At 43.7% G+C, this 144,179-nt stretch overlaps 1 protein-coding gene across 1 annotated transcript; it reads right to left on the minus strand.

Annotated features, from left to right (window-relative positions):
• Positions 1–34,812: 34,812 nt before the first annotated feature.
• On the minus strand, positions 34,813–109,703 carry LOC147672950 (cytochrome c oxidase subunit 7A2-like, mitochondrial). Its single transcript, XM_086947889.1, has 4 exons — positions 109,564–109,703; positions 41,541–41,681; positions 38,901–39,069; positions 34,813–34,998 (listed from the first exon to the last, which is right to left on the minus strand). The coding sequence occupies exons 1-3, from the start codon at positions 109,633–109,635 to the stop codon at positions 38,926–38,928; spliced, it is 357 nt and encodes a 118-aa protein (XP_086804015.1). The 5' UTR covers positions 109,636–109,703; the 3' UTR covers positions 34,813–34,998; positions 38,901–38,925.
• Positions 109,704–144,179: the final 34,476 nt, after the last annotated feature.

Raw genomic sequence — 144,179 nt, forward strand, 5'->3', positions numbered from 1 at the left:
GCAGTGCATTATGGAGCGAAAGGTATAGTTGGGGAGAGGAGTTGGCCTAATGGCTAGGGCGATCGACCTTGAATGTATATATATATATATATATATATATATATATATATATATATATATATATATATATATATATATATATATATATATATATATATATATGTGCTTTGGAGAGAGCCAATGCGGATTTGGATAGGGATTTAAATATGGAAACATCATTCAGAGATATTGTGGACAGACTGGGTATAGACATTTATGGAACAAGCATAACTGATTTAGAAAATAAATCAACCTTTGTCCCAATTCTCCCCAAAGACTCAATTAACTCATTTTCAGATCAGATCGAGATCTAAAAGAACTCTCAATAGAATCAAGTAAAAACTATATTGAAGATGTCACGGAAAAGGAAAGGAATTAAAACCAAACTATGGACAAATTGAAATCAAGAACGGACATGGTGGCCCCTAAGTACAACAAGGAAGCAAAACTCCAGCTGAGGGACACCGAATGTTACCAGTGAGTACCTCAAAGTAATCTTACGGAGGTTAAGATTAAGTATCACAAGGAGCTATCAAGATGGAGGGGAATGGGCCTTATTATGGAAGGAAAATATCAATATCTAAAAATTAACAATCCTGTAACACCAGTAATGTATCTAGTACCCAAGGTCCACAAAGATGTGGTATCCCCTCCAGGCAGACCGATAATCTCAGCCATTGGGAGTCTTTTCGAAACCTCATCTCGATATATAGACCATTTCCTGCAGGATCATGTTAAATACCTGCCATCCTTTATTCGGGACACCAGGGATTTTCTAAGACATTTGCGCAAAATTCAATAGGAAGAATCTGATCTCCAGATAACTTTGGACGTAGCCTCGTTGTATACGAGTATTGCACACAGAGATGGAATAAGGGCTCACAGACATTTTCTGAGCAGTAGACCGTTGAATGTATACCAACATTCGGAGTTGCTAATCAAAATGGCTGAACAGTGCCTCGAGAATAACTTTTTCCTCTTTGGTATTGGCATCTACAGGCAGCTAAGGGGTACAGCCATGGGCACCTGCTTTGCCCCCAGCTATGCGAATCTACATATGGGCTGGTGGGAGGAGCAGGTGCTCAAGACTGAATATGAGGCAGAGTGGCATGACAAAATTAAGGTCTGGTGTCATTTTAAAGATGACCTGTTTAATGTAGGGAAAGGGACAGCTGAAAGGGTTAGAGTTTTTATTGCAGCTTTGAATAACAATGAGCTAAACCTAACCGTCACAAGCACCATCAGCGATGCAAGTGTGCACTTTCTAGATTTGGAAGTTTTTGTCAGAGAAAGTAAATTGCACACATGCACTTTTAGAAAACCCACTGCAGGGAACTCAGTTCTGCAATCAAGTAACTTTCAGTCTCAAAAGTTGAAACAGAGTTTCCCTTTTGTAAACATCTCTGCATGAAGAGAAACTGCATTGAGGCCAGCTCTCTTAGGCAAGCACAAACTGATTTAACAGGAAGATTTAAAGAGAGAGGCTGTATTCAGAAAGTACTGAACCAAGCACTAGCGAAAGTGGATGGGATACCTAGATAAGACATTCTCTTCAGAGAAAAAAGAGTTAAGACATCCGTAGGAGACTCACAACAGGAAGTGAGGATGATAACCGGATACAACTCCTACCATGCAAGGGTGAGAGACTGCATGAATAGGCATTGGTATCTGGTGAAAGGGGACCCTATGTTAAGTACTTTGGTCGTACATAAACCCCTCATCTCTTTTAGACGAGCTAAATCTATGAGGCAACAATTGGTGAAGAATTGCCCAGAAGTAGTAGAAACAGAGAGTTGGCTCAGGGCAAACCCAGGTTTTACTATTATTATTATATTATTATTCTGAGTTTTATATAGCGCCTGGTTACCAAAAAGGCATCCCAGCGCTCAACCAGAGAATGGAACTACCAAAGTAATATGGGGGTTAAGCAGAGAACAGGAAAGTTTTTAAAAGTTTGCGGAACCGAAGAAGACTCGCTTCCGAACGTAGATGTAAGGGAAGAGAGTTCCACAGAGAGGCTACATTTATCGAGAACCTTCTGCCACCAGTTCTAGATGTTTTAAGTGCAAGGAGTGCAAACATGAAATTAGTAAAAAGGAAATCCAACTACCTTTGTTTAACAAACTTTTGAAAATTCCACGCTTTTGTAATTGTAAGAGTGACCATGTGGTATATGTCCTTCAGTGCACTTGCCACAAATACTATGTGGGAAGTACAATCCACATGTGCATGTCAGGATCCTACAGTACTTGAGGACAGTGCAAAACGGAGATAAGTCATACTCTGTAGCCCACCATATAAATGAGGTCCATGCAGGAAAGGTTGAAGAGTTGCAGTACTTTGTAGTAGACTCTGTCCCTAAAAGCAGACAAGGTGTAAATTAGGAAGGCAAACTAAGGCAGCTTGAGTCTAGATACATACTCATGGTCGACTGTAAAACACCCAGAGGTTTGAACTCTGATGAAGATATGCACGTCCACTTAGAATGAGATCAACACGGAAGGACCAAGAACTAGTAGAAACAAGTAATCTATGTATAAAATTTGCTAGCTATGTTAGTACACTGTTTTAATGTTTTATGGGATTTTTTATCACTAAGGTGAATTTTTATGTGAAAAACTCGAAATTGGGACCTGCCCCAAAGTTCTCTTTTCCTATATTAGGGAGTGTATTAGACAAACTGGTGTAATGTTATTTGAGCTATTTGAATTACTTTAAAAGATGATAATGTTATGCTCTGATTAGACTATATTTTATTGATAGACTGTAATGAATATCTCTTTCCAACATTTGCACTTACATGTTAAATTCCAAATCTGTTCTCCAGCATTGCATTTGCACTTTGGAATAAAAATTTGCACAGAAGCACTTGCACTTTGTTATAAATACGAGACTAGAAGATTGTCCATCCAAAAGTAGGCATTATGCTTAGGGAGGTAGCTGCGTATATTTTATTGTTATTTTAATGTGCTGAATTTCAGACGTGTCCCTCAGTATTGCAATTGCACTTTATAATACCAATATGCACAGAAGCATTTGCACTCTATTATTATATACGAGACTAGAAGACTGCCCATCCTAGAATAAGCATTGTGGTTTGGGATGAAGCTGCATATATTTTAATGTTACTTTAAAGTAATTTTAAGGTAGAAGCATTGACACTTGTTTTCTAATCCAATAATGTACAAGAAATGCATTGTAGCCCTTGCATTTTGGGGACTTAAAGAAGGGGATAGAAATATTTTCAATGGGAATAGATACTCTTGTGAAGTGTGATTGATAACATAAAGTTTTACACTATAAAGCATTTCTGCACTATCTCTGCGGAATTGCACTTTACAAGGCCAGATTGGTTAGGTTGAATACAATAAACAGATGGAAGACAGGATGCCAATAAATTATTTTAGAGTCAAGATATACAATGTGGACTCACCAACTTTAGGTGACAACCAGAGCACTTGCACTTTATACATACGGTACGAGGTAATTGCAATCGCATCTTATTGCCAAGATCGATCAGGCTGAACTGTTCATTAATCTTTGAAGATATATTATCTACACTACATTGGAGACTACTCCTACCAGGTTGGAATGAAGACATAAGAACCTTATTGGCTTGCTTTATACAAATCTAAAGCTATATGAAGGAGAGACAGTGAGATAACTATACATTAATGGGCTTAAAACTGAGGCACATAAAAGATTATCTCTTTGCACAGGTGGTTTTGGTTGCAGTGACACTCAATTCATTTGCACATCAAGTTCGAATTTTGACAAAATGAAATTATAAATAGAAATATAAAACAACAAATAGGGAAAAAAAAAAATGAATTTGAAAGATATCAAGTAGAGAAACAATGGAGTTAAACAAAAATAGAAACAGTAGAAACATTCTAAAAAGATCAATGTATGTATTGAAGTGAAGTAAACAAGAGATGAGTTTACAAACTAATGTATCTGATACCAATTGTTGTTTGTGCCTTTTGAAGTATGTTGTCTATGTCTATGATAACATGTGATCATTTTTAGCTGTTAAAGTTAGAGCCATTTCAAGTACCTATAACTCATGCCCTAAGGTAACAATAACTCGCACCCTTCCCATACACAGTTTTGTCATCAATAATGTTATCATAAATGTTGGAGTGATAATATCAATGATGCCATAGAATATGTCAGTATTTATGTAATATGGTGGGTAATTAGCTGTACATGGTTACCTTATGGCACAAATTATTGTTACTTGAAATAACCCTAACTATAACAGCTGAATTTCTATGGTTTTGTGTGTGTAAAATCAGAACCTAACTATAATGTCCCTGTACCCTTTGTTTTTTCAGTGAATTTCTAAGATTGTTTAAATGTGAATTCCTAACTATAAATCCCTGTAACCTTTGTTTTATTTCAGTTAATATCTATGTTTTTCTTAATGCAGTGGGAGGTTTGCGGCCAGGCTCAGCACACAACCCCCCATGTGCTGGCACCCCCCTGCATGCATCCAGTGCCACGCCACACACAGGCTGGACCAACCCCCTGCGTGCTGCCAACCCCTGGCTGGTTGAGTGAGTATTTATAATTAATTTTTGATCATTCAGCTATGGATCCGTGGATCCATGGCCGATTTACACTGGGGGTCACTAGGAACCCCAAGGTGGATACGCAAACCCATGTATCTGCCCAAACAAAAATGTGGGCAAATGTTTGCCCATGAGAGGTCCCTCAGAGACCGCTCCAATTGTCCTATGGGTCAGAATATCTCTATCCTGACCCCTTATATAACTTTTCATTTGTATCCCCCCCCCCCACACTAAGCCAATAAACAAAATGGCAGCTGCAACTTTTCTTTCAGGATGCTGCCAGCGAATCAGGGCCTTGCTTTGGCAGATGGATTAGTGAAGCATTCGTGTCCCTAGTTATCAATATTTATTTTTCCTTTATTATCTCAAAAACTACTAAACATATTTACACCAAACCACAAAAAGGATTCTTTATGGACCAAGAGCTAGCTTTCTGCCACACTTGGTGTAATTACCTCCACCAGTTTTGGCTGTAGTTGTGTTCAAAATCCCTATGGGAAATTGCTTGAGGAAAACTCATTTGGGACTCCCCCTATTTCTCAGCCCACGCTTAATGAATCACCCCAAAATGTTCAAGACAGCAGCTGAAGTGAGTGGCAAACTAGTTTTGAAAATTTCACGAGGATTCGTCAATTGGTGCAAAGTTATTAGCAAAACAAAAAATGCATTTCCTATGGAGACTACGTCCTAACTATAACTACCTACTGTCCCGCCTGCTCCCTAGCCAGCACCAATCCTGGGGCATGCGTGGAAGCCAGTAATACTTTTGTGTTTATACTTTTTTTTAATGGTGACCCAGTCTCAACTGTCCTTTAAAAATAAATGCAGGTCCTGCAGGCGTTACATGGGGGCACAAAACATTTTTTTTACATTTTAGTTTCCCTACCCTACTATGTCCTGTTTTTTTAAAACATTTTCAGGACAGGGGCCAAGTATTTGAGTCTTATAATGACTGTTGCATAATTTCTGTTCATGTTGCAGTCAGCCAATCTGAGTGCTCACCCCCAACCCTCCCATGCCAATCCTAAGACTTGAGTTTTTGAATTTCAGTCAGCAGCTGGGGACCCCCTTCCAAATTGCAACTACGTTACTACCCTCTTAAAGAGGGCGGCCATTTGCAAATGGTTTGCGACCACAATTGCAGTCACAAAATATTCATACATTGCTTTGCTGACGCTATTAGGAAGAGCACGCCCCTTCCTATTAGCGAGTCCCAATTCCAAAAAAGCCAGTCACAAATAAATTGTGACTCGTAATTTAGGAATTGTACATGGTCCTGGGCCATTTTGTATGCGCAAGCGGGTTGCAAACCTTTTTGCTCATGCAATTTAGGGTCGTACATCTGGCCCTTGGATTTTTGGCTACATGCATGGTTTTATCTACTTTATCACTTGCAATATCTCAAGAATTTGAGGTCCACTTGCTGCTACTGTAGGAATGGTTTGCTTTCCTAGTAGGGATTGCATTGTTTTTACTAACATGGATGTTTTTAGTCTACTTTGTTCATATTTTATTCTACTGTATTAGTTATTGATTGTTGCCCATTTGCTGCTATTTCCTTTATAAGGCTTTTAGATATGTTTTGAGATGGTTTATTTTTGTGCATTATGAGGTGTGCTTTTATGGCTGTTTACCAAAATAAAGATATTGATTGATGAATTTCAGTCCAACTGTCAATGTGCTATACATTTTTAATTTTATTTTCTCCAGAACTACAAACAGATTTATAACAAATCACAATAAGCATTGGCATAGCCAATAGGTCTCGCTTTAGGGACCTTACAAGTATTTAGTTATGCAGCACAATATCCTTGGTGTATCAACATCAACTGTTGCATGGCTAAACACTTATAATGTTCAACTAGCCGAATATATTGAGCAAAACAGTCTCCTGGACGAATCGCAGTTTGGATTCCGGAAACTTCATGGGACGGAGACTGCCCTCATTAAGGCCGCCGATGATATCAGAGCCATTAGGGACCAAGGAGGGACAGCTATACTGGTCCTACTGGATCTCTCGGCGGCCTTCGACACGGTCAATCATACCGTTCTGATTGACCGTGTCGAGGAGATGGGCATTTGCTCAAAGGCCAAAGAGCTTCTGGCATCATTCCTGTCCAATAGAACACAGGCAGTAACATTGGGCGCATTTCAATCCCCTCAGCTCGCCCTCCCATGTGGCGTCCCGCAAGGCTCATCCCTAAGTCCGACACTCTTTAACATCTATGTGTCGGACTTAGCAAGGGTGATTAAGAACCACCGGATGAGCCTTACCTCCTACGCCGACGACACCCAACTGGTGATCGCTATTAAGAACAATGGTGAGGAGGTTGCCGCCAGATTACAAGAAGGCATGCTTGCCATCAAGGAATGGATGTCGGAAAACTGCCTGCGCCTCAACTCGGAGAAAACCGAGGTAGTGATCTTTGGAAATTTATCACCACAGTGGTCCACTCTTTGGTGGCCGACACCCCTCGGAGCCCCTCCAGAACCAGTAAAAAAGGTCAGGATCTTAGGCATTATATTTGACGACAATCTTAATTTTTCCAACCATGCCAACCAGGTTGCGTCGTCTGCTTTCTACAAGCTTAAGATAATTAAAAAAATCCTGCCCTATCTTCCGGAGAGTGCTAGGAAAACAGTGGTGAGCTCCTTAGTTCTCTCTTCACTCGACTACTGTAATGGACTGTTTGTAAACGCCCAGGCAAGGGTGGTGGCCAAACTCCAGCTTATACAAAATGCGGCCGCAAGGCTACTAGCTGGCATTCCTAAGTTTCAGTCCACCAGGCATGCGATTAGAAATCTCCACTGGCTAACAGTGAGAAATCGCATCAGATTCAAGACCCTGTGTCTCACCTACAAAGCTCTCAAGGGTCTTGGACCAGCCTTTCTCAAACGAAAACTTCAATACTATTCACCAAAAAGATCCTTACGCTCCGAACATAGTCACCTACTGGTAGTGCCTCGTACCAGGACGGTGACATGGGGTGACAGAAGTTTTACCAATGCTGCAACCAAAATCTGGAACATGCTCCCAAAGGAAATAAAACTGGTACCATCGTTATTTCAGTTTAGAAAACTGGTAAAAACTTGGTTATTTGACCAATAATCCGCTCAGAAACAATACGTTTGAAGGAAGATACCACCTTATTCTGGGATTTTCAGCAAAATTATAGCGCCAAGACACCCACGGGTAAACGCCGCGCTTTATAAATTTTTAAAATAAATAAATAAATAAATAAATAAATAAGGTCCCAAAGGCGAGACCTATTGGCTATGCCAATGCTTGTTTTTCCTGGCGGCCAACCAAAGTCTAAGGAGGGGGAAACTAGACAGATGTAAGTATCAACCCGAACCGACAATGGAACCTTTCTAGTACTTGCTCAACCTCTAAAGGAGAGAAGGGGGAGGGGTGATGAATCTGCAGAAGATAGATTATACACCATAAAAAGAGTTATCAAACACAGGGGAGACTTCTTCCCCAGACACCTAGGGGGTCATTAGGATGGCAGACGGACCTGCGTCCATCCGCCACCCCCGAGGTAGAGGGACCATCCGCATGGGCAGCAGCATCCCTCCATGCAAATTAGGATGTGACCGCCACCCTGGCGGTCACATCCTGTATCCTTAACATTGTGCTGCTTCAAGCGGCGCCCGCCGCAATGTTAAAAATGCATGCAAATGCAGGGGGGTACCATAGGTACCCCCTATGCACACCCCCACCCTCCCTTCACCCTGGGGGCCCGCAAGGGCCCCCCAGAAGCAAAGGTCCACATGCTTTTCCACGGCGGAAAACCCCCCGCGGAAAAGCATGTCTACACATGCTTCCTAATTTGGCTGATGGTGTCTTGCAGACACCGCCACCAAATAGCCCTCCAAAACCCATGGATCAGCGGCGGACAGACCTGCCGCCCGCCGCTGGTCCCACCCCAATCCCACCGCCATCCTAATCTGGCGGTGGGTGTTTTATGTGGCCGCGGCGGTTAATCCGCATCCTCCGGGCCGGCGGTGGCTTCCGCTGGCCCAGAGGATGCGGATTCACCGCCATCCTAATGAGGCCCCTAATCTTAAGAAATTGTCTCAAAGCAGTACCCAACAGTTGGCACTAAGAAGTGCCAATCAGACAAGAAAATACTGCAAAACTGGCCATGAGTTACTGCTCCTCTCCTGAGATGCCAGACAGTTGTCCTTGGCAAACACATGCCCCGTGGTTCCCGAGTCAGCCTTGACATGTTTAGCTGTTCGAATCGTCTTTATACCGAGCGAGCAGAACATGAAGACCGGTCAAGGGGCATTGCAGAGAGAGCTTTGAGACTGTCTGTGGCAAGTTTGTAAGGAATAAGGGTCAGTGTCCCAGGTGATTAGCTTCATTTGGGGACAAGTTGTGTACATGATTTACGGAAAGCTGACCGAAACAGATGAGAAAAGCATATGGAATCGGTATTGCACCCGCACAGCTCTGAAGCTAAATGGAGCTAAAAATTACACACATCGATTAAAAAGCGCGTTTTGAAAATACATGCTTTAATCAGAAACATTAGCATTTAATTTCCATTAGGAGAAAAGACTTTTCAATATTAGAAATTATAATGTTTTCTAGGGATATAGATTTAAATAAAACGTTTTATTGCCCTTAAAGGAAAAAAACATTTCTAATCTGACTTTCTGGATGTAAATGTTACGATATTCTTAACACCTTAAATAAAGATATCATATTTTTCTTGCGTCGTTCAAACAGTACTTGATAGAGAAAAAAAGGTAAGAGTTTTGGGGTGGGCGGAGGAAACAGATAGAACGGAGAAAGACGAGTGTGTGTGTTTTAGACAGACAATGCCACAGAGCGCAAAAAAAAGACACGGGAGAGGATACAGAGATGGAGAGAGAAATTGCGAGATAAAGAAAGGATGAGAACATGAGAAAGAGGAGAGGACTAGAGTGAGGGAGAGAGGCAGTGAAGGAAGGGGAGAGAGAGAGAGGGAAAACGAGAGAGACAGAATCCGTGCAAGAGAGCGTAACCCCAGGGTGATGAAGAGTTAAACTTCCGGAGTTTACAATTCCTCACCACACAGAGTACATATACATCTCCTTCCTAGACCGTTTCAAGTCCATTATTGTACCCAGTGGTTGAAGTGTGGGAAAAACGTAGGGGAACTGTGGGCAAAGACTCCGAGGGCTGGGATAAGCCAAGGATTGGATCTGTGGGCAAAGTCAGAGGTGTGGCCAGAATGTGCCAAACATCCCAATTTTTAGTATTTGTTTGGCATTTCACCGACCAGTTAAAGCTTATTGTGTTATTTAATTCAACCAATAGATACACTTGATTATTTAAGGTTTAATAGGAGTTATTGGCATTTAAATACATTCACAAAGTGGAATATATTTCTAATCACACAATGTCCCAAATATGCTTTTAACTTATAAACTGCAAGTAAAAAAAGGATCTCTCTGACACAAGCAGTAGCCTACTAACCTCGTTAACATTATGTGCACTTTGTGATCTGCATGGTACATGTTCTTTGCAACAGGCACATTAACACTCTGTGCCACCTTTCCAGGAGTCAACCCTTCCACTAGACAAAACTCCAATCTCTCTCTAGGAAGAACATTAATCACAAAGTTATCATGACATTTTTATTGTTGCTGAAAGTTGCAGGAGGCCAGGAAGGAGGCAGCAAGTTTTTTTAAACCCATAATATACTTGCAAACCCTACGCACCCACTCGAAATAGGTGCACAGTGCCGTCACACTGTTCGCATCGCCCAAACCTGCTCAAGGTTCATGTGACCTCAGTGACAGAGTCACAGTGACTGGATCACTGTTGCTCTAGGGTGTGCTGCATCGTAGGCCTGCCCACAAGGCTGGAGGTGAACTTCAGTATGGATTGTGGTGGACAGGTCTTCAAGGTTAACCCACACTTGCCAACGCAAAGGTCTACCTGCTGGTGCTAAGACACCTGGGCTTCTAAGGTGTAGTGGGGCTTTCTAAGGTCTAGCATGGGAATGTGCTCCCTCAGGAGAGTGGTCTGGGGGACTGGTCATGAAGGCTGAACCCAGCTCCAAGGTTCCTAATTCGACAGCTCTGCCATAGTGACACATCCTCTCCCCCACTGAACACCATACTGCTCCAATGAGAAAAACTCACACTGCCTTCAGCTACCACCGAATTGTGCCCTGCTATAAACACCAGGATGCGACTTAATTCAAATTATGAATTTTATAAGAGTAATATGCTGCCTGAAATAAAAAGTAAAAGCAAACATTCATAGGGAGTGCAATATTAAGTAAAGCATGTGAAATGTAAGCAGAAACAACATGGTTACCTTAACGATCTCTCACTCACTATTCAGAAATCAGCGAGTGGTTTTACTTGAAAAGTTAAGGACATGACTACAGGGCCCAGAAGGTAACTATTTCAATGTCCATTGCTTATATCCTTAAATAAACGTAAACAGTATGGTTTAAAAAGACCACATCCATAAACACAGAGGTACACATTTTGTTTTCCAATCCACACATCAACCAGGCATTGCAATACATCCAGGAATGGTGCACTTCCCCACCTGGGGACAACAATGCTGTTCAAAGAAAGACGAGAAAAGAAAAGTAGCACTTCACTGGCAAACTCTGTCAAGTGACGCTGATGTGTTTGGGTGTGAAATAAAACCAATGTGGTCAGTTTGCAACTACTCTGTCTTGCTTTATTTAGTTATGTATTCATTTTTCATATTTAAAACCTTTTATTTCTCTCCATCCCGAGGCTGCACTTTGGAATAGAAAAATGTCAGAAAAAAGGCATTTCCCGCTAGAGTGTTTTTCTTTTTTGGATCCATTTCACAGGGAAGCAACAAAATGAAAGAAGGAAAGAGAGGTTGTGAACCGTATATTCAAGTCACCGTTTTCAGTAAGTGAGGAGCAAGACAGAAAGAGAGGGAATAATAGAAAGAGAGGGGGGGCAACTGACAGCACAGAAAAGAAGAGGACATTGTCTGTGTCGTCTCTGGGCAGTAAGGAAGAGACAGAGTCTTTGTCCTTTTCTGCCCGTCCCCGATCGTCCACAAAAGCAACCACGCTCCCACATGTTGCCCCCTGCCCCCCTCAGAAGTATACTCGAGCCTCATTGCGTTACAGCCTTAAGGAAAGAGGAAGAAGGAGAGAGTTCAAGATACGCAAGGCTTAATGAGCCTTGACAGAAACCCACATGGTGGCTGCACGTGTGCACACGCACGTGAACGCAAGCTTGAGGCCATTAAAAGCCACTGGTAGCACTTTCAAAAGCCACTCACTAAATTTCTCGCAGTTCAGCGCATGCGCTGGCTCAGCGATACCTAAAAAGCACTCTTTCTGTGGGAAGATTTAGCTTTCTGCCAAATTTGTTGTCATTCTTTTGAGCCATTTTAGTTGTAGCACTGTCTAAAAAAAACCATGTAATCTGCATGGGGGAAATGTGTTTTATGACCACCCCTTTTTCTTGCCCTCCGCTTGATAAATCACCCCAAAACTGTCAAGGAAGGAGCTGAAGCAAAAGATTTTTTCCCTAAAGATTGGTCAAATGGCATTAAAGTTATTAGCAAAACACTTTAATGTTTTGTGTTTTCAGTGAATTTCTATATTTTATTACAATGTATCAAGCCAACCCCGTGTCCCACCCTATGGCCAGGCAATGCCTCCAACCTCTTGCAGTCAAGCAAACCCGTACTGCGCATGACCTTTGGCCAGAGGCCAGACACCGAGGGCAGCCAAATCCACACCATGCATGGCCTTCTAGCATGCACGGATAGATTTCTTTGACATGTTCATAAATATTTTGGACAAATGCAGACCAGGTGAATTAAAGTTTCCTCTGATTGTTTGCAGAGTCTACACCTATTACTTCTCTCTGCTAACTTGTTCTTGGTTGCATGATCAAGGGAGGGCAGATGGCCAATGTGGTTTAATAAAAGTTCATGCTTTATAAAGTTTGCATAAGCTGTTGAAAAATAATCATGTACATGCAAGGTCGCATAACTATTCATTACCACCCAGGTATGCAATTGTTTTTTTCCATGACTGTAGATCCTCACAGTGTGCAAGTTTTTCTGAACAAAACTCTATGTTCTTCTTGAATAAAGCTTGGGGGAGGCTGTTAGGGCCTGGAGCACTATCTTTGCGACTTCTTGGAGGATTCTAACTATTTGTTGGGTGAATATGGTCACTGGTTTTCCAATTTCTGTCCCGCCAGCTGGTGTGATGCAATACTTCCCTCTTAACTTTTTGCTTGTTGACTCAATTTTCCTGGTGCTATTTAAGTCACGTTCTTTAGAATTGTTGGTGTAGTATTTTGCGCTTACAAGCATTATTTGCTATTAGTCCACCTTTCTCTGCTTGATTGACCATCCTCTAAAAGATGGTAGAGTTTATGTTTCTACTTGAATGATGAAGCTTGGCCCAATAGGTTCCTTCGTTCTGTTTGTTTTTCAACCAAACTTCTTTCCTTAATTTTTTCATGCTTTAGCTCTGAACAGATTGTTTTCTGGATTCAGTCTAAGATTTCTCAATGCCCGATGTACTTCAGTCTTTCATGTCTTGATGAATAGAGTTTGAGAGCGCCCCACATTCCTGTTTGAACCAAATTTCCTGCCTTGTTAGACTGTTCGCTTGAAATCTGTACCATAAAATCCTTTAATAAATCTTCCAAACTTGTTATTATATTTTCCACTGTGTTATCCCAGGTTGGCAAGAGTCAATATCTTCAATGATTCGATTCTTCCATTTTAATCTCCTGTTTGCATCTGTGTTTGGTGATGAAGCCAGACAATATGTCCCCTCTAATATCAGGTAGATCAATGTGTATCTCAATAAACTGTGGGAGATGATCACTTTCTGAACGAGGCACAATCTCAAAACATTGAATGAATTTCCACAGGCCAGATTTATCGTATAATCAATTATGGTTTTTGCAGAGTTATAAACACGGGTCCAAGCTGGTGGCTGGTACTCTTTATGCCTACCATTTAGCATAATTTATCCAGCCTTGGTTATATTCAAGGACATGGCTTTGCCAATTTTATCCCAATGATTTTAACTGAAAAAGACTGCTCCGCTATGTTCCACAGAAAATCTTGCTCTAAAAGTTGGAAATCATCATACTTATTAAAAAGATTTATATTAAAATGCCCTGCTAATGTTATATGTGAAGAAGCATGTTCTTGCTTTATCTCTATAATGGTTAATAATAAGATAGTCGTAGCCTTACACTTTTGTTTATATGTTCACGATTACCAGGGAGAGGTAATATTCCACAGTTTGGCTTTAGATTTTGACTACTAAGATCTAAGAATCCTTTAGTGGAATATAGGTGCAAGCTATATTCACCTCGGAGCTAATATAAATCGAAAGGTCTCCCCTAGGGCAACCTCGATTCCTAAGTTTGATCATAGGATTCAAAAACTCGTAGAATCCAATGAAGGCAATAGATGTTTGGGACCATATTTCTTCTAAAATCACAATATTATGTTTAATAAAAAAATGTTATTGTGTCCTGATCGTTTAATTTGGCTGAGAGTCCTCCTATATTCCATGAGCACATTTTTAACTAATTCGATGGATATAGTCAGAGCAACATTTTACTATCCATTTTCTATTCCTCAGCACAGGAAGTAACATTACTGGATCGCACATCATCCATCTGGATAGGAAGAGACATTACTGGTTTTCCCACCAAAATCGTCTTTAAAAGAAGCCAAGTAAGAGAACTTCATTTCCCATCACCCATCAGCACAGAAAGTGACATAACTGGACCTCTCTTCATCCACCTACGCAGGAAGCGATATCACTGAATGTCCCATCATCCACCTGGATAGGAATTGACACTACTCGTTTTCCCGCTAAAACTGTCTTCAAAAGAAGAAGCCAAGTAAGAGGACTTTATTTTCCAAAATCCCCCGTCAGCACTGGTGAGGCACAGGGTAGGGCAGCACTGAAGAGAGAGGGTTAGTGCTCTGGAGCTGGAGCTGGCGAGAATGGCAGCAGTGCTTCCCTGTGCCTCGCCTGTGCCAAGGCCCATCATACCATGCAGTCGGTATCCTCACTCCACTTAACACAACAACACATTCCGGCCCAGGTCTGTAATTAGTACAATGCACACAAAAATAAACTGAAAATCAGAACGTTAACACAAAAAGATACACACAAGCATAGTTTACTTGCTTGCTGGTCAACCGTGTTGTCATAATCATGTGCATATTTGCTTTTCTAGTCCCTAGTAGAGGGTACCCCTTGTAACTAGGGCATGAGGTACCTAAGCGGGTCAGCAGCACGAATTGTGCCACCCTAATGGATTCCTCACTAAGATCGTGCAAAACTGCCATGGCAGGCTGCGTGACTTGCTGCAGACAAAAGTGAAAGCACTACATGGCACACAGCTTGTGTGCAATGCCGGCAGACACTGCATGCAGTATCGGGACGTCACCCATACAGCAGGCCTTACAGCCCTAAGGCGGGTGCATTATACTACATGTGAGGGCATAACTGCATGAGCAGATATGCCCTGGTGCTGGCCTTTTCCATAACTGTCAGCAAAAGTGATCAGGGAAGTCATTTCGAAGCATGTGCTGGAAATGAGTTCCGCAACTACATGATGGCTTCAGTGAAAATATAAATGGTTGGTATCAAGCATTACATATAATTAAATCCACCCTGATGCCGGCCGGCCTGCTGTTCCCCGTCAAGTTGCGCCAAAGTGGACTCATCCTCCATGCTGTTGTGCCTTCAAAGTATGGGAGAATGACCTGCCTTCCATAAAGACTCAAGCAACTCCTGTGGAGTAGCAAAGCTGCTCCCTTGTATCCTGCAGGCACCCCTAGAAACAATGTGCGGACTATAGACCTGCAAAATCCTGACACCACCAAGCACCACTGTACCTGAGCCCCCCAGCCTGAGTGTACCAAAGGTGTGAACGTGGTCCCCAAGCCCCCAAGAGACAGAGTACCCTTTGGTTTCACCCCTCACAAACTCTCCGAAGGAATATGCAATGTGTGCTACAACGCATGCGATTACAACAAGGTTGTTACAACAACTGCGTTGTTACAACGCAAGCCATCACGTCAAAATTAGTTTCTATGACTTGCTGTAAGGGGCGTGCTGGACTTAGGAATAGTAATATTTACTATTCCAACACCAGCGTGTGCAACAGTAGGGAAGGTGTTGGAATAGTAAATTATACTATTCCTTACTTTACCACGCCCCCTACAGCAAGTTGTAGAAACTTCTTGCTATGTAATGTCTTGCGTTGCAGCAACGCAGTCGTTGTAACAAGGGCGTTGATATCGCATGCGTTGTAGTACATGCGATGTAAACACTGTTTCCCCTCCGATGTCGCCTGCAGCCTCTGGGTGGAGGTTACCTCAACCACAAGTGTTCCCCGATGAAGAAACCCCACACCTCAAAGACGCCCTGCTCCCGGCTGCCCTAGCCCGAGGAGTCACCACATCCCTATCATCGCAAGACTCAAACTTGCTGGATGATTCAGACTGACTGGCCTCACAGACCAAACCTGCAGCCTCTTTTCCCACATACAGAACTCCATTGACTAACTTTAGGGCACCCAACACTGTTTTGCACCACTTCACCCAGCTGCCCTCATACCGCTGGAGATAATCTGTTGGTGCTGCCTTGGACCTTGCCCCATACTCACCATAAGTCCCAGAGATTGTTGCATTAATCACTATACTGTACGAGTATTTCTCTTGCAAAACGAACTTACCCGATCATATTGATTTTGTTGCCTAAACACATAAAAATATGTTTTTTTTTTATAAATTGGCGTGGATCTCCCTACTGAGTTATGTGCATCATTTATTGACTATTGTGTGTATGTGTTGATGTCTAACTCCCATCTCTGATAAACTCTTATAAACCTGAGGCTGCTCAACTACACTACCCACTAGAAGAGCACTTTGGGATTGCTAGAGCAAGGCCTGTCCAGTCATCTGGGAATCACCGGACTCTTTGCGCGATAGACGCTATTGTGGTATATAATATAAAGAGCCGGCTTTCCTGCACGTACCCGTCTGCCATCCTGCTGTTACTGCTGGGTCTCTCAGCAAGCGGTGGACGGTAATCCAGGTGCCCAGAGCACCCCTGCATGAGTGTGATGGGGATGAAGCCAAATGCGGGGGCACGTGTCTGCATCTGCATCATGCATATTTGTGAGCGAGTGGGGGTGAGGGATAATAGTTGTAACGGCTCACTCGGGAATAATCTGGGTATTACCAAAACAACAGTGTCCCATTCTTGGCATATCATTGGCATTCTTGGTGACATTGTGGCAACCCCTGAGATACTTGAGGTACATATTCTACACATTGCAGTCACTCTTTACAACTTTGCAGCTTTCCCTGACTCAATAGCGTCCATACTTGAATTATACTGGGCATTCTTAATGAAAATCTGACTATCCATAGCAGAGTAGTGAACCATTTTTGGCATATTCTGGGCATCATTGATGAAATTCTGGCAAAAAAATCAAATAAAAGATTTCCATATTTGATATATTTTGGACATTCATGTAGGTGAAATCCTAGATATTTTTCGCATATAGTGAGTTCACCCTTGCCGTGGCTGTGTCTCATAAAAACATACTTGTTGACCCTGGCATAATAAGGTACCCATCCTTCACATATTCAGGGTGCTTTTGACACACTTGTGGTTGTCTATTCAATAAAGGTAGCACTGGACCCGTGGTAACCAAGAATGACGTTCTTGCCAAATGATGCACGTCCCCTAAATTTGATGATGATAAAAAGACACTACATCATCATGCAGAATCTGCTCGTTTGTGACAGTGTTAAATGTGAGTGCTTGAAGAAAATGCAAGTTGATGTTCAGAGATCAAAAGTTTTTATTAAATTCGAAGTCTAACGAATAGGGACAAAATAGCTTTTTTTCATGAAAATGATAACATTTCGCTAGTGGGAAATGGCCCTACTGATAATATATTAAAAAACTATATTTCATGGTGCAATGCCTAGATTTTCAGAAAGTGGATATATTATTTTATAACATTATCATTATTATAATTATAATGAATTACTGAAATACTGTGAAAACAATTAGGGGATATTTCATGTTGAGTTTCCCCAATCTTTATTGATAACATATCCTATGATGACTGATTCTGTTGGAGTCTGAGCCTGTAATATTGTTGTAAACTGCTGCATATCTGATCCTGTAAGCTTTATGTAACTGAGCAGTAGCCCTGCCGTATGAGCTTGCAGGGATTGTTCAGTGCCACTGCCAACAGGCTGTGACTGTGTAATTTTTATAAACATCGATTAAGCTAAGATTAGAGTATTCAATTATTCCACCTTCTGAATCGCTGGATATTAAGACTAGTACCTTTCTGTGAAAAATTAGCTTAAAATGCACCACTTGGCTGTTCTTTCAAAATGTTCTCAATGGGGTACAGCCTACAATGCCCAATCACACTCTCCCCCAAACCCCACGGGCTTGCTCGAGCTGCTTGCTTGCCCAGAGATGTTTGAGGTAGGTCTTTACGCTCCACAAATCTAAAAGTGCATCAGCCAATTCTAAACCGGAATGGCTGACTAAACAAATTCCTTTACATTGGATCATATATGTATGGTGAAAGAAGCCAGACCTCACTTAATTGAATTTCCAATCGTCTGCAGTTTGAGGCAGGGCCAAGATTGGTGCATCAAGGTTCCATTGTGCTGATTGCATCGAGGGCAAGGTGCTGCATGATTTATTGGCTCCATTGTGCAGAATTTGGCAGAAGGGAAAAATGGAATGTACTTTTTAATGACAAAACAAAATCAAGTATCCGCTTGAATCGCTCTGTGATCAGCCGGTTATGCAAATAGTGGTCTGGATTGCGTCGCCCCAGCTACTGCCAGCTCAAGTTCTAACTTCTCTTTGAGGATTGTTATCCCTGTATCCTTTGGATTGAATCCTTATTTATCTGGGCTAAATGCAAGTTTTGTAAACTCGCACTCTGTTGGTTAAGGGCAAAGGCCAGATTTTCAGCCTGGCATTGCTCCCCACATTTGTGTTTAACTTGGACACTAGAAACAATGGACCATTTCAGGGGGTGGCAAAGAAATTGGAAGGAACACAAGTTTTTTGATTGTTTAACAACTAAAATAAACTCAGGAGAGTCGTGTGTGTTTTTGTTCATGTGAGCATACATTCAGGTAGATCTCAATTATTGGTCCACCCATATTCTGTGTAATTTCCTGTTTTTTGGCTTGCACTCCCCTCGTAACTTTGGTGCTGTGAGACTTGGTTGGAGCAAAAAAGTCACACGGAAAGAATGAAATCAGACGTATGCTGTATGAGCTGGGTGGATCCACTCAACTGGCAGAAAATGGAAGGATTAGGACTCAAATTTTATTTGGAGCAGAAATATGTTGCGGTAACAGTGAAACTGGATGTATGTCGTGTAAGCTGCTTCATGCTAGCAATATTCTCCACGTAACTTAGAAATGAAGGGTGGATGGACACGCTGTTTTTTCATGCAACAAATTCTTATTTATTGAACGCCATGCTTTGAGTATAATTAGAGGATAAAAAGTGGGATCTAAAAAATCCAGATTTGCATGCAGAAGCCCATTATCACATGCTAGGCATATTACTTGTACAACCCATAGCTCCCGCAACAATTAGGAATACTTTGTGCGGAAAAACGACGTAATTGTTTACAACCCTACACCAAAGTCAATTTCAATACTCCCTCTCTTGGCTTAATTTGTAAGTAACTTTTTCAACATTTGTCTGATGCTGGTGCAGCCCCATGCCATGTTCACCTCACAAAAATGGATTTAGCTGTACAGGCCTTAAGTCCTGCTTTACTCCTGCTAAACAATAGCATTCTTCTACATACCAGGTTAGCTTCTCTCAGGCTCTTCAGTGAGATGAGAGCTTTCACTGAGATTACAGCATCAATACTACCAACCCCCAGCGGACAAGACCTTGTGATGAGATAATATTCTGGGCACAGGTAAGCTACCTGCTTTTCCAGAAGTATCAATGACATACACGGGGGTAGAAGAGTCTGCATCTATTTCGTTCTATGTACCTCCAGATATACCCTCATTATTATATTAGCTCTTCTCAATGTGGGTTTCAATACCTAGCTGCAACGAAATTTGTTCTGTATCATTTGAGACTTTGAGTACAGACTTCTAGAGATTGTGATTGGGTATGGCTATGTTAGTGTGGTGCACCAATAAGATTAATCTTTTCCACTCACTCCCTCCTTTCTTTTCATAAAGCCTTTGTTGTAGCTCTTCATGCAGACATGGCTAGGGTGTGGAAAAATAAAAGGCCTCAACATTCTTAGGCAATGGGAAATGTTTTTCAAGCATTGTTTTTTGCAATTAAACTGGTGCAGAGTCATATTTTTCTTCAAATTTTTTGGGGAAGATGTACTGATTATTTTTTTGTTTTTATATAGGATGAACACAGCCCCGGGCTTTGGAGCGCTTTCCATGAGCGCCCTTTACATTACACAAGGTCAGATTCAGTGTTTTAGGCCTAGGTAGATTAAGAGATTTGCTCAGAATCACAGGACGTTGAGCCGACGCCAGGACTTGATCCTGGTTCCCCAGGTCCAAAGCCGTCAGCTCTAATTTCTGCAAATTAGGTCACCTCCCCAACCCTCTACATTTTTTGCTCAACGTCATTCTTATTCTGTCTTTAGATCAAAAGAAACAAATAGTCTTTGAAGTTAACACCAAATTCACTTGGATGTAAGAATTGTGATTACTCTTTATAGTTAGGGACCGCTGGGTGATGGTTTATACGGTCCATACTTTCCTCACATTGTAGGAACGGTGAGGTGTCACTCACTGTTGGATTTATCACGAACGTGACCAGATTCTGTACGTCAGTGATGTGTAAGAATTTTTACAGTCTTGAAAATATCCTAATGCCCAAAGAGTACATGTCACACATTGGATGCTAAATCTTAAATCTACTCGGAATAAAACACAAATAAAAAACAACAACAAAAACAATTTTATTCTCAATTGTTTTGCTAAACCTAACACAATCATAGCGAAAACAACTTGGGTTTTTCTATATAACAGTAGGGCATAAACAACATCCTCCAGGTAATATGAGAATTGCACTGCTCCTGCAAACCAGGAAGTCTGTTCTGTGGGTGGAAGTGGACTACATTATGAAGCTGCTGGGGCCACCGGACAGAATGCCAGAACCTGCCTCTCAGTGTGTGATGCAGAATCACACCTTGAGCACCAGAGTCCTCCCTCGTTGTTCTTGAGTACTGCCAGGATCCCAGCATCACTGCAAGCGCCTGCACTGACAATAAAGGACCTGTGACATGCTGAGTATGGTATCAAAGACCATACTGGTAAACCGGAACAGTCACCATGCCCTCGCCCTTCTAATTTGATTATGAGTGGGAGTGCAAGTCCTTTTATTCTTTTTCCCTCCCATTAACTATCATTCCTTGGAGTTGGACCACAGTACTATAAGAAGGTTAGAAACTGCTGTACCAGGTTCTCTGCACATTCACCAAGCCCGTCGCTTGCGACAGCCCAGAAGTGCTGACCCAAAAACTGTGCGATGACACTGCTGGGTTTTTTTCCGATAAAATTGATGCCATTTATCGGAATATTTCCCAATCAAGCCTACCCGCGGATGAATACGACTCCTCTTCCAGTCTCCAATCTGGAATAGCCTGCGCTGCTCCAGCTACGCTATCTTTCATCCCCGAGATAACCTTGGACCAAGTCAACTCCCTGATTGGGACTATTAAATCAGGTAGCCCAGTGGATCCTGTACCTGCCCGTGTCATGCACCTTATTGGGAGTGTCCTCAGCCCCTCCATTCTGACGGTGATCAACCGCTCCCTGTCGGAGGGATTGGTCCCCCGGGAGTGGAAGGAGGCCATGGTCAAGCCAATCAGGAAAAACACCACCATCCCCTGGTCGGACATGACCAATCTGAGGCCAATCTCCCTTCTGCCGTTCATCGGCAAATTAACGGAGAAGCACGTTAATCACCACCTCTCCAGCTTCATTGAGCAGACCGGCAGTCTAGACCATTCTCAGTCCGGGTTCAGGCCTAGGCACAGTACCGAGACTGCCCTTCTCTCCGTCACGGATGCCATACGCCTGTCCCTGGACAGAGGTCTGTCAGTGGTGTTGGTGCTGTTGGACTTATCCGCAGCATTCGACACCATATCCCACGCCATTCTCCTCACCAGATTAAAGGAGATAGGCATTGACAGTTCTGCCTTGGCGTGGTTCACCAGCTTTCTCTCAGAGCGTACTCAGAAGGTGAATATGGGCTCTTTTAGCTCCACTTCTGCCAGTATCATCAGAGGAGTCCCGCAGGGCTCCTGTCTTAGCCCTACGTTGTTTAACGTATATGTCTCCTCTTTGGCCAACATGACGAGGTCCTTCGGGTTTATACCTATCTCCTACGCTGACGATACGCAGCTGCTGTTCACTTTTAAGACCTTTACCCCGGAGATAAGACAATCGTTCTCCAACGGCATGACTGCAATCGCCAGCTGGATGGCCAAGAACTTTCTCCAGTGCAATGTGGGAAAGTCTGAGGTCATGCTATTCGGAGAGGCAAGAATCCTGTGGACCCCCGACTGGTGGCCCTCCAGCCTGGGTCAGGCCCCGCTCCCGAAATAGGTAGTAAAAAACCTGGGGGTTCGTATAGATCATGACCTTACCCTTTTCCATCATGTTATGTTATGTTATGTTAATTATTCATTTCTATAGCGCACGGCTACTCAAAAAGAGTGTCCCGGCGCTTTATTGGAGAAAGAGAAAAAACTGCGACAGACTAACATAACACCAAATAAAAGACTAAAAGAAGTGTGAGCCAAGGATTCAAGAGAGATTCATGCCAGCACTACGGCAGGGTCCTGCTTCCACATTATCAGCCTCCTTCGGAAAGTGTTCCCCCTTCTACCAGATAATACACGGAAGACCCTGGTCCAGGCCCTCGTTCTGAGTCGCCTGGACTATTGCAATGGCCTATTCTTAGCAGCCAATGAAGGAGTGCTCAATAAACTGCAGGTGGTGCAGAACACCGCGGCACGGCTGGTAACTAACACCCCCCCTAGAACGCCGTCCCTCCCCCTCCTTAAGGCCCTTCACTGGCTTCCCATCCGGAAACGGGTGGAATTTAAGATCTGCTGTGTGATACACAAGAGTCTACACAATCTGGGACCCCACTACTTGGCAGATAAATTTGTGTACCATCGTCCTTCCCGCAATCTTAGGTCCAGTAACCAACTGTTACTTCAGGTTCCCAGACATTACAAGACCAGACAGGGAGGCCGTGCCCTTTCCATCATGGGCCCACGTCTTTGGAACAACCTCCCCCTCTCCCTTAGAGAATGCTCGAGTCACTCAGCTTTCAGGAAACACCTAAAGACAGTACTATTCTAGGAGGTGCTTTGCTCGACCTGTTTACCTCACAGCTCCGCGCGGAGATACACCTTCGGGTGTGATGCCAGCGCTCTACAAGCCCATAAATAAATAAATAAAATAAATAGCAGGCGGGCTCCAAAAACACAAGAGTTGTGTTAACCTCATTTGGCAACTGTATCCGTCTTTCCCTCAAGAAACTTTCTTCGGAACCCATGTCAGGTGCTATCTCTTGCTTCTTTCGGATTTAGCTGGGTGCAGGCTGTAGAGGTCATGAGTCCTCTGGTGTGGTGGTTGTGTGGTGTGCTTCATGTTGCCACACGTTTGTTTATAATGCATACCATCACTCAGTTTGGAACCTTCTCACTCTGCTGACCTTCTGCACCCTTCCGCCCATATCCCGTATCACCATGTAGGGAGAATAAGGTACAGGTTCATTCAAATGTAGCTTTGCACCTTACAGATCAACTGTTTATCAAAATCATATCAGTTTATTCTAGTTCTCTGTCTTGTAATAATCTTTATAAGCAATCACGGCTCGCATGAATCGCAGGACCTCGCCTTCACTCCTGGCCGGGTCCTGTGCCCGCGAGTGCACATGACTGGTTTGGCCGACCAAACAGTCAGGGCCCCACAGCATTGGGCAAGCCGCTCCTCCCCAACCCGCCCCCTACCAGGCATACCATTCTGCTTTCTCGCAGCGCGAGAAGCAGAAACATAAAATGGTACTTAAAATAGCATTTTATGTTTCTGCTTTTCGCACTGCAAGAAAGCATTTGGGCGATGCTCCTTCGCCTTAATGGAGGAGTCGCCCCTATTTATAAGGATGCTTCAAGTGTCCAGTTAATGTACAGAAAAGAGTCCAAGGGAAGAAGAACTCCTCTTCCAGCAGGTAAATGGGCAGTGCAAACTATCATGTGATTTTTGAAGGCAGCAAAAGTACTTTCTATTAGATTTAGTTTTCACATTCAAAACTGTATCCATTGACTGTACTTTTCTGTGTCAGTGAAACCTGATTTGGTGTACTAGACCCATGCCTATTCTCTAAATGGTTACCACTTAATTACTGTGTATCTATAAGTAATGACTGAGTAACGGGCCTATGAATGGCTGCCTCAACATTTACAAAAACAGTTGACAGAATGCAGAACAATGTCATACATTCATCCCAGTACAGAGATCTGGGCCTAAATCCATCGTTTTTTTGCACTCCACACTACCCCAGTTCAGACATGGCCATATGCAAATCAACCTTGACCCTGTGCCTCATGGAAACAGTCCAGCCCTAACTGCCAAGTCATGTCTTTCCTGGACTGGAATCAAGCATCCTAGGACCGGTTTCTGGCTATCAGCCGTCTTCAGCCAGGATAGCTTGACTCCAGTAGTGTGGAGAGCATGGGACTCACGTCAGAGCATACCCATCCTACTCAGGGTGGCAAATGCAAAAACAACAGTTGATGGACAGAATGCAGAACAATGTCATACATTCACCCCAGTACAGAGATCTGGGCCTAAATCCATCGTTTTTTTGCACTCCACACCACCCCAGTTCAGACATTGCCATATGCAAATCAGCCTTGACCCTGTGCCTCATGGGAACAGTCCAACCCGAACTGCCAAGCCATGTCTTTCCTGGACCGGAATCAAGCATCCTAGGACCGGTTTCTTGCTATCAGCCGTCTTCAGCCAGGATAGCTTGACTCCAGTGGTGTGGAGAGCATGGGATTCACCTCTGAGCATACCCTTCCCAATCGGGATGACAAATGCAAAAACAACAGTTGATAGACAGAATGCAGAACAATGTCATACATTCAACCCAGTACAGAGATCTGGGCCTAAATCCATCGCTTTTTTGCACTCCACACTACCCCAGTTCAGACATGGCCATATGCAAATCAACCTTGACCCTGTGCCTCATGGGAACAGTCCAGCCCGAACTGCCAAGCCATGTCTTTCCTGGACTGGAATCAAGCATCCTAGGACCGGCTTCTGGCTATCAGCCGTCTTCAGCCAGGATAGCTTGACTCCAGTGGTGTGGAGAGCATGGGACTCACGTCTGAGCATACCCATCCCACTCGGGGTGACAAATGCAAAAACAACAGTTGATGGACAGAATGCAGCTCAATACCATACATTCACCCCAGTACAGAGATCTGGGCCTAATTCCATCGTTTTTTGCACTCCACACCACCCCAGTTCAGACATGGCATATGCAAATCAGCCTTGACCCTGTGCCTCAGGGCAACAGTCCAGCCTGAACTGTCAAGCCATGTCTTTCCTGGACCAGAATCAAGCATCCTTGGTCCGGTTTCTGGCTATCAGCCGTCTTCAGCCAGGATAGTTTGAGTCCAATGGTGTGGAGAGCATGGTACTCACGTCTGAGCATACCTATCCCACTCGGGTGACAAATGCAAAAATAACAGTTGATGGACAGAATGCAGAACAATGTCATACATTCACCCCAGTACAGAGATCTGGGCCTAAATCCATCGTTTTTTTGCACTCCACACCACCCCAGTTCAGACATGGCCATATGCAAATCAGCCTTGACCCTGTGCCTCAGGGTAACAGTCCAGCCTGAACTGCCAAGCCATGTCTTTCCTGGACCAGAATCAAGCATCCTAGGACCGGTTTCTGGCTATCAGCCGTCTTCAGCCAGGATAGTTTGACTCCAATGGTGTGGAGAGCATGGTACTCACGTCTGAGCATACCTATCCCACTCGGGTGACAAACGCAAAAATAACAGTTGATGGACAGAATGCAGAACAATGTCATACATTCACCCCAGTACAGAGATCTGGGTCTAAATCCATCGTTTTTTTGCACTCCACACCACCCCAGTTCAGACATGGCCATATGCAAATCAGCCTTGACCCTGTGCCTCATGGGAACAGTCCAGCCCGAACTGACAAGCCATGTCTTTCCTGGACCGCAATCGACATTTATTCTGCCCATCATGCCTAATGAATACCATATTTTTGCAGGCTAATGACTTGTTTCCCGAGGTCTCAAGTGGTTCTGATATAGTCCAGCTTGTCAGTCACTCCAAGCTAAATCAATGGATGTATCTCTTGCCCTTACTGGTATCTACTTCCAGGAGCAACATGTCAGGGAAAAGAGGTGGGGTGCGGTCGGGGAATGGCGGACCATGGAGAGAAATGGAAAAACAATTAAAATTACTTACCTGCGCCATTCATGTTTGTGTCGTGCTCTTCTACTGACCTCTCCTTTCCAATGCCAGGCATGCACAGGCTCTCTGCCTGCCCTGCAGCCAATTCTGAAGCTGCTCTCATCATGAGAGCAAAAGGTCCTCAGCATAAAGGAATAAATACAAGAAAATGTTATATAGACCACAATAGTCTACTATATACTTCAGTCCCTAGCCCAGCCGGACAGGGAATTTAATAATCAAACAAATCATTCAGGGTAAGGGTACATATTAGCAACAAGGTATTACAGTTACAGTAGGGCACAGTCCTGTGCCGTACAAGAGAAGGGAAAGTGAGAGAGTAATTGAGTGAAGGAATATCAGGCAAACAAGGTGAGCTATCAGGCCACTGCTATGAATCAGAATTAACAGTGTGTCCTGGAGTAAACCATACATACAGCAATATAATGAGGTGAAAAGTATGTCTACTCGAAACGGTCGACGTTTCGATCCCGTGCTCAATTTATAGTGATCATCTTCAGGACCTAGGGAATTGTTTTTGCCTGAAATGGAAATTAAACGCCTGTTGGGGAAAACAGGGAAGAAAGAAAAAGATAGACAGAAGTAGTCATTGTTAGGAAGATTAATGATGGACATCAGCTTTAGCTATTATACTTACAGTATTCGGATCCGCAGTGAGAAGGTGTTGCCTGGTGGCGTGGGCATTCAGTGCAAACATATCTTAATAAGTGAATGGTGAATTGGCCGCAGTGCTGGACAGCTATCTGCTTTCTTCTGGTGGTAAGGAGGCCAATTTAGTGTGTAATCCATGGTGAGACAAGGTGACAATTTAACATTGCGCTCTGATCTGAGAAGCGAGCCGGGTCTGCGAGTCAAGGCCGAAGGGGTCTCACGTGGTGAGCGGCATTACTACTAACGGGGTGATAGCATCCTTGTGGCGCGCACAGAAACAATACCGGTGTTGAATTAATCCGGTAGTATTACATGTTTCTGGTGGAGGTAGATTAAGCGGGAGGGAACCTACCAAGGCTTGAAATTGGAGGATTTTTAGAAGTGCTAGCGGGGGGCGTTGGGGGGTTAACGCTTGCCAGACCATAGTGGAGGAGCCATGATGGTCTACTTCAAGGACCCCTGGCCAAGAAATACCTTTTCCTGCTCCTTAGAGAATAATGGCAGTCACACTTATGCCGAATCCAATGTATGATTTTATTCTTCAACTAGCAGCCCGCCTCAGCATTGCCTGGGGCAGAAAGGGGCTAGGGGCAGTACACCCGATCCCACCCCGACCCCCTCCCGCACCGACTCCCTCCCGCCCAGACTCACTCGCGCTCCCCTCCCGCCCAGACTCACTCGAGCCCCCCTCCCGCCCAGACTCAATCGCGCCCCCCTCCCGCCCAGACTCACTCGCGCCCCTACCTCCTCCGAATCTGCTGCCTCCACACCTTTCCTCGGGCCCCGCAAAGATCCCGCAACCTTCGTCAGCTCCGAGCCGCGCGGCAGGTGTCAGCGGCAGAGGAACTCTCCATTCAGTGTGCTCAAGTGCAGACCCTCCGCTCCACCGCACTCGTCGCTCGGACTCTCCAGCCCGGCACTCGGCTTCCCCATTGTCGCCATCTCGCACACAGCTCGCTGCAGAGCCGTAGACATAGAAGAGAGACACGGCCCTGAGAGACTGAAATTGAGGCATTACTGCACCGCCCTCCTCCTTGTCGTCATCACGTCGTGGCCAGCGCTAGGTCCCGGCCGGCGCTACTTTCAGGGGACTACTTTGTTTACAAACATAATTTTTTTAATTTACTTTTTTTTTAATTTATATAGCCTATGTCCATCTACACACCCTGACATTTTCATAGATGTATCGGGTGTGTAGATTGGCGCTGTGGTTCCCGAGTTTACCTTGTCAAAAGGTGCAAGTTCTCTCTTTATAATAGTAGTATAGATGACTATTCATCCTCCCTGTAGGAGGAGAGGCTAAGCTTTGGAATATTAGCCATAAGCACTCTCCAACAGTTAGCGTCAATAGATTCTTATTTGCTGTTAATATAATAAGGGCACAGAAAGGTATGACATGTTAACATACTACCCTGTCATGAGGTCCTATCATGTATGCACTTGCAAGGAACTATAAACATCTCTGGCACTTTATAGCATTTGCATTTTTTTTCTCTTTGATACAGATTAAGTGAATTACATAGGAGCCACATGCAGTCTTGCACCATATAGCATTTGCACCTTAACTATGACTAAAACCCAAGCAGTAAGTTGATTTTTGTTTTGCTTAATGGAATGTCTGGCAATTCGTAACCTCATTCCCCGTCTGGAAGTTTTAAATCCTCTGTTTTAAATGTATGAATCTGAAAACGATTTATTTATTTCAGTACATTTTAAATTGTTTTATTGAGCTTGGATTTCAATCCAAATGAAAATGTAATATGTACAGAATGTTTGTTGAAAGAGAGATTACTGTACTTACGGTATTTCTAGAATGTTTATTTGTTGTCGTCTTGTACCTTTTATGGTTTTATAAACCGAATAAAGATTATTGAATTGAATTGCATCATCTTGTTTTCTTGGTATCCAGTGTTGTCTTTCAGTTGTCTGGCTCCACCTCCAGCGGTGGTTCTTCAACACTGGTCACAGACCACAGCACTTGACATTTGATGAGATCATCGTTAGAACTGTCCACAGTTTTTGTGAGTGCTTTTGATCGGTTTGTGTGTTTATTTTTGCCGATTCCTTTTTGTATTCATACATGGCACATTCATTTTTTTATGAGAAAATACATTTTTATTTTGTTTGTGCTAGAATCATGAAGTTATTTATTGTATGTAGAAAATATTGGTGGCTTCCTACATACAAATTCCGACTTCTTAGGCCTTGGCTACTGTGTGCAAGGCCTTTTGTTTCTAATACGTTATATTTTCTTAAAGTGGTCTTTGGATCAAACCCATGGTCGTGCCTGGAAGGCATGATTGTCTATGACACTTCCCTGCTCCTTATTCACTGACTTTTCTCCCTGTTCTTGGGTTTGTCTGATCCAGGAACATTGAAGTTTCACTGTGTTCTGATTGGATGAATTGTATCGTTCCACTACATGCTTAGTGTGACTCTTTGCTTTAAGCACTCAGGAATGCATCTGTTTCTTGCTCTCTCTCATTTCCTCTATTCTGTGTGCTCGTTCTTCGCTTGCCCCTCCCCTACACCTGGTGTATTTTATTTATTCTTAATTTGCTTAAAAAAAATAATGTGCCTGTCCAACGTGGCCACCCGCCATGTAAGAGGTAAAAAGATACCCACCTATGTTAGGATGTATGCGTTGGTCATTAGGCAAACACATATGTACTTAACGACATGTGAGATCACATTGGCAGCCATCTTGGAATGGGTTTTAATAGAACACCTATTCCAAAATTGAGAGCCACGCATGTGCATTCATGTTGATGTATATAATTGGAAGGAAAGCTTTGTCAAAGTCAATAGCTTGGCATTTTAGAGCAGGGACCTACTGGCTTTCCCAATGCCTGGTTACAAGTTATGATTTCCCAATACAACCACATGGAGACAATGTATTTGTGTCTTCTACAGAAACTCACAAGTAAACTGCCTAATTTTTCAAGCAGTAACAAAAAAAGTATCAATCTTGGACTGTTCAACAAACAGAATAGCATCCGACCTATATATTCACTTAACAAGAGCCTATTCAGAATGTATCCGCCCATTAAAACTAGGACGCTTAGCCGAAATTAAGTTAAAGGAACTAAAGTGCACTGGATTTCATTCAAGAGCATTAATTCGGATGCATGTGGCACAAGTCCAAAGTGCTTCTTGACTTCGCCAAACATGCTCTCATGCCTATGGAATGCAGTCTATAAAGACGTTGTCAGCCTTGCATATGAACGCCTTTTTTCATGTCTGTAATAAAACGTCTGACAAGCCTGAGCTAAAAGCATGACATGTAAACGAAGGCTACTTCTTTCGAATAACATTAAATGCAGTTTTTGCGTACTGTGATCATATTCTAAGGCTGCAAACAAGGGATTTCTTCCATAAATATATGCCATATAAAGAGACAACCGCGGATCAGGGACTGACACTTCTTTTTGTCACACTGACGCCACTTTCGGTTCGACCATGTTTTGGCCGTTGCATGAATGAGAACCTCTGTCTTACTTTACCCACCAAGGAGTAAAACACACAAAAGTGTTATATTGCCTGGATGTTTTACAGGCTTTAGTAGGAAATACAGATTAAATGACCCCTATTGCAAGAAATAATAATATCATATTCAGTGTTAGTGTACAATTTACTCCAAGTGGGTGATATTTTCTGTTTTAAGTAATGTGTAAGTCTGTGACTTGCAGACTGCAATGATCGGGTAGTTCTTTTATGCCCCAGTAGTCACACACCATTCATTTTTTGTTGTCGATATTCCCGGCAGGTATGAAACGCTGGTTCATTATAAAACTTGGTTTCAAGAGCAGAAGTTATTCCAATGATCTTACTACCTCGAACCATTGGCATCGTTTCTTGGTTGGCACGTGCAGGTTTCAGGAAGGGTAATACTGCCAATGTTGGAATAAAAACGGTGAGCCTGATTCACTAAAGCATTTATAATTACAGGAAGTTGTACTACTGGGGTGCTCTTTGACGTACTCCCACATGACTTTGAGGATCGGCCAAGAAATGTCTAACTCCTTACTCATAAAAAGTCATTTTTATTGCACTATTTAATATTCCTTAATGTTGCCATGTTACCTGTTTTGGGGCCAATTCTCAAAGGCATAAGAGAATGTAAAAGAGTACTTACTACATGAATTTAACCTAGCATACTCTAATTTGTCTTTGTGAATCGAAGCCATAGGCTGGCCTGTAGATTACTGCACAATAAAGAAAGGGGGTGAGAATGGAGTATGCAATATTCTTGTATAGATCCTTGATAGGGGATATAATGTTTTACCCTTGAACCTGTCAATAACGCTAATTTAAGATGAGACCAAGAAACGTTACCACTCAAACTGTATTAAGAATTGAAAAGCACCACTTTGCTTTAATAAATTATTACCATTAAGTTGTAATGCCACCATACCTGCAGCCAGGTAGAGAGAGTGTGAAATACCAGCCGCTGACTCAGCAGAATTGCACTGAAAATAATAAGCAGCTTTTCCATCTAAACTATTTTTTCCTGAAAATGGACTGTAATTAGTTTATGTTACGGCAGTGTGATTATTTATTTCATTTCAGGAAACCAGGACTCTGTCTAAATTAATTGTTTCCATACATAATGACAGCTTGCTTTGAGAGTGACATGATAAAAAGCTTAAAATAAGTCGTACAACCAATTCGATATTAACTGTACATATCTTTTAGAAGCAGAATGAACGTTTTAAAAGTTGTTTTAAGGGGTATATATGTGAAACGGTATTGTATAGAATAATGTGCCCAAATCATACAGTTTGGGGACATTGCAAGGCACCTCAGAGTTTTTTGACCTCGTAAATTAACTCGCTATTGCCCTCTTTCTTCAGTATAGTCAGAGAGCCACTTGGATCATTTTTGCCAATCTTATTGTATATGGCAGTGGTACTTGCAATAATGATACAACACAGGTTTGGTCAAGAATTTTATGACAAATAAGACCAAGGAAAATGTATCTCATTTGTTGAACCTTAAAGGGAAATAGAGTAGCTGAGCGTCACACCGACACTTGTGTTAACTGCCAGAAGAAAATCATACCATCTAACCCCACTAGGACCTCACCTTCATTTCAGGAAATTTCAGTTTAAGTGGCATTGAGTTATTTAAGGTATTGCTCACCCAAAATATTGGAACCATTCCAGGAACAACATATCTTCTAAGGAAATTTTTTATTTTAGAACCCAAAGAAAATATCCCTAAATCTTTTAAATGCAGTAAAATTATTACAATGGAAAGCAATTAGCAGATTACATTATTTGCATTTGTAGCAGCAAGTGTCCTACTATTAGCCCTAAAACTTCTTATTTTGAAGCAGCCATCCTGTGGGTTGTACCAGACAGTGTGGTAATGCTGCATGTCTTTCATGTGCACTATGCCTCTTGATAAGCAACGTATGACCAGATGGACGGGATCACTTATGGGCACAATTGTTTTGAGTGAAGGTTTGGTTTGACTACGAGTGCAAATTATACCACAACAGGAAAGCAACCTCTTATTGTGCCGTCAAACCTCCTTCATTTACTAACAAGTAGTACGAATTTAAAGCATCTGTCAAAGAGAAGGACTGCAGAAGCAGCAGGTGGAATGGCTTAGGGTAACAAATTCTGGTTGGCACTAAAACCAAATAAATGGTTGGATCCAGAGCTGGGGTGGAGGGAGCAGAGCTCTGGTGATATTTTGCAAAATATCTAAGCTTACTGTCAAAGAGAGTAAATACAAAAATAAAGGCCTCTAAAAACTGATCAGACTATGTTGACTTGGTTAGCATTGGCTTTTTATCTTTCAGAAGGGGGAGAAAGGACCTAGATGTGTGTTAACAGTCGACTGATTAAGAGACTTCCCAATGTGGAATGGATGCTCTGCAGACTGTCGCCAGCAGCATTCTCTCCATAGATTAAAAAGAAGATTTTTTCCACCAGTCCATTACAGTCCTGCTGCAGTCAGTGATGTATAGTAGGTCACATGCTGTAAAAGCTGAAAGACCGAGATAGAAAGCAAAGGGGCATGCCTCTTGGTGATATGGAAGTTCTGATAGAACTTTGAGAATGAATGCATGAAGGGTCTTGGATCTACTTTCTTCCTGGAGAACACAATATCTACATTTAAAATTTATTCGGTTCAGCTGCACTGGCTACTGGGAGTTCAGAAAACGCCTCAAGTTATGTGCCAAGACCTACATTCACATTCCTTAGTGCTTGCAATTCTCACACAGCCTTAATACTTTGCAATCTTCATTCCAAACTCAACAGAAACCATTCTCTGCCACATAGCTGACTTCATCACGTCTGCTCATAAAAAACGCGCATTCATCTGAATACTATTTGACCTTTTGAGGAATATGGGCTTTGTAATCATCTTATCCTCTTTACACTCTCGCCTTCTAGGGATCACAAACCATGCACCTCATAATTCTCCTCAATTCTCTCGGATTTAATCTTTCTCAGCCTGCACCAGATCCTCAGTAGTTGGTATTCCTCAGGACCAGTTGTCTGTCTTCTGTTTTTCTCACTGTACAGGGTGTTCTTAGGAGCGATCACCTTATCCTACAGGGTTTCCCATCATCTTTATGCAGATCACAAATCATCTTCTTCATTGCAACACTTATGCCAAGTGTTCAAACCAAAGCCACTGGCTCTCACAAAAATCTGCCACTGGATTTTCAGCATTATTTTTCTGTTATCTCACCACCCAATGCCCATTTTGTCCGGTTAATAGCACCAATACCGTATTATCAACCAGAACCATTGGTGCAAAATTCAACCCAAACACAAGCTTGGAATCCTTTACTACTGCCTCTGCCGCCAGGCCCCAATACCCAACATTCACCAAATTTGCCCCCATGTTCACTTGGCTAAACCGCTTCTATTTCAATGAGTACTGCCAGACTTCCCTCAGTATTCATTCACACCATTAGACATGGTTCAAAACTTTCCAATACAGACCTTATATAATCTCTCTAGGCACATTCAATCTCCTCTTATGGTCACCAAATTTCTTGACATTCAACATTGAAAAGCCTGGTGTGAAAGTTTGTTCTAATATTTTAGTTCAAAATGATTTTATTGAATTTTTCCAAAAATGACAGAAATAGACAATACAAAAAAATATGAGATATCAGTAAATTACAATTTTTTCTTACTCAATTAATTGTAATTTACTGATATCTCATATATTTTTTTGTTCTAATATTTTAAAGCCAACTAGCTCCCTACCTTCCAATCTGAACCTCAGTGTTATTCCTCAACCAGCCTCCACATCATTCGGGTGCTGCTCATCTTAACTACTCTCGAAACACAACTGTAACAACTTCAAGCAGGCGTATGTGGCATATCCTCCATTCCCACCGCTAAAACAGTGATGCCGGTGCACTTTCTTAAACTGGAAAGATACTTCAAGTAATTGGATTATCTCTACTCTCTCACTTCACTCCACTCCTCAACCACCCTTTTTGTAAACATGTTAATATGATATATATGTTCGCAAGCTTGACTACTGTGCCTCGATTATTATGTTATAACTTATATGTTAGAAATGCTTAACCCTCAAACTGTATTTGACCTTTTGTTGTAGGCATCAAATTCACAAGAATTGCGTAGCAATATAGACTGAAAAAAAGCTCAGGGGCAGAACAAGCTTTTTGACAAAATGCCGCATTGTGCAGTCTTTCCAACTGGATAATAACATTCACCTGAAAATGTACAATCCTTATCATGACCCCCAGGATGTCATTGTTATCTTAAAGCTTAGCGGGACTCCTCAGTAGGTGTCTATGGGGCAGAATAAATTGCACATAAAAAGTCACAACAAAGGATGGTTCAGGGGTCTTTACTATTGGACACCTTGATATTCGTTATTTTATATATTTTTTGGTGTGCAATAATCTATTGATTTCACTACTTAAAGAGTCATAAAAAAGTGTCCACATCACAAGAAAAATAGACAAGCTCTTTATTACATTGGTTTCACACTTTACATTTACACAAATTGCAATCCCCCTTGAAGCATGAGCCTCGAACGCAAACGTGGTTTACTTTTCAAGGCTCATTGGTTTAATCTTCGCAGTCTCTTTTCCTCACACATGATCGGGTATGATTTTCCATGATTAAACATATCTGCAAAACAAAATGCCGTTCAGAGATTAGATTTTCTAAGCAACAATACCAAATACACAAAACAACACCAAGAACAGAAAACAATCAGAGTTTTGTTATGTATGCTCTATTATGCATAATAATTATTCAAAAGCTGCAAGGACAATTTAGCCTCACATGCTTAGGAAGAGCTATAAAATCTTTTTTTGCGATTTGCCATTCATAAATATAGGAACAATTTTCTTATAGTACATTAATTAGTTTATATGCACGTCTTTAAATAGTTCTAAGAGCCCCCCTCACAGAGTGTGTACATTAATTAGTCCATATGTACGTCTTTAAATAGTTCTAAGAACTCCCCTCCCCCCACACACACAAAGTGTTTGCAGCCTATTCTGATTGTCCAACGGTACATTTATTGGCTCAATTCGAAACCCCAACAAAGAAAGCATTAATAAGCCAGAGAGTGTAAAATAAGTATCCTCATTACAGAGTTAAACCTTCTAGGCAATTGAGGAGATTAGATTTAAAAATCTAAAGGAAAAGTGAGACATATAAAAAAAAAAGCTGAGAAGAAAAGTGACAAACGTCATTAGCACAAAAAACAATCCATGAAGAAATAGAAAATGTGATATTTTCTGAAACTTTATAGTTGTAGGATGTGAGTTGAATTGGGGAAATGATCAGGAAAGGTCGGCTTAAGAGTTGTGGGAGAGTGGCACAGAGGTATAAGTAGACGCCTGAGAAATGCACTGGGGATACAACAATGTGGAAGAAGGCAAGGGGCCTCCAGAAGGCATACGTATTATGCAGGGTTCCTCCATGCCTTTCTTTTTTTTTTTTTTTTTCCCCTCAAAATATTCTTTATTGAAAGTAAGTTTTTCCATATACAAAAACAAAAGCAAAACATTCGTAATACTTGTACCGATCTTGCAAAGTTGCGGCCTGGTGGGGCCGTGAGAGAGAAAAAAGGAAGAGAAAGAAAAGGAGGGGGGGGTCACTGTTCCAGATATGCGTCGAGAGCTTCCCACATGTTATCTTTAGCGGTATGATTCGCCGTCTTGTGCTTGGCAGTGATATTGTCAGCCCCCCGGAGGAAAGTAACCCAGTTGAACCAGCGTTTGAAGGTGGCTTTGCTAGTGTCCTTCCAGTTACCCAGGATCGTTTTCACCGCAGCCGTCAGAAGTACATCGACCAGGTCTCGTACTTCTTTGGACTGAAGTTCTGTTGATAGGAAGGCAGTGGCTATCCCCGCTAGTCCTCTTTGTGTCTTGCTTCCTGTGACTGTGTCTATGACGTTATAGACCTTGCTCCAGAAAGTTTTGATTTTGGGGCATTCGTATAGCATGTGGGATAAATCTCCTGTTGCCCTCTGGCAATTCCAGCATATACTGCTCTCGCTAGCTCCAACTTTCCCTAGTTTCGCTGGTGTCCAATGCAGCCTGTGGAGTAACCAGTATTTGGTTTGTGCTAGTTGTGGCGTGATTTTGTTTTTGGACGCTGCTGTCCATAGTCTGGCTCTTTCCTCCTCGTTTAGAGGTCTTTGTATGGTCTGCTCCCAAAAGGCCAGTGTCTTATGGTTTAGAGTTGTGGTGCGTGGTGTGATTAGCTTGTAAATTTGCGCTGTTTGGTGGCCTGTCTTGTTTAGGTTTTGTGTGTATTGTATGATGGTGGGTGTCTGTTTCGAGAGGCTTGCTTTGGTGACAGCCGCTTTGATTTTAAGGAATTCGTAGAATTCCTTGTTCGGTAGTGAGGTTGTCTGCTGTAGTGCCTTGTAGGGCATTCCTCGGGTAGTTCCCCAGAATAGAAACCCGGAGTCCAATTCTTTGTTGAAATATTGTGTGGAGGAAATGGAATTCTAATGAAGAAGGTAGCCAGTAGAGAGGAAAACATATAACTTGAAAACGTGTTGAAGCCGTCTGGCACAGCACACCTCGGCCTCACATCACTCAGCACCCTGGTGGTCAACAGTAACCCCTGTTCAAAACGTCACTCTGATTGGAATTTACACATACATCCCAATTGCTCTTGCCTTGCCCCATTAAAAATGATGTGCAAATGGCGTCCGAAAAGAGCATGTAAAGGAGTAATTACACCATATAAAATAAGTGTTTCAGTTGGAAACAGGGATGGGCATCTTGGGTTGCCCACAATGGGTCCCTACACAACACACAAAACTTACAAATTAAAAAGTGATTGCATGACATGAAATTTGTCCACAAGATTGACAGGAATGCAAGAAGATATTGCGATTCTGATGCAGCAGCAAGATGCAAGGTAGAGGAAATTAGGAAGCGTGAAGACAAGTAGCTAGCTTAAAGTTCCCTGCACATTATTTAGTGAGATTTCAAATGGCAGCCAAACTGCACAGACTTATCAATGGCTCTTAGTTCTGATAAGAGGGACAACCGCTCAAAACATCTCTCCTAACAGGAAGTAGGAGCAGCAGGTGAATGGAGGGCTCTCAGTCATACACAGACTACAATCCAAGAGGCATCCAAAGATGTTGCGAAAGAGGAGGTTGCCAGGGCCTGCAGGAACATTAACTTTTTCATACCGCCCATATCTTGTGCAGAGTCGCTATTAAATACATTGACAGAAATCACTGAAACCTGTTACCAGTTCTTTGTTCGAGAAAAGGAATGGATGTCAGTCTTGAAAAGGTTTCTCAAACTCAACCTGTCTAAAACTGAATTCTAACTCCTCCATTCACAAAACACGCTTCCTTCAATCTATCACTGGCTACACTGTCTTGCTGACATAGGCTTTGCACCAATCCTGGTGCCCAATCCCATATCACTAGGATTCACTACCAATCAGATTATATCCCTTACAACACACATTTCCAAACTAACCAAAACCGCTTCGTTCCAGCTCCACCTTCACAAGAAAATCAAGCTCTCCATACCATTGAGAGACTTCAGGATCGCAGTTCAAGCCTGCTCCTAACACACATTGCGAGCTGTAATGACTTCTAAGCAGGGCTCCCCAAACCCAATCTTGCCGCTCTCAGACACATCCTACACACAGGCACCGGCCCTTTCGTGGAGGCCAAGAAATCATCATACTGATATATCTCCACTGGCTCCCTCTCTAAATTAGAATGCATTCCAAAATGGCTAGACTCATACATAAAGCTGTATGTGTAGGGCTGCCAAACAACCTATAGGACGAAATCGATATCTCCAGTAGAGATAGGAGTTCAAGAAACCAATTAGAACTGGGAGATAGAAGTCCCAGAAATCGGGAAAGTTAAAAAGCCCATGACCCAGGGCCGGACTGGTGATAGTGGGCACCAGGCGTTTCCCCGGTGGGCCGCCAGGGTGGGGGCCGGTTTTCAGCCCCTGGGGGCCATTATTGTTACCAGGGGTCAGCAATATCGCCCCCCTGCAACAAAATAGTCCAAAACCTGCCCTAGCAAAGAGCTCAGCCGCACCCCCCTCCCCTCCCAGGTGGGCCGGCCGAGCAGTTTGCCAGGGCCGGTTTCTGGTCTCAGTCCGGCCCTGCCATGACCATAAGCCGGGCCTTCTCATGTCTGACAGTGAGACACTGAAATTAAATGCCTGAAAATCTGAGGACCAATGACAACATTCTACAACTCAGGAGAAGACGGAAAACACACCTGTAAATCCCTCCCCACCTCCATGAGCATATCAGTTCAGCTCTAACATACATCTTAAATGTTTTCTCACCCTCCCACACCTGTTATTATCTCCCTTTTTCCTTGTACTTCTGGTTATCTATAAAGCTGCCCATGGTTTCAGGTCCGCTCTATTTAAATACTAGCAATAATGAAATAAATATAGAGAAAAAACTGGTCTTCCTCTGAGGGGGAAAAAACGATGATCCAACCCCTGCTCACATTAGTTATTTTATTCATGGACATGACACTGTTTAAAGAAAAACTGAGGAAAACGTTTGACCTTCATTTAAACTTTTGACTTTCGTCTACTTCTTATTCTGGGGCTGGGCTGCCAGGTAGAGGGCCACAAGAGTGTAGACCGTGCCGCCAAGAGCCAACACCATGGTTATCCGGTAGAGCAATTTATCTGCATATCCACCTTTGAGGTGAACTGGCAAACCATCTGGTTTCTGGAAAAAAGACAACAAAGAACAGATTTAGATTCCATGCTCTCCTATATTTGTAAAACTTTTAAGAATAGACCACAATGAGAAATAAAGCAGGAGAGGGAATGCACATTGCATTCCACAAAACATTCCAAATGGTTTCAGTGTTTGAAATAAAGTGCATTCAACCAAACTATAGAAAGATTTACTGGAGACAGAAAGCCTGTTCTGTCGCTTCTAAATTTCTAATGTCCACCAAAGCATACACCAGTTGCATAAATGGCTGCAATTCTCGAAAACCTCTTTAAGTCTGCAACGCTCATCCATTTTGTTGCCTTTCATTCTGTGGCAATCTTACCCCTGACCACGCTTGCACTGTCATGGGTGATAGTTGACACATCATGTACTGAACAGATATTTGCAAAGAGGGAGTGACATTACTCATGCAGGACGTGGGCTCCTGTAATATAAGGTCAGTCACATCTGATTTCTTCATTGTTTCGTTTATAGTTGTGGCCTTTCATTGTTGGGCCAGGATACAAAAATAGAAAATCAAAAGGGCCCACAATGTTTGAAAATGTGCACAAAGCCTAGCTTACTCAGCAGGCGGAGGTTCTTCCATTTAAGCCCTCTTCCAAGTTTTAGAGATTTCCCACCCAGGGTTCTATGAATACCATGAGATTCCATTTTTCCCTAACGCAGTATCATTTCTCCATTCCGAAATCAGCAGATAGGGCTGGAGGTGAACACGAGGATACCATTATTTGTTTCATTGAGAGCTGCAAAATTTCGAATTTGGGATTTTTTCGATTGCACACATTTTGGTAGGCTTTACCTGGTGAAATTTGTGGGGGAGCCGAGTAAAATTCCATGCATACCTTGTAATCCCATTTTAAGTGCAAACACTGTTTGCTCTCGAGCCTAGAAAGGAAGTGTCAGTTTGGGTAATACCAAGTAGGCCCTCTCAGTTTGAGCTTCCCTACATCTTCCCCCAGATGGAATGTCCCAGAGTGGAATGGCACGGCCCATCCATATCTTGTATCTTATTACTCAAGACCACAATTGTTGCTAACACCACTGTTTGTTTCTTTTAAGCCTGTGGTTCTCGTTTTGGTTCTCATTTTTGTTGAACTATGTCACAGAAATTATAAAAGGAGAATATTCTCAAAAGCCACATGCTATAGAAATACAAGAAAATGTATTCATAAAAATAAACCCTGAGAACCACTGCTGGCACATAATTACACCTTTCCTTAGAGTGGGGGAGCAACCCAAAAAAATCATCAGAACTTGAATGATCACATGAATAACTTGCACCCCAGGACTTTAAGGCTTGCTCTACTACCACACAGTGTACCCCCTGAGGAAAGTCTAGCAGATCTAAGTTCCTCAGTAGTACTAGAAGTAACTTGTTACTACCCGCATTTTACTGGCATGTTGCATTTTATTGCTACATACGAAATTGCAACTGAAGAAGCTGCAACCACAACAGTGACAGGCTGGCACATCATATATGATGTTGAACCTAATTTGTCGTGTCTACAGTTGCACAACATAGGAGGGATGCATGTCGAAAGGACTTTACAATCAAAATATCCAGCCTGGTTCAACTGGTGGTTTCTGACCTGCGACACTAATGGTAGGCAATTATTAAGCATGGTAGGCGAGTTACTGCATGCAGCAACACCACCCAATTTGCAATTCTGTAATACATACTATATCTATGGCTGTAAAAGTAAATGCAGTCATACGTTCCAACATTCAAATGTTTGCACATTGACATAATTCCCCTGATATTAGACATGCACCTGCATGAGGCCCCCACTGTATTCTAAGGAATTACATTCAGTGCAGTCCCATCTCAGAGAAGCAGAAGGGAGTGCTTTAGTGGAGGAGGAGGTCCTAGACCGAAAGTTGTTTTACTGAGAACTGTGTACTGTGTGCAGGTCTGTTTGAGACCAGAACCTAGAACAGGAGGGTGAGAACATGCTACATGGTTAATACTAGACAGGGGTGTGCATTTGTTTTTTATTTTTAACCATTTGATTGCAAATATTTACAAACTTTTAATGGCAGAGAAATAAAGTGATTGACTAAAACGTAACATTTAGATCTATAATAGGTTCTAGTCGGAAACATACCTATTGCAGTTAAAATGTATTTTCTTTTTCTAGTGCTTAACGCAGGCACTGAAACATGCTGAGGCAGTGCTTAAATTCATCATCTTATGGCAGATACATAACAAGGTCGTGCATCACCCCAGAGCGTATTTTTGGGATCTCTATGTGTATGTACATGTCTTTGTGACTATAGCACTCCCCCATACAGCGTAGCCAACCAGCTGGATTTGAAAGTATAACTTCTTTTAGGCATTCACAGTGAATCCCCCAAAAATGTCCATCTTGGAAACTTCTGAGGTTCAAGACATTAAAAGTGACAGAAATTGTAGAGAAAGCTTGCCCCTCTATAATTTTTAATACATTTTTAAATCTTACCTGGAAGAGTTTCTGTAGTTCCCGCACTGTGTTTCTTCCCATAAATGTTGCATCCGGGGGAGAGCTGTGGCCCCCTGCTACTCCGGTTGGACCACCGAATATCAGTGGTGCTGGCTCTGCTGGAATGCCAGGTTTCAGTCCCTAAAGATAAACATAGTAACATTGAAAAGATTTGCTTCCAGAAGGCAATGCATATCTCTGTTAAGTCTAGCACTTCCTTTGGCTGGTGAAACCCTTCAGTCAACCAGATGGAAGGACAACTGCATAGGCTATCTTTCCTTTGTAAACCTGGAGCGGTCTTGTCTTCTGCAGGCACACTTCTGGCTGTAAGATGGACACATACACTAGACCTGTAGAGGATCAGAAGAACACAGCTTCCTTTCTGGATGTATGCCTTAAGAGCAGGCAGAATCCCTGCATTGAGGATCCACATGGTATCCTCATTCCAGGGTAAATTTGTAGTGAAATGGAAGGATGCTTGGACATATCTTTACTAAGCCCTACTAGCATTAGATTTACCAAACTCTCCCTTTAGCGTTGCCATTAAGAAATATACTCTTTTCGTTAGGCATCTCTCCAGATATCCAGTTTTACCAAAGAGGACACCTCCTCATTTAGAGATGTGCTTACAATCCTTGAACAAAGTCACTGGTCATGTGAAAGAGCGTATAAAAATGACACCAATAAAACAAATGCTATCTACATCTAACTTAGCATCTAACCCTGTATCTTACCAAACTCCGATCTTTTTTTTCTCTACACATTTAAAACTTACCTAATAGTGCCACCATGTTTTTCTAAACTTTCAAGTAACCCTTGTAAACCATCTTACAATAGCACATCTACACACATTAATAGGTTATCTCAGCTAACCTATGAGGAAATACATTAGCCCCTTCTGCTTGGCTAGAGAGGGAAGATAAAAATTAAAGAGTGCATGAGTGAGTACACAGCTTTCTTAAGCCTGACTAGTATTCAAGCCATGAGCTGTCTCTCACTGCCCATCATTAAGGTTCAATCTCCTCTTGGGAAAAAAAAAACAATCCACATATATATCTTACATTCCTCCCTCAACCCTTGGGCAATTTGCTACCACTACAAATCCAGGACCACAGCAGTATTTAAAAGATACAAAACTTTAATAGTGTATTGACAATTAAAGTTTTAAAACCTGACCAAGTGTACATTTATAACATAAAAATATTCATAATGCCATTCATAGAGTTAAAAACAATTTTAAAAATCGAGAAATCTCGCAATTAAAATCTTCACAGTACGGCGCAAAACAATGTTATAAAATAAATATAAAACAACATTTAAACAAAAATAGGAAGGGACACTGGGCGGTGGAGAAACATGGTGGCAGCAGGTTAGGGTGTCGCGGTACTCCATCCGAACTCCTGTGAGCGCTATGCGGGAAATGGATTAAGAGCTGGCAATTTTTTACCTTCTCCTCGACGAGATGCCCGAAAGTATTCAGGAACCATTTGGTACTATTTTCCTGGTTTGATTCCTTGGGGGAAAACATTACCCGCCGGGCGCCGTTTCATTCCTGTGGCGTCTGTCTACCATTTCCATGTGTCACGACCCCGCGGCGGTGTTGCGGTTTTGCTCAGCATCTTCCAGCCGCCCGACACCACCATCAGTCCCGTCGGGTCTGCGGCTGTGGTTCATGGCCGCCCTGGAGCTCCGGCGAGGCAGGAGGCTTCGGAGTCTTTGGAGGGACTCCCGTGCTGGTTTACCGGTGCATCATGCAAATTCAAGCATTTCTGCTAAAACAGAGGAGGCTGCTCTAACAGTAGAGATGAAGGGGAAGGCGAAGGGTGGTCAGATTGTGGCATATTTTGGGGTGGCTGGTGCTGCGCAGGGGGTTGCTGCTGCTCAGGGGGCTTGTGGGGGAATCGATAATTTGGTCCCTGAATCTAAGGAAAAAATTCCCTCACGCTCACCCTTATCCATACCAGTGCCTACAGCCGCAATTAACCAGGGGTCTCGGCGTAAAGGCAGAAAAACTTTTAAAAAGAAAGAGGGAAGAACTGTTCTAAGCCAGAAATTTTATATACAACTACGGCCGGCATCGCGCTCTCAGTTAACTCTTTAACCCCTGGAAAAACCTCATCATATTTGTCAACAAAGGTGAAAGCCAAACGAGCAAAAAGAAGCAATAAGGCGGTTAAGAATCTTAAATCAGTGCTTAACCCCGGCTCTAGGATTACGCCTTCATTGCGTTCATATTTCAAGGTTGTGCCATATATTTTAGATCTTACTGAAGATCGCCTCCTTCCAACATCAGGTCTTATAAACTACTCCAACACTCCAGCGCAGTTAGATTTTCCCGTCTTGCTGTCATTAGGTCTCCCATTAGTTCGTCCCATGGAAGTGGCCTTAGAGGATCCCTCTGCGGTAGCAGGGAGTCGGGCAATCTCTACCTGCATTGCAGATAACTCTGAAACACTGCCAGCCTTTCAGGCCCTACAGGCAGACTTAATGCCCTCAACATCTATTTTGCCATCTTCCATTTCTGCTGAATCCATTGTCATTGATGGGGTTGCTATTGCTATACCTACTGGAGATGGCGTGGAATTAGAACCAAAAGGTCAGGAATGGTTTCAAGGGGCACAGGAGGTACATGAGGTCCCACAGCTAGAGGGCATTAATATCTCCCCTATTACTATCTTAGAGGGCAGTAATATCGCCGCTACAGGCATTACAGTGACTTCCCTGCAACTTATGTTTGCTACTCTATCTTCGGATATCAGGAAGAGCTTCGAGGAATCTGCATCCAATCAGAGAGAGATTAGGAATTATTGCGAATCTTTAACCAAAAAGATTGATGGATTAACTTCGAGAACAGAAGCTCTGGAAGGGACGGTGTCTGAGCTATCCCTACACTTAGACCAGGCAAAAGAAGACATAACAAAGCTTAAAAAGGAGGACTTGCACTGGCGGAGAGGATGGAGACGCTGGAGAACAACGCCAGACGCAGCAATATCCGTATCTTCAATGTGCCGGAGGCCAGCGAGGGCTCAGATATCAAGCTTTTTGTCATCTCCCTGTTAAAACAAGCTCTTTGCTTGGATCAATCTGTGGAGGATTTGGCCGCGGACATTCAACGTATCCATAGAGACCCTTTTAGGCGCAATCCACAAAGCACTAAACCAAGAAAGATCCTTGTGAATTTCCACACATATTCTCTTAAGAAGCATATTCTCAATCTAGCCCTAAAGCAAAAGTCCATGACAGGGAAGGGGTTAAATTTTCAGATAAGATGAGACTTATCAAGGGTCACTTTGGAAAAGCAGTGGGAACTGGGCAGGAGGATGGATGCGTTCAGGAAGCTGGGTGCAACGGTGCAGCTTGGCTTTCCCGCCAATAAGATGTTCAATATACGTACAGTTCAGGCGGCGGATGAGCTACTGCTGACCTTGGGGAAGGATAAGGGACCTTCCGGATAAACAGATACAGGCTATTAACCTTATAACGATCCCTTGCTCTCTTTCATATTTTATGAAATTGGTTTGAAGGCGTTTTTGTTGGAAAATTAAAGAAAGGAGTTAGAGGAAAAAGAGAAGGTAAAAAAAAAAAAAAGGTACAAAAAATGAAAGTTGTTCTCTTCTACTGCTTTTATTTCCTTCTCTTACCTAGCTCTTAATACTCGGATATAATCACTGCACAGGGTCTCGGGTTGGGGTACTATCTACTGGACCTGTTCCGGTTAGATAGTTCAAGGGTTTCTCGGTGGGAGATAGTTTAGGGCACGTGGGTGTAAGGGGTTGGGTAAAAAATGTAAAATGTTCCTCATTTTTCGATTGGTTACACTTAGTCTTTATAGAAACGTAGTAGCGACAAAGGAGTCACTCTTACAGGCAGGGCTGTTATATGATAGCCTTTTGCTTTTCAACTTAAGTGAGTTTGGTGGTAGGGGTATGGGTAGGTCTGATGAGTAGTCTCAAGATTCTCTCCTGGAATGTCAATGGCCTGCGCACCAAACCTAGAGCCAATAAGATTATACAATATTTACGAGATTCAGATGCGCAGGTCATTATACTCCAGGAGACACATCTAATTGAGGCTGAGATACTCAATTTGGTTAAGAAAAATAGGTGGATAGATGTGTCAATATCAACCTCACAATAGATGAATATTAGGGGGGTCACTATTCTTTTTAAAAAAGCAATAAAGACAAGAGTAGTCTCTCAGATGGTTGACCCAGGTGGCAGGTGGGTCATCTCTGTAGTAGTTATTGCAGGGGCCCAATTAACGCTTGTCGGGTACTATGGGCCTAATCAAGACGATCCTTCGATCCTTGAATCTCTATTTTCTCAACTTTTGTCATTTCCGGAGCCGACTACTTTAGCAGGGGACTTCAATATAGTACTTGACCCTTCATTAGATAAGACCCCCAGTAGTAGACCACAGGCTCTTTCAAAATCTAGAGCCTTCTTATTAAACTGCATGAAGCAATATGGCTATGTAGACACCTGGAGGGCAAGGTCAGGACAACAACTAGGAGTCTCTTTTCGTAACTATAAGTATCACCATCAATCAAGAATATACTTTTTTTTAATAAGTCACAAGTTGATTGACTCCGTTAAGAACGTTTGCTATTCCCCTTCACACCTCTCAGATCACTCATCAGTTTCTTTGGATCTTACTGGAATTACCAAAACCTCTTCCAGATCTTGGTCTTTTGATCGCTCCTTACTTTCGTCACCTGAAGATGTTTCCTATATTAAAACTGAAGCACAGAATCATATGCAAACCACATTGGGTCGGCCTCTTCCAGTGTAGTATGGGATGCCTTTAAGTGCTGTCTGCGAGGCTTAATCACAAATAAGGTTGCATTCCGGAGGAAGCAGTATAATCAGGAAGTTGCTCTATTGAACCAGATCTAATTAAAACGCAAGCTCAAATTGATGCTAGTAGTAATGTCTCTGAATCCACGCAATTGTTGCTACAGAATAAACTACTTTTTTTAAAAGGGCAACTGGGTTCTGCCCTAAACCAGCGTATCCTACAGAAATGGGAAGCAAGTAATATGGGGAAGGGGCTGGTAAATTATTGGCCTGGAAGTCTAAAACCGATCAGGCCCGAAACAATATTGAGTCTGTCATGAAAAGTGCAGGTACTTTTTCTTCTGATGTAGACATCAGAAGAGTATTCAGAGATTACTTTCAATCTTTATATCAGGAAGATAAAAACATCACCACAGAAAGTATTGAGAGTTGGCTGGGCGGAGTTACTTTACCGACGTTCTCCCCAGCACAACACACCTTTCTCGATAGTCTTATCACAGAGGAAAAGGTTATGACGGCAATCCAGGGTAGTAAGGGCGGGAAGGCGGGAGGCCCTGATGGCTTACCAGCTGAAATCTATAAAATTCTGGTGAAAGAAACAACTCCCTTTCTCACCATCCTATTCAATCAAATACTACAGGATGGTGTGTTACCACCGACTACCTGGGACAACGCATCAATTACGCTTATTTTAAAGCCCGGGAAGCCGACCTTTAATTGTGGGTCATACTGCCCAATTTTAATATTGAATGCTGACAACAACATTTTTGCATCTATCTTAGCGAAGAGGCTGGGTTCGGTCGCACCGGATATTTTACACCCTAACTAGAAGGGGTTTGTAAAGGTTCGTCAACTTTACGAACTCACGTATGACCTGATAGGGACCATCGACATGGCAACCACGGATTCCATACCTTTAGCTGTCCTAACGTTGGATGCCACCAAAGCCTTCGACAGGGTCAATTGGTTGTACCTGTCGGGGGCTTTGGCAAAGTTCAACGTTGTTGAGGGCTTTCGTAGAGCTGTTAGTCTTTTATATCAAAGCCCCACGGCCTGCGTGCTGGTGAATGGTGACTTATCAGATCCTTTTAAGATCACAAGGGGGACGCGGCAGGGCTGCCCTCTTTCCCCTCTTCTATTTGATCTCTATATAGAACCTCTTGCTCAAAGATTAAGAGAGGACATTAATATCAAGCCTTTCACTTATAGGGATTGGGAAAGGAGGGTAGCCCTATATGCGGATGATATCCTGATCTTTTCATCAGAGATCCGCACCGCGTTCCCTGCAGCCATCAAGCTGGCTTTAGTGTTCGGGGAAATTTCAGGATACGAGGTAAATGCCTCGAAGCCTAAAATGATGGTGTGGAATGACGATCCAAGTGAAATAAACCTGCAACCCAACATAAATCTTCGATATTTAGGGCTTAACATCGTTAAGGACATCAATCAGATTGTAACCACCAATTTTGCTGCCGTTGCAAAAGAATGCCGAAAATTAATGCGATCTTGGCTTCATCTCCCATTATCTATGTTAGGTAGAGTCAATTTGGTAAAAATGACTATTCTACCAAAGATTTCTTTTTTATTTAACACAATTCCTCTTTACTTTGATGCATCTTTATTGGCTAAATTACAGGGAGATATTACTTCATTTATTTGGAATAAACGGATCTCAAGGATTTCTTGGAAGAAACTTGGACGTTGCAGGGAGAAAGGCGGATTCACAGGTCCAGATCTGCAAATTTACGCATGGGCATTTCAACTATCCCATGCGCGAATGCTACTAAAGATGCCAACAGATGAGGGGATTGGGAGTATGTTCTTGGCTTTATTGAAAGGGGAAGGAGTCGGGCAGTCTGGCTTTTTGTTTAAGTTTGGTGACTCTAAATCTTTTTAAAAAATCAAACTAAAAGGTCTTGCGGGATATGGCGAGAACTTGGGCTAGGTTGAGGTCATCAATAAAGCTGGGGTATTTCTCTAGCAGGTCTCCGATTTGGGGCCTCCCCGAGTGTCCAGGTTGGCTGGGAGACAGCTTAGCAGTCCCGTTAAGGGAGGCAGGAATTGAAGTCTGGGGAGACTTGTTTGTGGAAGGGTGCTTGCTCCCCTGGGATTATCTAATAAGCAAAGTTGGGCCCAATTTTTCTAGATTTAAGTATATGCAGATAGCTAGTTGGGCTCAAGCATTTGCCTCCTAACCTGCTCGGTGGAGTAGTCTTCTCTTAGGGGGGAGCTGTCAACTTGAATCACTTCTGTTAGATAAACCCCCGGCCCAGAAGGAGATTTCCCTATGGTATAACCTAATTCTGAAAGAAATAGACGGTGAATTCCATCTACCCGAGTCACTGTGGGGTTCTTCGATGTCTGGCCGAAATGTGCAAGATCTATGGTCAACGTCCTGCAAAGTTTTGTGGGACATTGTTAAACCGGCCTGGCTTCGTAGGAATCCCCTTTTTACCATGCATAGGGCCTACTATTCCCCACAGAGACTGTCAAAATTTTCTTCGGGAGGTCCAGTGGCGTGTGCACGGTGTGGCTTAGAGGCGGCCCCGGATGTACACATGTTTTTTGAATGTCCCCATTTGGCTCTTTTCTGGGACTCAATAAGCAATAAACTTACGCCTCACTGGGCTTTCCTGTAACTGTGAACCTCCCCCTTGTAATTTTTGGAGTTCTGGACTATGCTTGGAGCCCAGCCAAGAATCTTCTGTTTTATTCCATCTTATTGGCACGAAGGGAAATCTGCAGAAAATGGAAGGACTCTACCCCTCCTTCTCTTAATGACTGGTGTGCCTCAGTCCTGCAAGTCTTGAAATTAGATCTTGCTAGGGCTGGAAATCTAGATAAGAGAGCTTTTTGGCATCTACTTGACTGGACCCATTGACTGTACCAGGGTTTTTTTTTTCCCCTGGTCCGATGATTACGCAATTATAGTTTAAATTTCCCTGCTAAGCCCTTTTTCCTCCGTAGGAATTTCAGCAAGCATTGGTTGTAACTGGTACTGTGGTTTCATTTGCCGCCTAGATTTCTGGGCGTCCGACTTCTGTAGAATATGTCATTGCTGTTGGGAGTCGGAATCACTCGCAATCTTCTTATCCCTGCCAGTTTTGAAACTGAGGCAGCATGACATATGACATCACTTTTTCTACTCTTTCCCTTTGTTGTCAGCATTTGAAACTATGGTGGCTGATGAGGACAGAAAACAAAAATAGGAAGAGACAAAAACAGACAAAAGAATGGTCTATACAGACATACTGAGCAGTTCAATCTGTGGTGAAGGATACTTCATGTAGTGTCCGAATCACCATCTATCGCATCCACAGTTTACACAGATTCAGTATTATAAATTTTTATGACACGTTTGGTGGATCACGGACAATTTAATAGCTACCGTCTTCAACACCAACAAATCGATTCTCTCACATACAAAGATACAGTAACTCAAAGTAAAGGTTGTGAAGATTCTTGTAGGGACCTGTATATAATAACAAGGATCCCAGTAGGGCTTCTTCTTATAAAAACTCACTACCGTTGTTGGGGGTGGGGAGGTCACCCTCATTATGGCAGAGAAATCCTTCTATAGGTCAAGTCGTCCAACTCATCCAGTGTTGTCCAGATTCAAATCAAGTCATTGGAGAATTAAGTCCTCCTTAGGATCCTCAGTGATTTTTCCTTAGCTTCTTCTTTAGAGTGGCTAATTGCCTTCACATACATATGCCACGAGGAAGCCGATGTGCATTTTAAATTCAAGACCACTGCCCAGCTATGGTGCTATATTGAAAGTACATTTATTTTTAGTATTTTATATATAGGCAAAGTCAGGTAAATAGCATATGCCCTGCAAGGACTATGATCTTCACATGCTCATAACCCTTTTATTTTTATCTCACTGAACTGGTGTGCATAGGCAACAGCAACAAAGCGCATATAATATTAGTTTACCCAGAACCAAGCGACTGAGAACGGCACCAAGAAGACACAGGCACACATAAGAAAAAAGCAAAGGCCTTTTTTTAGAGTATTTTAGTCAACAAAATAAAAGATACCCCACAAGTACACAAAGCAAGAGAGCAGACCTCTCGTCCTGCTCCTCGAATCACACTAGTCTTCTACATGCACTGATCTAACAATTTTACGATTAATCAATCTGCAAAACAGGTATACAGTGACGATGAGGAGCAAAATCAGTCTACATGTTGACAGAACAATCATCAATTCTGCATGAGTTGTTCCAATTATTAAGTATGCACTTGCAAATTCAGCCACGCTAATTCCAGGCAAACAAAAATTATCTAAAAACGATTCAGGTCTTCAACGTGATCACAACATCTGAAAATCAAAACTCTGAAAATCTTATGTAGTATAATAGTGTATTCTCTACTCTTCAATTTTAATGTATTTTGAAGATTGTCTGTTTCCAATTCTGGAGGCTGAAGTCCCAAGGGGTATATAACACATGGTTTTATATTTCATCTTTAGATGAAGCGGGTACAGTAAACTTCTTTTTGATAGCAGTGCTAAAACTGCTCCTGGTCATGGAGAATCACACTCATAGCAGTCAATTCATAGACCTGGAACGCTATACGATGACATCATCTGCAATGAGAATTTTTTTTTAATTGCTTTCTTACGCCAATGAAACCCTGGTCTTTAAGTCAATTCCTTTGCCTGAAATTAATGGTAGTATACTGTTTCGGGTGTGCCATCCTTGTTTGAGACGTTTTCTGAAGTAAGAATTAAATCTGATTCTGTAATAAATTAGTTAATTGACCTCATAACCTTTTGGTTTGATTTAATGTGACTTAAAATAATGACATATTTCTAAAAGTGATCCCGCTCCCATCCCATAATGGCTTGAATAGTCTTATAATAAGACCTTCTAAGACTTTTAAAGCCACGGACGTGGTAAGTGGGAATTGAGTTTTGGGAGTTAAACGTTGTCTGCCAGTATTTTGTGTCTTTTTTTAAGTGAACCTGGAGTTCAATTAAAAGAAATGTCTAACGATATATCAGAAGGAGATTGATAACAGCACAAAATGTCTCTCATTGAGTCAATTTCTGTGTGAACCAGTCTCCAGCCGGTATCTGAGCTACCTTTTTTTTTTACATGAGGTGAGTACGCACTTAAAAGAAGTTATGCAAAATTTCATAATGTTAAATTTCGATACATTTCACAAACTTCGCATAAAATGAAATTAGTGAATTTTGAGAACTTAACTTGCATTATTAAAATTTCATCAGGGCCTAAACTTCACTTACTCCAAAGCTCCTTGTCTAGAGCTGAATGAAATTCTATTTATGAACTTTTATTGTTGTTGGAGGCATGGCCTCTACGTATGTTATGCATTGATGTGTCCATGCCACTTTTCCAAGGTTCAATCTTTCACATTAAGGAATTCCACATAAAAAGAATTCAACACAGAGATGAGAAATAGATCTTCCATCCATGTTTGGAAAATGTAAAGGGCTAAGAACAGTTACAATCTTAGGGGTAGGGGTAGGGGTAACAAGGAACAAAGGAAGAACATTTACTTTGAGATTCCCTAGGATAAGCACGGGCAAGCAGATCGAGGACACTTCAGGGGGGAAAGGGTTCCCTTTGGAAAACGCAATGACATCATCGCATTTAGCCTTATAATACCCTCTCCAGTGTGTCCTCACAGAAGGGCTTTTACTTTACTGAAAACCAGAACAGCAATGAATGAGCGCGTTTGTAAGTGTGCAGTTACACAACAGTCACACTAGATATTCCTTCATTCTTCTCCCTTCCCTATCATGATTCATCTACCAACATCCAATTACATAAAAAAGGGAAAATACAAGAGATCCTGCTGCTTTCTACACGCTATTTACTAAACACTCTCCCTCCTGCACACTTCTCAGTAGAAACCGCTTTGTGTACCAACCAATGAGAATATAGTATTGTCATGAGCTAATTGTAGTATCTTAATAAACTATAAAAGATATGTTTTGGAAGTGGTCTGACATTACATCTGTACTAAACAAATTCACAAAAGTCAATATACGAAAGGTCATTGGGCGATCAAAAGACTTCCTGGCAGTGAAACAAAACTTGAAAGGTCACTAATGTATCTTCGCTCAGAAGTCTTTTTCTGGCAGTGAAACAAAAAAACTGATGGTTTTGTTGAGGAGGAGTCACAGTAAGATACACATCACTTTGACAGAAATTGGGACCCATGCTGACAGAAGGGCCAACGAATGAGCAAGCACAACGTAATGTTCCATTCCTGCCTCCGAGACATGACACCTCAAGGCCAGGATCAAGACACACCTGTGGGACCAGGTGTGCAAGGCTAGTTATTAGAGAGCTGTCAGTTTGTCAGCTTTCTTAAGAACGGTCAATATTTCACCCCAAGACATGAATAAAACAGGTCCGCCAAGGATACGAAACAGTCTGTTTGCCTTTTAAGAAACTATCATTGTTTGGCTGCTACATTACAAACTACAACAACACTTAAACACTTATAAACAAAAACATTCTAAAGAGTCAAAATGTCAATTTTGTTATTTATTCTATGTATTTGTCTCAAAGTAGAAGTCCAAACAAAAGCATGACAATTTCTAATGATAGCCGACATGTATTGCGCTCTTCCTCACAAAGCTTTACAAAGCTGTGCTTGAGGTTAGGCACCTAATGAGAGTACAACAACTTAAGGAAACACAACTATTCTTGCTGTATATCCAAAGGACTCATCAGTCCCAGCGCTGTCTGTATGTCGCTTGCCTTTAGTGGTGACAACATTTGACGCAAGAGGAGGGATTTCTCCCCCTCTAATGTGAAAGTGCAGCATGGTATTGCCAGTGCACTTGGGAAAAATGAGACAGCCAGCTACAATTCGTTGAGTTGAATTGGAAACAAAGCACCACAAATAAAACACAATAGAAAAGGACATTTCCAGATCACATCAATCACTAGAGCTTGCTGTTCTTAAAACACAAAGCATGCCTGGATGCATTCTTCCTTGGTCAAACATGAGCTCAAAGGTGAACCATGGTTTGTGCATGATTATCAAAACAGCAACAAGAAAAGAGACCCCCAAAGCAAAAAATATTTATGTTCTTAAATAACAATGCATAAATGGCTACTTGTGTAGAAACACATAATATATTGTGCATTGAATATGGTTTATCATCACACAGCAAATGAAGTTCTCAACAACAAAAGAAGCCTAAACTCTTAATTATCCTTTTGAATTTTAGAATTCGTAAATAATATTGACTCATACTATGAAAAATCTTTTTTAAACTGCTCACACTACTATTGAACGCGGAGTTGATGCAATATACTAACAAACACTCAACAGATTGCCTAAAGAGCCTGAAAAAGGATTGACTCACATCACAAATTTGCATGGATATATCTACAAATTGACACCACATGGCTTTAGGATAGAAGAAGACTGCAGTAACAAACGAGTTGTACATATAAGAATGCAGGGGTTACAGGGGTCGGCTACCTTAGGTGGATGCTTAAACACTGACCTTTCTACTGAGCAGAACTGCCCATAAGTCGATGGAAAAAGAATAAAATGGCTTCACCCATTTGCAAACATTTCCAGAAGTCAGATTCGAGTTAAAGGTGTGTGGGTCAAGAACCATAAGTAGAATCTCAGTACCTGAAAAGATTTATCTCTTAAGTGCAGATATGCTGTTCTGAAGATGTACCCTTTGTTTTAAGTGAAATACCAGAGATTTCTGGTTGGTTCAAAGGGTGGAAAAAATGGTGTTGGTAAACTGGAACTAATGTTAACTGTAGAGTATACTGTATTGCAGACATGCTGCTTTTCAAATGCTTAAAGTGCTTAAAGGGGTGGCTGAAAGTGTCACTGAAGGCACTGGGCCATCGGCTGTCATTAATAATGACTCCTAAATCACGGTAAGTCTTAATCGAGCTGGACCTGGAGGGAGAGGGTGTAGATTCCAAATGAAAGTACCCTGATTGCGAAATATTGAAACCCCCCACAAACTTTTGTGCTTGCCCAGTTGAAGAGGTTGTGGGTGCCCATAGCTCCAGCAGTCTAATGGGTTTGGAGGATTGAAAGTTTAGTGAGTTCGCAAGATCTGTGATATGGTGGTGCCTTGTGAATGCAGAGTGCCTTAAACTGTATTTTTCTTCTACTGGAAGCCGGTGCAGGACTTTTAGGTAGGAATGATACAATATCTTCTCCTAATTATTTTGTAGAGGTGTAATTCTGGGCCCTTTGTAATGCACTTAAGAAATTTGAAGGAGAACTTGCTGCCACTATAATCTCGCTGGGGTGTGCCCATCTCTGGATTCAGTACTTCTTGTAGACTTAAAACACATTCTATCACCACCAATCTCTAAATAAGACCCATAATGCCTTTCTAATCAGCCAAGCTAAAGTCTATAAATGACATTAAAAATCTAAACCAGTCTCGACCAGTGTGCCACCAATCTAAGTGGAATAGACAACATATATAAAATAATAGCATGATTTCACAGAGCTTGGGTTATATTCGAGCACAGTGCGAAATGTGCCACTATGGAGGATTCACTCAAACTTTGCAGAAAGTAATCAAATGAATTCCATGCAGTTCAAACTGGCAATTCCAAGGTAAAAGCAACAATGAAGCGTATTTTTAACACAGCTACAAGCAAGATACATCTATGAAGTCTTGCAACCCATAACATGTTCAGGAAAGAATAGCAGATGGAACCAAGGGCCAGAATGACCAACAGATTTTCATTTCTGTAGCAGTGTGGTTTGCCCCATGATAATTTGGGGGGAGGGGAGAGAGGGGGGTTTCACTGGCTCCCACAGACTTAGAGCCCAAAGAATCTGGCCATGGAGCACCTTGATATCTCCAGTAGACACTTATGGAGAGAGGAGCACTGTCTCCACTTCCAGGTGCAACATCAAGAAAGATACTTTGCCATAGAGAAATGCGGTGGTTGAATATGCGGGAACTAACTAAAAAGCCATAGTGTGCAGGGGATTATCATACGACTACTGCAAAATGGAAAGTGTCATCTAATGTTGATGAGAGGCACGACCGCCAGGCTCAGCCTGTAGAAGCACAGAAGCTGCACAGTGGAGGCTGGAGGAAGCCACAGGAAAGGCCTCAATGGTGGTAGTGTGGCGTGTTGTTGGGAATATGTCCTGGGAGGCATGGGCACTAACACTGGCAATTGAAAGTAGGTATAAGGAAAAAAGTCAATGAAAATGAGGAGTACATTGCATTTATGATTTATGTAGCACATGGCTGTCACCAGGAGGCTATAACTACAAAAGGGAATATCTGGGTCACAAAATGAACAAGTGTGTCCTATAACAGAATAGTAGGCAAAAACTAGGAGACTAACAGCTAACCAAAACGAGTAGCCAGAGGCTGAGAATTTCTCATCAGACCACCCAATTGGCGGAGTATCATCACATGAGATTAGATTATGGATCCAGACAACACCCAGCCCATCATATGACGGTGCAGTTGCGGATACCAAATGTTGTCTCCAACCGGAGGTTTTCTCAATTTTGGTTGCTGATGAGGTGCAGTGCAAGAGGAGGTATTATCCGGCTTTCTTCAGGACCAAATGGGTGGTAGACCTCACCTCACCCGGCATCCGCTCGGGGAAACTGAGAAACCACTCTCTCCGTCGGTACCCCTCTCTGGCGTCCGAGAGGAAGGAAGAGCGGTGCCTCAGTTTTCCCGAGCGGATGCCGGGTGAGGTGAGGTCTACCACCCACACAAGGCTGGGTAAGGATATCACTATTCAACACTCCAGGGCACATTGGGGCTCCAAGGTCCTGGTAGGATGACTTCATCTTTGTATAAAATCACACTTGCACTTTCATTTTGTAAGTTCTATTAGTAACATTTACTAGTAATTAATTTGTGCAGTAGCATTACATCCTGATTTGGTCCTGAAGAAAGCCGGATAATACCTCCTCTTGGCGGAAACATGTCGACCGTCTTGCACAGCGCCACTGAGTAGCCATATTGTCAGACTACCAGGCGTGGTTTTAACCTTTGATACCAGAACAATATCTATTAAACACAATTTTTGTTCTGATAATCAATCTTAATTTCACTCATTTTCTTGCACTGCACCTCATCAGCAACCAAAATTGAGAAAACCTCCGGTTGGAGACAACATTTGGTATCCACAACTGCACCGTCATATGATGGGCTGGGTGTTGTCTGGATCCATAATCTAATCTCATGTGATGATACTCCGCCAATTGGGTGGTCTGATGAGAAATTCTCAGCCTCTGGCTACTCTTTTTGGTTAGCTGTTAGTCTCCTAGTTTTTGCCTACTATTCTGACACACTTGTTCATTTTGTGACCCAGATATTCCCTTTTGTAGTTATAGTTTCAATAGAGGGCCCTTGGGATATCGTGGTCAATAAATATAGGCCACTATTCCAAGGGGGCATCATAACACTGGTCAAGGGTTGTAGGAGAAGGAATATGCATATGGCCCAAAAAGGTACTGGGGCAGTGTAACTCGGATACTAAGAGATTGGTTTTAAGCATTTAACAGTGACCTTCACTGAACATACTGTGGTAACCCCATGATACCACGGGGATCTACCTTGCGACAAAGGACTGAGGAGTCGCATGGCAACTTCACGGCGTAACCAATTAGATAAGAGATGGTCAAATACTACTTTTAGCAGAAGAAGAGGACAACACTGACACAGGTTTTTGACAATCTCCAAGCTGCACACGTGCTGATTAGACTGACAATTCTATCAAACGTAGATCAAAAAAAGATTATTCTCTCATTCTGGTGACATGTTCTTTTAAAATGCAGTTTCTCTACATTCTCCCACCTGCCTAACTACCTTGCTGCACATGCAGCATGAGATGCAGGTTCCTTGCCTCTCTCGTCACTCCCTTCCCAGACATAGACTTCTGCGACCAATAGCTTTGGTGCTGCACAGAACAATCTCCCCAGGCTCTTCTGGCCCTCCCCCAACACCACCCCCTGTTTATCCAATCAGCATGCCCTGCTAGCACATTTCACCTGTTTACTTGTCATCTTCATAGCATTGTTACTCTCCCTAAAGACACTGTTTATGCCTCAGGGAAAGAAGGCTAGGTGTGTGGTAAAGCAAAATATACTGTTGTAGCAATAGTAGCAAAGTGCAATGCATCAGAGATCTACAGATAGCTGAAAAGCATTCCTTCTCACACACCAGGAGGCAGCCAGCGGGCAGATGTGTGTGGAAATGCAAAACGAAATGCTTGAAGATTCCACCTAAAATGGCTTAAAGTGTCGCTCGTTGAGACAGTTAGGCCATTGACTGTAATACACAATTACGGTGTTAACACAAGCTGTAATCTGGACACTACTGTCTATTTAGATTTGAATGTGGAAACACATGCAGAGATTGTGCTTCTGCATTTAACAGAATGGAGCTAAAATAGACTTTTGCTGGCAGTAATGAGAGTGAGCTACCTGAGCAGGAAATTACTGCAATACTAGATGCAGTGATTTCACTTTTCTCTATGTACAACAACTCTGTTAAATGCAAGGAAACTCAACTGTCACACCACTAACACAATCTGTGCTAGCAAACTCCAGCTGATGGCCATGGTGTTTTAAAAACAATACCAACAAGATCAATGCTGAGGCCAAGGATGCTCTGCCATGACCAGATTCAAAGAACCCAGCCACCACAATTTCAGGAAATACACTAGAAACTCCCCTTTTCAGAAACCCAACTTTGAGGTGATTTAATTATCCATGATGCATTAAATAGATAAAGAATTAACATGATCATCTTTTGATACATTCCAAGAACTAGTGTGAATAAAGGGCGCACATTGAAAACATGGGTAACAGTGTCATCTTCCATCTTAGTGGAAGTCTATAGTAATAAAACCATTTACAAAGCTTATTTTTTATTTGAATCTCATCAAGGTGCTGATAATGAGCGCTAAAATGTAAACCCAACTGAACTACATCAATTTTATTGATCTCTGAAGTATACGAGGCTGAGTGCAGCCACAAGGTGTCAGTGAAATATAAGTAGTACGTATATCAACACCAACTAGAAGAAGGACATAAGGAAGAAAACACATTCATCCATAGAAGGTCCCTTACACAGGAATGACTATGCGGCGCCAATTACAAAGTAACACTTCTGGGACACCAGAAGCAACTATCTATGAAGCAAAAGGAGGTCCCAAAATACAGATGTGCCTCCCCATCCTGGCTAACACACACACACACAGTGGAAGGAATGTAAAGAAGCAACTCTGGCAAGCAGGAACTATCCTTGAGCCAGCACAACTCACTAGAATCAGGCCTTCAGGAAGCAACATAAAATTCATTGCTCTTCCTTTCTTTACGAAGGCTACACAAATATCTTCAACTGAGGGTCGAGGAGGACATGGTTGGCTTTTGTGAGGCCATGGTAAAGGCCCAGGGCCAGAATCTCTGCTCCATGCATTGCCCACTTCTCAACTTACACAAACTCAACATATGCCTTCTACTCATACCTTCATGAACAGTTCTTACCATTTCTCACTCATACATAACACAGTTATGTTTCCACCCACAACCCAAACAACATCATCAACATTCCTCTCGCCATCCCACAACAAATACAATAAGCACAACTTCATGCTGACCAATGCACACTCTGCAGAACTGCAATAGCAAACCCCATCACCCCTCACCAGCTTGACGCAATCCTCAGCACTAATATCTGGTTTGCTCAGACCTCCCCACGCAGGCAACACCTCATTGCGCTCAAGGCTGTTATTTGCTCAGACATGACTTCCGCTCCCTACATGTATTTGGGTTATGTTGCACGTTATGACCTCGATATCGCCACCAATCCTAAAGCACAGATGTTTCCTTGCCAGATCAGGTTAAAGGATGCAGACAACAAAACATCAGAAATCATCTGCCCTCCTGGCCTCTCCATCAATACCCCCACAGATCACAAACACTGAGTCTCAGGATGAGCACCTTTAAAAGAAAGCTGCGCCTTATCACTAATGACATACTTCTTGGACGGGTACAAACTGCTCTTTGTTCATAGTCTCAAAGAATACTAAAATCCTGTACTAAAAGTTAACTTAATCTGACTATCCTGACCAGGAATGTGGTCTACACATAAACATATATGAAAATGAGATGGTCATGACTCATTCATTTCACATTAATCTCCACATCTACACCCAGTGGCGGCTCCTCCACATTGGCGGAGGAGCCTCACCCCACTGCTTTCAAGCATTGTGAGAAAATACAAAAACATAAAATGATGATAACTTTCAGTGATTATTATTTTATGTTTCCTGCTGCTTTGCGGGCAGGCAGGCTGGGCTGCTCTGCTCTCGGAGCAGAGGAGGAGTGTTTTTCCCACTCCTAAGTGCACATGGCTGTTTGCTCAGCCCTCTTGGGCCACCCAAACCAGTCATGCGCACTTTCCCTTTCTCCATGCAGGATGCATTACATCTGACAGGCCCCAACAATCTCACTAGAGATCCCATAGTGCATATTTTAAAGACACTGATTGGCCAGCATCCTTCACCTAAATATATTGCATAATTATGACCACCCTTCTTCTTAATTTTGGCTGTTCATATGTGCATACTGAATGTCTGTTTCACATGTAGCCGTCACTTTTTGTATTATTTTCTTTAAGATTGCATGTCAATCGATGTAAAATCTTGATGCGTAATATTAGCAAGTGTGCCTTTTCATACACATAAAAGGCAACAATTGATAAATAAATGAACAGGTGTGAAGGTCAGAGATATGTTCAGTCAAGCCAATTAATCCACTGTGGATGAAGTGGCTTTCGGGATAACCACAAAAGGGCAAAACAAGCGAAAAAATGGAAGTCACCTTTTAACCTACTTTCTCCCCTCAACTTCCACTAACCCACATCTTACCTGAAATTCCTACCCACAATAACATTACTTCTCCAATGAGAAGTCAAAAGATGTCTATTTTCTTTCTTTCTACCCTCTCCATTTTGTAATTTACTGTCTTACTCACAAAGTGCTTATTCTTTCAAGGTTTCTAGATCTTGATAGCAAGTCCTCCACTGGACTGAATGGACAATGAAAATGAAAAAGTAGGTCACATTGAATGGAAAAGACTAGATTGGATTACTAGTCCTTAACTATTATCAATTTATTCACGAATTACCACTCTAACGTGTACTAGAAAAAACAAGCATAGATTGGGTGCTATGAATGGCTGAAAAAATATTGCAATAAATCCCTCTTCTTCTCCAGATGACGTCCCACAAGTCTGAGTCTCAAAGAAAATAGCTAATGCATCCAATGCTTTTCTTTAACCATGAGAGCAATGGATGATGCCATATGCAATGGTCCATAGCATCCCTTAAAAGACAGCAGTACAGCCCATGAGGATTGAGGCCAGGACCCTGTTTTAGAAGCAACCCTTGGCACAGCAGAGACCTTGTAAGAGTATCTCCCTTGTCTGGCCCTGACTGCAGTCCCCATTCTGGAATAATGCACAAACTTAAACAAGTTGAGTTGCCTGCTTCCAGTTCTTCCTAGCAACAGCTCAATCACGCTTGGGATATGTGGCCTGGGACATCCCAACACACATTCCAGGTGTTGTCTCCCCAAACTCTCTTGTCAGTGTCAGAAACCCGGGAAATGCAAATGAAGCTGCTCCCTCCATTGCCACACGTTCAGAGCCACTGTAATGTTGTGTCCATGATAGCTCTTGCGAAAGCTGTGTCAGAATTTCCAGATGTACCACAATCTTAAACCAGGATGCCAAATTCAGCACAAACTATGGCTGCTCCTCTTTGTCAGAAAATGCTACATGAGATAGCTGTTACCAAATTTTTGGATTTTCAAACTTCATGAGGTCATTCTGAGCCCAGGTGTTAAAGAGTCCCCTAAGGGTTACATTCCGAGATATCCACTGGTCCCTTCACGGGGTAAGTAACTTCCTGCACACATCACCAAACCTTAGAGCCTCAGTGTAGCAAGTACAGAAGAACGTTGATTCCATGCTTGCCCAGCAACACACCACAACGATTCTCTCTACTGATCTGATTTACTTTACTGATTTTTCTTTTCTGGGTGGAGCCTGTTGGTGTTATAACAACATCTAAGAACTCAACTCCACTTCACTCCAATATTGGAACTCAGGCCTCCTTCCTTGCCTTTGGAAAGAATACAGATTCGCCTTTTCCATCTCATCCTCAACTAAACATGCACGTTTCTGTTTCATAAATTGGTTTTATTCTTAGCCAAACATGAGGCACATGTTGCTCGTCTTAAATGCGGTTACTCCTCTCCTGTTAAAGCTCGGAGTCTCATTTTGCTGTTTTTCTTACTTCTGTTTTCTGTTGCTTCGTCTAAATTATTTATGTTGTTGAGATACATGCAAGGCACTAAAAAGTCCCCAGGTGCTGGTGGGCTCCACGAAAATGTTAACTAAATAAAAATATAAATGAGAAATAGAAAATATGTGCTGCTTCTGATTGCCAACAATCAACATCCCCTCTTCTTTGGGTTGGCATCCATTTCGCATTTGGATTTAGGGCAGAATCACAGCAAGTATTGCTTGAACATTCAGTGAAAGATGGTACTAAGACAAGAAGAATTTGCCTTAGCACCTAAGATATTTTGTTGCACACCGAAACCTGAACTTTGAAGGCACCCATGAATTGTGATCAGTGCAATAATGCTTTTGCTGTAAACTCCAACACTTCTGATTAGGGCAGCTAAGGCCCGATTACGATCTGTGTGTTAAATTTCAATTTCTTGGAAAACAGGAGTTTCCGCATGGATCTTAATTTCCCACCTATATAATCCTTATCGAACCCCTGCAGGTTCCCTTGATGGATTCCAACTGGATGAACCAACTGAAATTTATGAGGGGAAAAGGTCATGAAATAAGGCAAAGCAGGCACATTCGGTGAGTAAACATACCTATTCCGTGTATCCTCCCTCCTGCAAGTGAATAACTTGAAGTAGGAGGCATTCGCAGCAGCCAGTAAATACCAAACGTTAGGGTAATAGTACTTCCTGGGTGCAGTGAATACCTCCTATTTCCAACCTTCTCAGTCGAAACATTAAAATACCATTCAGTTTTGTAGCTCAACCCAAGTAGGTGATATGGCTTTCTTGCTTCGTTTTTGCATAAGGTAACTGCCCTAATGTTTTTATATGTAAAGGAATCCCTGTTGTACTGAATCATGGATAGTAGCAGGGCTTTAAGTGGGGAAAAAAACGGGTGGTGCTCTAAAAGGGGTGTGGCCTATCCAAGTAGGGGCATGGTCTAAATCAAGGTAACTAGCATTGTGTGCTTAAGAAAATCATGAAGTCGCATCCAGCAAAGGATAATAAAATAGGCAAAAAGGTATATTTATTAAGTATAAGGTATAAAATACCAAACACTTTTAAACATGTAAAATTGATTTACATTACTTAGAAATCTAATGCAGGATTTCCTCAAACCCTTGAAGTTATTCATGGAGTCTATTTTACTGGGGTTTCTCAAAACAATTTTCTTCAGCAGACCTTCTACCTTTAGCCAGCCAACTCTTTACATACAGCTTTGCGTCAAATGTTTCAAATAGAGAACCATTGAGTTTTACCCATAAGCATGAAGAAATGGTCTCTACAAGAAGAGAGGCCCTTGTTGGGCTAGCAATTAAGTTCATTGCACTGAGACCTCTCTCGCAATCCGCATTACTTGCTGGCAGGATTTCCATGCAAACTACTAACTTTTTTAATGCTTCAGGGGTTTTCTTTCCACTAAAATCTTTGAAAAGTCTAAAAGCTTGGATAGTATCTCTTGCTGGCAGCTGAAACTCTGAACACAGTTTCTGGATATCTGTTTCACTATAAGGAATGCATTCATCACCAGAAGGCAAGTTGGCTGCATCTAGCACACTGAAGCTGGCTATAAGTTCTTTCTCAGAATCGGGGACACATCGTTTATTGATATTTACAGACAGACTTTGGTAAAACTGATTTAGATTAAAGGCAACAGAGTCACTTCTACCATGGAAAAGAGGAACATTCTTGAATTTGCCCTCGTTAACTGCTCTCTGAGCCTCAGAAGCAAACTCCCCTGGTGAGTCCTTCATTGCTCTAAATATACGTACTTGACTAACCAAAAGTCTGTGGGCATTAACAATTGTAATGTCCCTCCTCTGTAAGGAGAGTGATAAGTCTTTGAGCTCTTGAAGTGCATCACACATTACCCCCAAATCTCTGATAAAAGAATAGGATGTAAGCTTCTTCAAGAGACCTTCATACTTACTCCGGTCTCCTATGGGTCTGGATGGGTCTTAAGAAGCATTCTCAAAATGTTTGCACAAGGCAGGGAAACAGTTCCAAACAGCTTTCACAGATCTGTAACTGGTTGCTACTCATCTAGTATCAAGCATTTTCCTTACCTTCTGACACATACACATAGCTCGCTGGCGGCCATATTTAGGTCTCTCTGGGTTTTTGGTGACATGCTGTATGTGGCATACAATGAGTCCATGAAAATCTTGAAGTGATTCACCCCGGCAACCTCATCAACTGTATCTGCCACAGCAAGTTCTAGTCTGTGAGCCAAACAGTGCTATCTCAGTACAAGATTTGGAAATTCTGATTTCCGCAATGATACTACTACTCCTTTTTTACCAAACATTACTGCTGCTCCATCTGAACATATTGCAATCAAGATATCAAGTAGCAGACTTTTTGTGAGTCCAACTTTTTCGAAGTAGCTTAGGAGAGCTGCCTTTACGCCAAGGGCATTTGTTCCTGCCAGCTCCAGCAGGCCGAAATAGATGGTCACTAAGGTACTTCCATTTCCAATAATGGCATCACAGGAATGGTAGATCAGCTCCCAGACACTCAGCACGGATTCCTTCTTGATCACGAAGTTTTACGTATACATAATTAGGGTCAGAGCTTTTAAAGATTCCAGCACCAAACGTCACTACTTAGTATGCCTGTTCAATAAATGTTCTAGCCTCGGTACACCCGGTTTGGGATGTGACCCGTATACATCCCACTTTGGCAGAACAAGATCCACTGTTACAAGATACTAGACTGACCCTGCACTCGAGAAGTGTGTATTTTAAGTATGTGACCAATGTAGTGCAGTTTGTATGAACCACTCAAGAACAAATATCATAGAATAGAACGACTTCCCAGACAAAATATTATTAAATTATCAAATATCTTGATTGTAGTTCTATCAAATACTTTATTTATTGTTACTCAAATATCCTCCTTTCCCAAATAAAAATACCACATGATTGCTTTGCCGCCAACGCGTTTCATCCCTCTTGGGACTTCTTTAGGGCTTGTTATAGTACTGTGTCATATGTTGGTGATAAGTATGGCTTCAAGCCAACCTTAGGAGCAACGTGGATAAATGAGATGTATTCTTTTCTTATGATGGTCCTGAATACATTGTGCTATCGGACTTGTCCTCTCTCAAAGATGAAGAAGTGATATAGACAGTTCTTGTAATTTGTGAAGATTCCGTAATCTGAGTTCGTTGTCCTGATATTAGATTCAGCTTAAGTAATAGATGCTCACTGCTTATACTTAATCTTCCTGGAGGGTGGATTGTCCCCAATAGTCCGTTCGCCCAGTCTTCACGAAGTGTTTCAATTTCTAAGTTAAATTCAGGTAATTTGGCCTTATCTGTACTGTCACACTGCGGACCTGCGTGGATTGTTCCGGTACGGTTGCTGCAGTCCACTAGTGACATTTAACTTACAGGCCATGGGTACACTTTGTACCATGTACTAGGGACTTATAGATAAGCTTAACATACCAATTAGGAATATGCAATTTCAACGATGTTTAAAGGGGGAGCACAGACACTTTACTACTGGTTAGCAGGGATAAGCATACAGCGCTCTAAAGCCACCCAAAAAATATAGGGTCTAGCAAAAAGGGGAATAATACGGGATGATCACACAAAAAAAGGCGGATTCCCTACTACAGTTGCCTATAATGGTGTATATAATTCGGTAAAGCCACTCGATGTTGTGCAGTGGCTCACTGTACAGTGACTTTTTCATTTGATCAGCCAAAGTCCAGTGTTTGTGTTGGTAAACCTTCCAAATTATGCCTGAGATGAGGTACACAGAGATAATGTCCTAATTACTTAAGGGTAATCTTCATTACACTTAGCCCTACTAGTCCTTGTACCAGTCTTTACAAACGACCCATCCCACCCATGACTGTTCAAACTTCCTCTTAGCTTGGTATGTCGGGAGGATGCTGGGAATACCAGCCTTTTCATGATGCCCAGTTACTAGTGGTCAAGCTTTGCATTCACAGCATTCACACATAAGTAGTGACTGAGAAGAGGACATCAGTCACTCCTGCCACTTGCCCGCCATCCTTTCCTCCATTCTGGCCTGCCTGTCTTTCCTGTTACATGCATCTCTCCCTTCTCTTGTCCTTTTTTGTTCTGACGCTTACCCGATCTCACCCGTCAGGCTTTGTTCCATGTCACTTGATATTCATCCTTCCTCGCTTTTACCTCCCCCAGTTCTATCTGCCCTCTTCCTCCCCCCTATTAAGTCACTTGTTTCACTCACACCTCTTGCCTCTTTTCACCCAATAGTCTTTCTCCTCTCCTTTCCTCCCGTCTCTGTTCTAACTACTTTGGGACGAAAAACAAGGTTGGGCAGAAGGCCATCCAACAGCTCATCGGTGGCGTTCTGCCCGACACTGGGGTGCCCCCCTAAACATCCATACATTGTGTCGCACACACGGTGCATGGATGTTTAAAAAGTATATTTTTCCTATTGTGGTTTGTGCTGCTGCTTGTGAACAATGTATGATTATTAAAAGAAAGTAGGGTGAAATTGTATACAGTGTATTCAATGACAAAGATCACACAATGGAACTGAATAAAAATAAAAATTATTCTTTCACTATAAATAAAGACTTTTGGAAATGTTATACTCAACATCTCTGCACAATTCCTTTTCATGTAGTACTATAGTTGGTTGAAAGGGTTAAGCAGTATAATGGATGCAGGTAATGAGTTACATGCATAGATACCTAGCCTGAAAAAGGTTAAGAAATGGAAGATCTTTTCTTGAATTACTGAATTTGAAGACAACAATATACTTTGCCTCTAACAATATATGAACACACTGAGAGTGTATGTTTTTGTGAAAGATATTTAGAAGTATACCTTTCAGCATGTTCAACAGCCAGTTTAATAGTTGTATCTAAACTTAATTTAATTCAAAGCGATCTTTATTCGACTAATCAGGCCATAAATAACTCTTATCAGTGGATGGAATTATTCCTCTACTAGCTGATTAAGTTTGCTCGACTGGTTTCAATTATTAGTTTGTAGGCAATTTTTTGAAGCTGTGTGCATCACATATCAATCTGGCATTATTTTAAGAAAAAGGGGACTTCAATATCATAATCTTAACAGAGATTTGACACAAGCCTAGCTTCATCACTGAAGACAAACTGCATAAGTGCCAGGCTACACTCCTGAATTCCACTGAAAATAACATAGCCATTATTGTGGTGGGAGAAAACAAGAGCTCACAATACCATTTTTGGGTTGACAGAGTGTATAATAGATTTGCAGTCACAATGTTATTTGAGATGGAAAAATGCCAGCGAAGGACGTATCATGGGTTTGCAAGCTGAGAAGTAAAGTTGGCAGTGTTACATTGGCCCTAAATCTACAAAGAACTAAGGTAAACTGAGTACCCTAAAAGACCGGGGAGATCTACATCTAGATGATATACTTTGTGGTACTTAGAGGGTTATGGTTGTCAGAGCAGATTCCAAGGGGTGAATGATTTGAGTGCCTTAAATTGAGGAAGTGACGAGGAGGGCTTTAAAGACCAGTGTAAGCAGCTTGAATAGGACCTAAATCTGGCAGATAACCAACCAACATGGAAGTAGATGTGGGTCTTTGAAGATTAAATAGAGTTGGTGGGAATAATGTATGATTTTATACAGTAAGGAGAATGATTACTGTGGCTTTCTGGTCTGGAAGTGATTACAATATTTAAGTTTATCCATGAGGAGCATGCTGAGTAACGTTCAGCTGTTTGGAACTGCAAATTAGTATCAATTGTGCAAATGTTAAGCATTTAAAATATGATTGCCTTTCACATAAAGGGTCATTTATCCAAATGTCTCCCATTAGAGTATATTTATCCACCCTTTGCTTCATTATATTTTCATTATTTTGTCTCGGATGTTTCAAGAAAGAAAGAATGTTAGATCTGTTTAGAGTGGCCATTAACTGCAGCCTGTTGCAGGGATTGAGGGAGAAATTCCCTTACATCTAGGATTCTCCAGCTGCCATTCACCCACCATGCACCAGATTATTCACATGGTTGTTGGCTGCAGGGCAAATGCATTGCTGTTTAAGGGCAGCACAGTTATCAGTGCTTCACAGAATACCCTCATCTTTGTGGTTCTTTCTCAGTGCCTATAGCTAAAGGCTTCCCTGCTGGGGCCTGAACCACAGTTTTGCTGCATATCGTGTCATTTATTGGCCCTGCTCCAAACTATTGAATATCTTGAAGGAAAATTCTCATTTGAAGCACAATGCAGTTGAATTCTAATGAATGTGCATTTTCGTGGTTGGTTCCATAACTCCAAGATTTCCCAAATTAGAGAAGATTCTTAACTGAAAAATACATGCTTCTTTAAAACCACGTACTACCCCCGAACCCAGTAGCGGCCTGTGGTGGGAGTGGTGCTGGGCACTGACGTGGGGCGGGGGAGAGGCATGGTGAGGGGTAGTAAACTAGGGATTACGGACGATTAGAGGGAAGTAACCATATAAATAAATTAAAACAAATGTTGTTGCACGCGCTGCATCGCATTTGGCGATGCAGCATGCACAACAAAATACATTTTATTTATTTGTTTACTTACCTCTAATCAGCCGTAATCCGTAGTTTACTACCCCATCACCCTAACCCTCCCACGTCCCAGGTCAGCACCCTGCAACACTCCCACCACGGGCCTCTACTGCCTGAACCTTACGAAATTTGAACTGACTTGTTATTTGTATAAAAGCACTGGCAAAACCAATAGGCCAGGCTCAGGCAAGTTAGTGTATTAATTACTATGTAAAATACTTTATTTCAAATAAATACCATACAACTATGCCATACACCTGCAATAAATATTTTAATTGAAAAAATCACCACTGCATATAACATTAATTCAATATTGTGACTGTGGTATAAAAATCCTATAACTTTAATACAACAGAGTGGATATGGACGTAGCACTGGTACACAAATTCATTTTTATTTTTAATGCATCCCACAGGAAAACATTCTTATTTATGCAAAGAAAAGGTGATAAAGGCTTTACAATACTGTAACAAGAAGACAAAGCTTAAGCCAGAGTTCTTTAAACTTTTTGCTTTGAGCCCCTAAAGCTAAATGTTTTTGAAGGAGCCTCCCCTACAGATCTTTATGGCAAGGACTGGAGGAGCAAGAGGAGCAGAGCTGAAAGCAGAGTGTGGGGTTATGACAGTTTCAGGGGTGCTTTTTCTGCAGCTCATAATCCAAGCTAAATGTGAGACGTCTAGAAATGAAAATGAATCAACGAAAAACAGACATTGATCAATAGGCATGCTCCCCATAATTGAAGTTTTGTGAACCCCTCACACTCCAGGTTCCCGATGCAATAGAACATCCTGCACTAATGATAGCTGCGACCCTGAGTAGCAGGTTGTCTACTCTGCCTCTTTCGCCTCTTCCCCACAAAGTTTGACAGTCACTCCAATCTTTCAGAAAATAAACCCAGTCACCCCTATCTTTGCAGCAGGAGTGCCCTCTGCTCTAATGCTAGCAAAGAATATGAACCTGTTACCCTTTACAAAGTAAAAACAGTCATATCTGTGATGTAGTGCGGCACAATGTCCCTGCACCTGCTTCACTAGTGATAGAGTCGTCTAACTACTTCTTGGCAAGAGGCATGTCTCCTCCTCCCTTTGTTAAAAACATGTCCTCACCGTGTCTTGCTCAATTCCCTCCTGCTATTTCTCGGAGGCCCACGCTAAAATGTCTGCTTTGCTTCAATGTTCCCTCCCGAGGTGGTTCTTGCTACCTAAAGGAAATATAAATGTGTGCAATTGGTTAATCACCGAATTTAAAGGCTGCTTGGGAGCAAGTGTGGGCTTTAATTGCTGGAGTGTCTTGAAGCTTCTTGATGGCAATGAATTATTCTTTCTGAAAAGGTAATGAAAGAGTGTAATCAGCTGAGTTCTGCAATGAGTCATTTTAATGGACACTTTTGAAAATGTTGGCACTATGTACAGTCTGATTAACTATTACTAAAATATAAACTTTCAAAGCACTTATTTTATCTTAAACACTAACTCGTTTTGCTGCAGTCTGCCTTATGTTGTATGTAATGCAATTTTAAATTAATGACAGGTTCACTTTGCTTTCTGTCATAGACTGAGACCTCGTAGCACTATAAATGCACAAGTCATTATTCCCCATTGCAACAATCAGGATCCAATTCTATGATTCCGGTCACACACACAGACAACTGCAGTGATCACATTAAAGAGATGATGTTTCATAGCATAACAGGGTGTTTCCCCACTGATGTGTGTCTACTTTTTATCTAAGATGCGTGCGTCCTTTTATATGCAGTTAACCAATGTTAAAAGCAACAAAACAGCTACAGAATATCTTTTTTCTTTTCATACATGTCTTTGGCCCCGCTACCATACTCACTGACCCCCAACCCCTTATCCCATGGCAATCAGGATCACAGTTCTCACACTTTTTTATGCACTTGGATTGCTGCGTAGAAACGAAGCGCACCAAATAAACAAGGTTGCCCTTCCAGGCCACCATCTTTATTTACAAGCATTTGCAACTCCATGGAAAAACAGCTACAAACTCCTAGAAGGGCGCGCCCCACAGTTTGAAGAATTCTGGTTTAATCATACAAGGATACCAAAAATGCAATAAACAAGCATTGGTAAAGCCACCAGACCTGACTTAAATGTGTTAAAACATACAAACACAAGCATGCACTAATACTTTGCACATGTTAGCAAAATTAAACCAGACCTATTGACTTGGCCAAAGCTGAGGCACAAAAATAAGTAGCAGAATCAGATTATTTTCCGTATAAAATGCATATATGACATAAAAGATTTTAGTTTGATCAGAGAGTGCACTTTTCAGATGTGCAATGGTTAATTGTGAAGTCCACTGGAAGTACCTCCTAGAAGGAAGAATGATACACCAAGCAGCCAAGTGCATGAAGTGAGAGATAAATAATCTTCTGGGTGGAGTGAAAGCCCATTCTAGACATACTTTAAAGAAATAGTAACAATAGGTACAAACACGCATTGTCAAAGGCAATAGGATTTGTCTATACAAAATTAATTGACTTTGTCAATGTTTTTTTACATGGTGCACACAACAGCCTTGAAGTAAAAGAAAACTTCAAAAAACACTATGACGCTGCCAGTATTAATTGCATCATAGCACCTTTTAAAATGTTACTTTAAGCCATGTTGCACAGCTGCCCGCGCTGCTGGGCATCATGCAAAACAAACAGCTTGGGGAATTTAGGGGGGGGGGGAAGGTCAAGCAACATGACGGAGGAGCGAGAGAAGGTGTTGGCGAAATCACGGGGAGCGGGATTGCGGGGTGAAAAAGAGGGACTGCAGAGGCAAGCAGAGTGCATGCCAAGTTTAAAAGGCTGGAATGGACCGGTCCTCCTTGGCCGAGTTAGAAACCTCTTACACCCAATGCAGAGGCAGAGTTTGCAAGGTGTTTGGGAATTGCCGTGGGATTACGTGTCTGTGTTTACTTGGTGACTCCATGCCACTTACGGTTTCAATATGATGAGTCAATCGGACTAACACACCTGGAACTGCAAAAGGAGAGCAATGTGGGGTCACCCGGTAACCCTATCCACAGCTTCCACTGCCAGTAAAAGAGGGTGGGTTCTTCACTATGACCTTGTTAGCCACATCGCTGCTTGAGAGATTCCTCTGCTGTGCTGGACAGCAATAAAGACGGGTGTGGTAGCACAGGAGCACTGTACTGCATGACGAGCTGAGCTAGTCATGAGCATGGAAGAGGTTAAGGTATCACAAAGAGTTTTATCCTAGTAGCTTAGGAGAGCTGCCTTTACGCCAAGGGCATTTGTTCCTGCCAGCTCCAGCAGGCCGAAATAGATGGTCACTAAGGTACTTCCATTTCCAATAATGGCATCACAGGAATGGTAGATCAGCTCCCAGACACTCAGCACGGATTCCTTCTTGATCACGAAGTTTTACGTATACATAATCAGGGTCAGAGCTTTTAAAGATTCCAGCACCAAACGTCACTACTTAGTATGCCTGTTCAATAAATGTTCTAGCCTCGGTACACCCGGTTTGGGATGTGACCCGTATACATCCCACTTTGGCAGAACAAGATCCACTGTTACAAGATACTAGACTGACCCTGCACTCGAGAAGTGTGTATTTTAAGTATGTGACCAATGTAGTGCAGTTTGTATGAACCACTCAAGAACAAATATCATAGAATAGAACGACTTCCCAGACAAAATATTATTAAATTATCAAATATCTTGATTGTAGTTCTATCAAATACTTTATTTATTGTTACTCAAATATCCTCCTTTCCCAAATAAAAATACCACATGATTGCTTTGCCGCCAACGCGTTTCATCCCTCTTGGGACTTCTTTAGGGCTTGTTATAGTACTGTGTCATATGTTGGTGATAAGTATGGCTTCAAGCCAACCTTAGGAGCAACGTGGATAAATGAGATGTATTCTTTTCTTATGATGGTCCTGAATACATTGTGCTATCGGACTTGTCCTCTCTCAAAGATGAAGAAGTGATATAGACAGTTCTCGTAATTTGTGAAGATTCCGTAATCTGAGTTCGTTGTCCTGGTATTAGATTCAGCTTAAGTAATAGATGCTCACTGCTTATACTTAATCTTCCTGGAGGGTGGATTGTCCCCAATAGTCCGTTAAATTCAGGTAATTTGGCCTTATCTGTACTGTCACACTGCGGACCTGCGTGGATTGTTCCGGTACGGTTGCTGCAGTCCACTAGTGACATTTAACTTACAGGCCATGGGTACACTTTGTACCATGTACTAGGGACTTATAGATAAGCTTAACATACCAATTAGGAATATGCAATTTCAACGATGTTTAAAGGGGGAGCACAGACACTTTACTACTGGTTAGCAGGGATAAGCATACAGCGCTCTAAAGCCACCCAAAAAATATAGGGTCTAGCAAAAAGGGGAATAATACGGGATGATCACACAAAAAAAGGCGGATTCCCTACTACAGTTGCCTATAATGGTGTATATAATTTGGTAAAGCCACTCGATGTTGTGCAGTGCCTCACTGTACAGTGACTTTTTCATTTGATCAGCCAAAGTCCAGTGTTTGTGTTGGTAAACCTTCCAAATTATGCCTGAGATGAGGTACACAGAGATAATGTCCTAATTACTTAAGGGTAATCTTCATTACACTTAGCCCTACTAGTCCTTGTACCAGTCTTTACAAACGACCCATCCCACCCATGACTGTTCAAACTTCCTCTTAGCTTGGTATGTCGGGAGGATGCTGGGAATACCAGCCTTTTCATGATGCCCAGTTACTAGTGGTCAAGCTTTGCATTCACAGCATTCACACATAAGTAGTGACTGAGAAGAGGACATCAGTCACTCCTGCCACTTGCCCGCCATCCTTTCCTCCATTCTGGCCTGCCTGTCTTTCCTGTTACATGCATCTCTCCCTTCTCTTGTCCTTTTTTGTTGTGACGCTTACCCGATCTCACCCGTCAGGCTTTGTTCCATGTCACTTGATATTCATCCTTCCTCGCTTTTACCTCCCCCAGTTCTATCTGCCCTCTTCCTCCCCCCTATTAAGTCAATTGTTTCACTCACACCTCTTGCCTCTTTTCACCCAATAGTCTTTCTCCTCTCCTTTCCTCCCGTCTCTGTTCTAACTACTTTGGGACGAAAAACAAGGTTGGGCAGAAGGCCATCCAACAGCTCATCGGTGGCGTTCTGCCCGACACTGGGGTGCCCCCCTAAACATCCATACATTGTGTCGCACACACGGTGCATGGATGTTTAAAAAGTGTATTTTTCCTATTGTGGTTTGTGCTGCTGCTTGTGAACAATGTATGATTATTAAAAGAAAGTAGGGTGAAATTGTATACAGTGTATTCAATGACAAAGATCACACAATGGAACTGAATAAAAATAAAAATTATTCTTTCACTATAAATAAAGACTTTTGGAAATGTTATACTCAACATCTCTGCACAATTCCTTTTCATGTAGTACTATAGTTGGTTGAAAGGGTTAAGCAGTATAATGGATGCAGGTAATGAGTTACATGCATAGATACCTAGCCTGAAAAAGGTTAAGAAATGGAAGATCTTTTCTTGAATTACTGAATTTGAAGACAACAATATACTTTGCCTCTAACAATATATGAACACACTGAGAGTGTATGTTTTTGTGAAAGATATTTAGAAGTATACCTTTCAGCATGTTCAACAGCCAGTTTAATAGTTGTATCTAAACTTAATTTAATTCAAAGCGATCTTTATTCGACTAATCAGGCCATAAATAACTCTTATCAGTGGATGGAATTATTCCTCTACTAGCTGATTAAGTTTGCTCGACTGGTTTCAATTATTAGTTTGTAGGCAATTTTTTGAAGCTGTGTGCATCACATATCAATCTGGCATTATTTTAAGAAAAAGGGGACTTCAATATCATAATCTTAACAGAGATTTGACACAAGCCTAGCTTCATCACTGAAGACAAACTGCATAAGTGCCAGGCTACACTCCTGAATTCCACTGAAAATAACATAGCCATTATTGTGGTGGGAGAAAACAAGAGCTCACAATACCATTTTTGGGTTGACAGAGTGTATAACAGATTTGCAGTCACAATGTTATTTGAGATGGAAAAATGCCAGCGAAGGACGTATCATGGGTTTGCAAGCTGAGAAGTAAAGTTGGCAGTGTTACATTGGCCCTAAATCTACAAAGAACTAAGGTAAACTGAGTACCCTAAAAGACCGGGGAGATCTACATCTAGATGATATACTTTGTGGTACTTAGAGGGTTATGGTTGTCAGAGCAGATTCCAAGGGGTGAATGATTTGAGTGCCTTAAATTGAGGAAGTGACGAGGAGGGCTTTAAAGACCAGTGTAAGCAGCTTGAATAGGACCTAAATCTGGCAGATAACCAACCAACATGGAAGTAGATGTGGGTCTTTGAAGATTAAATAGAGTTGGTGGGAATAATGTATGATTTTATACAGTAAGGAGAATGATTACTGTGGCTTTCTGGTCTGGAAGTGATTACAATATTTAAGTTTATCCATGAGGAGCATGCTGAGTAACGTTCAGCTGTTTGGAACTGCAAATTAGTATAAATTGTGCGTATGTTAAGCATTTAAAATATGATTGCCTTTCACATAAAGGGTCATTTATCCAAATGTCTCCCATTAGAGTATATTTATCCACCCTTTGCTTCATTATATTTTCATTATTTTGTCTCGGATGTTTCAAGAAAGAAAGAATGTTAGATCTGTTTAGAGTGGCCATTAACTGCAGCCTGTTGCAGGGATTGAGGGAGAAATTCCCTTACATCTAGGATTCTCCAGCTGCCATTCACCCACCATGCACCAGATTATTCACATGGTTGTTGGCTGCAGGGCAAATGCATTGCTGTTTAAGGGCAGCACAGTTATCAGTGCTTCACAGAATACCCTCATCTTTGTGGTTCTTTCTCAGTGCCTATAGCTAAAGGCTTCCCTGCTGGGGCCTGAACCACAGTTTTGCTGCATATCGTGTCATTTATTGGCCCTGCTCCAAACTATTGAATATCTTGAAGGAAAATTCTCATTTGAAGCACAATGCAGTTGAATTCTAATGAATGTGCATTTTCGTGGTTGGTTCCATAACTCCAAGATTTCCCAAATTAGAGAAGATTCTTAACTGAAAAATACATGCTTCTTTAAAACCACGTACTACCCCCGAACCCAGTAGCGGCCTGTGGTGGGAGTGGTGCTGGGCACTGACGTGGGGCGGGGGAGAGGCATGGTGAGGGGTAGTAAACTAGGGATTACGGACGATTAGAGGGAAGTAACCATATAAATAAATTAAAACAAATGTTGTTGCACGCGCTGCATCGCATTTGGCGATGCAGCATGCACAACAAAATACATTTTATTTATTTGTTTACTTACCTCTAATCAGCCGTAATCCGTAGTTTACTACCCCATCACCCTAACCCTCCCACGTCCCAGGTCAGCACCCTGCAACACTCCCACCACGGGCCTCTACTGCCTGAACCTTACGAAATTTGAACTGACTTGTTATTTGTATAAAAGCACTGGCAAAACCAATAGGCCAGGCTCAGGCAAGTTAGTGTATTAATTACTATGTAAAATACTTTATTTCAAATAAATACCATACAACTATGCCATACACCTGCAATAAATATTTTAATTGAAAAAATCACCACTGAATATAACATTAATTCAATATTGTGACTGTGGTATAAAAATCCTATAACTTTAATACAACAGAGTGGATATGGACGTAGCACTGGTACACAAATTCATTTTTATTTTTAATGCATCCCACAGGAAAACATTCTTATTTATGCAAAGAAAAGGTGATAAAGGCTTTACAATACTGTAACAAGAAGACAAAGCTTAAGCCAGAGTTCTTTAAACTTTTTGCTTTGAGCCCCTAAAGCTAAATGTTTTTGAAGGAGCCTCCCCTACAGATCTTTATGGCAAGGACTGGAGGAGCAAGAGGAGCAGAGCTGAAAGCAGAGTGTGGGGTTATGACAGTTTCAGGGGTGCTTTTTCTGCAGCTCATAATCCAAGCTAAATGTGAGACGTCTAGAAATGAAAATGAATCAACGAAAAACAGACATTGATCAATAGGCATGCTCCCCATAATTGAAGTTTTGTGAACCCCTCACACTCCAGGTTCCCGATGCAATAGAACATCCTGCACTAATGATAGCTGCGACCCTGAGTAGCAGGTTGTCTACTCTGCCTCTTTCGCCTCTTCCCCACAAAGTTTGACAGTCACTCCAATCTTTCAGAATATAAACCCAGTCGCCCCTATCTTTGCAGCAGGAGTGCCCTCTGCTCTAATGCTAGCAAAGAATATGAACCTGTTACCCTTTACAAAGTAAAAACAGTCATATCTGTGATGTAGTGCGGCACAATGTCCCTGCACCTGCTTCACTAGTGATAGAGTCGTCTAACTACTTCTTGGCAAGAGGCATGTCTCCTCCTCCCTTTGTTAAAAACATGTCCTCCCCGTGTCTTGCTCATTTCCCTCCTGCTATTTCTCGGAGGCCCACGCTAAAATGTCTGCTTTGCTTCAATGTTCCCTCCCGAGGTGGTTCTTGCTACCTAAAGGAAATATAAATGTGTGCAATTGGTTAATCACCGAATTTAAAGGCTGCTTGGGAGCAAGTGTGGGCTTTAATGGCTGGAGTGTCTTGAAGCTTCTTGATGGCAATGAATTATTCTTTCTGAAAAGGTAATGAAAGAGTGTTATCAGCTGAGTTCTGCAATGAGTCATTTTAATGGACACTTTTGAAAATGTTGGCACTATGTACAGTCTGATTACCTATTACTAAAATATAAACTTTCAAAGCACTTATTTTATCTTAAACACTAACTCGTTTTGCTGCAGTCTGCCTTATGTTGTATGTAATTCAATTTTAAATTAATGACATGTTCACTTTGCTTTCTGTCATAGACTGAGACCTCGTAGCACTATAAATGCACAAGTCATTATTCCCCATTGCAACAATCAGGATCCAATTCTATGATTCCGGTCACACACACAGACAACTACAGTGATCACATTAAAGAGATGATGTTTCATAGCATAACAGGGTGTTTCCCCACTGATGTGTGTCTACTTTTTATCTAAGATGCGTGCGTCCTTTTATATGCAGTTAACCAATGTTAAAAGCAACAAAACAGCTACAGAATATCTTTTTTCTTTTCATACATGTCTTTGGCCCCGTTACCATACTCACTGACCTCTAACCCCGTATCCCATGGCAATCAGGATCACAGTTCTCACACTTTTTTATGCACTTGGATTGCTGCGTAGAAACGAAGCGCACCAAATAAACAAGGTTGCCCTTCCAGGCCACCATCTTTATCTACAAGCATTTGCAACCCCATGGAAAAAAAGCCACAAACTCCTAGAAGGGCGCGCCCCACAGTTGGAAGAATTCTGGTTTAAACATACAAGGATACCAAAAATGCAATAAACAAGCATTGATAAAGCCACCAGACCTGACTTAAATGTGTTAAAACATACACACACAAGCATACACTAATACTTTTGACATGTTTGCAAAATTAAACCAGACCTATTGACTTGGCCAAAGCTGAGGCAGAAAAATAAGTAGCAGAAGCAGATTGTTTTCCGTATAAAATGCATATATGACATAAAAGATTTCAGTTTGATCAGAGAGTGCACTTTTCAGATGTGAAATGGTTAATCGTTAAGTCCAGTGGAAGTACTTCCTAGAAGGAAGAATGATACACCAAGCAGCCAACTGCATGAAGTGAGAGATAAATAGTCTTCTGGGTGGAGTGAAAGCCCATTCTAGACATACTTTAAAGAAATAGTAACAATAGGTACAAACACGCATTGTCAAAGGCAATAGGATTTGCCTTTACAAAATTCATTGACTTTGTCAATGTTTTTTTACATGGTGCACAGCAGCGTGAGCTGCTGTACAAAAGCCTTGAAGTAAAAGAAAACTTCAAAAAACACTATGACGCTGCCAGTATTAATCGCATCATAGCACCTTTTAAAATGTTACTTTAAGCCATGTTGCACAGCTGCTCGATCTGCTGGGCATCATGCAAAACAAACAGCTTGGGGAATTTAGGGGGGTAGAGGGGGGGGGGAGGGTCAAGCAACATGACGGGCGAGCGAGAGGAGGTGTTGGTGAAATCCCGGGGAGCGGGATGGCGGGGTGAAAAAGAGGGGACTGCAGAGGCAAGTAGAGTGCATGCCAAGTTTAAAAGGCTGGAATGGGCCGGTCCTCCTTGGCAGAGTTAGAAACCTCTTACACCCAATGCAGAGGCAAAATTTGCAAAGTGTTTGGGAATTGCCGTGGGATTACGTATCTGCGTTTAGTTGGTGACTCCATACCACTTACGGTTTCAATATGACAGGGGCGGCTCTAGGCTCATGGTGGCCCTGGGCAGGGAGCGTAGGTAGGGGGCCCCGGAAGAGGGGGTCCGGGCGGGGTGGAGTGCGGAGGCCAGTGAAGAGGGGGGGCGTCAGGAAGTGGAACAGAGCCAGAGGCCGCCAAATCCCTGCCAGGGGCCGCCACGCAAATATGTATCCATCCTCACAGGATTAATATATTAAGGATATATATTGGCGTGGTGGCCCCTGGGGTTTGGTGGCCCTGTGCAGGTGCACAGCTTGCACATGCCTAAGGCCGCCCCTGAATATGATGAGTCAATCGGACTAACACACCTGGAACTGCAAAAGGAGAGCAATGTGGGGTCACCCGGTAACCCTATCCACAGCTTCCACTGCCAGTAAAAGAGGGTGGGTTCTTCACTATGACCCTGTTAAGGTATCACAAAGAGTTTTATCCTTTGGAGAAAGATTCACCTATTAATTCAATCTGTTCGACTCATTCATTATCACTCATACCATCAACATTCGTTGGAAGTGGGACCATACATTCCTAATAGATTATCTTAACAACATCAGAAGTGAAAGAGTACAACATCAATTTATTAATAAAATAACAATTAAAATATACATATAGTCTTAAAAACAATTGTGCATCATATCATCAGTATCTAACATACAACTGTGTCATAATGTTAAGACAGGCCTAATTATATCATGTAAAAGTCTAATGGTAAAAAATAAAATAAAATAGAAACGGGAGAGAGTACATAACACAAGCCACAAAAACCTATGTCATCAGTGGTGTACAGCACACATCTGTAAGAAACAACTATGAAGGGCTCGTGCCGGGTATTATCCTATTTATAAGATACTCTTTGGTATAGCCACTCGTCAGATTGTGTACTTTTCAGTAAAGCGTTGACGCGTTTCGATGGACTCCTATATTGCCATAGTTATCAAGACAAAGACTTTTGAGGACTCTTAACAAAATACATAAAATGGAAAAATAATACACATATAGTCAATTGGTAACCTTTCTAAGGCAACGTTGGGTACTGATATGACCCTGAGCGTAAGCTTCTCGGGGGGAAAGATCAAAGGCTTCCTACTCCTTTACTGAAATTACGTTGTATTCTTCGACCTGTTGATGGAAGGTGGGCGAAGTTTTCTTCTGGTAATGACTAATAATTGAGGAGGGTGTCACTCACTCTGTCATGCGTGGTGTACAGGGTTACTAGCCCAATCCCTGATTCTGAAAGTGGTCAGACGTATATCCTTGATACGCAAAAAACTGAAGATTATTGGTGATCTCTATCCCTTTTAGACCAAATGTGCTGATTCTGATCCCCCTTTGATAATTAGGGTGTGTATGATTCAGCGCTCCTGCGTGATATCGTATGTCGTTTGTCTTACCCATTCATGGAATCTGTTAATCCAGGCCCCATCACTTACATGGCGGATAATCTATGCAAGCTCCTTTGAAGGATATATTACCTCAACACTTCAAGTTTAGCACTGATCAATACAACTTCATAATTTCACTGCCTAGACTTGCGGTTTCTCTAATTTTACTGGATCCAGTTCATTTATGGGAAACGATCCCCATGTGGCACTATCTGCACTAACATATCTTTAACAAAATAAAAACAATTAAAAAACAAGCCTCACAGGAGAGGAGAGGATGTGGCGTAGCAGCCAGCGCTGCTGATTAGAGAGCTCGGGATCCCAGTTTGAGTCTTGACGGGCCATGATACTGTGATGCTGGGCAAATTACTTAATCTATCAGGTGATAAATTGTGCTATATAAATCTGCTCCAAGACCAAAAAGAAGAAAGAGGCAAAACTTTTTGAAGAAATAGTTCCACCAAAGCAGATGTTAGCAGTATTTCGGCTACGGAAAACCTGTCAGAGAAGCCGACGAGGAACAAGCACTGGTGAATGCAGGAAAATATGCTACAGCCAATAGAAATGGAGGAAAAGTATGTAGCACGCACAGGAACCAATGAAAAGCCATGAAAAAGCGAGGGCGGGATGTAAGCCCCTTTTAAGTTTATATTAAAAACAATAGATTTCACAAGCACAGCCGGGCAAAACCTAAAAAGTTAAGTCTTGGCCAACCAGCATTGATACTGAAGGGCACTTCTTTTAGATGGATGTGCAGTGTAAGAGAACTAATGGCTGAACTAGACTGACCCAATTCTCCATGCTTTATAGTGTAGTGGGTGGAAGCAAACTGTAAAAGACAGACACAAATATCAATGGATGAAGAGGGCTGATAAGTGTAAGAGTGAGTGAGTGAGTGTGTGTGTTCGTTGTTTTTGAATACATGAGGCTGCTGAACCAACTAGAGTTGTATCTATACCAGACCTACAAATGTATCACTCTTCTCTTGAAGTGCATTATCTTGTATTGTCTCCCAGGCTCCTTTGCACCAGTCCTGCACTCCTCCATCAATGTGCAGCTCACCAGCATGGTTCAATACCAATATACACGGAAATAAACAACGCTGTCTGAGCACTTGTCTAGGGCTCACATCTTTCTCTTGTGTTTTACTGTGATGATCAGGGCTTAGGGACTATTTCAAATGACTAGTCAAGGCACATGCCGCAAAAGAAACAATGTATTTGTTATAAAGAAATGAAAGAGAAAGGAGGCAGCCAAAACTGAAATTTAAAAGTCATGTTGTTGTAATCAAGACAAGGCAAACAACTGGGCGAAAGCTAGCTACTCTGGAATTAAACCACCAATGGAAGGAGGGGCGTGATGAATACAAGCTACGAATAAGAAAGTGATTTTTTTCTGAACAACTTATCCACAGCACATATCCCTCAGCATGGCGGTCTGTAAAAAAAAAAAAAAAAGTGTTTAAGATGGTGCCCAGGATTCCACTTTTCCATGTGTAAACTCTAAAAATGGAGATTTTAAAAATGGAGATTTCTTGGAAGTGGCTACGTTTTTAAAGAGGAACAGAGTAACAATTGGTACTACGGTAAAAACAAATTGTGCACTGTCTTCCTTCGGTTAATGTTTGCCATGCAAATGACTATGAAGTAATTCCGAATTTTTTATGTCACAGCAATAGGCATGCTAAGACTGGGGGTGTGCAGAATGTAAACGTGGGCCCTCACAAAGAGGGCAAGGCTTCCCAACTTTGTAAGAGGTGATGTTTTGCACTACTCAGAATGTAGTATGTACAACCTGAAATCCCATGGGCCCTTTGGTCACTTAAGGCTGCACTTAAAGAGTTGTACACTCCCTATTCTTCTGTATAGATGTCCTACTTCCTCTAACTTGCTCCCGAAATCCTGTTTAGGATTTAAGGCAAAGAGCCATGGGGAGATGGTAAGCTGCGTCTTTCACCGACTCTCCTAGATCTCAGCAGGTTACTTTTGTGCTGCTTTCCTGACTGTAAATTGGCTCCAGGTGTGCTGATTTTTTTTAAATATCTTTACCAGTTTCACACAGGTGGCGTCTTAAAAAACATTATGTGAGGTTACAAAACATTTAGCTTCTCAACTCTGCACGCCCTTAGCTGGGACTTGTATTTTAACATTGTAATTAAAAGCATACACCTGCAATTCACAGCAAGGGCAGTGTATAACTAAGACAAGCAGAAAGTGACCCTTATAACATGGGACAAACAGGTCTAGGTTTTTTCACTCCATTGCCCTCCTCCAAATCCCAATAGATGCCACCAGCAGGAAAATTGGTGACTGCGGCAGGTGTTTCAATGGACTAACTTTTACCTATAGGACACCCCCGCGCCGCACGGCCACCAGCTGTAGCGTGTGCCACCCCGCCCCGCTGCTGCACTCAGCCTCGCTGAGCCTGCCTCGTCGACCCCGCTCCCGCTGCACTTGCGGGCGCTCTTGTGTTAACTACGTTGTTATTTTCTCCCCTTCTGCTGTTTTAACCTGTTTTTGTCTCCTTTTGTGGCATTGTACTGTATTTCCTCGTTGGTATTTCCCTGTGCCGTCTCCCTCTGCCCCCTGTGACCACCCGCCCCGCTCCCCGCTCCCCGCCGCCGTGCTTGCGGCCACGCCCCCTTTTTCTTCTGTGCCCTCCCCGCTGCTCCTCCCTCCCTCCCACTTCGCCATATATGGCGACCGCGCGCACGTGCAGCGTTGACGCGCAGCGGGCGCGCCGATTGTGCGCCGAAGGTGCGCCAAAGGTAAGCCCGTCTGCTCCCGTCCTCGCCTGGACCGCGCCCAGCGCCCGGGCCCCTGGCCCCCGCAAACACCAGACCACCCGCCGGACCTACGACGCCATCGAACTCAACGCACTCAACGCCGGCCGGATCCCTGGATGCTACCGAGCCACCCTGAGACGCACCCACGGACCCTTCAGCTGCCACTACTGCAAGTTCTCCTGCATCCGGACCTGCACGGCACCCGCACCCACCAAGCTGAGCACCAGCAGCAACCACCTAAAGTGCATCCTACTCAGCACCCGCTCCGTCCACAGACACGCCGTAGAGCTCTGGAACCTGCTCGACACAACATCACCAGACGTCGCCTTCCTCACGGAAACATGGATGAACGCCTCCTCAGCACCCGACATCGCCATCGCCATCCTGGACGGATACAAGATCGCCCGGAGGGACCGAGGCAATCACACCGGAGGAGGCATCGCCATCATCCACAGGAACACCATCTGCATCACGACCAACACCGACAACACCCTCGCTACCGCCGAACATCTGCACTTCCAGATCCACACCGATCCCAAGACCACCCTCAGAGGCACCCTCATCTACAGACCCCCGGGACCACGCACACAATTCAGCGAAGACATCGCCGACTTCATCAGCCCGCACGCCCTCCCCTCCGCTGACTACATCCTCCTCGGGGACCTCAACTTCCACCTGGAGAACAACAACGACCGCAACACCACCACCCTGCTGGACAACCTCGCCAACCTCGGTCTCCAGCAGCTGGTGACCACCCCCACCCACTACGCCGGACACACACTCGACCCCGTCTTCTCATCCAGCAAGGACATCGCCTTCAGCCACGCCACCGGACTCCACTGGAAGGACCACAGCTGCGTCCACTTCAGCTTCAGAAAGAACACGATCCACCACCACCAGCAACAGGTTGCACACAGAAGCTGGAACAAGATCACAGCCGACCAGCTCGCCGCATCCCTGAGCCAGGACCCCCCCGCCAACTCAGCACACCCCAGCCAGGCCGCCAACAACCTCACAAAGTGGCTCACCAACTGTGCTGACGACCTCGCCCCTCTGAGGAACCCGCCTAGCAGACCCGGCAGTAAGAAAGCACCATGGTTCACCGACGAACTCAAGAGCTCCAAGAAGAATTGCAGAGCCCTCGAGAGAGCCTGGCGCAGAGACCCAACACCAGACAACATGACCTCCCTCAAGCTCGCCACTCAAAAACACGACCAACTGATCCACACCACCAAGAAAACCGCATTCAAGGAACGACTGGACAACAATGCACACAACAGCAAAGAACTCTTCAACATCGTCAAAGAGCTCTCCAACCCCAACGCCGGAGCAACAACATCACCCCATCGCAAGACCTCTGCAACTCCCTCGCCTCCTACTTCCACAACAAGATCGCAGACATACACAACAGCTTCACCACACAGCCAACGCACCCCTCGACCGCACCGGCACCCCCCACCACCACCCTCCGCACCTGGACCCTGATCAACACCGAAGAAACCCGACGCACGATGAACTCCATCCACTCCGGATCTCCAACCGACCCCTGCCCGCACCACGTCTTCAACAAGGCCGACGCTGTCATCGCACCCCACCTGCGGGACATCATCAACACCTCCTTTGACACCGCTACCTTCCCGGAGAGCTGGAAGCACGCCGAACTCAGCGCCCTACTGAAGAAACCATCAGCGGACCCCACCGAACTCAAAAACTACTGCCCCATCTCGCTCCTCCCGTTTCCGGCCAAAGTCATCGAGAAGACCGTCAACAAGCAGCTGGCAGCCTTCCTCGAGACGAACGGATCCCTCGACCTCTCGCAGTCCGGCTTCCGGGCCAACCACAGCACCGAGACCGCCCTCATCGCAGCCACCGATGACATCCGAGTCCTGCTCGACAACGGGGAAACTGCGGCCCTCATCCTCCTGGACCTCTCCACGGCATTCGACACTGTCTGCCACCGCACCCTAGTGCAGCGCCTCAGCAACGTCGGAATCCAAGAGAAGGCACTAGAATGGATCATCTCCTTCCTCGCCGGAAGGACACAGAGATTCCGCCTCCCCCCGTTCAGATCAGAAGCGACCGAAGTCATCTGCGGCGTTCCTCAAGGCTCCTCGCTAAGCCCCACCCTCTTCAATATCTACATGAGCCCCCTTGCGGCCATCGCACGCCAGCACAACCTCAACATCATCTCTTACGCCGACGACACCCAGCTGATCCTCTCCCTCACCAACAACCCCGCCAGAGCCAACCTACACGAAGGGATGACAGACGTAGCCGAGTGGATGATGAACAGCCGCCTGAAACTGAACTCAGACAAGACGGAAGTCCTCATCCTGGGCTCTTCGCCCTCCGCCTGGGACGACTCCTGGTGGCCCCCCGCCCTGGGCAGCGCACCCAAACCAACAGACCACGCACGCAACCTGGGCTTCATCCTGGACTCCTCCCTCTCCATGACCAGACAAGTCAACGCCGTCTCCTCATCGTGCTTCAACATCCTGCGCATGCTACGTAAGATCTTCCGGTGGATCCCCACCGAGACCAGGAAGACGGTCACCCAGGCCCTCGTCACCAGCCGCCTGGACTACGGCAACTCCCTCTACGCCGGAACCACTGCCAAACTCCAGAAGAGACTCCAGCGGATCCAGAACGCCTCAGCGAGACTCATCCTCGACATCCCCCGACACAGCCACATCTCCGGACACCTGAGAGACCTGCACTGGCTCCCGGTCAGCAAGAGAATCACCTTCCGTCTCCTCACCCACGCACACAAAGCCCTACACAACCCAGGCCCAAGATACCTCAACAGCCGCCTCAACTTCTACACTCCCAAACGCCAGCTTCGATCGACCAGCCACGCCCTCGCCGCCGTCCCCCGCATCCGAAGAGCCACCACAGGAGGAAGGTCCTTCTCCTACCTGGCCGCCAAGACTTGGAACTCCCTCCCGACCCACCTCCGCCTGACCCAAGACCACCTCGCCTTCAGGAAGCAGCTCAAGACCTGGCTGTTTGAGCAGTAGCGGAACCCCCTCTCCCCAAGCGCCTTGAGACCCTCCGGGTGAGTAGTGCGCTATAGAAATGCATTGATTGATTGATTGATTGATAGGAGAATATGGCACTGAAATAAAAAGCGCAAGACAGTGACTCTGGGAGGCAGATGCTTGGTGCAGCATGTTTCAAAAATAGAAGAGAGGGCAAGTACAAATGGCAAGATACCCGTTTCAGGAGAAGATGAAAGGTGCCGCTGCAGAACAAAGATCTGCCACCCACAGAGGTGAAGACAGAGCTGCTGCCCGATGAATACGAGGATGAGAGTGGCGTCCCAAGAATGGTGCCTGATGGAAAATCTTTATGACAAAAGAGCAGATGGGATCCATTAGTTGAACAACTGACTAAAGCTGCAGAAGGTACAGATCCTCCATGTGCCAGTATCAGGGGAAGTATTAGAAGTTGATCAGGTGTTGCATAAATATTGTAGCACTGCAGACACCAATCTGGCAAAAAGTTAGGCCCAGATGTGGAAGTAAAAATTGCTGGCTGCGCGTATGGTGCCAATCGCAGCATGGCGGAATACTAGCTGCAGAAGTATAGTTATGTGGTCCTGTGTCACCGGCAATGTTCACTGCATTTCCCAGAGAAAAATATTGTTAATTCCTTCATTATTCTGGAAGTGACAGGAGTTGTTGCATTACTCGACGTGCGCAAAATTTCCTGCATAATGTTTAGGTCTCACCTTTGAGACAAGCTTTTGCTGTGTGGTCACTTTTTTCCCAAAATGTCATATATGATAAAAATGCAGATTGGCTTTTGGTCACTGGGTTTATCAGCTGGTCTGTTAAAATGTCATTCACATTTTACTTCCGCCCACTTGCAGAATACTGCCTCGGATAACAGGTCAGCACACTTTACCCATGAGCTTCCTTCACAAAGGTGACTGCAGAAACCCGATACACACCGTTCACATCCACATAAAGATAGTTATTTTCTCTCAAGGACAAAGCTGATTCAAATTGTACTTTGAGTAATTTTTATATTCACTTTAAGTATCAACTATTTAGTTCCCTGCACTTTGGGTACCGACTTACATGGTGATTTACAGCCTGATTCATGTACATGCCGTTTTGCGTGTCCCTAATAGCGAATCATAGCGATTCGCTATTGAGGACACGCAAAACGGCATTCATGTAGGAATTGCTACTTAAATAGCGATTCCTACATGTTCTTTATTTGCGAGTAGCAATTTGCTACTCGCAAATACTCCCCATTCATTCCTATGGGCCAAGAGGCCCATTGGAATGAATGGGGATTTGCGAGTAGCAATTTGCTACTCGCAACTGAGATAGCGATTTTAAGGGTGCCAGGGGTGTCCAAAGGACGCCCTGTAGCACCCCTAAAATGCACTTTTGGACAGGTGTTGCGCACACACATGTCCAAAGGACATGTGTGTGTGCTACATGCAACTTTGAAAAATGCTTTTAAAAGCATTTTTCTAAGTTTTCGCAATTTACCGCGAGGTTTGACCTCGCGGTAAATTGCGTCAAAATATAGCGAATTCGCTAATTTCTATTGGGTCATGAATAGCATTTAAGGAATCTCAAATTGAGATTCCTTAAATGTGATCGCAATTTGAGAAATCGCAATTTTTTGCGATTTCTCAAATTGCGAGTACATGACCCAATGATGAATTTCAAAAGCAATTTTTGCGGGCGCAAACGGCCGAATTCTGCGATTCGCACCGTTTGCGCCCGCAAAAATGCTTCATGAATCTGGCGGTTACTTTCTATCTCCATTTTAAAGCTACTGTAATAATATGTTTAAGTGACACAGTAACATTGTAGCTGCCTGTGGGAGCTTTGTTTGGTGATGGTGTTTTTGTGTCTCCTTCACAAATAATAAAATGCATGGCCCAACTAAAATACTTGCCATTTTGAAAACATCATTAGTAAAGCTGCGAACTCACTGAATGTTTTTTAATTTTACATTAATTATTTCAAGTATTTGGCAGCGACTTCTAAGTGCCAGCCTGTTCTTTTGATTTTATCTTTGTGGCATATGCGTGCATTAAAAAAAATGCATCAGCAGAAGCCATATCTATTGGCTTTGCCAATATTGGTTTAACATGAGAATTCTGCGACACTTTGCAAAAATGACTGAAAATCTGAAATTTCAACTAGTATTTACTGTTTTCAAATTAAATTTCACAAAGCTTTTTTTTAGCAGTCTCGACAGGTAGTGGTTCTTGTTCTGCTACAAGAAAGGGTAGGGATTCCATTCACTTTGTACAGCCCATCTATGTCACCACTCCTATGAGCAGCATGGCACCATCCAGAGGACCTTATGCTTCAGTATAAACTAAAAACTAAGCCCATTTTTTTAGGACACTGTATGCAATGTATGAAAATAAACACATGTATGTAAGTCATGTATTCCTATTTAAGCTATTCATACATGAGCACCTACTTGTTAATTCAAAGTAGTGAATGTTTCAGGCAAAAGACCTGTCACTTGCACAGTAAGAAATAATGGACACATATACATGTCTGATGTGAAATAAAATACAAATTAAGGAATGTGCATATGAATTAAGATTATATATTTTCCTAAAGTTGACATTTATATTTGAAGCACATCGAATGGATATCAAATATAACGTTTGAAGTTACATGCTTTGTCTGTGATATGCGTTTGGTTCCTGCTTCCGTTCCTAACCGCCTGAAAGCACGAAGTGCCACACAATTCCCTCACATTAGGATACAGAAGGGTTAATGGTGTGAAGTCCCCTCCGAACTTTACTGTTAAGAGAACAAAAGATAGCCCCCCCACCCCCCCACGCCATTCTTAGAGATACAGAGAATGCAACCAAACCCGGGGATGATTGTAAAAAGCGCTGTGAATCCAAATTATAAGCATATACCACACAATATTTGTTAATGCAAACAGATGCAATACCTCATTAACAGTTAACAAGAGACCTGTAGTTCTGGTTTTATAATGGGATAACCATAGAGGTCAAAGTGGGTGGAATTTGTTGGGAAAGATGTTCTTAAGCTTATAAACGGTTACTGCGCTCCTCCATTTATTTGGTGTGGGCCATTGAGTTGTTTGTCCAGAATCACAGGATGCTGAGCAGAAGCAGATTCAAACCAGAATCCCCAAGCTCAGCTCGGAGAGGCAAGATGGCGGCCGCGCTGTAGGCCGAGTAAGCTGGCTGACACCCTCTGAGTAAACTCTCCCCCTCCTACCTTGGTCTGCATGGAATTGGACTACGTTATCAGGCATGATTTGGAGGCTCTGGCTGTGGTGCTACGTACTGCCGGCACCTTCACGACTCCTCAACTCTGGTCACTTCTTTTTCCGGACGTGGTTGGCTCAGACAACATGCCTGATGCCTCCAAAGAAGACTAGAGGCAGAAAGAGCAGCGGACCACCAAAACAACGAATACCGCAAAGGTTAATGGCGGTGGGACCGGAACAAGCGCCGGAGTACGGAGCGTGACCGGTGGTGTGTCCCCCGATCCTGGAGCCCAGATTGTGAAAGCAGGTGCCCCCGCCAGCGGCAGGCATACGGTGCCTGCGCACGTCAAAGCACAGACAGCAAGAACCAAGCAGGCTAGTGAGATGGCAGCTGATGGCGTGACTGCAGTCAAAGCCTCTGTGATGGGGGACCCTTCGCTGCACCAGGAAGCAATCACCCTCTCCAACTTCTTTCAATGATAAAGAGGTGAGTGCAGGATCTTAGACTCTGGGGATTAGCTTGGACATGGCTGTGGGTCCACATTCTGGAGGGGGTGCAACGCCAGTAAATCTCAAAAGGACCCCTAAGGAGGCTGAATGCCTCCAAAACACCCAGTTAGAAAAGGGGGTATTTGACATATCCCATGGTGGCAGATCCAGGGGAGAAGATAAAAAGGGAGCTCGAATCCCTTGCGGGGGTACCAAGTTGAAGGCCGGCACAATTCAGGACCTATAAAGGCAGGGGACTCCGGGGACAAGTTTTATTCAATGTCGGACTCTCTAATTTCTCTGGTGACGAGAGCCTGGGAATGGGCTGGGCAGAAGAAGATCTAAGCCATAGTGATGAGTGATACAAGCAGCCTACAAGTGGAAGAGGAGGACAAGGGTGGCAATTCCACAAGCGCTCCATCAAATGTTCGTAAGCATAAAGAGCAAGGGGAGATCTCCACAAATAAGCCTAAGGAGCCTGCTGGGTCATTAGTATGGGACTACTCTATCTCTCCTAATCTGGGAGAAAGCAGAGATATGGTTGCTGGAAGAGCGGCCACCGGGGCGGGATGTTGAAAAATCCAGAAGAAATGTTCATTATTTATCAGAGCATCATGGCCCTTAGGGAGGAGACTCGGGCAGAGAGCCTAAGGACCCAAGGCGCATGTTGTAAACTGCAAAACTCTATCCATAGAGTAGCGAAGTCCTGCTTGGAGTTAGGATTGGGGAGGTAGAAGCCCGGATTTCGACATTGGAGGATGAGCTCATTACGCAAAGAACCCTCACTGACTCTCTAAAAGCACAAAAAGAAGATACTATCTGGAAATTGTGTAGGAAGGTGGATATCTGACTATATGGTTACCCCCACAATTTTGCCTAGTGTTTTGCTGGTTTTCGACTTAGTTGGCCTGGGATCCTGCTATTCAGGGCCCCAGGCTATCTGCTCTCCCTATAAAATGGACTCCATGTACTTTAGGTACATACCAGATTGGGTATTTGGTAACCTCTGTGAGCCCTTGTATAGTGTACCATAGGTACCCAGGGCATAGGTGTATCCAAAGCCTACCAGAGGCTGCAGCATGTATTATGCCACCACTGGCTGGCCATCTAAATCGACACCACAGGCTGAACACTCAGCTTGGGTAAGAAGACTGAAGACATCTCTCTTGTGGTCAAGGAGTGACCATCCTGTGCAAACAGGCACCAACAGTAACTTGCCAGTTTGCTTTGTCGACGCTCCTGCCGGAACCCGAAGACTCAGCGACACAGAAACTGGACTTCCAGACTTCTCTGACACCGATCCACCTCCACAGCAAAGCTGAGACCCGTGGCGGACACGAGAGACGTGGGACCCGACTCCCGTGACTTCCTGCATTTTGCTAACTGCATCGACTCCTGAGGTAACTCGCAGTTGTGCATTGGGATACGAGATACGAGCCCCAGACCCGAGCGCCATTTGCACCAAAGCTCAGCCCTCCACACTCCACGAGTGCCACGTGGGGCCTCCTCCAGCATTTCAGCTCGACGCGTCTTCCCGGTTGCTAGCCTACCGGCTAGTTAGCCCTCTGAAGACTTCTCTTTGAATTTACACTGCTGGCCTGGTTGCTCCAGGCTTTCTCCAGCTTCCCTCCAAAGGTGAAGCTCCCCAGACCTTGCTGGTCTGACTCGAAGCCAATCTTCACTTCCTGTGTGGATTGCGTTTGCCAAGGCTTATTGGGTCCAATCCGGATACCGATGCCGCAGTCAACTAGATCCTTGGTGGGACAGCTCGAATCCAGCTCCTGGTCGTCGTCGACGCCTCCTGATCCTCGTGGCTGCAGAGACAAGCTTCACCTCTTCACCTGAAATCGACTCGACATCGCCTGGTTCCTTCCTGGTCACTGGCAAGTGCCCCAGACTATGTCCCCTCTGCTTTCAGGTTCTTCAGTTCCTCGATCCACCCTTGGATCCACCCGGACTCTTTTCATCTGCCCGCCCGCAGCACTTCTTTGCAGATCTCCATTGAAACGATTGACGAAACCCGACATCAAAATGCACCTATGCTTCCCTTCCCTGGGTGAGGTAACACGAGTACTCTGGTGCTCCCGTGTGTCTTGACTCTGGAAGTGTCCTACTTTAAAGTGGTTTTGTTGTAGTCCATCCGGAAGTGCCCTAAATCTTTAACTTTGTAACTTTTACGTTCCCATTATAAGTCAATGGTAACTCGCAACAGTGTTTAGACACTGCACACGTCTCCCGTGGGTCTCCTACTTCCTGACCTTTGGTCGTCTAGTGTAGCCCCAGCGATTCTCTAGGCCCTAGGTCTATTCACTATTTCTGAAGTGGTCTTTATACCACTTACTTAGTATATGGTTTGTGAGGCCCTGAGGGCATAACTGTATTTGTGCAACTTATAGTATGCTAATTGCGTAACTTGTGATGTACTTTGATCTCTGACCTCATAAAGAGTGCAGAGGGGTTGTGTTCGAAATAAATACATATATATACCTTGTGTGGTGTCCTTTCATTTGGTATTCAAGGGATTATAATTGGTAAAACAAACAGCTTCACATGCTCTTTGGAGTTTAGCCTAAGACTGCTGGTCCATGCTACCACTAGGATAGCTTGTCTATAAGGTTGACTTTACAACCATCATCAATAAGGGTCGTTTAGACTGGTGCAAGGTGCCCACTAGAATAGTGGACATCATATGCCAGGCTAACTTCTCACATTGGTGTGCAGCAGATGGGATAAGAGCTTGAATTTGTTTTACCATATACTCTTGTAATATCATTTGAAAGATCACATTAAGGTACCAAGAGGTACATATGAATCAAGTCTTATAATACTTTAAGTTCTACTGAACTTAGTTGTTGCAGAGCAAAGGGCTTAGCACACCCTGACTACAACTCTAGAGAGGTTCTGGTAGATACCATTTAGTTTAGGTAGGTGCAAACACCACACCTCACTAGAAAATGTCCTTGGATGTAGGGCCTAGTGGGCCTCTACCAGAAGTTGACCCTCCCAAGGCACCTTCTAAATATGACACATTCACTTTTCATGAGTTGAGAAGTTTATGTTCAGCCAGACGGCTGAGACAAGGGCAAAGTCCCAATATTAAGCACCTGATAGATATACTAGTGGAATATGATGTAGACAAAGCATCCAACCCAGGTCCATCGGGTAGTGTAGAAGAGGACCATCCCTCACCAGAGGATCCCACTGGTGAAAACCAAGGGGATGCTGATGCTGAAGTAGATGCTAGCCAGGTGCAAGTCAGAAAACTGAACCAGGTTAACCTAGGACTGCTTGGGACTGAGAATGGAAGACTCCAATCCAGACCTCAGGTAGGCCTAACAATGGACACAGAAGGAGAAGATCACTTTCCAGTGATTCCAACCATTCTGCTGACTTTATAGGGTCCCGTGCCTCAGCTCTAGGGAGAATGACTTCCCCTGAGAGAAGAGAGCATAAGGCTAGGATGAGGGAATCCAAGCTTAGAATCAAGAGGCAAGAAATTGCCCTTGCAAAAGTGACCCTGGCTCTTGAAAGAGAGAGAACATTGTGTGGACTAGAGTCCACTGGTGGCAGCATAATTCCTAAAGATAAGGAAAGGTCTTATGACCATAGAAACCTGAAAAGAAGTGTGCCCCCCTATCAGGTAGGGGATGACATCCACAAGTGTATTATTGCTTTGGAGAGGGTCTGCAAAGTACAGCAGGTACCCCAGAGTCAGTGGGCAGCAATTGTATGGCTCTCCTTTGCAGACAAAGGTAGAGATACGCTCTTAACAGTTCATGAAAAGAATGCTGACAACTACACTGTCCTGAAGAGTGCTCTGATAGATGGGTTTGGCTTAACCACTGAGCAGTACAGGTTGCTGTTCAGAGATACCCAAAAGACACAGACTCAGGACTGGGCTGATTTAGTAGATTGTGCTACTAGGGCTCTGGAGGGCTGGTTATTGGGCAGCAAAGTACATGACTATGCAGGATTGTATAATTTGATTATGAGGGAGCAGATCCTTAATAATTGTCAAAACCAGCTTCTACACCAGCACCTGGTGGACTCTGATTTGGCCTCTCCCCAGGAATTGGGTAAGAAGGCAGACAAATGGGTCACAACCAGGGTTAGGCCTAAAAATCAGGGTAGTGACCAGAAGAAAGATTCTACCAAACCGCAAGAGAAAGGTGGGGATACATCTAAAGAAAAGTCCCCAACAGGGCCCCAAAAATCCTCTGAGGGGGGTGGGCCCCAAACTTCTTCCTCTACTGTTAAGATACCTTATTGCCATGTATGTAAGCAACCTGGCCATTGGAAAACTGACAGCAGTTGCCCAAAGGCCAACCAAAAGGAAAATATTACTCCAAGTAATACTCCAACACCTCCTGTTACTACTAGTAGTAAACCCCCAGGTGGTGGGAGTGACCCCAACAATTTGGCTGGGTTTACTTGGGGAACTCAGGTGGACTCTGGCCTAACCAGGTCCCCTACTACAGCAACTCTAGTCTGTGAGAATGGCATGGGGTTTGCCAACTTTACTGCTTGTCCCAATAACTTGGGCAAGTACAGACAGGAGCCCCACATCAATGGTCAGTTTGCTGAGGCCTATAGGGACACAGGGGCTAGCATCACTATGGTGACTGAGAGACTAATCCCCTCAGAACAGCTTTTACCTGGGTTCACATACCAGGTGACCAATATTGATGGAGTGCAGAAAGATCATGCCATGGCAGGAGTAAATCTCAACTGAGGAGGTGTCACTGGACCAAAGAGAGAGGCGGTGTCTACAAACTTGCCTGTAGATTGTTTACTGGGCAATGATTTAGAGATCTCAGCCTGGGCTGAGATAAAAAAAGAAATCCATTCCAAAATGGTAGGCCTTCCTGAAAAGGTTGGTAGGGCTATGATGGTCACAGCCCAAACTCAAACAGATTTTTGTGTTGTGAAGCCTGAAACTATGGATCACTCCACTCAGACAGAGCATTGGGGAGGAAGAAAAGTCTCCCTCCCACCAGACATTAGGTGAGGGTCAGCCTCCTCAGGGAACTGACCCTCCCCCTTGTGAAGGAACTGCCCCAGAGGTAGTCAGGAATGGCCTGGCAGAGCCCCTGGTGTCAGTGGACCCTTCCAAGGTGGTACCCAGTCTGGAGCAGGTAACCTGCTCCTCTCTACCCTGCCTCAGTCAGCCCAGGGATGTAGAGGTCAGGGAGGCCAGTGGACACCAAAGGGCCCCCTGTCCAAAGGAACCCCCCCCCCCATCAGCAGATTGGGGGCACCCAGTCTAGCAGCCCTAGCCAGGTGAAAATTCTTCAAACCTCTGAGGGATCTCCCTTACCCTTAGGTAGGAACCTCCCCCAGATGGACTCTGTTGGGCACAGGCAAACCTGGGACCTAGTGGCCCCAAACCTGCCTGTCCCTCCAGTGGTCCAACAAAAGGGACCCAGCCTACAGCGGTAGGCAGCCAGAGGTTGACCCTGAGAGCACAGTGCAAATCAGTCATGGAAAGAAAGGCATACATGGTGGATAGTGATTGGAGGAAGCTGAGCCCTACACTAGTGGAGCCTCACTTCAGTACTCCATCCCAGCACCAGCCTTTTACTTTGCCAAAACACTCCACAAGTAGAGATTCCCCATGGTGGAGACCCTCTGATACCCTTAGGGTGAGGGATTGCTTAGTGGACCATGAGACAAGGGGTAACCATGCTAGTGCAGGTACTTCCTTATATGGCCACTTAGGCAATATAAGCTTACCTGGACAAGGATAGCCTTATCTCCTTTCGTTTGGGGGGGGGGGTTGTGTAGGAAGGTGGATATCTGGCTATATGGTTACCCCAACTTTTTGCCTAGTGTTTTGCTGGTTTTTTACTTAGTTGGTCTGGGATCCTGCTATTCAGGGTCCCAGGCTATCTGCTCTCACTATAAAATGGACTCCATGTACTTTAAGTACATACCAGATTGGGTATTGGGTCACCTCTGTTAGCCCCTGTATAGTGTACCATAGGTACCCAGGGCATAGGTGCATCCAAGGCCTACCAGGGGCTGCAGCATGTATTATGCCACCCCTGGCTGGCCATCTAAACTGACACCACAGGCTGATCACCCAGATTGGGTAAGTAAGGTGGTGTAATCACCCCTTACTTATAGTATACCTATATCTACCTTATATATAGACACATAGTAACCTATAAGTCACTCCTATGGCAGGTCTTAACAATCCTGGAGGCAGAGTGCTTGGTTTTATGTGAGAGGGTGCCCTAGCATGAGCTGAGCCCCTCTGCAGCTTTTGGAACCATCTCCTTATAGCTGTTCTATGATATAGCCATACCCTATACTCTTAAGTGCATTATAATCCTCGTGTAAGGTGTCAAACGCTTTGGAATACTACCCCCCCCCGCCAATCCTGGCGGCAGGGGTAGCATTCCACCCTTCTAGAGGGAGAAGACATATAGTTACTGCTTTACCCGGTTAAAGTTAAACAGAGCCTCAATATCACAAAATGGATGCTGCTGCCACAGACACAAGTCTGACCTCCTGCTGCTGGATGATACTCCAGCAAGGAAGGCCTGGACAATAGGTTTCCTGTCGAGGGAGGTGCTAGCACCTCCCCAGACAGCCTGTAGTGTATTGGGGCAGGATGGGTTGAATGGAAAGATGCTTTTCCGGACACTGCCTGGGGCACACAAGGTGCCCCATGCATAGCCCGGTTCAAACCAATTGCTGGGCCACTCCAGCCCCGCTCTGGCTCAAAACTGGACAAAGGGAAAGGGGTGTAGTGACCACCTTCCCAGGTCCACCCATAGGAGGGACCTAGCAGCTAAACCAGCCCCTAAAATCAGTATAAAGATAGGATCTGTGTCCCCAGAACTTTAGATTATTCTGGAACGAAACTCAGATACGAAACTCTAGGACATTCGACGTTCTATTGCAACTAGAAGACTGAAGACATCTCCCTTGTGGTCAAGGAGTGACCACCCACTGCAAACAGGCACCACCAGTAACTTGCCGGTTTGCTTTCTCGATCGTCCTGCCAGAACCCGAATACTCAACGACACACGAGCTGGACTTTCAGAATATTCTCAGATTCCGATCCACCTTCATAGCAAAGCTGAGACCCGTGGCAGACACGAGAGACGCGGGACTGGACACCCTGGACTTCCTGCATTTTGTTAACTGCATCGACTCCTAAGGTAACTCGCAGTTGTGCATTGGGGTACGAGAAGCCCCAGACCAGAGCGCCATTTGCACCAAAGCTCAGCCCTCCACACTCCACGAGTGCCGCTTTGGGCCTGCTCCTGTAATTCAGCCCAACGCGTCTTCCCGGTTGCTAGCCCGCCGGCTAGTTAGCCCTCTGAAGACTTCTTTTTGAATTTACACCGCTGGCCTAGTTGGAGAAGCTCCCCAGACCTTGCTGGTCTGACTCGAAGCCAATCTTGACTTTCTGCGTAGGTTGCGGCTTGTTGGGTCCAATTCGGATACTGACGCTGCAGTCAACTAGATCCTTCGTGGGACAGCTCGAGTCCAGCTCCTGGTCGTCGTCGACGCCTCCTGGTCCTCGTGGCTGCAGAGACAAGCTTCACCTCTTCACCTGAAATCGACTCTACATCGCCTGGTTCCTTCCTGGTCACTGGCTAGTGACCCAGACTCTGTCCCCTCTGCTTTCAGGTTCTTCAGTTCCTCGATCCACCCTTGGATCCACCCGGACACTTTTCATCTGGTCGCCTGCAGCACTTCTTTGCAGATCTCCATTGAAACGATCGACGAAACCCGACATCAAAAGGCACCTATGCACCCGGCTTCCCTGGGTGAGGTAACACGAGTACTCCGGTGCTCCCGTGGGTATTGACTCTCGAAGTGTCCTACTTTAAAGTGGTTTTGTTGTAGTCCTGCTGGAAGTGCCTGAAATCTTTAACTTTGTAACTTTTACGTTCCCCTTATAAGTCAATGGTAACTCGCGACTCTGATTAAACACTGCACGCGTCTCCCGTGGGGTCTCCTACTTCATAACCATTGGTCCTCTAGTGTAGCCCCAGCGATTCTCTAGACCCTAGGCCTATTCACTATTTCTGAAGTGGTCCTTATACCACTTACTTGGTATATGGTTTGTGAGGTCCCTAGGGCATTACTGTATTTGTGCAACTTATAGTATGCTAATTGAGTAACTTGTGATGTACTTCGATCTCTGACCTCATTAAGAGTACAGAGGAGTTGTGTTAGAAATAAATACATATATATTTGATATATACCTTGTGTGGTGTCCTTTCATTTGGTATTCAAGGGATTATAATTGGTAAAACAAACAGCTTCACATGCTCTTTGGAGTTTCGCCTAAGACTGCTGGTCCATGCTACCACTAGGATAGCTTGTCTATAAGGTTGACTTTACAACCACCATCAATAAGGGTCGTTTAGACTGGTGCAAGGTGCCTACTAGAATAGTGGATATCATATGCCAGGCTAACTTCTCACATAACCGACTTGGAAAATCGTGCTAGAAGGAAAAATTTGCGAGTCCTGGGTGTTCCTGAAGGCATGGAGGGAGCTGATATCCAGAACTTCATTGTAGAACTTTTTGCGGAGGCATTCCCGGAACTCACACAGTGGGACTGGAAGGTAGACATGCAGAGGGCCCACAGATTCCCCTTCAACCAGCATTAAAGACAGGGACAGTCCACAACCAAACCTAGAGCTATTTTGATATGTTTGAACAACTTTTTTGGCCCGGGAAGCAATTTATGATTTGGCTAGACCAGATAGGAAAAGGGCAGGAAAAGGATTTGGATTTTTTGTAAGGCCCGACTTCTGTCATTGGACAGTAGTGAAAAGATGGCAGTTGTGGCAATTGATTCCAATGCGCCAGGCAAAGGGAGCACAGGTTTCTTTGCTCAACCCAGCCAAACTAAAAGTTATGTGTAAGGGCCAGATGCATTTTTTTTACTTCCAAAGTACAAGCAAAAGAATATTTGCAATCAATCTAGAGTAGATATGTATATATAATGCTGGTTTCGCATATTTGACCGATTGATATCTACTTCAGAAGTGTTTTTTTTTACTTTGCTGCCTATCTAAGGAAGTGGTGGTACCAGGAGGTTTGGGGGGTGCCAGCTCCTCATCACTGAGAGCTTTTGGTCCTTATGCCTCATCAAGTGGGGGGAGGCAGCATGGAGGATGTGGGGTGAGACGGTGGTCTGGGGTAGAGACAGGTGGGGGGTTTCGGGGAAGAAGGCAGGGACAAAAAATAACAAAAAAATAAATATTGTGGAAGAAGGATGAGCATCACACAATGAGTGAGTACGGACAGAGGAAGGGAAATTTTGGGAAAAGGGAAAAAGTGTAGCATGGTGGATGAAAAGACAGATAGAGAAGGGACTTGGGAGAATCTGGCGGGATAGTCTCTGTTTTGCGAATGTGTAAGGTGGGGGGCCTAAATGATAGGGGTAGACAAGTATGGGTTGCCGCAGCTCTGAAAATGCAAGGGCCTGATAAGATTTGTCAGCAGGAAACACACATCCCATGGGGAAACTGTGATATTTTGACGATCAGCGGCTATACCCTGGCTGCATGCTCCACCCAAATTTCCAATATAACGGGGGGGTCTGTATAAATGTTAAACATGGTATGGGGCCTGTCACTCGGGTAATAGAGGTTAAATGGGGTAGATGGGTGAATGGGTTATTAACAATGGGTCTGACAATTTGTACTATCTATGGATCGAACCAGGATGAACCAAAATGTTTTAATGATCTAGAAGTTGAGTTGGCATCCTGGCCAGAACCATTAGTTATCTGTGGTGATTTGTACATTAATCTCGATGGGTGTTGGGACTTTAGATTGAAATATAATGGCAGGAGGCCAATAGTATATAAAGTTCTGGTTGCAATAAAAACAGGCTATGATTTAGTGGACGTGTGGGATCAGAAGCACCCTTCAGATCCAGGCTACACTTATTTTTCATATCCTAACAGTAAATATGTTAAGCTAGATTATTTTTTGTATCATCATCTATGGGCAATGATGTGGAAATTAAGAAATTACCTAAACTACTATCTGACCATAACCCACTCATTTTAGAATGTGTAACACAGTCGGTGTACGAGCTCAGTCCAAGTGGACATTTGATAGAAAATTGCTTTATAATACCTCACATTAGACAATGGATTGAACATTATTTTGATGTGAACCGCTATAGCACTTCTTGAAACATGGTCTGGGATAGCTTTAAGGCAGGCATGCGGGAGAAAGTTATTAGTTTTGTTGGGAAGAATAGATGATTGGAAAAGGAAAATAGGGGGCCTGATTGGTAAACTGTTTTAGAAAAGGGCCATACTTTAGCGATCAGCCAAAAGCAACATGTGACAGTATCATCCCTGCAGCAAGAAATTGCAATGACTAAAGATGAAATTAGTAGTAATTATAACAGGAGGTGTGCAGCAGCGTATCAGGCACATAAAGAAGATAGCTATGAGTACGGAGAATCTGTGAATAAACTACTTGAGCTCCGTACAAAACAGAAGTCAGCATGGAATAATGTCTCGGGAATTAAAGGGCAGGATGGGCAGCATGTCACAAGGTTGAAAAATATTATTAAAGTATTTGAATGCTTTTATCAGGACCTATATCGGCAGGAAGATAATTCTATTTAATTTACCTGTCAGTCCCTTGTAAAGTGGTATCTCATATACCCAGGGCTGGTAAATGAAATGCTACTGGTGGGATTGCAGCGCTAACTGCGCCACCCACCAATGTAGCCTTTCAAATCTTTCTCAGGCCTCTGCCATTGCAAGGACTGTGTGCGCAGTGTTACTGCCACTGTGACGTGGCACCTAAAGTGTGCACCATGTACACGACGCCCCTTTTACTGCATGTCAGTCACCCCTAAGGTAGGCCCTAGCTAGCCCTATGGGCAGGGTGCATTGTAGGTAAAAGATAGGACATGTACCTTAAGTAGGTGACATGTCCTGTAGCGACAAACAGCCATTTTGGTTTCTCACTACTGTGGGGCTGCTCTCCCATAGGAATGCATTGGGGATTCCCTGAAAAGTGTTTCAGTGGTAATTCCTGATATGAGAAGAGCAGCGTGGTCAAGTTTGGTATATTTAGAATAGTGATAATAAATGCTACCCGATGGTGTGCGCAGATTTATTATAACTATTTTAGAAATGCCACTTTTAGAAGTTGGCATTTCTGTGTGCTATGTGTCTGCCTGCCTGATGTGAATTGCATGTCTGGCTTTTGACTGACAGGGCCTGGTGAGGTGTGTGGTTCCAAGAGGGGCAGGGTGAGTCAGCACTAGGCTGAATCACCCATCTGCATTTGGAGTAGTAGGAGAAGTCCCTGAATATGTCTGTGCCTAGCCTGTACAATGCTGACTCCGCCCCCTCTGGTGTGTCTGATCACCGAGCCCCCACCTGACAAAGAGGAAGAGGAGCCCTGTACACAGAGTGCTCCAAAAAAAACCACAACCAATTGGGTTTCTCCCAGGCCCTGTGCCAGGGCAGACAAAGCAAATATGTGGTATAACTATAGGGGGCTGTGACCCCATGAAGTGGCTGTGCTGGACTTGGGACTGGGGGCTTGTTGATGCTGCTAGCCCCAAGGACGATCCGCCACGAGGGACTGCCTCCTTGCTGGAGGGCCCTGTGTGCTGGTCTGCCTGGGCCCAGCTTTTGCCCCTTGGACTTTGGACTCCAGCCCCTTGTGAGCGCTTTACTTTTATTCTGGAGAGCGCTATATCTACTCCCCAGGCGGGAGGAGCGTGGGTGGCCTGCAGCGTGCTGCTGCCATGATTGCTGGAGGGAACCCTGAAGTAGGAATTCCCTCAAGTTCATTTGAAAAGTGGGTGCCCACCCCGTTTTTATGCCACTTTGGAGCAGGTGCCCACCCCGCATTTGGCGTCTACTGGCGGGTGCCCACCGCGCATTGTGTGCTTTAGCGGGAGCCCACCCCGCGTTTTGCTGATTGAAGCGGGTGCCCACCCCGCGTTTGTGATTTTGAGCGTGAGCCCACCTGCTGTTTCCTGCCTCTGGGAGCGGGTGCCCACCTCACTGTTGTGATTCCGTTAAAGCGGGTGCCCACTTTGTATTGCCCCGCCGAAGAAGAAAGGAGCCCCCGGAAGTCACCGCCGCGACCCGGAAGCCAGGCAGCATTGCCTAGTTGTGGGCGGGGCCTGCAGCCTCTCATGGCCGGAGCATTGCAGGCTCCACGCCGAAGTCCCGGTCCCAGGAAGGGGGACCAGGCGAAGAGAAGCAGCCTGATGGCAGGAAGAAGGACGCCAGGGGTCCATGTCCTGGCCCTCTGGTTCACGCGAGGACGGGAGCGGCAACGGGAGCCCCGGTCAATGGGGCTCCCAGTGAGCACTGTTGGTGCCATTGCCTCAGCGGCTCTGCAGAGTAGCAGGGCGCTGCAACGTTGGGGCATTCCTTTTTCAGGAGTCCCAGAGTGGAGCTCCCAGGCGGCTCGGTGGTGCCTGTACTCAGTTTCCTCGAGGGCCCCTTTGATTTTGAGTGTTCCGGAGTGGGGCTCAGGCCTTTTTCCACAGCTGCACCGCACAGGTGAGAAAGCTGCAACATTGGGCACAGTTGTTAGCAAAGCCCCAGTGGGGACCCAGGATGGCAATGAAGTGCCAAGGCCAAATGCAGTCTTGGTGGCTATTGGTTGATAGGAGCCCTGGATTGGGGCACCAGAGGCACCAGTGCAAATTTTGTTCGCCACAGCCGCACCCCGCGAGTGCAGGCAGCCACAATGAGAGGGTATTGTTTTTAACCCCTTCGACGCATGACGAGCAGGGCTCGTCATGGCGTAGCCTCCTCGCACGCTGATGACGAGCCCAGCTCGTCACGTAAAGTGCGTTTCCTCAAAACCCAGCGTGCGAGCGGAATTCCGCTAGCGCGCATGGTGTTAATGAGGAGAAGGGGGTGAGATGGACCCCCCGCCCCATTCCACTTTTTCTTTAGATGCAAGAGGCAGCTTCACGCCGTGACATTTCTGAACATACGGCATTTGGGCCCCCTAGAGAAGGCCAGTTGGCCAGGGTTCAGTTTTGTGATTGGTAGGGTGCAAGGCCCTAATGCGATGCCTCTTACAAAATGTGTTTATGCTGAGGATTTATGCACCATGTGTTGATGCCTAATATTATGCACAGTGATTTATGCATAATGTGTTTATGCTAGTGATACCTAATACGTAATGTGTTTATCCTTATGAGGTTATTGCATGATGTGCTTATGCTGGTGAGGCCTAATGCGTAGTGCGTTTATGCTAATGAGGTTTGAGCCTAATGAGTTTATGGCTAAGGTTATTATGCTACCAGTAGTCACTGGTTGCGTTATAAATTTACTTACCTGATCTGATGGTTCTGACTGTGGCCCGATTGGCCTGGTACTCTATATAATCCCCTGTGAATATTGCCTGGTGCCAGTTGGCACAGTGTAAATGTACGATTATGTTTCTAATGTGTTTATGATAATAAACAGGCTATTTTTGATATAACCTTGTGTGGAGTTACTTTTGTGGTGTGCCTAGTGTGTTGCTGCTGTATGTGTGTGTTGCACAAACGCTTTACACATTGCCTCTGGGATAAGCCTGACTGCTCGTGCAGGGATGTGGAATTCCTATAGCCCGACGCCCAGGACATATTGTTTGGGGTCAAGGGCAACAAGTTTTAATGTGCATTTTGTCCTTGGGACAAGTAGGCCCAAACCCCTGCAGCACAAACCCTTTGGCTGCCAGTTTACAGTACCACATTGTAGATCAGGGAAGGGAATTCTCTACAATCAAGGTAAAGTGTGTGGTATATGAATTATGTGTGTTAATGCTGTTCAAACTTGTATATATGGTTCGTTAACGCTTAGCCTTTATTATTAGGGTGAGCACTAAAAGTAAATGTTTTATGCTCAGCCTGCTCTACTGACAGTGGTTCCAGTATAAAAGTGTACACACATTTTCAAAGTTTAGTAATATGAGGCTCTGTATAATGCACCCAGAATGCTCTCTGATTATATGCAAATATTTGCAGAACCTTGAAAGCAAGAGTGATGAGTCTTTGCTTTCAAAATAAAACGTTCACAAAAAAATGCATGTAAGAAAAGAAAACATTTAGCCAAACTATTGTAAGATTTTAGGTACCGTATCTTTGTAGCATCATTTAGTAACATGTTGATGTATGTTAGTATTTCCCCAAAATATTCAGAATGGAATATCAGTGTAACCAGTTTAAATACGAATATGGAAAACAAAAATAAACAAGCATTGGCAAAGCTAGTGGGTCTGACATTGGTGGTCAGCCTTTTGGTTTTGTCAAGGCGTGACTTGTTTCGGCATGGTTTTTGTAAAACCTTAACAGTGTGGGAGCTGCTGGGTCCTCACCATTCTAACAATCATTGGCAAAAGCAAAACAAATAAAATGTTGGTCTCAGCACATATTGCCACAGCGGTTCTGGGCACTGAAACAAAACTACTTTGTGGGCCAATATGCTCCTTCTAAAAGAGCAAAATACTGTCACTTACAGGGACTCCAGCTGATAGACAGATGGAGAGAGACAGAATAAAAAACAAAACAAAAGGTCATGGTTAACGCCAGGCCTAATTAGAGGCCCAATTATTAAAGAAAGTCTCAAAAGTGCATCCATGGTATATATCCTTGCATTAAGTGCATATGTACAGTTTCCATGAATTCACAAGAATTTACAGAAGTAGGCCAAGAAATAGTACTCCCAGAAAATATTTGTGAACTGCATTGTAGCATGAGCAAATATACAGGTGTAGATTTGCTTATGGAAAAATCTGAATGTTTTCAAGTTCACTTGTCCTCCAACCACTTTTTTCCCAACTCTGGAAGAAGTTTTAAGTCTGCCACGGTCAGTAGTAAATTTCCAACCTTTCTCAGTATGGGAAATGATTAGAGAAGAATTGGTGAAAATACTTAAAACATGCACGTTAGTAGGTTTGCAGAGACTAAAAAGGGCATTTCAACCCTGGAACTATTGCTTACCACTACCTTCAGCCCCAGTATGTAGACCTGCAGAAACATAGCAGCATAAGGGAATTGCTAGTATTCGAACACTACTATAGTATGAACCCTGGCAGAATCAGAGAGGCTATATCAGAACTCTTATATAATGAGATTGTTGCGCAATTTGTTGCCACATGACATGGCACAAAGGGGACAAGTGGATTTTATTACCGGACAAGTAGATTTGTTAGGCAGCCTGCCCCATGGACAAGTAGATATTTTATTAAATTCCACACCCCTGTCGTGCCAAGCTACCAAGGGGGTGAGCAGGGGTTATCTTCAGCATGTAACTCCCTTGCCCTGACTAGAGTGATGGTTTCTGCCTGGCTTAGGCGCAAGCCCTGGCCAACCAGAAATCCCATTTCTAACACCCCTGCTCCCCAATCTTGTTCGTCTTATATATAGAACACTTTATTCAGCAATTACTCCAAAATTGATGTATAAAGCCAGTATCCATCAACGGTTTTGACACCAAAGTAATGGCATATGCGGATGATATCGCCATCGCAACTTCAGATCCTGGAATGGTGACAGAAATAGAGAAGTTGGCAGAGGAATATGGTAAGAACTCAGAATATCACCTGAATGCAGGGAAAACGCAGATTGTCTGCAACTCTAATACTTTGTGTAAGGATATTGGTAGGTCGGATGTAGCAGTATATCTTGGTGTTAGAGTCAGCAGTAGGGTTAGTGAAGTGTGGCCAATAAATATATGCCCCATGGTTAATAAAATCAGTAAAGACCTAAAACGCCTGGATAAGCTACATCTCAAGTTCAAGTTCAAGTTCAAGTTCAGGAATTTGTATAGCGCGCTACTCACCCAGAGGGTCTCAAAGCGCTTGAGGGAGGGTGGGTGCTTTACTTATCGAACAGCCAGGTTTTAAGTTGTTTTCTGAAGGAGAGGTGGCTCTGTGTGAGTCGGAGGTGAATGGGGAGAGAGTTCCAGGTTTTGGCCGCTAAGTAGGAGAAGGATCTTCCTCCCATGGTGGATCGGTGGATGCGTGGAATTGCGGCGAGGGCTTGGTTGGATGATCGAAGTTGGCGGGTGGGTGTGTAGAAGGACAGTCGTGTGTTGAGACATTCGGGTCCCAGGTCGTAAAGGGCCTTGTGTGCGTGGGTGAGGAGCCGGAACGTTATTCTCTTGCTGACGGGGAGCCAGTGAAGATCCCTCAGGTGACCGGAGGTGTGGGCATGGCGGGGGATGTCCAGTATGAGTCTGGCAGAGGCGTTTTGGATGCGCTGGAGTTTTTTCTGTAGTTTGGCTGTGGTTCCGGCGTATAGGGTGTTTCCATAGTCCAGTCGGCTGGTTACCAGGGCGTGGGTGACTGTCTTTCTTGTTTCGGTGGGAATCCAGCGGAAGATTTTTTTGAGCATGCGTAGTATGTTGAAGCATGAAGAAGAGACGGCATTGACTTGTCTGGTCATCGAGAGGGAGGAGTCTAGGATGAAGCCCAGGTTACGTGCGTGATCTGTAGGTATGGGTGCTGTACCTAGGGCCGGTGGCCACCATGAGTCGTCCCAGGCAGAGGGGGATGATCCTAAGATGAGGACTTCCGTTTTGTCCGAGTTAAGTTTTAAACGGCTGCGATGCATCATTCTTGAGATGATGACTTTCCCTAAGATTTTGTATTTATTTCGCTACATTCCTTCGGAGATTGAAGGGCATTTGTTAAAGAGACTAGATTCTCTCTTTATCGATTTCATTTGACGGTATAAGAAAATCCGCCGATCTTTAAGGCTTTTAACTAAACCTCAAGATCGTGGAGGATGGGCGGTTCCAAATATGTCTTGTTACTATTATGCTACTTTTTTACAACAGATGACGGAACTGTTTTCAGTGGAAAATGCAGGTGTTAATACCAGGAGCCAGGAGTATGATACAGTTATTCCTTCTTTATATGACTGGTTATGGGCAGATCAGCCCGTGGAATGCTTCTTAGACAACTAGAAGCCAGTTATTATAAAAAAACACAATTTAAGTGTGCGATCAGAGTATGGAAAGTGTGATCTAAAGTGGCGAAATGTATGAATATACCTATGTATAATAGATATTCGCCATTGTGGCAGTCTTCCTTGTTTCCTGCAGTGTCTTACGACGCGGTGGGTAAACAGTGGGAACAAAAAGGTATAACCATAATAAGGAATTTATGTAGGGCTAATCAACCCCGAAAGTTCTCTGACCTTTAGGAGGGATATGGTGTAACGGCTAGATCATATTTTAACCATATACAGATTACCAACTATCTCTCCCAAGCCCGGAATAAGCAGCTCTCTTTAATACATATTCCACTATTGGAGGCAGTTATGTGCCCTGGCTCTAGGATCAAACACATTTATAAAATATTATTGGATACAGCTCCTGATGATCTAAAGCAGGTTGAAGTCAATTGGACTCAGAAGCTGGGCGATGGCGATGTAGACTTATACAGGTCAATTGCATTAGGATCGGAAATCTTTTTTTCTGCTAATCTAAAAGCCCAACACTATCAAACGATTTTAAATCTGTTCTTTACTCTGGCTAAACTTTTTAGTTGGGGTAAGAGGGAGGACGATCCATACCCTAGATGTGCTCAGGGACCAGCTGACCTGATGCATATGTATTTTTGGTGTGGGAAACTGATATATTTAATAAAAGGGATTGAGTTGTTTCTGTATGTAGCACTAGGCAGGAGAGTTGTTATAACCCCACTACGGATGTTATTGGGCCATGATAGTAGGGTGGAATTGGATAATCGCCAGGTGAGTTCTACATTCATTGTGGTCGCCGTTGCTCGGCTGCTTATTGTCACTTAGTGGAAGGATGTGGACCCCCTACCTACCAGGTTTGGCAAGGCAGCATCCTTGCTATCTATAATCTTGAACGAGCACTATACAATTGTAAGGGTGGCCGCACCAGTAAGAAAGGTTATTTAAGATCTGGGTACCAATGAGTAAATGGCTTAGAAGGCGAAGTGGTGGTAGGGACTGGTTAGACTCTGGTCTGTAAGAGAGGGCTGACTACCCTAGAAAGATGGGGTGGACCTGCGGGTATTAGATTTTCTGGAAAAGGGTTATTTATTATTTGCTGTTAGTCACCTGAATTATTCATTTTGGTTGTGTTCCCCTCCTCTTGTGTAATGAAAAGTTCAAGAAAAGCATATCTTATTTATCTATGAGGAACTATCTGTACATATTAATTTGTGACGCTCTAATGTTTGGTTTATAATTAATCAATAAAAAATAATAGGGTAGGAAGAATGCCCAAGTTCTAAAGCTGGCAGCTCTGGCCATTAGGTCAGATCTCCTCCCATTTGGAGTCGCTTCGGACAACGGTGGCTCGGAGGAGCGTTGCCTCACTGCTTTCAATTCAGAGAAAAAATAAAATGATAACTGCATGTTATAATCATTTTATTTTAGCCGTTCCTGAGGACGGGGGTGGCAAGAGCAGGGGCCAGGGGATAGAGTGGTGAGCACACTTTTAGTGGGCATGACTTTTTGGCTGGCCATCTTGGCCCGGCAAAACAGTCCTGCGCACTTTGCATCTTCCCCACCAGGTTGCATTACAGAGTCTGGTGGGGAACATATACAGGGTCCCTGTTCCCGTCTGAGTGCTGAACTGCGGTGCTCAGACCAATGCAGCGTTGATTGGTGGGAAGTCTGGGTGCTTCCTGCTGCTATGGAGGAGAGGCGGCACAGAGGCAGCGGCTGGCGACACTAGAAGGAGGTACGTTTGTGCATAATAATACATTTGCAGCATTTGCCACATAATTCATCATCTGCTGCATATTCTACAGATTTTAACATTAAAAAACGTTGTTTCTAGCTGAAACAGTTTAAAATTTACTAAAAACGCATCAGCGCATGCTGCCACACAGCGGAAGGCACTTTGCAAACGTTGACAGGTCATCTTTCTGTTGCTTATTGCTATATTCGGGTATTAAATTGGTACTAATGAGGTGCAACCAAAGCCCAGACACTATTATCAAGTTTAAAAACGACAAAATAATCAAGTAATGAGATCACAAAATGTGTTGCATTATGCCACATAATTTGCCTTTTCGTGCCGCATAATTTACTCAATCCTGATGAATGATTTGGCTCTTCCCTGCAACAAAATTCCAGGGGCTCTGCATATACTGTGTTAAGTCTCTTATACTGTGATAGATATTTTACACTTTGGCAGCCTATCTTGTACTATATGTACAACATTTTTAACTGACCAACATATTCACAATGCTGTCACAAGCTGGGGCCTCGTGGCATTATAAACACACATGCTACTAACCTCCAGTGCACCTACTACGATCTAAGTTGGTGACCCTCTGTTTACACGCACAGACATCTGAAGTGATTACATACAACTTCCCTTTCTTACCACATTAGTGCATTTCCCACAAATTAGTTTAATAACGTTTATTTTACATTTAAGATGTATGGAGTACATTTTATAATTATTTACCTGCATATGAAAGGACAACACAAATAGTTACAGCATGTTTTTTGCAATGTCCCTGGACCCACCCACACAGTGTTGGCCCCTACTACGTACTCAGGATCACAGTTTCCATGCCTTTTATGCCCTTTGACAGCTGGATAAACAAGACTACAAATTACAGGACGCAAAGAAAAAACAAACTGGACTGGAGCACCGAGTCGACCACGGACCTACGAAACTTGCCAGTCCTGTTCACCACTCCATGTCCACAAGCCACCACTGTTCTAGCCCGTGGCTTTTCTGTAACAAAACAATGTCATGCGACGTGTTAGTCCGATTGATTCGATGAAAACAAGGTTGTCAAACGCAAGTTCTGGCTTAGAAGCATTCTGCACTTGGAACATGGAAATACTACTACCGCTGCCTTTGCGAAACTGGTGAAAAGTAGAGAGCCGTCAGTAGAATAAGGAAACACCAGTGAGTCACAGGCATAGGCGAGCGCGCGGAAAAAATACAATACTGAACTGGAACCAAAAAATGAGATTTTGTCCTTTTAACTTCCTCAATCTGATTCTATCTACATTAGAGGTCGTCCTTCTAGTCCCTTTTCAATGTCACCCACCTCCCATTTTCTACTCCACGATCATCTTCCCACTTGTTTACCGTTTTACCTATATATGTCCAGCCCTGCTGCACCCACCGCCCCTCACCTGCGGGAAATATGCTGAGCGAGCCGAGGAGCCCGCCAGCTTCTGAGTTATCCCGTTGAATTTGTAATACATTTCTGCAGCTGTGCAAGAGCAGTTGCGGACGCTCGAAGGGAGCAAGCTCCAGGCAATGACGCCAATGTCAGCCTAAGTAGAGAGGGACGGCTGCGCTGGACGAAAGGGATCACGGGGACTGTAGTCTTATCTGCATAATAAACACATTCGTTACTGTTATCTCTTCATAACGACATAAAGGTTACAGGCTACGATGTAGCGCGTGACTGGCTGGGACAAAGTAGGGCATAAAAGGCATTCTTATTTGTCTGTAATTGCGTCAGTTTATGTTGCGCCGCATGATTTATTTCTAGATATATTTCTGTATAAATAGATAGGCTTGACTTTTTGTGATATTATCGCGACGCGGGAGTCTGTGGGGCATATAACCAAGCAATAGCGATAATTATCGCTATTGCTTGGTTAGAGACAAATATTTACCGCTGAGCTGCGGAGATTTTTACCGCAAATAAACCTTGGCATTACCAAGGTTTATCGCAAATGCGATACAAATCGCCGCAATGCATGAATATCGCTGAAAAGTCAGCGATATTCATGCATTACTGAGGTAATGCTCTTAGCCATGTTATCCACCTCCCATTGGATAACATGGCTAAGAACTGCTCAGGGCAGGTGTTAGCTTTTGGAGATATTCGCGCTTAGCGCGAATATCTCCAAATGTTGGTAATAGGAGATAGCGATGTTAGCGACTGTTTTCAGTCGCTAACATCTTGGCACGCCCACTTTGCATGTCATTAGTGATAAATATCACTGACATGCAAAGTGGGGCCCAAGATGGTCGCTATCTCCTACTAGCTGTCGCTAACTGGTGTTAGTGACAGCTAGGTAATAGGGAGATAATTTTATCTCCGCTTTCTTGGCTTTTAAAGCCAAAAAAGCGGACATAAACCCCCTTGATAATATGCCCCTGTATTTTTTGTCAAATGAACGTGGAGGTGTGTGAGCCATCATTTCAACAGGGATAGCCGAGCCAGAGCCGAGCCAAGACCAGTGCTTAATTTGTGCCGGTGCTTTCCGGTGCTCAGCACCGGCACTTATTTGTCAGGGCCGGGTCTACGAGCGGTATTAGTTGCTGCCTGCTCAGTGCTCACTGAGTTCACATGGGTCTCCCTGGTGGCGGCGCAGAGCTGATATTGCACGTGAATGTCCTTTAAATATTTCAAATTGGACCCTGTGGATGCCCGACCTATTAAGAGACACACACACACAGGCGCGGTTCGTCCATTGGGGCGTGGGGGCGTAGCCCCCCCTGCCCGACGCCGCCCACAGCTCCCTCATGACAATAATGTCAATGAATCAACATGACGTCAGACCGCCGGGCGGGCATCATGTTGATTCATTGATATGATTGTACAGACCACAACACAAGTACGCATGCGTGGTGACGGAGGGTGAATTTTTACCCGTGCCCACGCATGCGCACTTGTGTTTTGGCGGCGTTGCGCATGCCCATCAGGAGCCCTAATGGGCGTGCTGCGGGCGAGAGGGTACCTGTGCCCCTGGCGCCAGGATTGGCCAGGGGCGCTGTGAGCCTGTGACGTGTGCGGGACCGGCAGCAAGGTAAGAGTGTGTGTTTTTCGGTGTTCCAGTAAACTAGCTTGCACAAATGAGTTGAGATAGTTCAGTGTGTTAAAGCATCTGCTGCAGAAATGTGTGCGTCTATTCCAGGTCACCCGTTTATTTCACGGCATGGGGTTTTGGAAATGTAAAAATTCTCAGAATTTCTTTTTTGATAGTTGCAACAACAGCCTTCAACAGATTTCATTTTATAAACATTTTCCAGAAAATGAGTTAACAACTGTCACCACAAATATAATGTACTCTTTGAACTAAGGTTATAAAATTTCAAAATGTTAACAAACGGTAGAGGCGGAATAGCATGATATATGCATTTATTATTGCATGCATGTTGGTGTATGTTTGTAAGTGATTTTGTATAGTACATACCTGGGGCTTACAGGATGGCAAATACATGGGCGGTAGAAGGTTTCCAGCATAAAAAGGTAGGGGTGATGTAATATGTAAACTGGCACATCCTTCAACATCGATCCTAAAGGCTTGTTAGAGTCCATAATTTATTTTTATATGGTCATAAAAATACATGAATGATGGATGGATGCAGGGTGGGTGCATTAATGATTGTTCGGTGGATGGGTGGGTGGATGGGTGCAAGGATGGATGCATGCATGATGGGTGGATGGATGCATGAATGATGGATACAGGATGGATGGGTGGGTGGATGGGTGGATGCATGAATGAATGATGTATGAATGCAGGATGGGTGGATGGATGGGTGGATGCATGCATGATGGGTGGATGCATGATGGATTGATGGGTGGATGGATGGATGGATGCATGAATGATGTATGGATGGATGCATGCATGATGGGTGGATGCATGATGGATGGATGCATGAATGATGTATGGATGGATGCATGGATGCATGCATGATGGGTGGATGCATGATGGATGGATGGATGGGTGGATGGATGGATGGGTGGGTGCATGAATGAATGATGTATGGATGCAGGATGGGTGGGTGGATGGATGGGTGGATGCATGAATGATGTATGGATGGATGCATGCATGATGGGTGGATGCATGATGGATGGATGGGTGGATGGATGGATGGGTGGGTGCATGAATGAATGATGTATGGATGCAGGATGGTTGGGTGGATGGATGGGTGGATGCATGAATGATGTATGATGCATGCATGCATGATGGGCGGATGCATGATGGATGGATGGGTGGATGCATGAATGAATGATGTATGCAGGGTGGGTGGGTGGATGGATGGGTGGATGCATGGATGCATGCATGATGGGTGGATGCATGATGGATGGATGGGTGGATGGGTGGGTGCATGAATGAATGATGTATGGATGCAGGATGGGTGGGTGGATGTATGGGTGGATGTATGAATGATGTATGGATGCATGCATGGATGATGGGTGGATGCATGATGGATGGATGGGTGGATGCATGAATGAATAATGTATGGATGCAGGGTGGGTGGGTGGATAGATGGGTGGATGCATGAATGATGTATGGATGGATGCAAGGTGGCTCGGGCTCGCTCGCTGCACTCGATCGCTGCGGAGCAATATGCAAATTAGTTTACACCCACCACTTTCAAATGTCACCAGCCGCCCCTGCACACACACTGTCAGAAATTGGCACTTGGGTCCCTTGCCTCAGCTTACGAGTCACTACAATCAATCACAGTAGTGCTACGGTGCTACCAATGACGCCTGGAAAAATTATTAGTCTGCCCCGTCCCTCCTTGCCAAATCATCAAGTTTGGTTCCCCAGTTGGACCAATGATCACTGTTTTCGCCCTCGGCCCTCCCCAGCATACTGCGCAGCCTCAGCACAGATCGCCCGCCGAAGACAGAAGACGGAAGCGGCGTGTTGCGCAGCAGGCCTCGGGTAAATTCAAACGAAAAGGCAGTGTCAGTAATGTGTAGTCCCGCGATTATGGCGTCTCGATTCAGTTTGCTAATAGGGGGCAGCCCGGTCCCTGCTGCAGTCAGGCAGAAGTCATGCTAGGTAAGATGCGTGGCCGTGTTGGGGACAGTAACTCTTTCTGCAACATGTAACTTTACCCACCGATATATATCCCATCTAGTGTGTTTTTATTCTTTTTTTCAACAGAAATCACTTGTGTCATGTTTTTTATGTCATCTAGAAACTTGATTCATTTATTATAATTGCACACGTTCGCAGGGGCGGCTGGTGACATTTGAAAGTGTTGGGGCGTAAACTAATTTGCATATTGCACCGCAGCGATCGAGCGCAGTGAGCGAGCCCGAACCACCTTGCATCCATCCATACATCATTCATGCATCCACCCATCTATCTATCCACCCACCCACCCTGCATCCATACATCATTCATTCATGCATCCACCCATCCATCCATCATGCATCCACCCATCATGCATGCATGCATCCATACATCATTCATACATCCACCCATACATCCACCCACCCATCCTGCATCCATACATCATTCATTCATGCACCCACCCATCCACCCTTCCATCCATCATGCATCCACCCATCATGCATGCATCCATGCATCCACCCATTCATCCACCCACCCACACTGCATACATCATTCATTCATACATCCACCCATCCATCCATCATGCATCCGCCCATCATGCATGCATGCATCCATACACCATTCATGCATCCACCCATCCATCCACCCAACCATCCTGCATCCATACATCATTCATTCATGCACCCACCTATCCACCCATCCATCCATCATGCATCCACCCATCATGCATGCATCCATCCATACATCATTCATGCATCCACCCATCCATCCACCCACCCATCCTGCATCCATACATCATTCATTCATGCACCCACCCATCCATCCATCCACCCATCCATCCATCCATCATGCATCCACCCATCATGCATGCATCCATGCATCCATCCATACATCATTCATGCATCCATCCATCATGCATCCACCCATCATGCATGCATCCATGCATCCATCCATACATCATTCATGCATCCATCCATCCATCCACCCATCCATCCATCATGCATCCACCCATCATGCATGCATCCACCCATCCATCCACCCATCCTGCATCCATACATCATTCATTCATGCATCCACCCATCCACCCACCCATCCATCCTGCATCCATCATTCATGCATCCATCCACCCATCATGCATGCATCCATCCATGTACCCATCCACCCACCCATCCACCGAACAATCATTAATGCACCCACCCTGCATCCATCCTTCATTCATGTATTTTTATGACCATATAAAAATAAATTATGGACTCTAACAAGCCTTTAGGATCGATGTTGAAGGATGTGCCAGTTTACATATTACATCACCCCAACCTTTTTATGCTGGAAACCTTCTACCGCCCATGTATTTGCCATCCTGTAAGCCCTAGGTATGTACTATACAAAATCACATACAAACATACACCAACATGCATGCAATAATAAATGCATATATCATGCTATTCCGCCTCTACCGTTTGTTAACATTTTGAAATTTTATAACCTTAGTTCAAAGAGTACATTATATTTGTGGTGACAGTTGTTAACTCATTTTCTGGAAAATGTTTATAAAATGAAATCTGTTGAAGGCAGTTGTTACAACTATCAAAAAAGAAATTCTGAGAATTTTTACATTTCCAAAACCCCATGCCGTGAAATAAACGGGTGACCTGGAATAGACGCACACATTTCTGCAGCACATGCTTTAACACACTGAACTATCTCAAGTCATTTGTGCAAGCTAGTTTACTGGAACACCGAAAAACACACACTCTTACCTTGCTGCCGGTCCCGCACACGTCACAGGCTCACAGCGCCCCTGGCCAATCCTGGCGCCAGGGGCACAGGTACCCTCTCGCCCGCAGCACGCCCATTAGGGCTCCTGATGGGCATGCGCAACGCCGCCAAAACACAAGTGCGCATGCGTGGGCACGGGTAAAAATTCACCATCCGTCCCCACGCATGCGTACTTGTGTTGCCGTCTGTACAATCATATCAATGAATCAACATGACGCCCGCCCGGCGGTCTGACGTCATGTTGATTCATTGACATGATTGTCATGAGGGAGCTGCGGGCGGCGTCGGGCAGGGGGGGCTACGCCCCCACGCCCCAATGAACGAACCGCGCCTGCACGTTTGCCCGAAGGCATCATGGCGGTAGAAGTTCTAAAATCAGTAAACTAGGGCATAATTGATGTTTAGCTGTACTTATTTAAACTTATTGTTATATGCCACGTTTCATTTCTCATGCTCCTGACCCTTCTGCACAGGTTTATGGTCCTGATCGCTTTACTCAATATTAATATTAAAATTCATACAGTCATCACATGTTAGCTTTTGTATCACAATGCTTTATATGGCGCTCTGAAACCTGGACGTGGTGGAAATGGCGCTATGGAAAACAATACATAAATAGTTAATGACTAAATATTTCCTTGCAGAAAAGACCTATATAAACAGGTGCGATACAAATGCATTATGCTACATGGCTACTGATTGCTCATATTCTCCCGATGAGTTACAGAGCAAAATCCATATTGGGAGTATCATTAAAACAAAATATGACAAATGTAAACCCAAAGCAGGGAGCACTCAGCCCCTAATGCACTGGAGCATGCAGGTCGTTTTAACAGCATTATAGGCACCTGGACAAAGCAATGCACAGGCCACGCATACACAACCACTCACAGGAAGAAAAATGTTAATTGGAAAATTAGTATTCAATTCTGGTCTGCATGGGCCGTTAAACATTGTTCTTCCTGTGAGTGGTTGTGTAGGCGTGGCCTGTGTAGCCTTCAGCTTAGCCCAACATGCCTTCTCTGGTTCTAAGAATGTAATCCGCATTACCATGGTCCTCTTGTTCAATAATTCCTCTAGGCCCAGCGCTTTACTATAAAATCACCATCTCCACAGCGCACCGCCAGGGCTCGTTGGCGAATCTGAAGCCTCATTGAAGCCCTTCCTGGTTTGAAAGGACTGGATGCAGCCGCTCTGCTATTCAGACAGCTTGCCACTGTCCATGGGCATTGGACATTGGTACATAACTCTCCATGGAAGTGAATGTCCGACTTTCCTCTCCATGCCCCTTTTGCCAATAAGTGTGTTAACCTCTTCAGTGCCTCACTGCACCCCCCCCCCCCTCCCCTCAAGCCCACTGCCCTTCACCTCCTGGTGCATTTATCGTGCAAATACATCTTCATTTGGTTTGGATGGTTGATCCCATCTCTTCATAAAAACAAAGATTAAGCGGTCTTCTCTTCCTATAGACACAGCCCCATTTCTCTCCACAGCCACTTCGCCCCACATGCACCGCTCCTCTTACTCTCACAGTTCTCTCGCACAGTTAAAGCACACTTTTCAATAAATCAACCCCACAGACATCTCCCTTTCCTTCCTAAGTCTCTTCCCACAGGTCTGTGACTCTATTAAGTACAGGGGGGCATATTATCAAGGGGGTTTATCTCCGCTTTTTTGGCTTTAAAAGCCAAGAAAGCGGGGATAAAATTATCTCCCTATTACCTAGCTGTCGCTAACACCAGTTAGCGACAGCTTTTAGGAGATAGCGACCATCTTGGGCCCCACTTTGCATGTCAGTGATATTTATCACTAATGACATGCAAAGTTGGCGTGCCAAGATGTTAGCGACTGAAAACAGTCGCTAACATCGCTATCTCCTATTACCAACTTTTGGAGATATTCGCGCTAAGCGCGAATATCTCCAAAAGCTAACACCTGCCCTGAGCAGTTCTTAGCCATGTTATCCAATGGGAGGTGGATAACATGGCTAAGAGCATTAGCTCGCTAATGCATGAATATTGCTGACTTTTCAGCGATATTCATTCATTTGCGGCGATTTTTATCGCATTTGCGATAAACCTTGGTAATACCAAGGTTTATTTGCGGTAAAAATCGCCGCAGCTCAGCGGTAAATTTTTGTCTCTAACCAAGCAATAGCGAAATTTATCGCTATTGCTTGGTAATATGCCCCAGGGTCTTCTTCACTCACACTGGCAGCTACCCATCTGAAATAATTAAGATGCTTGCACTTCTACACTGCCTTAAATTTCAAGCTAGAACCCCCGTAATATAGCTCAGTGGGTTAGTGCCCAGTAGCAAACATTTGAATACAACACGAGATTCTTTTGTCCTACCTCTTAATTTTGAAGTCAATTGAATGAGCACCACCGAGTAGCTTTTAAAGTGCTATGAATTCCCACAATGCAGTCGCTAAGTACTATGCAAGAAACAGTATTCCCATGAAGCAACTTAACAAAGCACTGCTGCACGCCATTCTTATATCTTTGGGGGACCGCAATAGTATGAACTGTCGTCCTTGTAAGAGTGTGATGGTTAGTAGTTGTGTTGTTACTGTCTTTGGCAGCTGACAGGGCCAATGTGTGATGCTAGCTGCAGTGGCCACCCGACGGGAGCCCCGGCACTTAATATTTTACAAATTAAGCACTGGCCAAGACTAGGTTGGCTCTAAGTGCCTGTAGACAACCTGAGTCCTGAAGATGTGTGCCATTTAAATCGTGCAATAAACGTCATGTAGCATGATGATAAAGTCTCTTCAAAATACAAAACTGTGTATTTCTTTCAGCATTTCACCTTAGCTCATCACATTATATCACTGCATTGAAATACATTATTAAACATTATAGTTTTTAAACATACTTAGAAACATTCATGTCCAACCTCCTGACAGCAATGCCATTACTGAGGTAAAAGGCAAGTCTGTTGTCGCGACATGTGAACCCTACGTGTGGCCTTAATTCTTATAGAGGGAGGAATGTTACAGTCTATTAAACTAAACACAAGTGAGATTTTTGTTCAGCACACATCATGAACTTGCATGTTTGAAGGTGACTCGTGCAATAATTAAGACAAGCATTGGCAAAGTCAATAGGTCTTGCCTACTTGAGATCTATTGTCTTTGGTAATTTGTTTTCGACAAACATTGACAAAGCCAACAGATCTGGCATAGGCAAGACCTATTGGCTTTGCCAATGCTTGTTGCATATGGTCAGTGCAAGTGCCAAAGCAAAACTTCACTGACAGAATGTTTATGAAATTCGGCCATATGCCTTAGCTGTGTTCTATAAAAGAATAAAATGAAGCCCTATGTGGGTGATGAAGGTTTAGTGAGTATTAAAGCTATCCTTTACCTTCGTCCCAGTGTCTTGTGAATTTAAGAAACACAAGTGTACGTATTTGAGGTCATCACTCAAAAAGGGTTACGGTCAGACAGTTTTTATTCTTAGTGTCTTACTGTTTCCATCCAACATTTCTATAGCAATATACAAAGATACTCCCTTCACATATAAATTAACTGACTGATCCCTTTCTCCATCTTCCCTTTCCAGCACTTTGAGGTGGCCTTAGGGATGCATAATGGCTCTCTACATGCAACCAACATAATATAGCTGACCAGTTGAAGACATGCACTTTACTGAAAACAAATGTAAATCCATAAAGGAAATAATGTCATGTGGCCCATAGGGACATTGTCGTTTTTCACTAACTTAGCATGAGCACGCTGCCTCTTGCCTGCTTCTTTGCACACGTTACTACACATCTTTATTTTTGGCAATCATTTCAGACGGCTTTCACATGAGAACTCATCACTGTGTTCACACTCTCCATGTTCCTGGGATTTTGACTGAACATTATGTGCAAGGTCGAACAACAATGCCCTTGTTATTCTGTTCTGGCCAGTCCTTAGCCCTCCGACAAAACATACCGATGCAGCTGTTGTTTGGACTGCGTACTTGGGTTTTTAGTGGGGTGCACAACTAGGTTATGCACACTTGGAGAGGGACCTTTCTAGGGAGAAGAGCACCCATGATGTAGATCTACCATCTATAGGCTAAGGAATGGGGTCTGCTGACAAAGCCCAGAGATCTTCTATTATATCATAATACTTCTTAGCAAGAGGAGGTAGGTTAGGCACTATAGCCCTTTCTCCATTGTTTTTCTATAATGACATCTTCCTTCATTATTTATTGACTGCCTGCTATGCTGACAATATTTGTACTATGCATTTTCCTGCTTGTTGTGGCACGTATACTGCATGTTAGGGCACGTTAGTTGAAATAAATATTGTAAACTGTTTCGTGTCTCCGGCAGATCTTATTGTGGACGAGAACAAGAGAGTGAGCGAAAAGGTGTGTCCTGTTACCGCGATTCCTGCGAGATGTGGGAGTGTTGTGTCTGGGGTGTCTGATCATTTGTTTCTCTGTGAGGAGTAGGAGAGCATGTGTGACACTATAGTTGGTCGGTCCTGGGTTTGTGGGTACTAAGGTGGTAGGAAGACTCAGTCCCTTTATACCAAGGTCCCATATTCCTGCGCATAGTTCTGTATTTGTGCAGAATCTCTGCAATATTACCATACACAAAAAAACAAAATTCTACCTAGAGCTATTTTGTGGGGACTGTGCCAATTCCTGAACCCACATTACTAAGATTGCATGGCTGCAGCTGCACAAACTTCCCCATGTCTGACAGATACATGGTGCAAACATGGACTTCCTCCATGTGCTGTGTCACACAGCTATCCAAGCAGTAGATAGCCTGGCACCATAACTGCAGCAGGTGCTAGGCACAGGACATGGTTTTCAATTGGTAGCAGAGGCAGGTTCTACCAAATGCGCTCTAAGCATTAGTGCGGAATGAAGCACTAGGTAGCGATTACAATGAACTTTAGTAGTCCATTTCAGTAAACTCATTGTCAAACCCAATTTACTCATGTTATTTGTTAGGTATACATAGTGATTGGAGTCAACAATAGGCACAGACAATTTGCCAAAGAAAGAACTGTTCATGGCCAGATGGGCAGAAATTTGGAAAAAGAAGACTTTAAAGAACTTCGGAAGATGAAGGGGTACAACTTCGAAGTTAGAATTTAGGGATACAGAGCCAGGGGTCACAATCCCAAGTTCCCCTTGTTTAATGGGATAAGTTGGTGGTGAATAATGTGGTAGTCGGTACCGTGAAAGTACTGGCATGGACATGAGAGGGAGCAGATCATTTATGGAGCCGAATGAATCCCAACAGGAGCTGAATCAGCTTTCCTTGAGGGATCAGTGCAATTCAAAAAGGCAAATTTAGTACAGATCAATACTGGACAGAGGTGCACTGGAATGGAAAAAAGGAAGCAGGTCCATTGTACAACGTTTGACCAGCATACCTGAAACATCGCTGCTCATTCCACGTACCCAACAGACACCTCTGCTCCCCCAAACTGGCCCTGGTCACCGTCCCTCGGATCCGCAAGACCAGGACCAGAGGAAGATCCTTTTCTACTTCGTCACCAAAACCTGGAATACCCTGCCTCTCCACCTCCGTCTATCACCTTCGCTGACCCATTTCAGGAAGGATCTCAAGACCTGGCTCTTGGACTGAAAAACAGTGCCCTGGAGGACCTTCAGCCTCCCGCCCCCCAGCACCTAGAGACCCTTGCAGGTGAGAAGTCGCGCTTAACAAATACTGATTGATTGTACTTGAAGATTGTGACTCAGGCTAGTTGATAGAATACTAATTTCACAGGTTTGGAGCCTGTAATGTTTTGAAGAAACACATTGATTCAAATGCATGTTATCCCCAACAGTCCTCTGCAATCCTTGAGGTAAAAATTAAAATGCATACTTCAGACTATTGGGTAAGTTTCGCGATGCACCTCAATGGTGATGCTCAGAGATCCAAAAGTTTGAATTTTCCCCTCACAATTTCTTCTGGCAGCAGCATGTCATTTCCTTCAAAAACAGGCTTGCGTCCACCCAGCTGCAGTGATGCTCCCAAGCACCTAACTGAAGGCAGTAAGGGAGGATGGAAGTTATGAGAGCTTCTACATCTTCAAGTGTGCCCCGCCGCTGTAACCGAGGCGGTATGAGCCATGAGAACTGAAATCAAGGAAGTTGGTCTAGAACATATTTACATAGCTCTGTGTGTGAACCTAATGTTGCTTCAAAGCACAGAAGGCAGAGCGAAAAGATGGAGCAGTGAAGCAAAGTGATAATTAAAGCTCACACCATGAACTGAATTAAGTCTGGGAAAAATATTTTCTAGAAAATGGATCATGTGGCAAAAAAACATAAGATAGAAAATTACGCATAACGTAGTCATGTAATATTAAAATAACGACATCTAAATATAATTGGAAAATAACATATTACATTGCTCACAGCACTTAAACGAACAGGTATATTGTGGTTGACTTTTAGGTATCTGTTATATGGGATACTTCTGGATTATCTACTGCTCTAAGTTTATTGTAGCCACTGAGAAATATGTTACTTGATGAGAAATGTATGCATCAACACAGCCTTACACTGTAAACATGACACAAAACAGAAGTATATTTAAATAAAAAGTTATGCACAACTTAAAAAGTATTGCCCTAGAGTCAGCCTGATGGTTCTCTCTGCCCAACAACGAGGGCTACCTTCCACTGTAGCTGCTGCAGCATCCAACACTTACTTGTTGGACTGCCCTTTGCTGCTCCAGCACTCAGATGCCCTCACCCTCAGTCTGGACAGACAGAGCTGCGCTCTTCAGAGCAGTGCCATCAGCCGTCTCACTGCAGGCACAGACTGCTACACTACCAGTGTGGAATAAAGCAATGCTTTTGCCCCCTGCGGCACAGGGTTGAGTGTCTCCAGAGGCTGATGATGTGCCAAGTCTGATGCAGGCACATGCGCAGCCAGGAGCGATGGGAGAAAAACCGGACAATGGTGGGCGATAATGGATGGAGCAGAAACAAGGAGTGTTTTAAATGTATTAAACTGCACCTCTTCGCTTAATGTTGTACCTGGACTGCAATTGAAACACAGTAATCAGCACAGAGAAAGGAGCTCTCTTTCAAAGTAGTGTTTACGGGAAGCTTTTATGGAATGGGTTGCGTGACAAGGTTGGAGGCAGTGCTAAAAGGCCTGAGGATTCACATACTGGGGTCTTTGCAGTGCTGATGACCAGCTGTGGAGCACCGTGCTGATAACATAAAAGGCACGCAATGTTGAAACATGAAAGCGAGCACCCCTCAGCTGATAAAAGAAAGGCAACAAGATTTACAGCCCTGTTTATCGAAATGGCATTCGAAGCTTGGAGCAACAGAAAACATCTAGTACTCTTGTGGAGTGCTCTTACATAAAGGGAAAAATAGTCCCTTTTCCAGTTGCTAAAATGGGACACTTGGAGGGGTACAAGTGGCACTGCTCCGGGGTACTGGACAACCCACTAAAAGACGGACAAATAGGAAAGATTAACCATTTGAAAGCAAGGATTTTTAATGGACACTGAAACAGACAAATGAAAAGCTGTGGGCTGGCTGTAAGCCCACATTCTATATACAACAGGTCTCGAAAGGCCGACCTAAAAAAGGAGCATCTGTGAAATAAAATTTTCGCCTAGAATCACACAACTTGGTCAAACAGAGATTGCTCCCATTCTTCTTTTAGTATCTCACTTCCTTTTTAATATCTAAAGTTAAGGCTCTCTCTTTCATTCTTGGTTTTAATACAGTGTGACCGAAGCCACATGAAAGCTTGAGGGTCCAAGAGGGCATGATGCCGGGCCAGAGCCAGGCATCTGGCGTGAACTCGATCTAAGCCTTCAGAGGCTAACCCATCTCTAAATGGAAATATGTATTAATTCCTTCTCTCCTTGCAACATATGTTATGTTACAAGCTTATTCTAAAGATATTGTTGCTTTCTTTGAAAAGTTACAATAGTTAGGAGTAGTTTTACTAAAACAATTCGAATGACTTTTCCTGGTGGCATTGGATGTTCCTGTTCAGAGAGGACAAGCCGAGCAGTTCTGGTTGAACTGTTCCTATTCACACAGGACCAAGACTAATTTGCATATGGGTGGTTCTTGGGTGAAATGGGATGGGGGTAAAAAAATAATGGACTGGAATGTCCTTTGAGCAATTTTTTGTGGCTGAGATGAATTCAAACATTCCATTGATCACTTTTTTATTTTACTCAGCACTGTATGAGTTACAGCCTTTACTGCATAAAACCAAGCTGGGTTTGTTAAATTAATGATTCAAATATATAGGTTACCCAGGGCCTGACACAGTTATTTGGATGAGTGAATGCCTTGCTGAGGTAGAGCAGATGTCTAGTCTGAAGGCCTAAGGGAGTGAGGTATACGACATTAGATGTAATGGAGCAGAATGTGTCTAAGATCACATTGCATGCTAAGTCAGAGGGGGAAGTCAAATCACACAGAATGTGAGAGTGGAAGAATGGCGTGTCCAAGAAAACATAGGTAATGAGTGGCTTGAGAAATAGCAGTGACTGAAATTACATAGACACACTTCCCCACATACTCAGCTTCTGGCGTGTAATATGTCTCCCTCGCCTGCGTGCTACATCTTCAGTTGATGATAGCAAGTTGATCATAGTCTGTTTGCTTCGACAGAGACCCAAATTCTAGCTCCACATAGGAGCAGCGTCTCCTGAGGGTATTTAATTGAGAAAAAAGTATGTGATTATTACTGTAACTGTAATCTACGCATGGTACTTTTAGGGGGCACAGACTTGCCTGTTTTTTGCACTGAAAAGGTGTTAGTCATGTCCTGCTATAAAAAGACCAGTGTGTTTTCCACAGCTTCACCATTTCACCAAGCCCTCTCCCTGTGTCTCCCTCTTCCAGAAAACCTTAGTTTCACACAACCTTCTTTATCGTCCCTTTGTCCTCCCCACCAACTTTCTCCACCATTAGACTCTCTCAGGGGTCCATCCTAGATTTCAGTTAAAGGGTGTCTTCTCTCTTTGGGCATGTTAGAAAAGTTAAGCACATCTTGTTGTGTTGCGTTCCCTGTTTGGGCCTAGTTAGATGTTAAGGAATGCTTCTTGTGACAAATTCCCTGTTTTTGGAATAACAGGGCCAGGAAAGGTTTTTTTTGTTGGAAACCCTGCCCTTCCTCCTTACCCCATTTTACCACACCTCTCATCCTCTTCAATTCTTGCTAAAAGTTCCCTCAACAGAATTACCATGTATCGCCTCTCTGACAGGTTTTATAGTCACAGCTAGCTTTCTCTGCTTTTGTGTAGACACCCGAGAGGCATTGTGAGAGGCTGGCTTAGTATATGGTTCTCACTTATGTAAGTGTAGCACCCTGCACTAGTAGAAACAATCCTTATGGTGTTTTAGTGGTCTTAGACAACCTTAGAAAGCTGTCTAAGTGGTAGCTCTGGAGAGCAGCCTTCAGGCTTAGTCCAGAAGGAGTGTAAAGCAGCTTGTTTTACCAGCACTTAATCTTATGGTATAGGTTAAGTGAAAAAGAACCACACAGTTCAGTTATAAAAATATGTCTTTATTTTTAACACTCACTAACACAATGTTTTATCTCACTCTTACCCGGGGACACAAACACAATACACACAATGCTTTGTCAATAGAATTCATAAATAGCACAGAATACACAGCGGTCCCTCGGGGGAGAACAAACCATATACTAAAATAGTGTAGGGCAAACCATGACCTAAGTCAAGAATGGACCCAGAAGACGTAGAAGAGCCGGAGAGCCAAGGACCCCCCCCCCCATGGTAAGTATCTAGAAACCCCACGGAGGTCGTGTGCAGAGTGGGAACACGACTGCATGCTCAATGTTAGTCAATAGGTAAGCTGCTGTTGCAATTTTAAAGAAGAGGGACCCTTCCCAGCAGACCCTGAATAAACTAGGTGGAAGATGGAAGTTTGCAGAGTCATCCCACCCGTGGATACCCCAGGAACAAGGATACCTACACCAAGTAAGCCGGGGTCATAGGTGCAAAGTGACGTCGGAAACCGCCGTAGACCACAATGGAGGATTTCAGGAAGATGCCGCTGGCAAAGAAGGTGAAAGTGTCTGGTGGAATCCAAAGATGGGTTCAAGATGAGAGGTACCTGTAAGCAAAGGGGACAGAGTCTATGCCACTCAGGATGGACCAAGAAGCAAGGAAGACAAATGCTAACCAAAGTCGGAGATGCAGGAGAGTTGACGATGACATTGAAGTTGCAGCTGTACGGATCAGGTGATGCAGAGGTGGACTAAGAGTCATGCACAAGCTGTCCCATGTCAGGTGTCAAGATCCATGGGGTCAGTGTGCGGCAGGGGCACCAACAAGCCTTGGCAACGGCAAGCAACATAGTTGTAGAACAAGGTTCAGTGTCGGGACCAGCAAGGTCCAAGTGACTCACCACTAGCAGGTAAGTCAGAGCAGGCCTGAGCAAGCAGGGTAGCCCACTGGAGTCAAAGAAGGCCCTCGAAGAAAGTACCCCCAGGCCGTCGGCATTGGAGTCCCAAGAGAAACTTGAGCAACTCACCAAAAGTTGAAGGCCCACATTGCAACAGATGCGGTGCAGGTGTAGATCTTGGTTGCTGGAGATGCTTAAGGTTTGAGATTCCTGGAGCCCTAAGATCTATGGAAGAGAGAGACAACAAGCCGTGGCAACAGCAAGTCAACGCATTGCACAGGGGTTCTGTACCAGCGGTTCAGACGAGGGATACTGGCTTCAAACTGGGTGAGAAGATAGTGCAGGTCTCGAGGGAGTTGCAGAACCACTACCTGTGTTGCTGAGCCTTTCAATGTCCGTGGGACTCCAGGATCAGCAGACTGGTCAGCTGTGTTGCAGTACCTGCAGATGCAAGGGAGTGACTCCTTCACTCCAAGGGTGTCTTGGATGTCCACAGGCACTGGGAAGAATCTGTATGGAGCACAGTCACAGATGTTGCAGCAGACTTGCAGGACAATGAGACCAAGAGCAGCAGGAGTTTTCCCAGTAGCAGTCTTGGTTCCCAACGCGAAGTCCAGCGAGGTCCGGAGTGCCCAGATGGTCGAAGTGGTATGTGATCTGAATCTTGTCCCATAACAAATCTAGGGACCCACCCACAGGTAAACATTTAAGTACCGTAAGGAAAGGGTTGGAACGATTTAGGGGTCCCTTCCAGAGGAGGGGCTGGACAGTGGGGAGGATACTCCCATGTCCTTTGTCCAGTTTCACGACAGAGCGGGAGCCAGAAGCTCTCTGAACTGGTTTGGACTGTAGTATGCAAGAAGGGCACCAAATGTGCCCCTCAAGCAGTCTGAGTGGTGCTGGCAAGCTCCCCCATCCTGTCCCAATACACAGAGTCCAGTCTGGGAGGTGGTCACACCTCTCTGTGACAGGATACCTATTGTCCTGCCTTCCTCAGCTCGAGCTTGGCTCAGCAGCAGGAGGGCAGAATCGTGTCTCTGGTCGACAGCAGCCATAGTTTGCTGTCCGAGTCTAGAAGACTGGTACCGGGTGCATGGAGGGCCTCCCAGAGGAGCTTTAATGTGCATGGAATCATACCTCCCACGGTGTGGGGGTATGATGCCAACGACAGGGTTCCATTACAGCTATTTTAGAGATGGTTATTGTGTAATGACCCATGGCCACTCTTAATAACTGATGCACTTACAACCCGGGAGACTGGACTCAGAAGGTTTTAGGGGTGTCCTGCTCATGCAGGGGCACCCTCACACTTGGAACTAAGCACCCTGCCTTCATAATTTAAAGGCCTGCCTTAAGGGTGACTTATAGGTTTTAAGTGCAGTGACCTCAGATATAAGGAAACTTATATCTGTCATAAGTGGTGATAGCACCAGCTTACACAGGCTGCAATGGCAGGCCTGTATTCACAATTTGAATGGTCTCCCATAGGTGGCCTAATGCATGCTTCATCCCATGGGAGACCCTTAGTGTACCTATGCCATGGGTACCTTAGTACCATATACTAGGAACTTATCAGGGTACACCAGCAGCCAATCTGTAGTGTCCCTAAGTACTCACCATGTCCAATTTACAGAAGAAGCACAGAGACTGGGGTCCTGATTAGTAGGATCCCAGTCAGACTAGTCAGTAAAACATAATAACACCAGCAAAAAGTGGGGTGACAATGAAAGCAGATCCTACTTTCCTGCACATACTGTGTTGTCTTTGTTTATCCTTGGGTTGCATCTTCTACCGTTCATGGTGGACACAATTGACCCATGTGCTGTGGTCTCTGATTATCTTTGGGGTGCACCATCCATGTATCTGGGTAGGCCCTAGAGTCACATATATTGTGGTGTCATTGATTTCACTCTAGGTTGTGTCATATGTGCTTCTGAGTGGAACCCATAGACCCATATCATTTTGTGTTTTTGGTTATCTCTGTGTAGTGTCATTTGGTCTTTTGGGTAGGCCCATTAGTCCCAGATAATGCCACTGCCTTCCTGAGTTGTATCTTTACTGATTTTGCATTGAATCAGTCTTGTTCCCTGTTGGACATGGCCCTTTTTGCAGGGTCATCCCAGAACATTTTGCCTTCCTCCTGTATTTTTTCTAACCTGTTGTTTGTGGGTTTATGACTCTGGGCATTTTACCACTGCTGATAATTCCTAAAAGTACATATGTTCTCCCTGTAATTTGTTGAAATGGATTGGTGATTACATGATTGGCATATTTGATATACTAGTCAGTCCCTAGTACAGTGCACTGTGTGTGGCCAGGGCCTGTAAATCAAATGCTGCTAGTGGGCCTGCAGCACTGATTGTGCCACCCACATAAGCAGTCTGCAAATGTAGCTCGGGCCTGCCATTGCAGAGCCTGTGTGCAGTCTTGTATTGCCATTTCGACCTGGCAAGTGCACCCACTTGCAAGGCCCTAACCTTCCATTTTCTTACATGTTAGTCATCCCTAAGGTAGGCCCAATGTACCCCTGTGGGCAGGGTGCAGTGTATGTGAAAGATAGGACATGCCCTGATGTGTGTGGCATGTCTTGGAGGTGAAATAATGGCAATTTCGTTTTTCACTATTGTAAGACTATCTGTTCCCATAGGATAGAATGGGGAGTTTGCTTATAACATCTTATAAGCATAACTGCCGCTGAGAACCAGATAGGAAAGTAACTACTAGTATGCCTTAACTCTGAAAATTAAAACGCATCTTTTAGTGAGGGGGATTTTTACATTTTGTGTTTGAAAAAACACTTTTAGAAAGTAGGTATTTTCTTGCTTAGCCATCTAATGTGCCTCTGCTGAGATGTGTATTGACTATCTGGCTTTGTAGTGACAGGGGTTGGGAGTGTTCAGTGGCTCCACAGAGTCTGCATTAGTCAGCGCTAGGCCCCGCCCCCCTGTGGTGTGTCTGTAGCCAGGGCTCACCCTGACAATGGAGGTTGTTGTGCACTTGCAAAGTGCCCCCAGAACTGGTTAGGACTAGGCTCAGAGCCCTGGGCCAGGAGAGAACAAAGAGATTACTGCTGAACTAAGGAACCTGGCAGGAAGAAGAAGAACCGGGAAAGCTGGAGGAGGAGTACTGCCCCTGTGCTGTGTGTTGTTGGGGTTGGCCTGCAGTAGTTGCTTCTGCCTTTGGCAGGGAAAGGACAGGACTGTGCTTTCATCATCCTGCTGTTCAGAGTGTTCTCCAATGGCTTGTTGTAGAGCTTGCCTTCTGTTGGAAGTCTCAGGGATAGAAAAGACTTCAAACATCACTTGTGGGAAATCAAGAGGAACCTTTGCCAAGGGGAAGAGCTGGAGAAACTGAGGAGCAATACTGCCCCTGTGCTCGTTGCTGCCTGAGGTTGGCCTGCAGTGGCTACTTTCTGCCAAGGAAAGGGATAAATGACTTTGCTGTTTGCTGTGTCTCCTGCTTGAGGAAGAACTCCAAGGGCTTGAAGAAGAGCTTGCCTCCTGTTCTGAAGTCTCAGGGACACAAAGACTCCACCCCCAGCTCCCCTGAACTTCCTTACTGGGAGTTCTGACCTGCCAAGTGGTGCCTGTAGCTGTACAGGGCCTCTGGAGGTTGTTCTGACTGTTGGGAGCTGAAAAATCAATGCAACAAAAAGAAGCCTGATGTATCCGCACCTGTTTCTAACGTATCGCCGCAGAAATCATCACAGCGTCTGTCTGCGGCTAGAGAAATCGCCGCACGCCGCATCGAGTGCACCGATCTCGGAAGTCCAAGATCACCCCACCGATTCCGTCGCAAGTCATGCTGTGCGGCTGTAATAGCCCACGCATCGTCCTGGAACGTCGCATCGAGCCGCCAGGCATGTTGCATCATTGGGGGATGCAGTAAGAAACTAACACATCACCTCCCCACGCAGTAAGAAACCGATGCATCACCTCCTCTCTGGTAAGGAACCAACACCTCACCTCCCCTGCGCAGCAGTAGGGAACCTATGGATCACCTCCCCCGGAGAAAGGAACCGACTCATCCCCTTCACTGAGTGTAAGGAACCTATGCATCACCTTCCCTGCGGCCCTTTTTGTTTGTGTGCGCGACGCATCCTAGGTACTGTGTGTGAAAAGTGTTGCATCTGCTTTGAACTGAACTATTTCTATCATTTCAAAGTAATATTCTTATTACTGTATTTTGGATTTTTGTTGTTTGGTCTTGTTTGGTTTAGATAAAGATTACTTATTTTTCTAAACTAGTATGGTGTCCATTTGTGGTGTTTTCACTGTATTACTGTATGTGTTCACAAATGCTATACACCCTGCCTCGGAGAGAAGCCTTTCTGCTCGTGTCAAGCTACCAAGGTGGTGAGCAGGCATTATTTTAGGAGTGTAACCCCCTTACTCTGACTAGAAGCAAGGATCCCTATTTGGACAAAGGTACCTACCTCTGCCAACTAGAGACCCCCATTTCTAACATTCCCCTATCTACTTACTCAATCACCAACCCACATTGGTTGTCTGTCCTAGAACATAGCATCTTCCTTTCTTTGCTGGACCCAATGGACCCATAGATAAATGAGGTGTGTGAACTTCTAGCATCTCCACGCTGGCCAGGATTCCGTAGAATGATTTAAGAATAGCGTCCCTTGATTTTTCCTGTGTCATTGGGTGAACCCAACAGACCTAAGAATGAATGTTGTCTGTTGCTTTCATTGGTTTTCCAAAGACTAGACTACAAATCCAGTCCTACTCACCATGCCCATCCACATGGATAACGCCCCACAAAGTAAATTAAACAAGCATTTACAATGCAATAGGTCTCGCATTAGGAAAGTTTGAGTTATTGGTATTGTAAATGACACATTTTTTATGTATGTGTTGGTATTGAAAATAGGGAAATTAATAGCTTTGTTATTTACAATGCCAATAGTTTTAACTTTCGCAAATGTGACACATATAGCATTTGTAATGCAATATGTGTTGTATTTACATGACTTAGAAGTATTGATATTACAAATAACAATGGCTTTTATTTTTTTAATAATTAATACTTAAATAAAAGTTATTGTCATTTATAATGGCCATAGCTTACATTTTTGTAAGTACCTTTTGTGAAGATTATGTTCAGTGTATTTTATTGTGACGAAAATCCAAGAACAGAAGTGAAATATTAACATATTTTTGTGACATTTGTAATGAAGCTTGAAACATTGAGAGAACATATTTGACCCAGTTTTTGTTGAATGGTTGCACAGATTGATGCTGTAGTGGCGCTGAGTGATGTTGTGGTGGCGACAAGTTATGCTGTGGTGGTGCTGAGTGATGCTGTGGTGGTGCGATAGATAAATAGAGTGAGGGTGATAGATAGATAGATAGATAGATAGATAGATAGATAGATAGATAGATAGATAGATAGATAGATAGATAGATAGATAGATAGATAGATAGATAGATAGATAGATAGATAGATAGATAGATAGAGTGAAGGCGATAGATAGATAGATAGACAGTGTGAGGGTGATAGATAGAGTGAGGGAGATAGATAGATAGATAGATAGATAGATAGATAGATAGATAGATAGATAGATAGATAGATAGATAGATAGATAGATAGATAGATAGATAGATAGATAGATAGATAGATAGATAGATAGATAGATAGATAGACAGACTGAGGGCAATAGATAGAGTGAGGGCGATAGATAGATAGATAGATAGATAGATAGATAGATAGATAGATAGATAGATAGATAGATAGATAGATAGATAGATAGATAGATAGATAGATAGATAGATAGATAGATAGATAGATAGATAGATAGATAGATAGATAGATAGATAGAGTGAAGGCGATAGATAGATAGATAGACAGTGTGAGGGTGATAGATAGAGTGAGGGCGATAGATAGATAGATAGATAGATAGATAGATAGATAGATAGATAGATAGATAGATAGATAGATAGATAGATAGATATTTTATTTATTTTTATTTTATTTATTTATTTATTTCATTTCTAAAGCGCTACAGCTACCCAACAAAGGGTTTCCCGGCGCTGATGATTCCGTGCATTGAGAAATCAGGATTTTTAGATGTTAAACAGCCAGGTTTTTAGGGCTTTCCTGAATTTCAGGTGGTTCGTTTCCTGCCTAAGAATCAATGGAAGAGTATTCCAAAGGGAGGGTCCCAGGTATGAAAAAGATTTGCCGCCCATTCTCACCAGCCTGATTTTAGGGATCACAAATTGGTTGGCTGTAGCTGAACGAAGGGTGCGGGATGGACGGTAGGGCTGAATAAGGTTTTGAAGATATTTGGGTGCCTTGTTGGTTGAGATCCTATGCATAAGACATAAGGATTTAAATTTTACCCGATTCTCGATTTTCAGCCAGTGCAATTCGCGGATATACTTGGTGGTAGGTGTGGAGATGGGAATTTTCCACAGCAATCTTGCGGCGGCATTTTGCACTGTCTGTAGTCGTCGGGTTATGGCTTTGTTGGCCCCTAAATACAGCACGTTGGCGTAATCGAGCCTAGAGGTTATCAAAGCATTGATGACCGATTTTTGGGTGTTTTTGGGCAACATCCAACAGATTTTCTTCAGCCACTTTAGAATCGCAAAGCAAGTGGATGATGTCTTAGTAGCTTGCTGAGTAAGACTTAATGATTCATCAATGATGACTCCGAGATTGCGTGCTGATTTAACTGGGACCGGGGGTGTGCCCATCACATCAGGCCAGTGCTGGGGTCCCCAGAGTTCTTTGTTTTTGCCCAAAACAAGTAACTCTGTTTTCTCGCCATTAAGTTTGAGAAAATTTTTTCTCATCCAGTCTGCGATGTAGGTGAGGCCGATTTTCAATGACGAGATGTTATTTGGATCCGAAGATGATAAAGAGAAAATAAGCTGTGAATCATCAGCATACGAGAACATGAGTAGGCCAGACTCTTCTATCATTTTGGCCAATGGACTCATGTAAACATTGAAGAGCAGTGGGCTCAATATAGAGCCCTGCGGCACTCCATGTTTAAGGGTCATAGTGTCAGAGCATGCTGATTGGGAGAAAACTTGGAAGGTGCGTTGTTCTAGCAGAGATTTAATCCAGTTGCAGGCGGCGCCCCTGATACCGGTGGCGTGGAGGGTTTGCTCAAGTACAACATGTGACACAGTATCAAATGCTGCACTGAGATCCAGTAACAGCAAGGCAACCGTTTCTCCGCGGTCCAACAGTAGACGGATATTCTCAGTTACGCCCAACAGAGTTGTTTCCGTAGAGAATCCTGTGCGGAATCCTGACTGATGAAGAGGTAGTAGATCATGGGTGGTAATGAAATCAGTGAGGACTCTGTGAACATGTTTTTCCAATATCTTTGCAAAGGTAGGTAGCAAAGAAATAGGCCTAAAGTTGGATGGCAAGTTGGGGTCAGTTCCGGCTTTTTTCAGTAGAGGGTGGATCATTGCATGTTTCCATTCTTTTGGTACGATTTCTTCATGTAGCGATTTATTAAGAAGGTTGGTAATTGTCCCTAGGGTTTTATCATTTAATTTTTTCAGGATAGAACACGGTAATGGATCGTTAGGTGAGCCAGATTTGATGGAATTCAAAAGTTTTCGAACCAAGTCTAAGTCAAGCAACGGCCATTTGTCTAAAATGGCTGGAGGTGTTACATCAAGTGGGGATATATAGGAGGACTTCTCTGTTTTCATGGGAGTGATGGGGACTGAAGTATTGATTTCAGGGCCAATATTAATAGAAGGTGGGGTTGCTCTGGACTCGGCAATTTCCTTTGTGGTTTGTTCTATACCCTGATAGATTTTGTCGACTTTTTCTACAAAAAAAGTTGCAAGGGCATCACATTGTAATTTGTTTAAATCTGGGGGAGATTGTAGTGTAAGGGAACCAGCTAGTTCTCTTACAGTTTTAAAAAGTGCTTTGGACTGACATAAGGCTTCAGTGATTTTCGTGCAGGCATGTTCAGCTTTGGTTATGGCACAGAGTCTCTGATAATTCGAGAGTTTATGTTTATAGGCCAATTTGGACTCAGGGCAATAGGATTTCCTCCAATGACGTTCTGCAGTTTTGCACATACTTTTTTCTTGTTTCAAGGTCTCAGTGAACCATGGAGCAGGGGGACGGTGGGAATTTTGTTTTAATATAGTTTTAGGCAAAGTGAAGTCGATGGCTTCTAGGAGCCAGGTTTGGACTGATGTAGAAAACTCTTGTACTGTTGATTTGGTACAAGGGAGATGGCCCTCGAGGAAGGAGTTAAGTTTTTCTAGATCGAGTTTTTTCCATTTCCTGATTAATTGTATAGGAGTTGGTGTTCTCATCCCATCAGAGTTTTTTACAAGAAGGGAAAATTTAATCAGGAAGTGGTCAGACCAGGGCACAGGAATGGCCGTGGGTTTCGATATGTCGTTTAGGTTGGAGAGGATAGGATCCAACAAATGACCGGCTTTATGTGTAGGGCCAGAGTTCTTTAAGGTCAGGTTGAGGGATGCAAGATCCGTTTTGAAATCATTCACTATTGGGCAATCATCTTTCTCCAAGTGTAGATTCATGTCTCCTAGAATAGTGAAGCTAGCCATTTTCATAATTAGGGGTCCAAGAAGTTCTACAAGATGAGATATCCATTTCGAGGCAGATCCCGGTGGCCTATAAATGAGTGCTCCTGAGAAAGTAAAGTTCGGTGTGAGTGAGAGTTTATAAATTGCGCCTTCACAGCCCTCACATGGGAGTGTATTAAATTCGCAATTATAGCGTTTTTTAAAAATGATTGCTATTCCTCCTCCTGGTGGTTTTTCTCGATCAAGTCTAACAATTGCATAAGTTTCAGGGAGTGCCATAGCTAAGTCAGGTCCAGAGCTGTCTTGAAGCCATGTTTCAGTTAGAAAAACAGCATCTGGAACCTCGTCCAAGAGTAAATTGAAGACTTCAGTTCTATGCTTAGGTAGTGAGCGACAATTAATGCTAAGAAATAGAAACTGTTCTGAAGGCATCTTGTTATTGTTTATAGGGTTTCTAACCTGTAAGGCTTTAATTTGTACATGGTTGGTGGATAAATGACAGCATTGGCATGTAGTTTTCTGTAAATAAGGATCTATTGTCCTGCAAGCCGGATGTCGAGAGGGACGAAGGGCTAGTAAACATTCCGAGGAGTAATTTAGGCGTAAGTGGCTGATCGTGTCACTTTGTGCCTCTGATAGATAGATAGATAGATAGATAGCGATAGATAGATAGATAGATAGATAGATAGATAGATAGATAGATAGATAGATAGATAGATAGATAGATAGATAGATAGATAGATAGATAGATAGATAGATAGATATAGATAGATAGATAGAGTGAGGGCGATAGATAGAGTGAGAGCAATCGATAGATAGATAGATAGAGTGAGGGCAATAGATGGATAGAGTGAGGGCAATAGATGGATAGAGTGAGGGCAATAGATAGAGTGAGGGCACTAGATAGATAGAGTGAGGGCAATAGATAGATAGAGTGAAGGCAATAGATAGATAGAGTGAGGACAATAGATAGATAGATAGATAGATAGATAGATAGATAGATAGATAGATAGATAGATAGATAGATAGATAGATAGATTGAAGGTGATAGATAGATAGATAGATAGATAGATAGATAGATAGATAGATAGATAGATAGATAGATAGATAGATAGATAGATAGATAGATAGATAGATAGATAGATAGATAGACAGACAGACTGAGGGCAATAGATAGAGTGAGGGCGATAGATAGATAGATAGATAGATAGATAGATAGATAGATAGATAGATAGATAGATAGATAGATAGATAGATAGATAGATAGATAGATAGATAGATAGATAGATTGAAGGTGATAGATAGATAGATAGATAGATAGATAGATAGATAGATAGATAGATAGATAGATAGATAGATAGATAGATAGATAGATAGATAGATAGATAGATAGACAGACAGACTGAGGGCAATAGATAGAGTGAGGGCGATAGATAGATAGATAGATAGATAGATAGATAGATAGATAGATAGATAGATAGATAGATAGATAGATAGATAGATAGATAGATAGATAGATAGATAGATAGATAGATAGATAGATAGATAGATAGATAGATAGATAAGTAGATAGATAGATAGATTGAAGGTGATAGATAGATAGATAGATAGATAGATAGATAGATAGATAGATAGATAGATAGATAGATAGATAGATAGATAGATAGATAGATAGATAGATAGATAGATAGAGTGAGTGCGACAGATCGATAGATAGATAGATAGATAGATAGATAGATAGATAGATAGATAGATAGATAGATAGATAGATAGATAGATAGATAGATAGATAGATAGACAGACAGACTGAGGGCAATAGATAGAGTGAGGGCGATAGATAGATAGATAGATAGATAGATAGATAGATAGATAGATAGATAGATAGATAGATAGATAGATAGATAGATAGATAGATAGATAGATAGATAGATAGATAGATAGATAGATAGATAGATAGAGTGAGTGCGACAGATCGATAGATAGATAGATAGATAGATAGATAGATAGATAGATAGATAGATAGATAGATAGATAGATAGATAGATAGATAGATAGATAGATAGATAGACAGACAGACTGAGGGCAATAGATAGAGTGAGGGCGATAGATAGATAGATAGATAGATAGATAGATAGATAGATAGATAGATAGATAGATAGATAGATAGATAGATAGATAGATAGATAGATAGATAGATAGATAGATAGAGCAAGTGTCATCATGGTTAAGGGCATGTGACATCACTTACTGGGATGTTTCGTGGTCAAAGATCACACCTTGTCACTTCTTGTGATGAAATTAAGTTCGAAGAGTGTGTCGATGTCATTTCCACTACCCTGGCATACTGGTGAATTGACATCCATACAGCGGGTGGAGGTTGGGGCAGGGATCATCGTTTTGCGTTTCCGCACTGATGTATAGATTCTCTCCATCATACAACAGCAACCCCAAGCCTGTATAAAGCTCTCTTTTCCTGCTTCTTAGGTCATTCGCAAAAGTTTTTCTGTGTAAAAAAAAGATGCTGCTACTCGCAGATTGCCCACAGCAGATGAGCATCCCAGATTCCGACAATGCACGAATTGCCTCCCGGGTCCCAAGCAGCTTTCCTGAAATCAGGAAGAGTCTCTGGAGTTAAAGTATGACCACGCAGGGCAGAGGGCTGCCAGGGAAGACCAGGAGAGGAGGGATAGGATTAATTCCAGCACAGATGTCAAGCTGCCATTCACGAGTCTCTAGCGCACAGTTAGTTGTGCACCTAAAAAAAAAAGGTCTTAAAAAAAAAGGGTTTTATTTCTGCAGCTGCATCCCAAGGAGGAAGCGCTCGCACACATGGTCATCAGTCTTAATATGGGTTTTCTTTTGAAGAAAGCCTATCGTAAGATAACTGCTTTTTGTGCACGAAGGATTTGTGATGCATGCTCATGTCTATTTTTTGATGTGTGCTTGTGCATGTGTCATGGTGCATTAGCGGACATTTACCATTCAAACATGGTGGACGGTAAATTAAATTGTGAAAAAAGAGGAAAAGCGAATACAATGCACAAAGAAAAACAAGAAACCTGGTAGAAAAGAAGGAGCGAGGGAGAAGGCAAAGCTTGGCGGTGAAAATCCGGAGGGAAATAAGTAGAGAGAAACAAAAGTAAAGTAGGGACGAGAGCAAGGTGGAGAGGGATAAGAAATAGACAGGGTTAATCTTATAAAACATGCTCTCGGCATTGCTGTGGGGGGTGGGGGGTGGGCGGGGGAGCAGCAGCCTTTGATGTCTGGTGTTGTGAGGGACAAATGTGGTGTTTCAAGTCGGGTGGGGGGGGGGGCGGGGGAGCAGGGGAGCAAGCAAGTGGGAGGGAACGAGCATATGGGGTGTGAGTGAGGCCAAGCGCGCCTGGCGAAGCATCACGCTTCAATAGACAACATGCATTGGGAGGAATCTGCTTGTTCAAGAGTGTTGTTTCCCCTACAATAGATCAGAGCTATAAATAGCTCGACCTAAAAAATAATGATGGTAAGTATTGCAAGGTAGGTAAGTATACACATATACAACTTTATCTCATCCACATCTTTCTGCTTCAAGCTATGTGTAAGAGCAATCACATGTTGAGTGCAAAATATATGGAGCATACCACCAAACAGAGTGACTGCCTCACTCCAGGTCATAATGCATACATTGCTCCAGCTCTTTGGAACTCATTGAGTTAATACACTTGGAAATTGTGATTTGCTACAGGAGAGCTCTACACTTAAAAATGTCAATCAACTAATCATGGTTTATATAGTGTGACTACTTACCCATGGGAGTCTCGAGGCGCTACTGAAATGGAGTCATCTGATAACCCACTGCTGGTCTGACATGAATTCTTCAGGTTTGACGTTATATATTTGAATTATAGACAAATTCCATTCCCATGTATACTTACCCAGTTGCCCACTCATGTAGGTGTAGTGTCTGTCTCGTATACTAGAACTTAGAATCTTTCACTCTTGACTGGACCCATGTTTTCACTTTGTGGTTGTGGTGGGCAGTTGGAATACTTGAAGACCATCCTACTGCACTGATTTCTAGGGTGCAACATGTTAAAAAGATCTGGACATTTTCAGAAGTTAACCTTCCACATTATGACATTCTTAGTAGAATGTTCGTAGAAGTTGCTCTTGCTGTAAGGATGAACACACTAGTAACTTTTCTAGTAAACACAGCCTTCGATTGCTAACATCAGCTAGTTAAACTCGCAAGCACTGCTAGAATTCTTTAACCCAGAAGCCAACAGCTATGTCTGCATTATGCAGGTGCTGGCTGCACAGGTAATTCACCGAGACTGCACAGGCAGTTCAGAATTGAGCACACATGCCTGTATGCTAAACTCATCGAGGAAGAGCATCAGGCGACAACAGCGGTCAATGGCATTGACAAAGATGATGGGTTCCCCTTGCACCAGCGACTGCTTAAGCAGAGTGGCCAGCAGCCGAAACCTGTCTTCCTCCTCACACTGAATCTGGTACTGCGTGAGCTGCTTACTGTCTGGTAGCTGGGACTCCTGCAACTTCAGTGTCACCGGATTGTGCAGCATGATGTGTAATATAGAATTCAAACAAGCGCATTCTGGGCCCGATTTGGTAAAGAAGGCTAACTAAAGGAATATTTGCACCAGTTCCTAAGGGGCTCATTACGATGGCGGGCGGACATTAGTCCGCCCACCATTGTTGCAGTGCTGGGACCGCCCCCCAGATGTGCGGCGGTCTCACCACACATTTTAGGATGTCCACGCCATACTGGCGGGCGCATCCTGGGCTTTTAACATTACGGACGGTGCTGCTGGCTACAGCACCGTATGCAATGCTAAATAAGCATGCACAGCATTTCCCTGCACCGGCAGGCATCACGCAGTGCCTGCCACATGGTGCATGGAACTGCAGGGTGGTACCATGGGTAACCCCCTCTGCAGCGACATCCCCCCATTCCAGGGGGGCCCGCAACAGGCCCCCAAACCCAAACCCCGCCAGCCTTTCCATGGCAGCATCGCCGCCATGGAAAGGCCTTTCTGAAACGCACATCCTGATTTGGCGGATGGCGCCTGCCAGGCACCGCCACCATTTCAGGGGCCCTGAACCATCCGCTGGACAATCGGTGCGATTGCCCGTGGCGGCGAAGCAGCAGACGGACTTTGCCATCCTAATTTGGCAGTGTGTAAATCATCATGTGATGGCGGCAGGACCGCTACCGCCGGCGCTGCGGTGGTGGTCCTTCGGCCATCATAATGACCCCCTTTGTTACAACTGTGAGGGTGGTCAAACAACTGTTGCATCCAGCATAAATGTATGCTATTCACTAAAAAAAGAACACACTGGTGTTTATTTTCCTACCCTTGAGTTTCTCTATTGTTTGCGCTGCGTAAGTTATGACGCTGAGTTATGAAACTAAACATATTTCCTAATTAATATTGTAAACATTAGAAGTCATTTGTTCTTCCTCTTAAACGTCATTACCATGTTCTTTTCCCCCCCCAAGTACCCTGTGAAAACTGGGGTTACTGGTGCTCGGCGCCCAACCTTTTGCACCAATTACATCCAGACTTTTCAGAGTAACTTGGGTTATGCACTCTTATTACACCGACCTAAGCAATCCTTGCAGTTCTGCATCTTACAACTTTTCACAGGTGGAAGCCATTTTAAATCCTGAAATACAGTAAATGGCGGACACTCTCAAACGATGCTGATTCCAGTAACCTGGTTACAGACCCCGGTTCCCAGAACCCCTGGGTGAAATCCGCCAGTTGTCTTTCAGCAAAACCCTAAAAGAGACCATTGAATCCCAAAACAGCCCTTCTCTCGAGAGCTCCCCGCAGACATGCTCTGCTCTGAGACAGTTTCACACGCTGCCTGGGCCAGCACCTGCTCGGCCCTTTCAGACACCTACTTGAGGATGTAAGGCCTCTGATATTTAATATTCATGTCCTCCCGAGAATACATGGGGTTCTGGTGCATGTGTGTGAAGGGGGCTTTCAAAAACTGACCTTACCAAATTGCCTTAAACTGGAGGGATAATATGGTTAATTCCCAGCTGTTCACAGCGACCCCCGGCAGCTCCCCAGAGGAAAGACCATTCCCAAACACAGCTGAAACCGTTTAACCCCCGCACCCCCACGTGCAGTCTGGAGGCATGACACCACATTTGGGGGTTATTTTAGCGAGCACAAGGCACCATTACAAAAGCGCGGGCCTCGGAGCCAGAGTTGTTTTTGAAAGCGCGATCTACAATGGATCGCCTCGAGGCCTTTCATCCTGCAGATGTTTTTGCTCGGTGAAAGGCTCATCAATTTACCATTCCCGCGGTCCCTGATCGTTCTGAGCCAGCACTTCCTTAGGGGAAGGTGACATTGCAAAGGCTGCATTGGAAACCTTACAAAGCCATTGGAAAACGAATGCTGAATGTGTTAGAGGGACTGATATAGGAAATGATCACCAGAAAGAGATAATTGTTACTCCAATTAAACATGGGCCAGGGTGGAATATATGTGCACACTTTTATTTCTGCTAGCTTACCTTTTGCGGAGCTTTTCTATGTACTTTGGGTAAATTGGCATATTTTTTCTATGCATGTTTACCTATTTCAGAGTTTTGACATGCAGAGTGGCATTGTGCAGATGTATTGTAAGAGCCTCAGTTCGTGTTGTGTGATTTGGGCAAAAATCCTCACTAAAGTCTTCTGACTTTATTATTAGTAAGCAGGCAATATTACCGCCTTTAGCCCACGAGTCCTTTGCGCAAGTGGTTTTGCTGCATGCATAGTAAAAAAAAAGTGGAAAAATAGCACAGTAAGTCTGTCTGTTTCAACATCACATTCTCTTAACCCAGCAGTTAAAAGATGGATTGCTTGCAGCAAAAACGAAGAAACCAGCCCAGGAATCGAGTAGGTGGAATTGATTTCAATCAAGAAAGTCCCCCTCCCCAATCCATTGTGAGACAACTCCCATTAATGAATAACATTTTCTTAATGACTACAGAAAAGAGATCTCCAACACAACCTACACACAGATGACTCCAACTATCCACAGAGGCCCATAGGTGCAGTCCTTGCACTGACGCGTGCAGCCACCAGTGTGGATGTAGCTGTTGCGGGACAGCACATTGCATTGCAGCAGAGCCCACTGCTAATTCTGCATGGAATGCCTTCGTTTCTAAATTGGACGTTATTTTTCCTGGTGTAAATGCCATTAATCTTGGAAGTAAGTTCTCTGTTTATTGGCAAGGTTTGTAGAGATCATTTATTCCCACTCCCTCTATATATCTATCTGTATGGTAATACATCGTATATTACTCTCTGTGCATCTGCATGTGTAGAGAGTAATGTACTAATTGCTATCATTGTTATGTGTTGAGTCCTCAACAATCAGTGACTAACATAATCCCTTGCAGCTGGTTCAGTTCGGGGGGCCAAATAATCAGGGGGCCCCATTCAGCCTAATGCCAATTAATAGCTGTCAGATATGGGAGACTCAGGGGCCTCTCATCACATTCTGGAGGGGGTCCCATCATTTTGCCTTGGCTTACACAGCTGTTAGCAATGGTAATAAATAGCATATTGCGCTCAGTGTATCCGCATGTATTGGTTACGCCATGTTATGTTTTCATATGCATTAGTTACAAAGCTTATTACAATAATCTCTTTACTATATCCACAGCACAAGGGGTTACATCCAAGCAAGGATATATCATGTCAAGAATAACGCTTTTAAGGTATGAGGCCAGTTGTTTTCTTAGTGAATCTAGAATGTAATTTTGAATCCTTGAGCAGTGTTTTCTCAAATCTGATAATCTCTCTGGTGCTGTAGAAATGATTGCTTGAATAGATGTTTATCAGCACACTTTTTCCAAATAGTATGTTTTATTGTGCCATATTTATTTCCACTGGCATGTATATATAAATATCTCTCTATCTCCCTCTCTCTCTCTCTCTTTCTCTCTCTCTCTCTCTCTCTCTATATATATATATATATATATACTAGCAGCCCGTCCTGACGTTGTCCGGGTATGAATTGCTGCCGGCTAGTAGTATATTGTTTTGTAGGATTTCGTTTTGATAGCATTTCTTATCTGTGACAGGCCTGTGAAACGCTCCGATTCACAGGGCACTGCTGATACACTTAAGAGTGCGCGTTCAGTAGTGTGTGAACTCGAGTTTCCCTACTTTATTTTTCCTTGCAATATTATATAGCGCGAACTCGATAACATGGCATGAGCACAATTTACATTACAGAAGAACACATTAATTTGTGGTAGGCACGGGGAGACAAAGCGATTTGCCTGGAATCACAGGATGTTGAGCTGATGCCGAGATTCGAACGTAGCTCCCCAGCTCTAAAGTTCGCAATTCTAGAACTTGTGGCGGGAGGTGCGTCTAAAAGTGTATGTCGGTGCTGGCCAACAATGAGAGAGACCTGTGCATTTTTCAAATGGGTGGTAAAAAAATATGAGTATGTTGCTGGAGATGTGGGTCGTCCTGCCACCAATGTACTTACCGGGGGAGGGTAAACACCCATTATTCCGCAACTTTCTTTCCGCATACCATCACTCTGCATACTTTCATTACGAAAGTACCATGACTCCCCAATGCCATTATAACGCATGACATTACATTTTATATGCTTTTACCACGCATACATTTACAACGAAATTCAGTGTAAATGCATGAATCGTAAAAGCATGTTTATTTTTTTAATGTTTGGATAAGGTAAGTATGGGTATAGGGGTATATGTTTTGGGGTACTGAGGTATATGTTTTGGGGTGTTTGTGTATTTTAAGGGTTCAGATATAGTTTTGGGTTTTGGGGTACAGGGGTAGTTTTAGGGTTTTGGGATAGGTATGGGTTTTGGGGTACAGGGGTATTTTTAGGGTTCAGGGCTAGGTTTGGGTTTTGAGGTATAGGGGTATTTTTAAGGTTCAGGGCTAGGTTTGGGTTTTGGGGTACAGTGGTATTTTAAGGGTTCAGGGCTAGTTTGGGGTTTTGGGGTACAGGGGTATTTTAGGGTTCAGGGGTAGGTTTGGGTTTTGGGGTACAGGGGTGTTTTAAGGGTTCAGGGCTAGGTTTGGGTTTTGGGGTACAGGGTTATTTTTAGGGTTCAGGGCTAGGTTTGGGTTTTGGGGTACAGGGGTATTTTAGTGTTCCAGGGTAGGTTTGGGTTTTGGGGTACAGGGGTGTTTTAAGGGTTCAGGGCTAGGTTTGGGTTTTGGGGTACAGGGGTATTTTAGGGTTCAGGGGTAGGTTTGGGTTTTGGGGTACAGTGCTATTTTTAGGGTTCAGGGCTAGGTTTGGGTTTTGGGGTACAGGGGTATTTTTAGGGTTCAGGGGTAGGTTTGGGTTTTGAGGTAAAGGGGTATTTATAGGGTTCAGTGCTAGGTTTGGGTTTTGGTGTACAGGGGTATTTTTAGGGTTTAGGGATAGTTTTGGGTTTTGGGGTACAGGGTATATTTATAGGGTTAAGATGGGTTAGTGTTTAAGGGTGTTGGGGTATTTTAAGGAGTAAGGGTGGGTTATGGTTATGGGGTGCAAGGGTATTTAAAGGGAGCAGGGTGGGATTAGCACAGGCTATGAGACATGGCATGTAGGGCGGAACGTACCACACGCCCCCAGCGTTTGTCACGCCCACAGCACAACGCAGAGACGCCCACAAGGGACTACTTTTTTGGCACGGTTCTTTTACCTTTTAAATGTATATGGTGGGCATCTGCATAGCCTATGTCCTTCTGCTGCAACTGCCCTTTCCAGCGCTGTATTGGGTGCTGTGATTGGTGCTGTGGTTCCTGAGATTACCCGCCTCAAAGGTTTGGGCTCTCTCTGTATTATATTAGTATATATATATATATATATATATATATATATATATATAAAATATATATTCACTGTAAAAACCCTAGGTTTCAGGCCTGTTATAGTTAGAAATTAGCATTTAAAAAAACCTTAGAAATTCACTGAAAAAATCATAGGTTTTAGGGAAAGTTATAGTTAGTTGAACATTTCACTCGTACAAAACCAGAGAAATTCCCCCGTTATAGTTAGTTCAGCTAACTATAACTCGCGCCCCTGCAATGCACTGCTGATGATGTCACATATTACATCACTCATGTTATAAAGTTACATCTTGTGTTAATGTAATTGAAAGTGCTCTCCGGGCAGTAGTTGAGCCCTAGAGTTAAAAGTTGCTGTTCTGCAGACGTTAGAGTCACATTGGACAAATTTATAATTGTGCTGGCCATGATTATTGCT

This window comes from Lissotriton vulgaris (assembly GCF_964263255.1).
Source record: "Lissotriton vulgaris chromosome 9 unlocalized genomic scaffold, aLisVul1.2 SUPER_9_unloc_1, whole genome shotgun sequence".
NCBI lineage: Eukaryota > Metazoa > Chordata > Amphibia > Caudata > Salamandridae > Lissotriton > Lissotriton vulgaris.

Coding starts and splice junctions, on each gene's coding strand:
- LOC147672950 (XM_086947889.1), bottom strand. CDS start 109,635: ATGTATTACAAATTCAACGGGATAACTCAGAAGCTGGCGGGCTCCTCG. Junction 41,682..109,563: donor GCTCAGCATATTTCCCGCAG/GTGAGGGGCGGT, acceptor GTTTATCTTTAG/GGACTGAAACCTGGCATTCC. Junction 39,070..41,540: donor AACTACAGAAACTCTTCCAG/GTAAGATTTAAA, acceptor TCTTTTTTCCAG/AAACCAGATGGTTTGCCAGT.